Source organism: Rousettus aegyptiacus, unplaced genomic scaffold, assembly GCF_014176215.1.
Source record: "Rousettus aegyptiacus isolate mRouAeg1 unplaced genomic scaffold, mRouAeg1.p scaffold_m13_p_6, whole genome shotgun sequence".
In the NCBI taxonomy this organism is placed as follows: Eukaryota; Metazoa; Chordata; class Mammalia; order Chiroptera; family Pteropodidae; genus Rousettus; species Rousettus aegyptiacus.
The window spans coordinates 75951314-76060992 of record NW_023416309.1 but is presented as its reverse complement, the minus strand read 5'-3'; the positions used below and the strand labels follow the sequence as shown (position 1 = coordinate 76060992).

General features: G+C 35.7%; 1 protein-coding gene and 1 pseudogene across 1 annotated transcript; both read right to left on the bottom strand.

Moving 5' to 3' along the window:
- Positions 1-927: 927 nt before the first annotated feature.
- UBE2G1 (ubiquitin conjugating enzyme E2 G1) lies at positions 928-85675 on the bottom strand. Its single transcript, XM_016138806.2, has 6 exons — positions 85162-85675; positions 29649-29751; positions 20703-20800; positions 14678-14856; positions 10304-10426; positions 928-3942 (listed from the first exon to the last, which is right to left on the bottom strand). The coding sequence occupies exons 1-5, from the start codon at positions 85673-85675 to the stop codon at positions 10340-10342; spliced, it is 981 nt and encodes a 326-aa protein (XP_015994292.2). The 3' UTR covers positions 928-3942; positions 10304-10339.
- On the bottom strand, positions 74548-74666 carry LOC118604561 (annotated as a pseudogene).
- Positions 85676-109679: the final 24004 nt, after the last annotated feature.

Sequence of the window (109679 nt, the reverse complement as noted above, 5' to 3'; positions counted from 1 at the left end):
AAGCTTAGTACCTTGCACATGGTAGGCAGTCGAAAACCTCATTTGATTTGAAGCAACATGCAAATAAAAACTTTTTTTGCTATTTACCTTGAGTAGATTATGCATAAAACTTTGTTAAAGTTCAAGAACATCATCTACATCCTTCTATAATTTATTTCAAATATATTTATCAGAGAAATTAAACCCTGAAAATGACCCCCAATCTTCCAACTGTTCTCAAGGAAGATTTTTCTTCTTGTAACTCAGCGCTGATGAAGAGGTGCTCCATGTTCATTTGAGTTTTTAAGAGGAGGCCTTAATAGCCACTGGTAACTTGTATCAAGACAAAAGCTTCCAACACCTAACTCTGTATATCCATATGAACTATATGTAAGGATGCAGGAAAAGCTGGATATTGACATCCTGTTAAGAAAAAAAGGAAAAAAAGTAGTCACTCTTGCCTCTTTTGCCACTAACTTACTAAGTGATCCTGGGCGGCATTTGAGCTAATTTTGCCCATTTCTTTAGTGGATAAAGTGTTGACTGTGAAGACTGATTGGAAAGGCTGTGGTCTCTTTCAGGTTCACATTTGGTCAGTTCTTCTTTCACCTTTTAGCTGATCTTTATAGTAGAGCCAGTTCAGACCAAAGACAATCTCTAGTAATGTTCTAATGTTATGCTCATTTTATTTAGCTTCTAAATCAGCATCACAGAAAACTCTGATTAAAAAATGTGCTTGGTCTCATTCTGGAAATTTTAAGACCATTAATTATATCGGGTTGGAAGTCAAGTTAACTACCTACTTTCTGGTTCCTTCTTTAAATGAAATTTTTAAAATTCTTTATCAAGATTCTCCCGTGGACCCTTTGGTATCATGTGCTGTTTGTATAGGAAGAATCCCACAACTTGCTCTTGAGACCTGCATCCTAGAACCAAAATAGCTCATGATACAGCCTCTAAGTCATCATTTATTGATTTATAGAGCACCCATCACATGATAGAGGTGCTTTACAATACAGTAAACATCACAACAGAACTCACATAGTTAAATACAATCAACAAATTACAGAACTAAAAAAAAAAAAAAAACTGGAATGAAGCAACATTATGTCAAATTTCAAAGATGCTGAGAAGTGGCAGTACAAAAAAAAAAGGTAATTCCACCAACTGGAGACCAGATGGGCAAAGATACACAGGCATCACAACCCAAAATGGGCAGATTTGTAGAGGGTAAGTGAGCATATAAAATAAAATTTCACAACCGAGAATGAAGGCCATTAAAGATACGACACTCAAGTGATCACATAACTAATGAAATAACCTCACAATTACCTAATAATGACACGGAGACCAACCTCATATGGGCTTTTAAACTCACTAAAAGAGGCCAAAAGCCATTGAGATCATCCATCCCATGAGCACAGACTGAAATCTATAAGCCTTTACAAGAACTTGGAATAAATTTAGGAAGCAGCCAACAGTTCTATAATCCATAAAACTATGTAGATGTCGACAGTTGGCACAAAGTTAGGCAGAAAAATCCTTTTCCTAAAGCAGAGAGGACTTGCCTCACACTGATGGTGAGGCACTAGTGAGAAAAAAAGCCACCTGGATCAGTGTCACCCAAGTGTGGTTTTATAACAAATGTAGAGGCATTTAAATTCACAATGTCAGATGAACACTGGGAAAGGCACAGATGACAACTCTTGACAAAGTCAAAACATGTATTTGAGGCCAGTGTTTCCACATGTAGTACAGTCAGGGCACCAGGTGGAAAGGAGTGTGGAAAGAGGTGCATTCATTCCTGGCTCTCCCTTCTAATCCCCTAGATCTAGCCCTAAATGACACATGGTTATACCAAAGTAACTGCAATAAAGTGGCACTTACAGTTCGAGAATAGTTGTCCCTGAGTTACTAGGTCATTTGCTACTCCCTTAAGAGTCGAATTGCCAGGTTTTAACTCAACAGATTGCTAACAGAATTATAGCAATATAAGAGCAAAATTCAGACTCCATTTTGCCACAAGCAACCAGCATGTGAACAAGTTCTGATTTAAGAGTAAAGGGATTCATTCAAAGTCCCAGGTAGGTGTGTAGTACTGGCACTTTGGGGCAACATTTTTTACAGAGTCTTTTTTTAAAAAAATAAAGAGTCACAAAGTTCTTAAGAAAACTGGGCTACAATGAACAAAATCAATTTTCACATTCAGCCATTACACATTTATGGGTTTTTATAATGCTTCAGAGTGGAGAGCAGACTAGGATTTTTTAAAAAATCATTCTCTGTTGTGACTACATCCTCAACTATTTTACTTCTGCTTTAAAAAGGACATGCAAAATTCACAGAGGACTAGGTTACTTGCAGAAATCCTTTCACTCTTCTGCCAACACATTTCTCCAAACTCCAAAGAGCAGAGATGCACCAATTTTCACAATTAAACACCATGTCTCATCTGGTACTGTCTCAAGTTCTATCCCTTGTATATGCCAGTGACTACTTCCCAATCCCAACCTCACACCAAACAGGAATCTGGGCTTGTCTTTAACACTGTACATGCTCATTTTACCATTTCCTAAAGTTGTTTCAGAAAACTTATGAAATATACTTATGCTCAAACAATAAAAATAAGTGCACTATGTCAGTGACAGACTCTATGTTAAATAGCAAAGCATTTACACTTCTGAAATACTTTGAGATTTACATAAGAATCCAGATAGAGCCCAATACAGAGTGCCATGGCCATGTGATTTTCAAGTATTAGAAGTTTGTTTGCATAAGGAATCAACCTGAGATTTTTCTAAACTGCACTTCTCTGGCATTCAGTATTATTACCTTCATTCAATACAATAAAAGCCAACAACTTGACAATTATTGGAAAAAAATTGTATTTTGGAAGAACTCACTACATAAGGTGACAGAATTCCAAAATCAAATTACATGAAAATATACATCGCAATTTCTTTGTACAATAGGTGAGAAAAATCTGTAGTATAGAAGAATAGAGGCAAAGAAATATGAAGGGCTAAAGAGAAGGGTATGAGGGTAAACAGCATTTTTAATAGCAAACCCAGAAGTTAAGTAGAAAGCCTGTAGCTGTGCATGCTTTATTCATCTAACCTTAACATTAGGTAACCAGAGGGCAAAAATAAAACCAAATCAGAATTTTGTATACTTTGGGGTAAATTTCAGTAAGTTGAATTCAGAACCAACTCTTTCGTTTTCTGGGTAATGACAGTTCAAGAGCTCTCAACAGCCAAAAGTGTTATTGCTACATCCAAATCTAAGAGGGGTGCAACTAGAATACAAAAAGGACAAAGCACCTAGTGATGACCACTCCTCTGAAGTCATCATTAAAAATCAAGTAGTTGCTTATTAAGTATTTCAATATTTGAACTAAATGATTTGAAAACTTCCTGGCAGATAGAAGAGATAAATGCAAAGGGAAGTGTGTCAAAACAAAGAAGATACAAAAGTTTAGTAAGTGAAAAGAGTTTAATGAAGCCTCAATGGTTTAAAGGAAATTAAATGGAAACTTTTAATCCTAATTGCTTTTCATCTGACATGCCTTAAGGAGTCTTTTAAAACTGATAAGAAACAATGAAATGGGGGAAGAAAACCTGCTAAAATCTTTTAGAATTTACACGATTCTTATTCTACTACAAGAAAGCATTATTTGGTACAAGGTGTATTTGTGGATGTACATGAACAGTATATATATTATCCGGATCATGTTGTGCTATGTACAGGTCTTTACAATTCTTCCTGAAGGTTAAAACAGTTCATTAGGATTCAAAATGCGTAATCATCTGTAAGTTGGCACTTGTTAGGCTCTTGTCAGCATTGATACTGGCATGTTTTATTGCAGCCCAGTTCCAGCCAGTGTTTGCCAACTTGTTACAACAGAAGTCCAGCAATAGGTGGGAAGAGTGCAGGAAAAACAGTGCCAGTTTCTCAATTGGAGACCTACAACAAAACAAACAGCATTATATAATAACTTTATAAATTACAAAAGAATTGATTAGAAATTTTTATTCATATGGTATTTGTTTAAAACAAATTCTTAATTTCATTTTAAGCTCACATTTGTGCTGTCCAATATATGGCCATTTCATTTTAAATTTAAATAATAGTTAATAAAATTTTAAATTTAGTTCCTCAGACTAGCCACATCTCAAGTGCTCAATACAGTTAATGATCATCATACTGGACAATGCAGACTTAGAATATTTCCATCATTGTAGAAAGTTCTGTTGTGCAGCCTTAATTTAGCTTTTTCAATACTCCAAATGTCTTTCAACTTATATCTAGAGTCAAAAGTAGCAAAACTACTGAAAATCAAGTGATTTGGAAATCTACTAATACTTTGGGATATTCAGAGAAAAAAATTTAAGATTGCCACACTTCTCAACTTGCTAAATTTTATCTGACTCTCTATAAGTTCAGTCCAAACCCGTTTTCTCCATCAAGACTCCCAGAACAGACCCTCTACGTCAATTAGTCTTCTATTGTTTTATATCTGCTAGTCTCATGTCCTAAATTAGACTACAAGTCAATAATCACATCTAAATAAAAACAACTACCATATTACTGAGTGCTTACTATATGCCAAGCAGTGTACCAAGTGCTTTACAAATTTATCTCATGTAATGTTCATAATCACTATATGAAGTTTTGCAATTTTGCTCTATTTTACAGAGAAAAGTGAGACACAGGTCATACAATAAGTGACAAAGCTTCCTGCTGAAAAAGTTAGGAAAACACACAGTTCAATTAAAAAAAAAAAGTCTCATTAAATGATTGGACTTTTCAGAGCCTTTATTATATTAATCTATGCTTTCAATGTGTAGGGGCATAAGAGGAAGTGAGCAAGGAGAACACCTATTACTATCTCGAATCACAAGTCCCCAAAACTGAGAAAACTGTATTGTATGCCAAGCACAATGTTGTGCACAAAAAGCTCAAACAGAATTCTGCCTTGGAATTCAAGAGATATAATTTTAAACTCCTAACAAAAGAGTCAAATGAACTTAAACTTATGGCAAATATTTATCTCATACTAGACATGTTAAAAGTTCAGTGGGTCTTCCAAAGCCCCGAATAAATTTAGCAATCTTATAATCACCCAAGTTCAGCCACACCAAAGGTCTGTTGTGGGTAGAAAGCACGCTGTGGGCCTATTGTGGCTCTGCATGTGCCTATTTCCCCCAAGATAGCTCCTGAGTGGTTGAATTTACTACTAAATTTTTCTTCAAAGGGGTTGTACCAACCAATGTAAATGGTCCCTAGCAAAGCACTGAATGCACCACATATGAATATATCATCTTCACCAGAATCAGTTTCTACCATTTACACACAGGTACACAAATGTGTCCACAAATTTTATTAGACAATCTAGAGACATGTACTGAAACTCAAGAGACATCATTATGGCATGGGTACTGTAACTTTAGGTAATGTTACTTGAATGTTTTTCCAAAGACTACTGTATCACACTCAAATTAATCCCGGGCCAATTAATCTCTCAGGGCTCAAAGAGCTTGGGCACGGAGTAAACATTTCCCTGTGATATGAACAAAAAATTTTAGGGCCACAAAAGAATAATTTAAAAACTGTTTCTGTGTGAGATTTTTAAAGAAAAATACTCCAGAGGACTGGCTGATGAAAGTCATTAAATAACTAAAACCAGGCAATCCAGCCTCTTAATAGTGAGAACCCAGCTTTAAATAGCATTAACTTCCTTCAACGGGAATAGAAAAATCTATTTTCCCACCTTGGAATAAAATGTATTCGAAACAGAGAAAAGACCTCAGTATAGAAAAAACAAATTTGTTGTTCTTTTCTCTAGAAAGATAAATATGAAAATGAACTACCTGCGTAACACAATAAATGGCACTGACCTGAAACAATAATTTTTGTAACCAAATCCCATTTCTAACTTAAAATATATCCTCCTGTTTAAAATCACACTTTTTATATTAACTGAGATTATATCAATTGTATATCTTTACGAATAAAGTATTTAAATATTTAGATACTTAAAGTATTTATCTTTTTTTTTTTTTTTTTTTTTTTGCCTTAAACCTTCATTATACCCAACTTTAACTTACAAATCTGGAGATGATTCACCTCTAAAGAATTTAAGTGTATTGTTCTATTTATTTCTAGAACTAAAATCAAATAATTCATTTTGTATATGGCTACACAACTTAATACTTTTAAAAGACTTAAAAATACAAAGCAGACAAGTGTGCTGCCAAATAAAGACCACTTTTCAATGTTACAGACAATAAAGAATAATCTCAATTGTTCTTAAGTAAAGGCAGTCCATGAGTTAAACAGCTTATTATCAAGGAAATTTTCCCCATTACATTCACACAGATGCTTCCAAAAGTTCCATTTCATCCTACAACGCCACTGAGTATACTACTCAACAACTCTCCCATCACCAATTCACTGGCTTTTCCCCTGAAACTGAACTATATATACATCCTTTTTCTCATGTCATGGCATTAGTGACCATCCACACCCACTTTGTTTTTCAGGACTGTAATATCTCGCTCTCCTTGTTCACCTCTTTGTAGCCAACCAGCTCACATACTTTTGTCTCCCTTTCTTCCTTCTGCCTCCCTCATGTGAAAATTTGTGAAAGATGCTGTCCTTGGTCCTAATAAGCACTGCTCTCGACACCAAAAGAATCTGTCCTAAGCATTCAGTATTTAGTCATGTTCTGGTTCTACTCCCACTACAGATATTAACGTAATTTAACCTTACCCTTAAAACAAACAAACAAACAAACAAACAAAAAAATCTAGTCTAACCAGCTAGACAAACAGCTCTTTATTAGGCAGGATAACAGGATAATATATCTATGGTACTCTATATACTCTCTTCTTTCCCAAGAGAACAGTGCCTTTGCAAATGGCAGGCAATTAACAAATATTCATTAATAAGAATCAAAATGAGCTCAGGGTCACCTGTTCTTGGTGTTACCTTCATTTCGAAATATAAATCTTAATCCTTAAAAACATGCAACTGTTAAGTGGTTATTTCTGGGAGCAGAATTGGAGGGGGGGGGCTTAGTGGGAAAGTGATAACTTCTATATATGTTTCTATATACAAATTTTTGTAATGCCAGTTTTATTCCTGCAATTGAGGATGAGGAAGAGGAATTGAGGAAGGGCGGCAACAATAAAGAAATAGACAAAGAAGTAAAACTCTAAAAGCAGCAGTCAGATTTAGAAAAAGAAACCTAACTCCATGATATGAATAAGAGAAGATGTTTCTAGATGGGATGCTCAATAGTGTCAAATGCTACAGAGATTAAAAATCAAATTAAAATTAAGCCTTTGATGCAAACAGGTAGTCCCTAGTATCCTTATTAGTTTGTTTCTATCTTCCTGATAAGTCAACTTCGATCTTGATAAGTACACTTTAAAAGATAAGTAGCATTAGGAATACAGTCAATAGTATCATAATGGCTATATATAGTGCCAGGTGGGTACTAGGGTAATTGGAGGATCACTTCGCAAATTATATAAATGTTTAACAATTGTGCCGTACACCAGAAAGTAACATAAAATAAAATTTAAAAGTTTTTAAATTTTTTTAAAAATTTAAATTAAAAAAAAAATTTTTTTAATATAAACATTAACTCCCACTGGGCAAAGGAGATAATACATAATCTCTTACAAAATTTGTGACACTTCATTAGTATTTATTTAATTAATTTGCAATATACTATCAAGGTAAATGTAATAAAATTCCTGGTTCGTTAATTTATAAAGTACTGTGTTTATGAGGTAAAAATCACACATACACTTAGACTTCAATATTTGTTATTTTGTTCCTCTTCAATTACTTGCTGTCACCAAGCCCTTTTCTGACTGGAAAATAATGTAGGTAAAGAAACAAGGCCTGGCGAAGTCTGTTGTTCCTAAGATTACTGTCAAACTCATAAAAAACACCAATGCAATGAGCTGAGCTTTGTGAAGACTAACATGACAATTGTAAACAGAATAAATATCCAATATGAAGGACAGGCAGGCATGAAAAATCTTTCACAAACTAATGCAAAGTCTAATAACGAGAACTTAATCTATAATTGTAGAAAAGAGTCAAAAGAAGGGAAAAGAAATGGACCACTGACTAGATGTGAGGGAGGTATCAGATGTTAATGATAATGAAATAAGGATAGAATTATTAGCAAAAATAAACAAGATATAAAGAAGATGATGAAAATCAAGTAATTTGACAACTGCAAGGTTATTGTTATAATTGGTGGTAACAGAAAGAAGTAAGGTTACTTTCAGCATTTCAGGTTATCATAAGGAGATCTAAAAGATATGAATCTTTTCAGGAACTACAGTTATCAAACATGAAAAGAGAATCAGTGGTGCAGAGATCTTAGTCTTACTTTTGATTTGCATTTGATACATTTAATCATAACCAATAAAAATTAAGATAGTACAATACTGGTTCAAGGATAGACAGCCAACAAATGAAACATAGAAAGGTCATAAACAGATCAACACATAAAAGGAAATGTAATTTTATAATATAATAGACACTGTACATTAGCAGTGAAAGGATAGACTTGTCAATAAATGATGTAGTCAACAGCTGCACACTGGGAGTTAGGAAGGTAGAACTGAACTTCTAACTAACACCATAAACCAATCAATTTTAGTAGATTCAACACATATATTAAAGACAAAACTATAAAACTTTTAGAAGACATTTACAATAGTAGTGTTTTGATGGCAGGGAAGAAACTAAGACACAAAAAGCAAAATTCACAGAAGAAAGAACAAATAAATTCAACTCCATTGAAATTAAGATCCTGTTTATCCAAAGATACCATAAAGAACATGAACTGACAAAGATATAGATTGACTGCCTAATAGAAAAATAATCCAAACCAGGACAGGTATTTCACAGAGAAAACATCAATGGTCAAACACGTGAAACAATGTGCTAATTGTATTGGTAGTTAGTTAGGACGATACACATTAAGTCATGATGTATCATTTTACACCTTCTAAATTAAACATTTTGCATAAGTTTTATGAAATCAAATGTTGGGAGAAGATGTGGAACAAATGGAATTCTTATCCTTGCCAATAGTGTCAACGTTTTGGAAAACAATTTGGCACTGTCTAGTCAGAGAGCATATACCCTTAACTCAACAATTCCACCTCTAGGTATATACCCTAGAGAAACTCGTGTAGTACATGTGCAGCAAGAAACAAGAATAGCTACATTCTCTATAGTAGCAAAGACAAAACAAAAAACACAAGCAAAAAACCCCTACCCCAAATTGGAAAAAAACTTCAATGAGAATCAAGAAAGGTAATTTTATCTAAAGAAATAGTGAAATGCGTGAAATCTAACTACTATACATAACAGATCAATTTCAAGAATATAATGTTATATAATAAAAGGCACAAAAATACATAAATTTTAATTCCATATGTTTATAACTGAAAATCATGCAATACATTGTTATGAATACAAACAATAAAATTATGAAGAAAAACAATGGTAAAGAAAGAATTAGGAATGTGAGAAAAGGATGGAGTAGAGGAAGGGAATATTGGGGATGTAAAAGGTAAGAGCAAAGTTCTTTTTCTCAAAATAGGTAGCAAGCACAGGGTTGTACCATGTATTGTGATTCTTTAGATGCCACCTTTTAAAAATAGTTTTAAAAAATATATATTTAATGTTTTAAAAAGAAACCAAATAACTTAAACACAATTGGTCAATTCATCAATATTAGAAGGTGCCTTCTATGTTTGACTCATTGTTAGAATTAAGATAAACTTGTGGACAGACAGTATACAATACAAGGGAAATTTTGCTACTGGTCCTATCAGTAATGAACAAGGAGAGAAACTAAAACAAGAAAGGTACATGTCAACTGTTCTTGTCACTATCTTACAAAATATAATCTTTCTTTTTTAAAAAAAATTAGGAAACAAAATTTAAGTCATCCTTTACCATTCATAATACAGTATGAGAAGATAAAAGAAATTTAAGTGTTCTGCAGTCAAGATGGTAGCCCAAAGGGTAAAATGGAAGAAACTGCTGAAATAAGTATTTTATCGTTACAGTGAAAAGAAATACATGGCTACCATACTAACCAGTTTAACATAGAATATCTATGTGAAAAACAGCTGGGTCTACTAAAGGAAAAAGCAAGTTACTACCACAAAAAAATGAAGCCAATGAAACAAGAAATTCAAATACTTAAATCACACAATTTCTAAACATGTATATGACATTGCAAAATGGCAAAATAGTAGTATGATTTAAAAAATGAACTTACCCTGAAATAAGTGAAGTTACAGCTGTTGAACAAATGTCACTCAAAAGCAGTCTCTTGGCTTTTTCTTACACAGCGGGCAACTTTCCTTTTGAATTCTCCATTTCTGTCTTCCCTCCATTCTTTCTATATGTACAAAAGTAATACCATGTGATTTTATGCAAACTCCTCTTTATAATCTCAAATACTAATTTTAATTTTGAATGTAATGCTTTGGCAATATGTATATTTTTAAAATGTTAAAAGCTGTTAAAGTAGAAAAGTAGTCAAAAATACTTTTGCAAGGCATTCTGCTCAGATACAGAAATTCCCCATGCCAATTACCTCTTATAGGCAAAATTATCTTTAAAAAGAGAAAAGACCATAAAGAATGTTAACAATTTTGTATTGCACTGAAAAGAAAGAAACATCTTACATTTAAGATTCTCAGGCTATCTTAAGGATTACCTACTCTCCCTGTTGGATGCAACCAAAAAACAAAGCAGACATGAAAGTGCTTCTTATATAAAGTAAACAGGTGGAGTATATCCTATTGAGATGATATTGACCACTATTTCTAGTGTTGGGAGGTGGGGGTACAGTATCACTATTGTTGCCAGGCACATGAAAACAGCACATGCATAGTTCCACACGAGAACAGGGCTCATTTTACCTAGCATGTAAATGATAGTAGGAAAATTCACAAAATACTAAGCATTTTTTTTTTTAATTTTCATCCATTTACAGAAAGCACAAACTATAGAAATCTTCAATCCTTGCCCTTGCAGAGGAAGACATAAAAAAATATTTTGGTCTCAAACAAGGCAAGCACACCAGAAACCCAGTAATTACAATAAATTATGAGTTAAACTATAATACTGATATGTATGGATTTGGAGATGTATGTTGAAGTATTTATGAATAAAATGTTATAAAGTCTGTAATTACTTCATTATCATTTTTAAGTAAAAGGGGAAAAAAGGGTCATTCTAGGCAAAGGGGACAAGTCAATCTCAATTTTAAAAAACTACCTAAAGATACCACTTAGCAGAGAGGATTAAGACTGAGAGCAGGGAGATGAGATAGAAATCTATTACAAAAATGTAGGTAAGAAGTAAAAAGAATTCAAGTCAATGGCAGAGGGGTGGCAAAAAGTTTAGAGACTATATAATATGGCTGACATTCTCTGATGACTGAGACAAGATTGGGCAAAGATGACTTCTAAGTAAAGGATAGGTTGGTCAATGATTGTTCCAAAGTAGGAACTAGCTAACATAACCATTATTATTTGTTGAAACCACTATGTCACACACTTAGATGACCAGATAGAGTATGCTATCATCGGCCCCAAAATAAATAAATAAATAGGCCCCAAAATAAATAAACAAATATATATATATATATATATATATGAACCTATGACTTCAATAGGGCAAAAAGCACATATGTTTATTTCTTTGCTTTCCTGCGACCTTATGACAATGATCATATTGGAATTTTTTTAAGGTATAAATTCTCAACATCAAAGAAAATGCCAGGAAAGTCATCTTATAACAGTGGCAAAATTTTTTCAAGAAGACCAGAAGCAGATAGAAGAGTAATAAAACATGCACCAGAGAAGAAAGAGTAGCAGTCTAGAAAAGCCTCAATGGAAGCTGAACAAAGGAAAAAGAACCTATTGAACAGAACCCTAAAGAAGTTAAAAGTTTGCAAATGGCAAATCTGAGAAGAGTCAGAAAGAAGTGGGGCTGAAAATAAAGTAACAGAAAGTGCTTGTATAACTCAATAGTTAAGCATTTTCCTCCCACCTATATCTAAAATTCAAATACCTTCCTCTAATAATGAAGATATATAGATTTTATGAAGACTTCAAAGGAAGGCACACCAGAATATTAGAATTCGAGCTGCTAGTGTTAAGTATCAGTACTCAAAAGTAATTACTTTATTTTGGCATTTAAATGACACTCCTCTTCCTCCAACTCCTACCCCTTAATTCAGTATCTGGCTTGCTACTCACAAACTCAAGTGGAACAAATTCTGCCCATACATGCACATCCCCCTACAATCCCCCACAAGACTCCAATCTGCTTTCCTAGAGTTTCATTTACCATGGAGAGCTATGTATAATGCCTACAGAGTTTTCAAGTAGTCTTCAAAATACAAAAGAAAAACTGACCTCAAAGAAAAGAGACCTCAGAATTTAACTTTTGAAAATCTCTAATTAGAGCTCCCCAAAAATTAAAGAACTATTAAATTCATTAAACAGTGATGCAATTTCATGAAAAAGAAACTAACGGAGAAAAGACCAAGCTATTTAAAATACTGTCTTAATATCGGCACAATTTTAGATGAAAAATATACAACAAAAGTGATCAATATGGGCAATAGCTACGAGTTCCAAAAAGAAAAGAATATTAAATATGAAAAAATTCCTCAAGTAATTAAAAAGGAAAACATCCCAGAGCTCATAATCAAAATATACGTCTAAAGAGATGGAAAAATTTTTCAAGTTTACTTAACAATGTGAATTTTCAGAAGACCCAAAGTCCATAAAAGTACCTAAAGGAAACTAGGAAAAGGAAAGAGGAAGAGGAGGAGGAGAGAAAGGGAGGGACTACAAATGGAGAAGAATCAGCTTCGCATCAACTTTCTCATGAGCAAAGATAAATACTAAAAGATAAATTCTGTAGAAATTTTATTTTTCCTCCTAGAATTTTGTAAACAAAAAGTATAATGACAGGATTAAAATACTTTCAGACATGTAAGGACTTATTCGCACATATGCTTTATCAAACATTACTTTAGGATGAAGAAGAGCAAAAGAAAGAAGTCAGCTGAAAAAATAAGAAGACCCAGGAAACAGATGACTCAATCCAGAAGAGCAGGAAGGGAAGAAAGGAAAATTCAAGGAAAGCAGCCAAGCACCAGGCTGAATCAATCTCATTTGGTGCCAAAGTATGAAGGGATCTAGGAGAGATCTCCAAGAAAAACTGGGGTTTCCTGGAATAGGATATCACTGACTGAGAGGTTAGAAAAACAAGTAAACAAAAAAATATGCAAAAATACTACAAAAGGTATACAATGCAAGAGGAAAAGCAAATAATAAAGGTAAACAAAACTGTTCAAAAGAAAGCTATGGTTTAAATGAGACAACTGGATAAATCAGAAAAAGCAGTGGGTTTCAAGGAAAAAAATGGGAGAATTTTGCACAATTTGACAAGTCATGTTTACATAATTTCAACTTCTCATTAAGGCCTATTTCTACCCTTAAGAAAATGTTTAGCATCAAGAGAATGACTACTTTTTCAGCAGGTCCTGTTTAAGAATTCAACTGTTTTGAAGAGTTAATAATTCTTGCCTATTCATGCTGCCATGTATTTGCTCTTTATTTAAATCCTTTATGAAAATTAAAACACAGCTTGTCAGTTCTGATCTTATTTAAAAAAACGGATAGTTGAGGATGAATCAAATGAAACAGAAATTCTCCCTCCTCTTCTCCCTTACCACCTCTTTCTTACCACCTCTTTCATTGGTTGGACAGAAAACTGACTAAATAGAAAATTAGAATAGTTTTCTGTCAGTTTTTACTTCTGGTTTGAAAAGGGGTTATCTATCTATGCAGTGTTTTCTACATATAAGATCTCACCTAAGTTTTTATATAGGTTTGAAGTAACCAAAGAAAAAGGTGAATTTAAATCTCCTGGCTTTCATATACACTTAACAAAAAGTTTCAAGAACAAGAATTAAAACAAGTCTTAAAAGAAGACTAGAAAGTTGAAGAGCTAGGACTATTCTAAAGAAGAATAAAATGTGAATACAAAATAGGATGTGGGTTCCTAGATTCTGAATTTTTAAAAAAAAAGCAGCTGTAAAGAACAATCTTGGAGAAATTTGTGAGGATAGACTATATATGTATATTCAATAATAATATTGTATTAATGATAAACTGTACTATACTTATGTGGAAAGATATCCTTGCTCTTAGGAGATACATGCTGAAGTACTCAGTGTGAAGAGTTAGGATATCTGTTAATTATTCTTAAACAATTTATGAGGGAAAAAAATAATGTTGTAAAAATTCCACAATCTAGATGAAGGATACAGGAGTGTTTATTTAAAAAAATTTTTTGTAGATCTGAAAGTTTTAAAAATAAAACTTGAGAACAATAATATGGACTTTAATAGGGACTTGATATTAAATTTCCTTAGGTATGACAATAGTAATTATAGTTAAATAAGATGGTATCCTTTTCTTAAAAGATGCAGGTTCACGTATTTAGGGTTCGTGAAGCTTAGTTATGTCTATAACTACAGACAGATACACATACACACAAATATACATATAAATTCTAATTCTAATTAAAGGGGAGCAGATATATGTGCTTGTGACCACCTTACCGCAGCATCAACATTAGCAGGTGAGTCTCCATTAGGGTCTGCCAGCATAGAAATAACACTAATCATGATGGTTTCCACGGTGTGAATGGGGAGCCAGCGTTCCTCTGGTTTTTCATAACCATATTTATCTTCTCCAGGCTCATGAAGAATAGAAATGCATACATCACCATTTTTATCAACTGCAAAATTAGAGAATAAGAATCCTGTTTGAAATATTTAATAATTTGGTTATACATAAAATATCTATTAGAGATGTGGTCGTGATTCCCACAGTACAATGAGTGTGTGTGTGTGTGTGTGTGTGTGTGTGTGTGTGTGTGTGTGTAAAGTTAATTTCCCAAATGGAAGCTGTTAATTTAGGAAGACCAAGGATTTTACCAAATAGGTCATATCTGACAAACCCAATAAGAATGTAAGCCAGCTTTCTCATTTCTGCAAAACTTCAAGGTGCCTAGCATTTACATGTAGGTAATATAGCAGCTCCTCGAATAATGTCGCTTTCCTTCAACATCAATAAGATGCCATAGGAACATAACTCCTGTTTATATCAATTAGCCTATGGTAAAACTGGTTTTATTATACATCATTTCTCTTAAAACTTGAAGAACCTATTTATGATGTTAAGTGAGGACTTACTGTACCATATAATGAAATGGATAAATGGCAGCTACTGAATCTGTTTCTTCATTTGTAGAAAGTATATGGTCCAAATACCAGAAGTGAGTTTCTACATAATGATTTCTTAGCTTCCCCACCAACTTACTGATTTAAATGAGTAATAGTCAAAGGTCCAGAGGCCTTCCCAAGAAAAAAAACAAGTAACATCATAATGTACTTTTTAAATCACATAAAGGCAAAATTATATTTTTAGGGAAAGGAGTATACTCAAATTCACAAAAGGAGCATGTCATACTGCCAGTGAAAATTCATCAACATATAGTTTTCTACAAAACTATTTTAATTGATCAAACAAAAAGGTGAAGTCCTAATCCACTGACTCATGTACATCCCACAAATACTCCTTTCTCCACTGCAAAAGAAAGCATAATGTGGAAATGTTAGAAAAGACAGAAAAATATAAAAATTTTTCAGCCAGATCCCTAAATCCTATAAATAGCCAATGGTGATTTTTATATATATTTCATTCCCAACGTCCTACCTAAAGTCTAATAAATTTGTAAGAGGTATAATTTTAAAGCTTATTTTTCATCTCAAAACTTAAGCATTTCTCCTGTTATAAATTCTGGGTAACTAGAATCAAAGTTTATATGTATCATTTCTCTCTGGCAATTACTTCTTGAATGCATACTGGGTTGCCAGGTACCCATTGAGTGGGTACAGCAGTGAATGCAACAAAGCCCATGCCATCAATGTCTTGTATATGAGCTTTTCTATAATTGGGTCTGAGTCCTAACCTACCACTACCTCCTAGTTAAAACCTATTAACTAAATTGTAATAAGCAGATCAAGTGGCAAGAACCGTATTAACAAAATGTAATAGCACTATAAAATTCAACATAAAATGCTTACACAGTATTATTAAAATGCTTTCCTCACTTATTAATGAGAATTTTTTCCAAGTCAGTTTATTTGAAAATATGATAGCAAATGTTTGTAAAAAATTCTATCAGAAAAAAACAATTTAAGATCATTTCCCTTTTACAAATTATCATAATCTAGCATCTTCAAGTTTTTACCTTCTGTCATTTCATTTTAAACATACAATTTAATGTTTTAGAATGAGATGTTTTTAGACTTAATAACTATTAATAAATTACATCTTGAAAAGTACATTATCATTGGCAATATATGAGGTGACAGTTTCACTGACTCTTCACTCAAAATTAAAATTTTTCTTTATTGATAATTTTTATATTTCATAGGTAAAATCTAAATTAGCTTTTCTAAATGCTTTTGGGGGCGAAAATTTTCCACGTATAGAAACTATATAGTACTTTCTCTTTTGTGAAATGTCTGTTCTTATCCTTTACTCATTTATGTACTCAGTGTTCATTTTTTTCTTACCAAACTGCTTCTTAATTTCCCAAATTTCTGCCTACTACTTTTTCTTTTCATTTCATTTTCCCCATAATGTTCTTTATAGCTGGCCTTATCTGATACGAGATCCATTTAAGAATATCATATTGCCACATCTCTTTATACTCCTTTATTTAGTCTTTCAATATTTATAACTTTTGAAACTAGAAAATTCTTGTCCTGAATACTCAGCGAATACTTGATATTCACTACATTTTAAAAATCACTTGAAACTTTTCATTCCATTTAGTTTTAATTCATGTTGCTGTTTGGTGTGAAGAACATTTCTAAATCAATTTCCCCATGAATCTAACCAACAATCTAGGCATCAATTACTGAAAAGAAAACACATCTCGTCCTCCATCTTAAAACTAAACTACCTGAACCATGCACACCCTTCTAGCAAACTCCTTTCTCTTAAAGCTGCCCATCTAAAATTTTGAAAATTCAATTTACTCTCATCTTCTCTATTTAGTTACTACTTAGGTAGTCTCCCTCTCTTTTATCTTACTGGAAACTGGCTTCTGCACCCTATAAAGATGCTATAACTATTCTCACAAAAGTAATCTGGAGAATTTATTATCCTGAGTATGTTTATTTTTTATTTCTTAATTTTAAAAAAATTGTCCTGAGTACTTTTAAAGTCAACCCTTCTGGGCTAAGATAACTAATATGCTGAAGATACCGTCTTGGACACATTCCCTCCCTTACAGTTTCTTTTACCCAGTTCTTGAGTCACTAATTTTCCTTTTCCTTGGTCTGACTTTTGATGTTATCTTTATCTCCCTATTAATCTTTTTCCTGGATAAATTAACTTATCGTATCGCAATGTTATTCATCATCTTCCCCACTCCAGCTTTATTGAAATATAATTAGCATACAATATTATGTAAGTTAAAAGTGTACTACGTGATGATTTGCTATATATAACTGTCATCTTGATGCCAATAACTTCCAAGCCCCTAAAAGCTCACAGCTGAGCCTTGGGACTAATTTTAGCTAATTATCTAACTAGATATAGGAAGTGTATCTCAAAAAAAAAAACAAGTCCAAAATTGAATGCATCTATGCCACATTATCCTTTAGTAATTTTTTAACAGCTTTACTGAGAAGTAATTCACACATTTTAAGTGCACAATTTAATGGTTTCTAGTATGTTTACAGAGTTGTACAACCATCAAGATAATCAATTTTAGAAGAGATTCATCATCCCAGAAAGAAACCCTGTACCAATTAGCAATCACTCCCCATTTCTCCTCTATCTCTATAGATTTACCTATAGTGGACATTTCACATAAATCGTAACAAAGCAGTCTTTTATGACTAGATTAGTTCACTTAGCATAATATTTTGAAGGTTCATCAATCTTGTAGAATGTATCAGTACTTTATTCCATTATATGGATATTATATTTTGTTTTTCTGCTCAATTGATAAGACATTTGAGTTGTTTATACTTTTTGGCTATTATGACTAATGATGCTATGAATATTCATGTACAAATAGTTTGTACACATGTTTTCAAGTTTCTTGGTTATATATCTAGGAATGGAATTGCTGGGTTATAAGGTAACTCTGCTTAACCCTTTCAGGAACTTCCAGACTGTTTTCTGTTTTCTAAAGTGGCTGCAACATTTCACATTCTTGACAATAGTCAATGAAAGTTGTAATTTCTCTATGTTCTCACCAACACTTGTTCTTTTTGATTATAACTATCCTAGTGAGTATAAAGTGGTATCTCACTGTGGTTTTGATTCTACGATTATTTTTTAAGTGGCCCGTCGATTCTAAATTCTTTCCTTTTCATTACCACCCATATCCAGCAATCAACAAATGAGAATTAACCAAATTTCCCTTTCCACCACTACTCTTAGTTCATGTTTTCATTGTCTCTTAACAAAACCATTGATAAAATCCTCTATCTATCTCCTAGCTATTAGTCAGCGTTCCCTTTCCAAACATTCTTCCATGGGTGTGATCTTTCTAGAAGAAAATATAGTCAAAATGAACCAACTACATAACTTTAAAACTCATTAATTTAATAAGTCCCAACAGCCTAAAGAACAAAGTTTAAGCTAGGCATTTACATATTCAAAATTCTGTTCAAGAATCATATTCTCTAAGAATCAACCCTAACTTTCATCTTCTATGCTACTGAACACTTTTATAATTAACTACGTCACTGTCGTCTCTCGGTTTCACCAGTAAGTTTACATGTCTACCTTTGCCTTATATTGACCATAATATCCTTACAAAAAGAGATCCTAATTCATTAATTATCTTTGTATCTCTAGTGCCTAGCAGATACTCAAATTCTCGCTTTTCCCGTCATTCCTATTTCAAAATGACTCCCACTCCTTCCTAGTCTACCTCTTCTTGTACTTGCTATCATTGTCCCATCACCCATTCGGCTATCCTTTCTTCACAAAGTCCCTCTCTCACAAATCAAGTCTTAATTATTGCACTCTCTAATGCAATCTCTCTTATTGCCTACAATAGTTTCTTCGACCTTAAAAAAAGAAAAAAAAAAACCAACACTAATTTCATCAGTTGTCCTCTTGAACTACCTAGACTATTGCTATCCTTCCTCTTAATAGAAAAGAAGTGCCATGTATTTCATCTATATATGCTTTCACTTAATTCTCACATTAAAAGAAACTACGGCTCAAAGAGGCTTACACAGCTAATTCGTGGTGGAGCCAACAGTCAGAAGCTTTTTTACATCTTCTTTTGAAATAAGTACAAAGAAATTGCCTATTATACATCAAATAATTCAGGTGAAACAGGAGAAACTACCAAAAGCTTAGTAACAGATGAAAGAAATGTCAAGGCAACAAGAGGTGAATGTCATCAATTCATGCATCCATACATCATGGAGGACTATTGTTAATGCCTTCTCCCACAAATAAATTGTTAGACATATTTTTCTCCCTTCTTACTGGTACAAAAATAACTCTTTTGTGATCACTTCTATCTTAGATGCAATAAAATTTGGTTGTTTCCTTGGTTACAAATAGTTTTCCATTCGTCGGTTCTAGTCTCTCAAAAGACCCATTTGTTTTTTCAAGCCATTGGGTTCTAATACATACTCCTTATTCATGTAATAAAGCCTTAATTTATTAATTCACCCATTACTCTCACTGATTATTGCTTAAATTAACATATAAGAATTTCTTCTCCTCACAACCAAAAAAGTCTTGACCACAAGAGCAGAATGCAGATTAGTGTAATAGTCTAAAAAGGCAATTTTAATTACAAAATACTGATAGTCAAAACACTTAGTAAAGAAATCCCTGCAAGCTCTATCATATAAAACGAGGTCAAAAGTTCAGGAAGACTATATGTAATCATAGCTTATCTAGCCTAACCTTTGGCTCATAAAGTGGTTTAGAAATGGTAGCATATCTTTGGGTAAAAAAGTCAATGTCATCTTTTCATGCACAGCAGTATGGATGCTTTCCAAAGGTTAAAATATACACTATTTTATTTCATTTGAGTCTCACGGTTATCCTACAAGGTAGGTCATTCCTTTTTACAGCTAAGAATATAGATAAAAAGTAAGAGTTTCCCAGGGTCTAAGAGCTAAGAAAATATAAATAAAAAATCCAGGTTAAATTACCTCTATACACTTCATAATAGCCAATGAGTCATCTAATGCCCTAGAAATTATCTCCTCAATTATAAGTTTTATAAATGCTATTGTATCGCTCGCTAAATTTGTCTCTAGCTTGGTACATCATGAGTCTCAAAGGAGCTAAAAACTAATAAACAAACAAACAAACAAACAAATAAATAATTATTTTTTTCTGTGTGATCTGTTACTTCTTGTCTGAAGAATCTAATACAAGGCCATGTACGTAATTAACAGAATGCACTTAGATGAAAAATTTCAAAGCAATTTCGTTGAAAATACATCTTTTTTATTGACCTTGAAAACTTCAGTGACAGAACATATTTGTAAATGTAAAAATAAAACTAGATAAACTTACCATTTGGGTGCCAGATTTCTGTAATGAATTTCATTTTAGGAGGCCGGAGGGGATAATCTTTTGGAAAAGTGAGATGAGCCTTAAAAACACCACCTTCACTGGAAAAAAAACAAAAACAAGTTATTGCCTATTAAGTTCTTGCCTATAAGTAGACCATTATTAAACATAAAACAAGGATGCTAGTACTAACACTATAAATTAAGTAAATGAATAATCTGTATTTCAGGCAGACAATTTAATTACTGAAATACTTGGGTTTAATAAACTGTCATGCCTACTATCTTATTAAACTCTAAAAAGCTAGTAAAATGAAAGAAATAGCTTGACACAGACATCCAGATCAGATTATATACTTGCTGCACTACAAACATTTCTATCAGTTCCCGTTGCACTTAAAATTTACAAGGGTTAACACTGCCTATAGAGGTCAAGTTGCTGATTTCTTTATGTTGATCTTAAACTATCACTCTTCATTTTGTTCCAGCTAGTCTTCTTTCTGTTCTTCCAATACAAGTTCTTTTTTTTATCTTAGAGCTTATGTACATTTTGTTGTTCCCTGTCCGGAAACAAGTATTTATTCAGTCTTTATGTGTCAAGACACTAGGAGTGTAACAGTGAACAAAGTATTAACATCTCTCAAGGAGTTTATAGTCTAGTAACTTTCCGAAGCAGTGCTGTACAACAGAATTTTCTACACACTGGAGATGTTCTATATTCATGTCCAATATGGCAGTCACTAGCCACTTAAAATATGGCTAGTGCAACTGAGGAAATGAGTTTTTTAAAATAAATTTATTTATTGATATTAGTTTCAAGTATATAGTACACTGGTTAGACATTTAAATTGTTAATAAAACAATTCCCCCAATTGCTCCCTCCCTCCCCTGGCCTTCCACTTAGCCATCATATTAATGCTGACTGCATTTCCTATGCCGTGCTCCTCATCCGCGTGCCCAACTATCAACTACTGATTTGTATTTCTTTAATCCTTCACCCCATCCTCCCAGGACCCCAAACCCCTTCCCTTCTGTCACCAAATTGTCCACTATTTTTGTGAACCTGTTTTTGATTAGTTTGTTCTTAGATTCCGCATATAAATGAAATCGTATGGTATTTATCTTTCTCTGACTTAACTTATTTCACTCGGCATAATAACATCTAGATCCATCCATGTCATTGCAAAGGAAATAAATTTTAAATTTTACATGATTTTAATAGTCACATGTGGGTAGTGACTACTGTATTAGTGTAGCGCCAGAGCACTGCCATTTACTGAAGAGTGTTCTTGCAGAACTGTCAAAATAATACAGTGAGTTGCGTATGTTAACAACGAAAACCAGTGAGCTGAAGTCAGTCTTATGTGGCACAAGTGACTACATTCCTGTCTTATGTCCTTAGTACTAGTTGTTTCTTCTGTTTGAAATATCCTTCTCCCCTTCTCATTATTCAGAACTCAGCTTAAATGAAAAAAGTTTTACTTGACTATCCAATTTTAACAAGTCACTGTGTCCCTCTATCACACTGGCCTCTTTTCATTTCTTTATTCCAACAGCAATTCACATATCTGATTCTTTTATTGTTCAATGTACACACCATTAGAGCAGGATCATATGATTGTGTTTGTTTCAGATCAATCAGAGATGGAATTCTCAGCTCATTAAATAGTTTTCATTCACTGAACAAATATACATTGATTATCTGCTTGTGCAAGGCACTGTTCTATGTAAAAGGATACAACAGAGAATAAGACCAGAGCCCACCAGTTTCATGGCACTTACCATTCTAGTGGCAGAAGGAAATATCAGTAATAAGTAGTGGGATGGAATGAGCAATCTACTGTTAAATTAAAAAAAAAAATGAAGTATCCACTGAATAAGCCCATTTGTTTTAAAAGAAAAGAGGGGGTATATTTGTATACAAAAAGAAATGTCTGGAAACATGATACCAATATGTAACAATAGTTAGCTCTAGAGGAAAGGATTATGGGATCTTTTACTTTCTGCTTGTACATTTAACTATAGTATTGCTTGACTTTTCAACCACAAGCAAGTATTAATTTTTACCACCTTTTTCCGATCATAAAAGCAAGAGTGGGGGGAAGGGTTAAAAAAAGAGGGTCATTAATAGCAAATACTCCTGAACGCTTACAAAACACCACTGGACTCCAAATATAAAAAGTAGTCTTGATAATACAATTTTGGTAGGAACAATAGGAAAAAGACTGCAAAAAATTAAAGAAAGAATGAGGTAGTAAATTAGAAGCATAATGAACAGGGCAATTTGAGTTTAACAAGTAGATGGGAAGGTGCTGGCAGGAAGACTAGAGATATTAGAAAAAGAAAAACTGAGAAATTAGAAGGGCCTAACTAAGAAAAAGAAAGAACATCTTTTCCTTCTATACAGAAAGAAAAATAGATCGAATATAGTACAGCTATCCAGGGGCAGAAAGGAAAAATGACAAATTTTATGCTTGCCTTATTGGCTTTATCTTTCATAATTTATAAGATTATCTATTGAAGGGGAAAAAACACGAACATGAGGAAAATGAAGACTGGAATAGCTGTCAAGAGTGCATTACACCAATAAATAAGTCTATCTTCTCTGCCTATGTTACCCTAACTGTGTAAGTAGGTGCCAAAACTAGCCTTAAGACACATTGATTATAGAGACTAGTTTTTCGAACTGTGGCTGCAAAACTAGTTAAAAGTGAATCACTAACCAGTTTTCTTCTTAAACAAATAAAAATAGAACAGAAAACATAGGTGCTTATCACAAGTAGTTGTTTCAATTATATAATCTACATATATGTTTCTATTCACTAAGATGTATCTACCTAAGTATATACTGGGTCAGTATTTAAAGTATTTCTGATTATGGGCTGTATTAAAGGGAAGAAAATTGAAAGCCACAAATGCAGAAAACAGCCAACAATCAAAGTAAAAGAACATCACAACAGCTGTCATGAAGCCCATGCACTTTATTTCACTAGTGAAGTTATTCTTCCTTATTCAATTAGCTTTCCTAGGTCCCTGCATTTTGATTGATTAGATCCACTTAAACGCTTTACATTAGCTGATTGGAATCTTTATCATGAAAAATTACCTAGTCTCTTATTTTCAATCTTTAAAATGTCAAATTTAATTAACGGGATTATTCTAAAACACTTAAAGCACACAATTTTCACCGTCTCCAATTCCCTCACACATTCTGAACCAATCATGCTATTCCTTATCATTTTTCTCTAACAGGTAGACTCCTTAATATCTGTTTTACCTGTAGAATCCTACTTGCTTTTTTTTAAAAAAAAAAAAAAAGTCTTGTCCAACTTGCGGGTGCAAATTTCTAGTGAATACCTAAATTAGCAAAGAGGAACTAAAAAAACCCGCAGGGTTCAAAACATTGTTAGACTAAGCACTAACATGCTACATATTCACTGTTTTTCAAATATACAAAGATGCTACTGTGATGAGCAAAATGAAAGATTATTAAAAGCATCAATGAATTAAAAATCTTTTCTTCCATTATATATTCTCTTCATCACAGGTACTAATAATAGTACAATTATTAGCATGAGGTTAAAAAGGGGTAGGTGATCACAAGTTTCCCATTGAAACAGGTTGAGAAACCTAGACCTAGTTCAAGTTTCTTCCACAAGGTCTTCCTTACTGTTTTTGTATTAAATTTTAAAAATCTTACAAGGATCAGATCCTATCATTCTGTCATATTTACTTTATTTAAATGATATACTATACTCTGCTGAAATTTTGCTCGGCATTGTTTTTATGTATATTCCTGTTGATACCTGTTTCTTGTTCATTTATTTTACCTGACATATTCCATAATTTATTCATTACACTCTTAAGACATTCAATTGCTCCCCTCCTTTCTTTACTTTTACAAGCAATAAAACACTGAATATTCTGAACACTTCTTTGGCATAGGGTTTTTACCCTAGAAATGAAAATGCTAAGACAAAGTTTAAGTAATTGTTCAGTCACACGGCTAATAAAAGTAGAGTCAGGGAGCTACACAAGATAGTCCCTAAATCCCATGTTCTTAAGCACTAAATGATAAATGATATGGCACTGCCACTGATAAATCAATTTCTAAGCAGTATAGGCATGAGGTTCATTCCCTCCAAAATTTCATTACAGAATATATGGCTTGTGCCCCTATGTCTTAAACAGAACTATAAAAGAATTTTGTTATTTTAAAAGAATATTAATCAGAGAATTTGGTTAGTCATAACTCTTCATTTTCTATACCCACTCAAGATAAGGCAATACTACAAAATACATATAACCTAAGATTCTCCAAATTTTTTACACCATTGCCAGTGGTAAGAAACAAAACGAAGCACACTTCTTGAACAGACTAGCCATTAATGATGAAAGAAAAAGAGAATAAGAGGTAAAACAAGGTGTACATTCATCATTCACTAATCTCAATTTATAACCTTTATAATTACAGTAATAGCCAGGTCTAGACTCTCTTTAAAAACCTACTGCCACTCCTACCTAAAATTTTTATTACTGTGGATATAGGTGGCTTTCTCCATACTGCTTGATAATCAGTCTGAAAATAGCAAGTATATCATACCAGTTTCAGAATGTCTTTCATAAAAGTCTCAAGAATCTATTCTTAATAGCACTAGAAAAATTAATTAATGTACAGAGTAGTAATAAAAATTCAATATTGTATAAATATAATGGCTAAATTAATACTCATGGCAACTATCCGTCTCAAATAATGTTCGAATATACTAGTTACTGACTAGATTGTAAAGAGTGTGGACTGCGTTCTAGTGACTAAATGAAGGCTAATGATGCCACCATGAAATACCACACCAGCTTTCAAAGAATTTTAGTACAGTATCAATTCCATTATTATATAAATTATCTAATTATTAAGTGGTGAATTAATCACTTAAGTCTGGGTACCATCTGAGCCCACATTAACTTACTTGCAATCCTATATCCTCCTCCCCTATCATCAGCCTATGTTTCCCTTCCTAGACAGTTACTTATGTCCAAGGTTTATGTATTCACTTCCGACAGCACTCCTCACACTGGGAAATGACCTCTACCCTCTTCATTCTACTCAAGTTAACTATAAGAACACCAGTAATTTCCTACTGTTAAATTAACAAACACTATTAAATTCCTGATTTTCAATACTTGATTCTTAGTAGCATTTTAGAAAGCTTATTCTATAAAAACTTTCCTTCCCTTATATCTTCCTGGCGAATTTTCTCTGCCTTTTTCAGAGTCCTGCCCTCAGCACATCTGCTCTCTCCTCTATCCCCTAAAGCAAAGGTTGTTGATCTGCCTACTTCAAGCAGCCATGGGCAGCAGCCCCCAAATTCCCAGTGCATTTTTCATGCTACAGACAAAGACATTTTTAAAATAACATTGTTAAAAACATATTTTTTTTTTGTGGTAAAAGTAAAATACAAGTAAGCTGAGAGAAAATAAAATCTGTAATCCCAAAGTTATTATACTTATCAATTTAATGTACATTCTAAAATATTTATTTAACTGGCAACTCCTGATATCAAATTCCTCAATGGCCATGCTTTGTCCTTAGGACAAAAGATAAATTCAAACTGTTTGCCAGTGTTTATAAATTTCAACTAGGGGGTGGCTCCATAGTGTAGTGGTTAGCACATCTGCTTTACACAAAGGTCCTAGGTTCACGCCCCAGCTGGAACCAAGGACCATACTCCAGGTGCACCAAGTCCCGGGTGCATGCCTCTAACATGTAAGAGGACACGACCTGCCTTCAGAGATCCAGTTCTTAAGGGGAAATGGCAACATCCACAGGTCAGGGGTGGAAGAGAAGAAATGGGGGGGGGGGGGTTCAACTAGCCCTCAATTCTCTTTCCAACCTCATTTCTTGAAATTCTTTATACTCACTTTAATCTGTTGCCATGCCCTTGTTCCAGCCCTTATTTCCAGGCCCTATGTATACATAGTTCTCCCTATGAAATGCTTAATTCCTAGCTTTCCTCCACTTACTCCCATCACTCACTGCCTTTGTCAGAATATCAGTCTAGTTAATTCTAACCTTGCTGCTGACAGTCCAAAAAGCTCTTCCATCCCATAAAATTAATCAAAACCAAATGTGGCAATATCATTCATCTTGCCAGTTATTGGGTAAGGAATGAGCAAGTGACTCAATTCTGATAAATGAGACAGACAAGAGGCAGAGTCTGCTGGAGAGCTTCCAGAAAAAAAAGGTTTCCACATTGCATAAGAAATACATAAAATCCAAGAAGAAACTATCGTCTCTTATTTCTTTGGGTGATATTCTGAAATGCTCAAAACTGCTGTAACCATTTTGCTACCTGTGTTAATTATTCAAAGTATTCCAAGCCAATTAAAATCAAATTTCTGTTGCTTGTAGCCAAAAAGCCTACTAATACAGTTACTGACTCTTCAGCTCCCATTTTAGTCAGCTTTTCCTCTGGGAAAAATTCCTTGACACATTCAAAACCTGCCATGTTCCCAGTGAGTTCTCTCGATACCCCATGCCTATCTTCATCATGGTTATCATCAAAGTGTATAAATGACTATGCAATAATCTGTTTTCCCAAATAAAGTATAACCTTTTGGGAACAGTAATTATTAGCTAATTCAAGGTCATGTTCCCAGCATCTAGCATAAGAATGCTCAAAAAATATTTGAGAACTAAATGAATTAGTAGTATGAATGTCAATGTAACGCTTTACTTTTCAACCATTCTAAGAAAGATATTACCAAAAAGGGATAGCCTAAACTCAATAAATTTTAAACAATAAATCTTAAACCTCTTTTTTGAGGGCTTTAAAAACAATTTTATAACTTGTGGCATACAAATTTCAGAAAAGATCATTAATGCAAAGGTAATTGTATCTAGGTAATTTTGGATGACTATTAAAATGTCTTTCACTGCATTTAAGGCTTCATTACTCACAGGATGATCAAAGTACATGTGGCACTGAGATTAACTATAGCCCAGGAGCCGCCAGTGCTCTCATTAGGAAGGGACAATGTGGAAATGGCCATCAATTGTCTTGTCAGTAGGTCCATACTCCAGAGGAACTACCACAAACGCTTCTGCTATCCACATCTCAGATCAACAGCCAGTACTTTTAAAATGTATACTGAAGGCCAGAAATAGGTTTTTATTAGTAGACATAATGACCTATTAGTACAATGAATATTAAAAAGTGGTTCTCTTTGGTGAGCTGATATTACACAAAATATATATGGACCAGCTAATAATATTTGAGATATCTGCCACCACTACATGAAAAAAATGTTAAGAATTCTATGAGGTCCTTAGAGATGGAGGGCAAACCTGGATGCCTGACCAATCCTCTATACAGACATCAGTTCAGAAAAATTTCTCTCATCTCAAATCAATTGTAGGAGTAACAAAATTCTACCAGTGGATGTTAGACTGTTACCGTCTCTACCCTGGGTAAACCTTCACATGTGTTTTTATTGCAAAACCTAGAAAACCAGGTTTTATGTATGATTTTGTGTACAAAATTTGGAAAGAAATTAGCTTTGAAATATTGAGGCTGTGGGGGAATACATCTAGGATGGTTTTCAATGGCTACTGTTATCTACCAAACTAACACTGTGATTATTTTGAGTTTTTTAGTTTGCAGCAATTACTAATGCAAACATACCGCTGGAAATACATCAGCGAAAATTTTGATTGGCAATAGGTATGACAAAACATAAATCATTTTTTAGACTACAGAAAACCCCAAACAAAATCCACGATATTATCTCAACTCCGTATGTTATATACCAGTCTGCTCTGGTACAGAAGTAGCTCTGAGTTTTCTTTTCCATTACATATTTTATAGGATAAAAAGGAATTGTCATCTTAAAACACCTAAAATGAAACTACTTGACCATCACAAAAAAATGTATCCAAATTCTTGCCTGCTTAGTACCATCATCAAGGACCACACACACAGTTGAGTGAGGAAGTATAGTCCCCAGGAAACTCAGATCTAGGTCTGTCTCTGTTGTCCTTCAGTTATATGGCTTTGAGAAAGTCACTGAACTTTCTTCCAACACTTCAACTTCTACTAAAAGTATGGAACTTGTACTAGTCAGGTTACGAGGTAGCCATGAACCCTCTTATAGAAAAATATTAGTAAGATCAAGTTAGTCTACAAGCACTCGAAGCAAAAAATAAGACTGGTTTTAAATCTAGAAATGTATTACATAAAACAGTTAAGAAATTCCATCTCTCTTTTTCTGTTGTTCTTTGATACCACTACATTCTGTTGTCTGTCTTTATATCAATTAATAGTGATTAATTAAAAATGATTAACTGTAACAATCACTTTTATAAACTGGGAAAAGGTGACCATCAGTTCACTTTAGGGTGAGAAGACCTTAGTTCTAACCAGTATTCTGTGGGTATCTAATTTGAGAACCACTAAAATTGATGATCTTGAAAGTTCTTTCCAGACTGCTTAAAACACTGATATGTACATTATGGTCCTATATGAAATCTCTCAGGTGTAATATTATGCTTTAATTAAATTTATAAAGTATCTTTAAAACTATAATGTTCCCTTTGGAGCCAAAGCACAGTAAGCACAAGGGACAGGAAGAGGGAAGAAGCATTTCTATAAAGAATTTTCTTCTTCCCCTATCCTGCAAAAACTAATCTGATTTCTGGGATACAAATAAAACACATATATATAACTTCACCTTAAAGTTAACTTTTCTGTACTGAAACTATTATATATTTAAGAAAGCAACAGGTTTTAGACATTAGTTTCAACACAAAAACCTAGACATGATCACTCAATAAATACTAAACATAGCCACTTTATCTGCTCTTTAAAAAATAATTTCACTTGTTTGCCAAAAACAGTTTACATTTCAATTAATTAAAAGAGCTCCACTTTGATGTCAGTTCCACTGTACTTACTAAAGTGTATCTGGAGGACCAATAATAAGGACTTCCCATCGGTAGAGATCATTGTCATCTATTAAACCTGCCGAAAAGCCTTCCACTGGATTTTTGTTGAGTTCTGTGGAGAAAGGAAAATTTGATCAAAACTTTTAAGCACATAATTTTCATACAACAGATAAATTATAAAAGTTGAATATACATATTATAAATTCTAAGCTATTAAATGGATATACCTGGATCATTAACAAAATGCTACCTGATGACCAAAATATTTCCTACTCTGTAATACAAGGAAGCAGTAATAGGGAAAGTAAAGTACTTAGAAAATTAACTTCTACTGCCTTCTTACTTCTACCCTTGGTTTCCAGCTAGGTTCTTACCATTCTAGGTACCCTATAGTGCTGCACAGAGGTACAGTGGTATAGAGAGCTTATTAGAATGCAGATATCCAGGCCTATCTCCTAGAGAAGCTGCTTCAGAGGGAGATCAAACCAGTACCTCTCTGGTAATTCTTACACTGTGGTCTTAAGGATGCACTTTCAGAAACACCAACGGAGTGCCTAATACCTTTTCATTGGAATTTACTGAGCTTAACCAACCTTCATTTATACTAATAACATCTGTATATCTATTTGACAACTCCTCTGTAATCTTGGGGATACACATGTGTGACTCTCAGCACAGAGAGAGCAGAGAGGCTCTATGTATGTCCTGCCTGTATGTTGACCCCACTGCCAGCCATAGCTTCCAGCACACGAGAAGAGCTTAAGAATAATATGTGGAGCCTACAGTCATGAGATTTTCCCCTTTCAGATATAGTGCCCTGGCATAAATGGAGGCTGGGGACAAGAACAGAGGCAAAGGACTAGTGAGGTTAGGGGACATAGGCCAAGAGGGGAACCTTAGAAAAGCAGGTGAGAAGGAGTGCAAAGGCTAAACCGTTCCTAGAGGCAAAGGCTTAATAAAGGAATGACCTATTGATAGTGCGTATCATGCAAGGAATTTTTTTAACAGCTTTACTGAGGTATAACTGACATTCAGTGACCTCTACATATTTAAATTACATAATTTGATACATATTGATATATCTATACACCTGTGAAGCCATCACCATGATGATGATAGTATACAAATGTGTGTGTGTGTGTGTGTCTCACCAACAAGAAACTCAAACAGAAAGCACTGACTGGCTGAAGCTGGGAAGTGGAGAGAAAGCACACACAAGAGGAGAGCAGCTCAGAAAGACCTTGCCTTAACAGGGAGTCTTAACAGGTTTGTAATTCCCGTATAATTCCTGCCATTCTCTTCAGGGAGCTCAGTCTAATGATAAAAGTAAGTGTAACAATTCAAGTAAGTGCTATAAAAGACTGAACAAAGTGTGTTGTTAACTGAGAAGACATTAATTTTTTTTTTTTACAGAATAAGAGGTGGTATTATTTCAACTACGATTTAACACCCCAGAATGTCAGTAAAACAGAGAGCCAAAAGTGAAAATTTATTTATATTTAAACATGAATAGCTTCTTTTCTCAAAATTTGAGGCAAGATATTTTATAAGTCTAACATTTTTATCTAACAGGCAAAATAGACTTTTATAAATAGTTTTAAATCAGTTCTGTATTTCAAAAAACAAGAAATGCATTTTTACTTTTAAATAGCTATTCTTAGACATATATATATACACAAAAATACTGAAAATGTAAAGACATTAAAACAAGGATTGGATTTTAATCTTGTTATTTGATTATGCATGCAAATATTTACTCTGTGCTAACCACATTGCAGACATAGGGAAAAGAGCTCAAAGTCCCACTTTTACTGCCAATTGAAGGTAGGGTAGAGCACAGACAACTGCAAAATGGGCAGTTATTTTCTATATTGCATCTCATTTTCAATCTTTTTCTAGATAAACACTATTATATTGCTCAGACCATTTTCTCCAACACTATATACAACAGTCTTTTGAAAGATGCTATAATGAATCCAGAAATCACCTAGTTGTTGCACTGTCCATCAGAAGTCTAGTCACATTTTATAAATGTAGGTGGATAAACTCTGAAATTAGTATATATGGTCAAAATTATTCTTAAAAGTTTCCTTACTATTCCCATAAGGTATATCATTGATTCTCACTTTTCTAAGTTCTTAAAATATTTTGCACATTCTTTTCACGCTTTTCTTCTACAGGAGTGACTATGTCCACTGCTCGTTTCATGGAAGTAACACAAAAGGAATACTGAAGAAGGTCCAACACCTCACTTTTGTCATGGCTTTTGCCTTTAGCATGGTTCCTCAAAGGTCAAGAACCGTGGATATTTAACAGGTTTAATCTACCTGTAGTTTCAGATCGTTCCCATACCTTTATGAATGGTTCAAGATGCAGTTCGAGTACTATCTTCCTCCAGGAGGCCTTCCCTAAATAATTTACAAAATAATCTTCTTTTGACTTCCTGTTAATTATACTTTTGGTCTGCATTACATCACCTGGCACTTAACTGTAAGCTCCTGATTCCCACAGAAGTAAACAGACAATTACAATGTATAGTAAATGCTCCAACATTACTACAGGAACTTGGAGGGGGCACAAAATTATAATTATAAAAACACATAAATAGCTTCTAAAAAGAGATGAGACATCTGAAATAAGACAAAAGATTTGGGTGAGAAAGTACAAGGTTTAGAAAGAGGAGTATACACAAAAGCTTGAAATATGGAGATTAGCATATGGCTAGAACAAAGTGGGGGTACAGATGCAGTTCAAACTAGACAGAATGTCAGGAGCTGGAGAGCAAAGAGCCTTTGTAAGCCATGTAAGTTTTGACTTTATCCAGAGGGCTATGATAAGCCTCTGGGTTTGTGTTTTGTTTTAAAAACAATGAAGGAAACCTCATGAGATTTACATTTTCAAAAACCAGTATCTTGCAGTGTTTGAAAGATGACACAGAGTAAGACCATGGGTGATGATGATAAACTTGTACACAAATGCTTATATAGCACCATTACTCATAATAATCAAAATGCAGAAACAACCCAAATGTCCGTCAACAAATGAATGGATAAACAAATTATGGTATATACATGCAATAGAATATTTGGCCATAAAAAATGAATGAAATACTGATATACGCTACAACCTAAATGAACCTCAAAGACATCAGGCTAAATGAAAAAAACCAGACACAGAAGGTCTCATATTGTATGATTCCTTTGATATATCCATAAAAGGCAAATAAATCCAGAGACAGAAAGCAAAAGATACTGATGGATAGGGAGAAGGAGAAATGAGGTGTGATTACTTAATTGGTATGGGGGGGGGGCATTATGAAGTGATAAAGTTTGAAACTAAATAAAGATGGTAGTTGCACACTGTAAATATACTAAATACCACTTAACGATATACTTTAAAATGGCTAATTGTTATTTGAATTTCAATTTAATTTTTTTTTTAAATGACAAACCAGTTTCTGTACAGAGCAACTGGGTAGGAGTCTGTTCATTTTCTGAAATGGGAAATAAATGATAATGTGCTGATTTGAGATGTGAGAGGAAGAAATGATGACAGGTTTAAGTTTTAAATGCCTATGTGGTATATACTACCCTGAACAAGCTCAATCCCTTCTGATATCAGAAGCTAAGCAGGGTCAGGCCTGGTTAGTACTTGAATGGGAGACCACCTAGGAAGATCAGGTGCTGTAGGTGTAAAAATAAATAGATAGATAGATAGATAGATAGATAGATAGATAGATAGATAAGGAGTTGTAAACTTATACGGTCCTTGCAATCTGTGAGGTCAACCAAAGGTTGCTCTGCCTAAAAAAGTAATAAAATAAATAAAATAAAATAAAATAAAATAAAATAAAATAAAATAAAATAAAATAAAATAAAATAAAATAAAATAAAATAAAATAAAATCATGCTTTAAAAAGAAATCTGAGCTAACAATAAAGATTTGGATGTTATCGGAGCATACTGATAACTGAAGTCATAAGACTGACATCACCCAAGGATGACCATTAAGTGTAAACCACAGAGGATCTAACTGAATGAATTCTGGAAAATACCAATATTTGGGGAATAAAAAGAGGATACAAAAGCATCTAAGAAGGGTAAAACGAAGTAGAAAGAAAACAAGGAAAAAACTGTATCAAAGAAGCCAAAGGAGATGCATTTCAAGGAGAAAGTTGCCAACAATGATAAGTATACACTGCTCAGGAAAGAGGGGTCCAAATTCAGTCCACTGGGTTTGGTAAAAAGAAGGAGAAAGGCTGCCCTAAGCATAAGTAGTTTCAGTGTAATAGTAAGGCAGAGGGGTCCATGCCGTGCAGGTAACAATGAGCTGACAAAAAGAAAGTGAAGTAGAGAAATACAAGTAGAAACTTTTTCTACAAGTTTGTGGGTGGGAAAATGTAGGAGCCATAAGTAGATGAAATTCAATCAGGTTTTTTAATGGGAAAGACCAAAGAAAGATGTTTAAACATCCTATCTGCTTTTAAATGTTGATAGGAATACCATTACTACATTAAAACCCTATTGGATTACAGATATAAACAAATAATAAAACTTAACTGAAAGAAAATATAGAATTTTTAAAATATAATCTTGGCTAGAGGTGGCCCTCTTAAGCAGAACACAACACTCAAATCGGATTATACTACACAAAATATTTTCAATCCAGTATAACAGTTTAAGTATAAATGAGAGACTGGAGAAAACATCTGCAACATAGTAAGTAAAAATCTAATATCCTTAATATAGTAGAATCCCTGTAAATCAAAAGAAAGGGGAAACATAAAAGGGTATAAACACAATGGAGAGAAAATGAAATAGGTAACAAAAATCTAGCCTGCTTAAGGCAAATATTTAAACCAAGAAGTGCCCTGCTTGGGTTTCTACTGTTATTTCCTAAAATATTTCGGAGAACTTTTAAATGTGAGAAAGATGAAACAACATCTTTCCTGAATGTTACCTGAACACAATTACAGTTGGAAAGAACTAAATTTAGAGCTCTCTTTCCCACAAATCATAAATGCTAAAATGGTAAAATTCCAACGCAGGCAAAACTAATCAATTGTATTCGAAATCAGGTCAATAGTTATCTTTTTTTCTTCTGGAAGGGGCAATGAGAGTATTATCTGGGTGGAGACATGATAGGGGACTTCATGATAGGGTGCTAGTTAATGGCATGCTGTACATAATTTATGCACTTTATATGGGTATGTAATACTTCAATTTTTAAAACTCAGTAAATCATAGAGTGTCACATGATTGTTACATGAGTTATACATGCATGCTGTGAATCCAGAAATCAGAGTGGTCCTCAAACCATGAATAAAAAGGAGACCAAAGACAAGGAAATGTCCTTGAGAATAATGATCTGGATAGCTCTAAGTAATGCAAGATAATGGATGAGCAAACTTACTATGATTGAGTCATTATTCAAGAATACGACTAAAAGAGGAATAGGAAATCATTTGAAAAGTAAAAACCCTATAGTCTTAAACTTAAATTGGAAGAATCAGTATGAATTCATGAAACAACTTTAAAAATTCTGAGCTCTGTTCACTGAAAAAGCCTATAAAATTGACCAACCCTGAAGTTCCTAGAATATGGTCTCCGAATATGATTAACCCTTAAAGTGACAACAGCTCTTCAGAAAAATGGCCGATTCCAGGTCTGGGGCAGGAAATGTTTTAAGTTCATCTCATATATACCAGATAAAAAAGAAGCTATTAGAGAATATTATGGTCTTGTTAAAAGGACTCAGCCAACTTGAAAGGCCCCACTAGCCAATATGGAGACAATCTGAGAACCGGTAGTTAAACATATTTATATTTCAATCCATGAGTTTATATATAAGGAGTGATTAAAAAAACAAACTAATTGGTCACCATTAGGGGATCTAGCAAACTATTTCATTATTTTGAAAACATATTTAAAAAGTAAAAGCCAAATGTTATTCTTCCTTTTTTTATCAATTATCAATTAATCAAAGAGAAAGTATTAGTAACAAAAACTATCAAATGAGGTACCTCCCTATAAAAACAGTCCATTTAAAAAACAAAAAATATTTGCAACACTGACATATTGTCATCTTAATCTAGGCATTTAAAAAAGAAAGACAATCAGACATTATGTCTCCTGATAAACAATCACCACTTACATCTAGTTCAAGTCACTAGACATAATTACCAATTAACATAAAATACAGACAGAAAAATATGTTTAAGGACATCTCTAGAACACAATTAGCAAAATCTACACTGTGGGAAATTCTAAAGCGCAATGTCTGGAATCTTCAATAAATACACTGCAAGGAAAACAAAAGAAAAGACTAAATTCAAACTTTAAAAAAATTTATGATACGAGTGAAAATGTGAAGGCTGACTAAATATTAAGATATTAAACTTGTTAATTTTTTAAAGTGTGGTAACAGTAATGTGGTTTTTATCCCCATTTTAAGAGATATATAAATATTTAGAGATATTGAAATATTTACAAATAATGATAATGTTTGGGATATGCTTCAAAATACAGGATAGGGTAGAGATACATAAAACAAGATTGGCTGTGACCTAGTAACTACTGAGGTTAGATGGGTACATAGATACATTATACCAATCAGTCACTTTGGTATTATTATATATTTAAAATTTTCTTCGATAAAAGCTTTAAAAAAACAATGCTAAAAAGGCAATCTAATGTAGTCTAAAATAATGTTTTTATATAAATCGCATGAAAATAAACCTTCACTGAGCCTCAGCAAAAATACGGTCTCAGAATAACATTCAAAGACTGAAATACTGTCATTTTATACTTGAGCATTAAAAAAAAATAAGCTATTTTGGACAGAAAAAGTTGAAAATCACATGAAATCACTTACATATGAGATATAAACCTAAAAACAACAAATGAACAGGACGAACAGACTCATGGACATGGAGAATGGACCAGTAGTTACCAGAGAGAAGGGGGGAAGGGGAAGGTAGACGGGGGGGAAAAAAATTTAAATAATTTCTTCAATGAAAAAACCTCTCACACAAAACAGAAAATAAGCTATTTTAACTGTAAATATGCTTTACCAAGACCAATGGCTACGTTTAACAGCTACAAAGCCAAATACAAACTGATATTTATAGCCTAGCACTGATTTTCCTTTGTGTCTGGGTAGTTTTGTCTCCTGTTCCAGGGAATGTGCATTGCTGTCAAGTTTATTTATATAACACACAGCTGGCTGTAAGGTGCATTTCTGTAAAGTGACTATTTTTATACTGGCTTCATTTTGAACTTTTGAAATCACAGATAGAACCTTTTATCCAGGTACTATCTAATTACTCCTCCTAGGTATTGAGTTGGTTTGTCAAAATAATTTTGACCTTACTGTCGGAGAAATAAATTGCCATATTACTTTAAAACATATAAATCATTACGAACCTAGTCACAAAAATTAAACTGGGAAAACATTCTTTACCTGCAAGGTTCCATTAATTAATATTGAAAAAAGTCATGTATCAGCAAACAACTCAAAGATTTATTTATATTTCTTCTGTAGATGGTAAGATGAATCAATTTAATCATCTTTACATATTTCTAGTAAACTTTAATGCCAACTCTCTCACTAGCTCTATCATCTTAAACAAGTCTTTTTTTTTTTTTTTTTTTGAGTCTCATTTCCTCATCAATTAAGTATGGTAAAACCCATGGTTGTGTTTGGAAGATGGGTGAGAAATATTGTATATGTGAAAGTCTCCATCTTAGAGTACAATAAATGTTAATTGTCTATTTTCTTCCTTTAAAATTGGTCATTAGACTACAGGGTGTGAAAAGAAAGGAATAAAGTCAGTGTTCTTTAGAATCTCAAGAACAAGGCCATACCTTATCTATGTCTTTTGGGAAATACTACCCACCCCCAAACATCATACTCATTTTTTTCTAGTAGGAGCTGCTAAACAAGGACCCCAACCTCTGGGCCATAAGAATGAAGGAATGAATGAATACCTGACACAAACCAGGAGAATGAGATCTTCCGGAGGATTTTTCTTTTCAATTACAGTTGATATTCAATATTATTCTATATTAGTTTCAGGTGTACCACATAGTGGCTAGACATCTGTATAATTTATGTATTAATGCCCCCAAATAGTCTAGCACCAACCTGACACTACACAGTTATTACAATATATTGACAATACTCCTCTGCTGTACTTTATCACCTCCATGACTATTTCATACCAGAGGATTTTTCAAATTGGAATTAAAGAAGAAAAGAAGTCCCAATCCATGGGGAAGCTGTGTTTTAAAAGTCTGCCAGCTGCCAACAGCCATAGTTCAAATCTTGAGCTAGTATGTGACAATAAAGCCAAAATAGAGTTTAAAAAGCAAAAAGCAACAAGAAGATCTTAACACAGAATTCTAGTTTCTTATATCTGGTATCACTCTCTTGCTCCAACCCCTCCATTAATTTTGTTAAGAGTCAAACTTCCTTTTTTGTCTAAATTTATTCTAGTCCAAATCCTGTCACGACTGAGTACCCTTTTCTGCAAAGAGTCATATTTTTAAGCTTACGTTCCCACTCGATCTCTAGTCAATTTCCCCTCTAATACTTTTATGGCAGTGGTTCTCAACTTTCCTTTTACCTTCCACCATGTCACACAAGGGGATACAAGTGGTTCTCAGCAGAAATGGCAGTGTATGATCACCCCCATGGTGAGTGAATAAGGGAGTCCACCATCTGAGGGTGAGAATCATTAACTACTTTATTTCAATCTGATTTTAAGTATTGCTCAAATTAAGGTTTCTATATATAAATTTTCAAAAACCACTTTTTTATTTACTATCTAACAGGTATCTCCTCACCTACTTGTTTTTGCACAATTAAACTAGTTAAGTTACTCTAACTTCATATATCAACACGTGGAGTTTGTTTTCCTTTGTATTCACCTGCACCCATGGTTTCAGCATCTCAAAGTTAAGTTTACTTTTTATCTCCTTACCATCATCCCTTATCATTGATTTCATGAATAGGCCTCACAATGGAACTTCTTTTAGCATAATGAGGAGGTTCTTAAATCTCTAATCCAATTCATTTCAAGTTCACTTCAACCACCTAATAATACATACAGGAACCAGGAAGACTTCAGAAAATACCAAAATATAATCTCTCATTTTTAAATACCTGAAAGAGGATATCATAAAGCAACCAAGGCCTTAAAGGCAAGCTAGAAGAATTAGAAAAGAAATGAAAATAAAAAACAAAGATAAGAATTACTATTACATTAGAAATGAACAAACTTTTGGGGGGGAAAAAAACTAAAAACAAATCATGGTCATAACTGAGAAATCATACCTTAAGTGAAAACATAAAACAAGTATACAGTTGAACAGAGTAAAGATAACAAGATTTATATAAGTTCAATTGATACTGAAGAGATTAGAATATAAAAATGTCATAAATAAAATATATGAAACACTCTTATAAAATAAATAACTAAATATGCAGGTTAAAAACATACTCTACAACCCAGGAAAAAACTGGTATAGAATAAACAATACCAAAACATCTGTCAAAGAAGAGGCAATTAGCTTTAAAAATAAACAATATCATGTGCATCTAGGCAGAAAAAAAAAGCTAATCAAATATTAGTGGGTCATACCTATAATTGAGTTAACCTTAGATTACTCCACAGTACTCAATATAGCTAACAGTGAATGAATACTAAAGAATTCTGAGAAAAAGTGTGATACAGAGAAACCTAGAGATGTTGAAATATGATGGCAATAAGCATTTACAAGTATTATGAAGTTAAAGACTAAGTGGCACTTTTTGAAATAACTGCAGAGAAATAAATAAAAATAAAGAATTTTATAGTAGAAAAAATGAAAAGAAAAAACCAGTGTACTTACTAACTTATTTAATGCATAACTAAAACTAAAACAACCATGAATGGTTAAAAGCTTTTAAAAATATAAATCGAATAATGTAAAAATAGGATTACCAAAATATATATACATTACACATGTGTATATATACACACATATATAATTAGAAGAAAGGAGAAAAATGAAGGAATAAATGTATGTGTTTACTCCCTCATCCTGGTTATCAATACGTCAGTGGGTTCTGCTAGAAGAGACTCAAAACTATTTAGAGGTTTTTATAATTCTCTTCTCTCAACTTTAGCAATTAATTTTTTCTTGTAATAACAAACATCTATCTGCGGTTCAATCATGTTTTCAATAGTACCTGCGTTTTTTTTTGTCAAATGCAACAAGTTTAAAATTTATAAATGGCATACATATTATAACTCCATATTTCCTACATGCATATTTGTATTAAAAGTTATCTGGAATGATGTTCATCAAATGTAGAAGATGGTTATTACTAAGCTGATAGTTTCAGCTTTCTTTACTTTTTTTAATTATAAAAGTCATTTATTATAAAATAACAGGAAGATAAAACAATCAGTAACACTATCTCTTCATCCTTCAAAAATAACCATTAACACTTGGTTCCTCTGCCCACTTTTTTTCCAACTATAAATAATACTCCATAAAACATCCTTGTACTATCCTTGTGTATTTGTAAAAGTATACCTGGAATTTAAACTTCTGTAAGTCAAAGGAACATGCACATCATCCACAAAAAGTTTATTTCAATTTATATTCCCAGAAACGCTGTGGGTTTCTATTTCCCTACAGCATTGCTAACATTGGGTATTATTCCTTTACCCACTGACGATTTCTATTTCTTACAGAAATTAACCTATTTATATCTTTTGCCCATTTTTACATAAAGTGATTCAGCTTTTTCTTATCAATTTGGGTGAGCTCTTTAAGCACTGAGGCTCTTTATAATTGCCATTTTTGTTTTAAAATGTTCTTGATTTATCTTTTAAAATTTTCATTTTTCACTAAACAGACACTGAAGTAAAATAAAGAAAAAATAGTCTTCATGGTTCATGGCTTGTCACGCATAGAAAAGCCTCACTCCCTCAAGTCCAGATAAAAATTTTTTTGATTGCTTTCTATTAATAATCCTATCTTTCTTTTTATTTCAACTACTGGCCAACTGCTTGGCCATAGTCTGGTTCCTCATCTGTAAAACAAAGATAATTGTATACTTCATAAGTTCTGTGGGAGGAATACATTTATGCATGTGCAGTGGATGACCTAGTACCTGGCACATTTTATAATTTATGAAAATATAAAGATATAAATCTACCTCCTATCCACCTATCCCCACTATTAACAAGTTTTTCCAGGGTGTTCTATTAAATCCTCCTTTTCACCAAGATTTGAAAGTTAGGTATACCTTGGACTTGAAAGCAGGTCATCCACTTCTAAATTTGCTGCTTCTTTCTATTACAGCACTGAATCGTGGCTTTGATTTCAGATCTTCCTGTAGTAACATTTCTTTATTAATTGTTTAATTCACCCTAAAGTCAATGAAGAAACTAAAATAACCCACAGGCATAGAGCACCTCAAAAGAAAAAATCCCAAATAATTAAAAATTAAACTCCCTAAATTTCTCCAAATTTTCTACAATACTTGATTTTATAACTGGAAAAGCTTATTATAGGTAAAGAGAAAGAAGAATGCACTAATGTTCGATTCTTTTAAAAAATATTGTAAAACAAAGAATTGTGTGTGTGCACATGTTTTTAAAGTCTCTACTAGCTTTTCAAAGACTCTATGGCTATGATAAAGACTGTAGACAAATATTACACAATGCCCGAATAAAATATATGACAGACAGTCAAACCTGTAAACTATCTCCAACTGAGAGGAAGAGCAGATCTCTAAAGTAATACATGAAAAAACTGAATTTAACCCTAGAAAATAAAACAGGAAGAAGTGCTAAGGCTAGGGGTAGATAGCCACTGACCATTTAGATAGCAAGTAGTTCTTAAAGCAATCTTAAGAAGGAAGTGGATCCAAAATCAACAGAAAATATTTCCTTTACTAATTAGTGGTTTGGTTTAATTATATTCCATTTGCTTTGAAAAGATGAACAATTCACAAAGAAATTGGAGTAACATATACCATTAAATGAAGACTAGGATAACATTAATTAAACTATGTAATGTCCCCTTCCTATTGTTGTCTTCCTTACCTCCTCCCATTTCCTAGGTAAACTCTATAAACTCAAAGTTACAGAACTGTACAGGATTTAAGGCCAAATGCATCTGATATTTACAGCATCCAAACTGCAATCATTTATTTACTTAAGTCGGCAGCCAGTGATTACATTATAAAAATGTGAGGCACTGTCATGCAAAAGTAAAAATCTCTTGCTGTGTCTTTAACTGATTGATAAAATATTTTTAAAAATTTAAAAGCTGCATGCTAGTGTTATCAATCTAAATGACCAGCTTAGTCAATTTAGGTTTTAATTATTATTGAAAATCTTCCAAGTTAAGAAAGTCATATCCATCTTGTGCTTACAGGCACTCTAAGCAAAAAGTTCTTTCATAGTCTTCTTCATAAATGAAGAACAGGTAGGCAGATATTTTTTAAAGTGTTTATATAGATTCAAAATACATCTCAGAATTTAAAATATTTCATTATAAATACGCTAAATTTTAATTAGTAAATTCGCTATTTATAGTTGTTTTAAATTCACTATAGCTATAAATATCTTGTATTCTAATCTGGTAGGCAAAAATATAACTTACTGCTACTTTATTAGTGAGGTGAGCTTTATTTTATATGCTAGGTACAATAAACTAGCATATCTTCTTATCATTTACCTGTTTTTAAAGATTTAGCTTTTACTTAATTCATTTATTAAAATTATCAATTTTTAAATATTATAGTCAGCTATATATCTTAAGTGTTTCAAACTTTCAGTTGATTCTCTGAATTTTTAAAATAGATAATTGTTGGTAGAGTATTATTTAGTTGCTTTGTTTCTATTACCTATGTTTTACTTTTGCTTTGTTTTCCTGCATTGCCTAGAACATTACCAAAATACATGAACTACGGTAGTGATATATATCCTTTTATTATTCCTGAATTTTAAATATACATACAACTACTGTTGATTTTCAACAATTATTACTTGGACATTAAAACAGTTCCATTCTTTTCCTATGATTCTAAGTTCTTTGTTGTTACTGTTTAGTTTTTTAAAGGTCAAGCACAAATGGACGCTGGCCTTTTTCAAATGCCTTTTCAACATACATGTAATTATTGATCCACAACCACGGTACTAGTTCTTCTTTAATATATTAATATACAGTATCAGTAAGAATAGGAATCAGTATCTTAGCAATCCTAAAAAGAATCTGATTAGTTATTTACTATATTGCTGGTTTCAACTTGCTAAATTTTTACTAAGCATGTTGGCGTCCATACTGGGATTGGTCTAAAGTTTTCCTATGCTGTCAGACTTTGATGCCAGGGTTATAAGAGACTCAAAATGAAACAGAAGCTTTACAAGTTTTACGATAAAGTAATTAAAGTGAGCTAAGTACCAGAATAAACAGATCAATGGAACAAAAACAGACTTTGGGAATTTATAGAATTGTCTATTGAGGGAGAGGGGAATATGTCCAAAATTTATATTCGCATTATAAATTTATGCATAATATAAAATTTATCAAAATAATTGTTTTAATTTTTTTTATTCTTTGACTAAGCAAGACATGAAATTCAAAAGTCATAGAAGTCAGAGTGACAGTTTTATCTACAAAAATATATAACTACTTGAATAACAGGAAAAAATTACTAACATATGACCAAGTGTTAATCTATATTTAGTATATGGATTCATATAAGAAATACAGAAAAAGAATGCAAAAATAAAAATGAGTAATGTAAATATACAGTAGTCTCTCCCTTATCCACAGTTTTGCTTTCCATGGTGTCAGTTACCCATAGCCAATCGTGGTCTGAAAATATAAAGGGAAAATTCCAGAAATAAACAACTGATAAGTTTTGAATTACATTCCATTCTGAGTAGCATGATGAAATCTCACACCAATTTGTCCCTTTCGAGCCCAGGACACTAATCATCCCTTTGTCCAGCGTACCCATGCTGTATACGCTCCCCACCCATTAGTCACTTAGTAGCTGTCTTGGTTATCAGACTGACTGTCATAGTATCATAGTACTTGTATTTGAGTTACCTTTACTTTACTTAATAATGGCCCCAATGTACAAGAGTAGCTATGCTAGCCATTAGATATGCCAAAGAGAAGCCATAAAGTGCTTCCTTTAAATGAAAAGGTATGTATGTATTGGGGGAAAAAACATAGTATATATAGGGTCCAGTACTATCCTCAGTTTCAGGCATCCACTGAGGATCTTGGAACATATCCCCCTCCCACATATAAGAGAGGACTACTGTTAAGATGTTCTAATTTATGAATGCTTATTAAAATACAGTGTTTATTTCTGGTTCTTCCACTATTTCCTCTAAGTAGGCCCAATCCCTCTCTTCCATAGGGAGAAAAAAATAATCTAAACTGGCAGACCATGCCAGTTCCAAGCCAAGATTTCTTCCAGAGGAAAATAATGGGTATGATTATATGGAAATAGTAGTGATATATTGCTACTAATTCATTGTCTGGTATATCTCCCCATCATTCCTTAAACTCCTCCTCAAACTTTTCCCTAAGTTGATGCTAACAGGTTATGTTCCTCAAATTTTAATCACGATTTACTTTCTTTGTATATGTTTTTTTCATTAACAAAAGGAGAGAACCCTGTTGCCTGATCAGAAATGACATGTATGCAATATAACCTTCAATGAAAAGTATGTTATAATAATCTCCACATTAAGCAAAAAAAGCTTCTAAGAAGATGGGATAACCTTTGAAAATACAGGGGAGTCTATGTAGGAGGCCTAGAAAAGCACATACATACAAATAATATGAAAGTGATAAGGCTTATGAAGAGAACCAGAAGACAAGAGCTTGACTATGAATCAGTCACGCAGGTTCAGGACTTCTCATCTCTGGTCATTCCTTTCACTTACTTCCAGTCCATTCAATGTAAAGATCCATCAATTCATCTATCCCTGACATTTCTTTCTTCCCAAATGTCTCTAGTATCCATCGACTTTTAGCACTGCTATTATCATCATTAGTCTAGGTTTAATCTTACAATACGATAAAACTATCCCAACTTTTCACTCATACTGAAGGATGTCTTCTATATTTACTGTAAGACTGTTTCTGAGGATGTTATTTATTATATTCATGTAGTACCTTCTTTATGAGGAAAAACATTCAGGAGAAATGTTCTAATCTCAGTAATACTAAGGTTCTGCAGAGCATGTAGTTTTATTTTTATTTGTATCTTATTTATGTCATGAGTTGTGTAACTGATTAAATCTGCCTCTACACTTTGGTTAAAAGAAAGCTTAAGAGTCAGTTTGCACCAGCAGTAAGTATACAGAATTATTTGCTATATATCTTTATTATAATCTAATTCTAACAAACACTTTATATCCTTATTTTTCCTTTTGCTTACTTCAAATTGATTTGTTTTCATTTATTCATTTATTCAAAAACTTAAGCATGTGATAGACACTGAGGAATAGCAATGAACAAAACAGTCCTTGCTTTCTTTGCTCTTAAGACAAAAGTCTTAAGGATCTCTCATTCTAGTGGGGAAAGATACAAATATATGTCAAGTGGTGATACTTCTGTAAAGAAAAATAAAGCAAGATAAAAGTGGAGAAGATAGGGATATGGCATAAGGGTGGAAGGTGGGAGTTTACAAAACATTCAGATAGGAGTGCATGTAAATAAACATTTAAGTATTCCAAGAATCCCCATAAGCCACCACAAACCGCTTTTTGAAAAAGATAGTCCAACAACTCATCGAACCAAAAAAACTTAAACAACACTTCACCTCTTCATTTTCCCTACTCAAACACATTTCTGGATGACAGTGATGGTTGCACAACAATATGAATGTGCTTAATGCCCCTAAATCATAGACTTTAAAATAGTACATTTTATATTTTACCGCAATTAAAAAGAAAAAAGCCTTTCTGATCCTTTACTCTCTCAATGTACATAACCAAATTTATTAAGACAAACTTTCCCTCTAAAATCTAGCTCCATCTCTATTTCCCAGAATGACTGACACTCTGAACACAACCTGGGTTTATGAATTATACTTCTCCCTTCCCTTCAGACTTCTCTCCCTTAGGCTTTCGTGATTTTCTGCTTTCATTCCTAGTTTTCCCCTCCCTCGCTGAACACCATTTCTCAGTGTTTGAATGGCTCATTTTCCTCCATCTGCTCTCTCCAAACAATGCTTTCCAAGAATATCTTATCAGCTGCCCTTTTCCATTTGCTGAACAACCTTCTCTAGGTACTTGCACACACTAAAGACTTCAAATATTACCATCTATAAGAGATTACTTGCAAATTTACCTCTCATGAGCTTCGGAATCCATTTCCCAACAGTGGATGTCTTACCAAAACCCCTACCTAAACTCATCATCCCTCCCAACCTGTTCTTCCACTTTTATCTTAATTTATTTCCTTCGGTCACCCAATAGTGAAACCTGGCAATCATTACCTATTGTGTTCCCTCTTCCCCACTCCTTACATTTAACTGATGCCCCAATTTCCAGTGTCTTCCCTAACAATCTTACAAACTGCCACGAAATTAATCTTTCTTAGACATAATTTTGGTCATTAACAAAGTACTTATGGGCCTTCTATGATCTGACTTCAAAATAAACCTTTCCACCTCTACCTCTTACTATATATCCTCCTCACCCTTGAATATACACAGTTGTACTCATGCTGACAACCAATGGACTACTCTTACATCATATCCTGCCCCTTTCACTCATATCGAACCTCTATTCTTAACCAGTAATCACACTTCAACTAGCCCCTTATCTTCATTTGTTGAAAGCCTATCAAGGGCTGGTTCAAATTTCAGTGTTTCCTAAAAACCTTCCCAAATTAGGAATGTGAATTAACTTTCTCATCTGTGCTGTCTAGTACTTTACGTCACTGACTTTACCACATTCTGGCCATATAAATTAATTTATGTTCATCCTTACAACTCAACTATACAGTAAAATGTTCAATGGAGCCATTTCTTTGAGAGAGGGAGAGCCACAACATATAAACCATATACTTTTAAGTAAAAATCATGCTAAACACATATTTCATATAGCCATTTGTTGATTTATAGAATATTAAGTGCCTACCATTATAGTCTGCCAAAATGACACTTAAATCTAGTCAATTCGACTGGATGCACAATCACACGTGACTGGAATTATATAAAGAGTTTGGGGTTTGACAGTAGTGGTTAGAAACAACCAGACTGACTTACTCTGGCTTTCAAAATGGCTTCAACTCTTATTACATTATGATTCAGTTTTAAGAGGCAATACTTTCTAGCTACATTACTCTTAATCTCATTCACTCTTAATGTGGGCAAAATAGACTACAAATTTAGATTCTAACTGGTCTCTAGAACAAAGTGTTTTCAAACTTAAGCACTCAAGGTTCCCTATTCTACCTATACCACCAGGCTCAAGGAAATCATACTGTCCTATGTACCCAGGGTTCCAATCACCCCTAGAGAATAAACACATACCCAATATAATATTTCTTCCCAGTGCATCCTGAGTAATATGCTTATTTCAGCTAACAGAACCATTTGATTATCCATGCTCTCTAGTTCACTAGTTTTAAAACTTCACACAGCTATTTCTTCACCTTGGTAGTGATTACATCTTGCTTCAACAACTCTTTAAACTATTTTATACTGGCTGTATCACACACACACATACTATTCTGCATGTGTGAACAGAGCATAAACGTAAAAAAAAAACCACACACTGGAAAAAGACTGAAAAGTAATAAAAACATTTTTTAAAAGACCTTTAAACAAGTCAATCTTTTCTTCAAACATGCAAAAAGCCCACCCAAAGTGATCTACAGATTCCATAATATCCCTATCAAAATCTCAAAAATGTTTTTTTGCAGAAGTTGGAATATTCACATTTTCTGATCTCAAAACTTACTACAAGGCCATAATAAGCAAAATAGTACTGGTATAAAATAGTGCAGGTATAAAAACAAACATATAGACCAACGAGATAGAATAAAGCCCAGAAACAAACACTTGCATATATAGTCAAAAGATTTTCACCAACAGTGCCAAGACTATTCACTGGGAAAAGAACAGTCTTTTCAACAAATGGTGTTGAGAAAACTGGATATCCAACCACATGCAAAAAAACTGAAACTGGACTCCTGTGTTACACAATATGCAAATCAAAATGGGCCAAAGACTTACATTTAAGAGCTAAAACTATAAAATTCTTAGAAGAAAATAGGGAAAATCTTCAAACATTAGATTTGACAATGATTTCTTGGGTATGATACCAAAACAACATAAGACAAAATAGATAAATTAGACCATTAAAATTTAAAAGTTGTGCATCAAAACCAACCCACAGAATGGGAGAAATCTGCGAACCACCTGATATGGGATTAATACCCATGATATACATAACTCATACAACTTAAGGGAAAAATATCGTATTCAATGGGCGAAGGATTTGAACACACATTTTTCCAAGGAAAATATACAGATGGCTGACAAAAACACGAAAAGATGCTCAACATCACTATTCATTGGGGAAAGGTAAATCAAAACTAGGAGATACCATTTCACACACATCAGAATAACTATTACTTTTTTAACTAAAAATAAAACTAAGTAAATATTGACAAGAATGTACAGAAATTGGAGCCCTTGTGCATTTCTGGTGAGAATGCTAAATGGTGCAGTCACTACAAAAGACAACACAGCAGTTCCTCAAAAAATTTTAAAAATGAAATTACCACATGATCCAGCAATTCCACTTTTGTGTACACACCCAAGAAAATTAAAAGCAGGGATTCAAACAGATACTTGTACACTCATGTTTACAGCAGTATATACAAGAGCCAAACAATGGGGAAACAACCCAAGTGTTCAGGGACAGATAAATGGGTAAATAACCTACAGTATATACATACAATAGAATATTATTCAGCCTTTGAAAAGAAATCCTGATACATGCTACAATATGTGTGATCCTTGAAAACACTGTCATGAGTGAAACAAGACAGACACAAAAGAACAAATACTGCGTGATTCTTTTATGAGGTACCTAGAATCATCAAATTCATAGACAGCAGTAGAACAGCAGTTATTAACGGATGGGGGAAGAGGAAATAAGGAATAATTGTTTAATGGGTAGAGTTTCAGTTTGAGATAATGAAAAATTTCTAGAAATAGATGGTGATATACAAGCTGAATGTACTTAATGCCACTGAATTACACACTTAAAATGATTAAAATGGTCAATTTTACATTATGTGCTTTTATCACAACAAAGAAAGTCCAACATACAAATAAGTTATATGTGGGGCTCATTAAACGAAAGCCAAGCATCTTCCAACCTCCTTGTACAACAGCTCCTGAAGTGTAGATTGAGGGCATCATTGCTCTTAATCACTCTCAAACCCTTGATGTTGCCCACAGCCAAGGAAGGCACCATTAGTAACCAATCGTGGAACTCAGAATTTCACAATATAGTACTTAGCGGCCACTCCAGCCAAACAAACACATAAGGAGACACTTGCTATTCCTACCTTATTATAAGTAACTGTTGAAAACAAATCTGCCCTGCTTTGCCCTTCCTATGTGAATCACAGACTTCCTAGGTTTGAATGGGGTAGGAAATTCCACCAAGTTGCAAGCCATCATTTTACAGAATGAGAACTCGAGCCTTGCCTAGAAAAATAATGGCTAGTCTAGTTATCCCAGCTGAGATACTGAACATGAAGATAAGTTAGCCTTGATCTTAAAAAAAAAAAAAATTCTTTTCTATATATACTTTTTGCAAATTAAAGCAAATGCACAGCTACTATTTTATGCTCTTGAAAAGTGATATACCAAATTGTTTCTCAAAAGCATTTTAGTGCCTTATGCATACCAAAAGCTCTTCCTTGTACTGGGTGGTTTAATAGACATAATAAATGTCAAGTGAATTAACAAGAGATACAATAAAGCCTAAAATTTTTATCTTAATTCTCTGCCTTGCACCCTAACTACTCAAAACTGTCAAGAATTGATTTTCTAGAGAATTTTTAAAAATATATTGTTTTCACCTAGCAGAATCAAATATTTTTAGAAGTCCATGATAGTATTAAGGACACAATAAAAAAGTGGCACTTTAATACAATGATAGTGGAAATATAAATTGGCATAACCTTCCTAGAGGCAATTGGTGATGTTTATTAAGAACTTCAAAAAGGTACAAACTTAAGTACTGGAGATATGACGTATACAATATGATAACTGTAGAAAACACAGTGCTAGCTAACCAGTACACCTGAAAGCTGCTAAGAAACTCCTAAAAGTTCTTAGCACAAAAGTATTTTTCTTTTTTTTTTGTTTTTCCAGAAACTATATAAGATGATGGATATTAACTGATCTTATTGAGATAATCGTTTTGCAGTATATAGAAGTCGTCATTATGCTGTACACCTTAAACTTATATAGTACTATATATGTCAGTTATATACCAATAAAACTTAAGGAAAAAAACCTCGAAAAATGTTTATCTTCTTTAACTCAGCAATGACCACGCCTACATATTTAACCTAACAGACATAACCAAAGATTATGTGTAAATATATTTCATAAGAAAAATCCACAGAAGCATTAGCTATAATTTAAATAATTTATAATTATTTCTAATTCAAAAACAACCTAAGCCAAAATCTAGGGACTATTATGTGATACCAGCATATATGAGAAAGAATGCTATACATCTATTTTGAAAACTCTGAAACACAGTGTTTAATGACATGGAAAATATTTTGTCTTTAAAAGATAAAATACTGTAAAATATCTAACTCTTTAAAAAAAATACATTACAGATATTCATAAAAACAAAACAGACTCTGGCCTAGATCTCTAAACTATCTTCCAGTTCAAGATACCAGTAAGAATTCCAAAGAAAATTTAAAATAACTTTAAAATATTTTTAACTTTTAAAATATTTTTTTTCTAAAGACTAGGTGGATCGCTCACAGTTCTGAAATGAACAATAGATGGAAGAATGTGAACTGATTAGGAAGAGTGGAGGGAGCAGAAGAGCAGAATACTCACAGAGGGGGCTGCAGCGAAGGAGGAAGGCTAATCTTCTGGGCAGAACCCCAGAGAGGCGCCAGTTCAGTGACCGTCGTACGAGGAAGGTCAGTAGTGAGAAGTGGGACTGAAAACATCTGTCATAGCAAGAAGTCAACAGAGAATGTCTAAAGTTGATAAACCAAAAAATAAACACTAAAAGCATATTATTTAGAAACATGGAGGTAAGCCCCAGGAAATCTGAATAGGTTTTTTAAAAGTTGCCCCTGGGGTGTGGGGCTATTCACTACTAGGCCTTTTTGTATAACTGATATTCGATTACTTGATTTAAGCTAACTGTGTGTATTGACTTTCAATTTTTATGTCTTTTAATTTTATATCTTATTTTCCTTTAACACACAACACCCTATGTTTTACTTCCTTCGTACTTAGGCAGAGGCTGTTATCTCTTTTAGCAGTTTTTCAACTGTTGTTGTGTAATCAGGAAATGGATCTAGTGGAACATAAGCATTTCTTTTTTGTAATAAAAAAAATACATATATTGTTGGTGAAGTTTTCATTTCAGTTGTAAATGTTTATTCAAATGTGTGTACTGGGGAACTATGTGAAATATCCTTCTTACTGTGTCTATTCTCAACCCAGCAGCTAGAGTGATCTTGTAAAAATGTGAATTAGGATGTCACTGCTTCAATGTCTTTGAGTTCTCACTCAGTAATGGCTTATATGATGGCCCAAAAGTTAATCAGATTTAACCAGCATCTCTCTTCAACCTTCTGCTTGCTACCTCCTATACTTGGCTTCAGCTACCTGCTCTCCCTCATCTCCCTTCAACGTTCTAGTCTGTCCACACTTCAGGGCCTTCTTTGTGCTTGGTGAACCTCATACTCCCTATTTTATTCTCTTACTTTTTTATTACTCCTACACACTCCCTATTTTATTACCTGTTTTACTTCCTCCAGCATTCTACGACTTCCTATTTAGTTTATCCCCTCCATCCCCACTAGAATGCAAGCTCTAAAAGGTCATGGATTTTTGTTTGTTATTGACATAGCCCTAAGCACCTGTTAAAGTCCCTGGCACGCAAAAGGCCCTCAGTAAATATCTACTAAATTAATGGAACAATTTAAAAACATACATCATCTTAGGAAGATGGCACATTATTGGCAATCAGCACAACAGTTTAGAACCCTAAGAAATTCTGGTAATTTTAATTATAAAGATAAGCTATGAATTAGACTCTGGAGTAGTAAATTCAGGTTATTCACGACACTGAATATATTGCTGACATACTATGCCATACTAAATGTGGGAGTCTACTAAAATAATTAAAATTAAAATAACCTTTGTTAACATGAACAGTAACATACAGAACACTTGTGTCTCAGCCATCATTTAAATTAAACAAAGACATAAAAGAACCTATTCCCTAAACAGCTAAGATACTTTGAAGTGCAGAAGTCTTTTACTTTTTAAGTCGCGATGAGTCTCATTCTCAGTAACCACAATTTATACACATACATAAATCACTATTTCTTTCAAATATGAATGGCGATCAAGAGGGCGTTGATCACCTTTATTTCTACAGAATAAAACAGAGTAAATCGGCATTCAGGTAAAATTCACACAGGTCTTTTATCGTGGCATACATGGATGACAGAGCCTCTGTCAGTCATGATTTAAATGAATTTTATTCTAGTCTATCTTACATTTCATTGAATGAATAAAAAATCTTCAATAGATTTTCGATGATTAATAAGAATAAAGTCTTCTAATGCTTCTCTCTCACACACAAAGGCACACACAGCAAAAATAGATTCCTACTATGTACAAAGAAGATTATTCAACCATAAAAAGAAATGCATTTTACCCTGTAAATGAATAAAGGCTTTTCTATATTTTATGACATTAACAACAGCATGACTTGATAAAACAATTTTACTAATCACTTGTTTTGTGTTCTTGGAGAATAAATTTTGATATTAGCTGCTCTGCAACTGGTTTTCACCCATCTCAAAAATAATGTGGCTTTGCTTGTTTTTGCCACAAGAAGTAAAGTCTTTTTAGAAAGAGGGAAATAAACAAGTTGAAAGGACAGCTCACAAACATATATATCTTAAAACTGAATGAAGTACTGAAGCCACTGGCAAAATGAAACTACACTGTATAAAAAGTAGTAGACCTAATACTGATGAAAACAAATTTATGAAATGAAAGATAATCTTAAGAAAATTACATATAGCATAGCAGGAAAAAAAGGAAATCTTTAGAAAAACAAATAAAATGGAAGAAGGAAATGAAGATGAACAATCATAAAACTGATGTTCCTTGAGGAAAAATAAAAATGAAAGCATATTAAAAGATATATAAGAAAATATTCCTGAATCACATATTGATATGGCTTACCATGTAACAGAAAAATGTAATAGAGAATCATACCAAGACCAAGATATATCCTGATGAAGTTACTGAACTTCAAGCTAAAGAAAGAATTCTACCAATACCCAGGCAGAAGTAGGTCACCCAAAAAGTGAAAAAAAAAAAAAAAATGTCAGGCTTACCCCAGGTAACTCTAGATGCCAGAAGAAAATGGAATAATGTCTATATACTGTGTATTATGGGGAAGATAATGTAGCTAAAAATTCTATAGCCAGCCAAAATATCATTTCACTAGTGAAAGCCACCGACAGACATTTTTAAACGTACAAGAACCCTGAGATTAGAGTATTCAAACAATTACTCCTCAAATAGAAAAAACCTATTTGGTAAACATAACAGATTTAAATATTTTAAAGCTATATACAGCTTTATAACTATAGCCATAGAACTATAAAATACCATTATTTCATCTAACATACACTTTTTTCCATATTTAAGTATCAAAATCAGCATGCATATTGGTATGTTATAGTTTCTTTGGCAGCACTTAACCATATTACTGGTTGTCAAAATACTGAGGCATCTTACAATCAATGCTAACTCAGACATAATGAAATACAGTTCGTAACTTCCAAAATTAGAAAGAACAAATGAAGAAAATAAACCATGTAGTTTTAAATAAAAGAAAAGCAAGTGAAAAGACAGGTAATTAAAGAGTATTACAGAAGCAAAACCAAACATACGACATTAATGTAAATGATTAAAAGCATCTCAGACTGGGTCTAAAGAAACTAACCTTTATCCAACTACACGCAGTCTACCTGAGACAAACCTAAAACAAAGTCTTTGAGAGATTAAAAATGAAAGATTAGACGAAAATATGCCAGGCAAATATAAACACTTTTAAAACCAGTTGAATTCAAAGTAAAAGACACTAAAGGCGGCCGAAAAGAAAAAAAAAAGGGTGAAAAAGGTCACTTTATAATGATCAAGATTACAATCTATAAAGAAGATATAGTATTCATAAAACTATATACTCATAAAACCTCAAATATATATATATATATCTGGAGCCAAACCTTTAAAGAAATCTGGGCAGAAATAAAATAGAAGATAATCACCATTCCAGACCTGAAAGATCGAAGAGAGAAAATGACAAACTAGCTAAACATATGAAGGGATGAGATCAAATCCTTGATGAACAGTTATAAAAACTGGTCATCTATTTAATTCATAACACCTCAAAATTTAAGAAAGTGGAAACAGTAGAGACCACAATCTGACAATGAACCAATTAAACTAAGCTCCTCAGTGGAGGAGGCTTGACCATTTATGCTCTCTCTCTAAACTACATTCAAATATGGAAATCAAAATTACTACAGACTATCTACTAAATAATAATCATAAAAATTACCTATACAAAAGCCTTTAGTACACAAATAAAACTAAACTCAGAGGAAGATCTGCAGCCTAAATATTATCAATGAATCAAGAATTAAAACTAAATTTATTAAGCAGTCAATTCAAGGTCAGAAAAAAAACTTTTAGAAATCAGAATAAAGGAATTAAAGAAATTCCTATTTTAAAGCTACGATTAGATGTAATTAGAAACTGAAGCTAACAGAGTTAATTCTAAAACCTATGTGCTGCATTTTGCAGGGAAGGAATAAACACAAACATAAACCATTAGCCGAACTAAAAAAAAATACAATTACATAAAATAAAAGTAGGACTGAAAAAGAAGGAATAAGATTATGCAGAGGAAACCGTAGTAAGTATGGTTTCCAGTAAATTCTAAGCTACCAAATTTTTAAATGCAGATAAAAGGGGTAGTTTCCTAAAAAAAAATACAGATTGTCAAATGGAAACAAGTAGACTAAAAAAAAAACACCTCCAGACCCTCCAAAGAACTGAATAAGTTGTCAAAGAGTTATCTCCACAACAACTCCAAACAGCCTCAGGCATTTTCATAGTAAATTCAGAAAGTAATTAATTCATAGGTAATTTCAAAGGTATTCCTTTATTAAACTATATCCAGAAAAGAATTTCAAAGGTATTCCTTTATTAAACTATATCCAGAAAAGAAAGTTTCCTATATTTCATGAAGCCAATCATACACTGACAGCACAGAAAATAGTCTTGACAGAAGTTATAAATAATAATACCAAACACCATTATATTGTATTTACTACATTCCAGACACAGGTCCAGATAGGCAAGGTTCTAACAGCAACTCAGTTACTCTCAAAATAATCTGATGAGCTGGAAGGTCAAAATATTTAACAGCAGGTACAGAATAGTCACAAAGCTATCAGAAGAATGCCAAAGCTAAGCTAGGCTGGAGCACAGTCCTCAAGGCCCCCTTTTTGTGCTACATATCACCCCATTAGTGGCTAGATTACAAGGAGGAAGAGTCACAGCCAAGGAAAGGGCAAGTATTTTAACAACCTGTACATCACAACCCTAGTGCTAGTTTCTACTGACTGATTACCACTTATTGCAAATGAACTGACAACCACTTATTATCTCCACTTCACAGTTGAAGAAACAGACCCAGAGAAGTTAGATAACAGAGAATGGGGTTTGAATTCAACACAGTGAGGCTCTAGAGATTAGGCACTTAACCTCTATGCTATTATGACCTTTCTAAAATAAAATATTAGTGAATATAACCCAACAATAAATCTAAAAGATGTCACTCTTCTACAAATTCAAGAAAGGCTCAATCTTTTGAGCTAACTGATATTGCAGTTAAAGGGAAAAAGGCATTCATTTTTATCACTGAAAATTTTCGTAAAATGCTAAATACATTCCGGATATTAAAAGGAAAAAGAATTCCAATAAAATAAAGATGGACATAGTACAAATATTTTTAAGAAAGACACTCCAGATAATATACATTATGTTGTATATGTGTGTATTTATTAAAGATTTTATAAACACAAATAATATAATAAGCCAGTAAAGTGAAAACTAATATTCTCATTAAAGTCAGGTAACAAGACAAACAAGGATGCCTACCATGACGACTATTATGGAGGAAAGGAAATGAAGATGAACAATCATAAAACTGATGTTACTTGAGGAAAGAAAAAAATGAAAGCATGTAACGCTATTAATATTAAATAAATGACTAATAATAATAAATTATAAACTTTTAACACTTTTAGAACAACCAGGAAATGTACTCAGGTTAAAAAATATTTAAAGAAGCAATCTGAATATAATTGTTGTATAACAAGGAAAGCTAACAAAGCCAGATGAAAAACTAGAACTAAGCAGCCAATTCTAAAATCAAATGGCTTTCTTACGTGTAAATACTACTTAATCAAAAAATACAGTAGATGAAATTAAAACAAGCTATTCAAAAATAAAACACTGCTTTAAAAATTTACTTAAATCACACAAAAAGAAAAGGAGGAAAAATGACATAGTGATAGAGGCTCTGTTCATTCTTCTGGTGACCAAATCAAAGTTGTGACGGTAATAAGGCGCAGCAATAAGAAAAAACCGCCTGGGATCTAGATGATCAAGCCATACAACTAGGTAGAAGTCCAGGAAATCTTACCCTGCAATGGCAGAAGGTAGCAGGAGAGGCGAGGACATGGGGATGTCTGGTCTCCAACAGCTAAGTGAGATGGAGGCAGCGGCAGAAGCCTCTTAAAGGGGCCACATCCACCAGAGGATTTTTGCGGTGATGGACCTGCTCGCTCTGAACACCACACTGCTGATTCGGCTGCGCACAGGAAGGGGGCACCAAAGACTTATAGGGAGACATTGTCAAAGTGAGGGCCAAGGAGTGACTTGCTCTGTACAGAAGTGCAGGCAGTATCCATTGTTCCCCACTGAGCCCTCACCACTCACAGTGTGGGGACACGGTGATACCATAGCCATGACATCATCGAACATAACAGAGGTTGCTCCACCCAGAGGATTCCCTGAAACCCCATCTCCTCCAACTCACAGCACCACCCAAACCACACCCAGGTATATCTTCAGCGAATCAGGGTGCTTTGCTGAGCAGCGCCTACGTCCACACTGGAGGCAGATGGCCTCAGTTTCTGGTGTGGCCTTTTGAGGCAACCATAAGCACAGCATCTGTGGATTGCTAGCTGAATCTTAACAGGTGGTCCCGGAGGGGCAGAGGCTTGGGCTAAACTTGGCCTGTAGCTGAACCCTCCTCTCAGGAGTGTGCTACTGGACACCTACTTCACAAACCTACACTTTTAAGACTAGGAGACTTAGAAGCTTTGCTTCGTACATAGAAATAGACACGGAAATGCAGCCAAAATGGGAAGACAAAGAAGCAGAAGCCATGTGAAAAAACAGAACAGAGATCCAGATTTAATGGAGTCAAGTAATCTAACAGATGCAGAGTTCAAAACACTGGTTTTAAAGATGCTCAATGATCTTTTGGGAAGTGTAGATAAATTCAGTGAGAATTTTAACAAAGAGATAAAAAACATAAAAATAGAAATGAAAATTTTAAAAAGGGAACCAGTCTGAAATGAAGAACATATTATCTGAGATGAGAAGTATTTTAAATGGAACAAACAAAGGAATAAACAAAAGAATCAAATGCCCTATCTAGAGGACAGGAAAGCCAAGGACACACAGAGTGGCAAGAGATAAGATGCAAAGACTATAAAAATAACTTAAGGAGGATATGGGACACTATTAAGGCTCCAAATATCCATCTGATCAATGTTAACTGAATAAAATCAAGACGTTGAACAGCTATTTGAAGAAACAATAATGGAAAACTTCCCTAACCTGATGGAGGAAATGGACGTAAAACCCCAGCAAGCTTAGAAAATCTCAAAAATCAGGGATCCAAAGAGGCCCACACCAAGACACATCATAATTAAAATGCCAAAGGTTAAATACAAAGAAAGAATATAAAAGCAGCAAGAGAAAAACAAAGAATTACATTTAAGGGAAAACCCGTAAGATTGGCAGCTGATTTCTCAAAAGAAACTATGCAGGACAAAGAGGCTTGGAAGAAAATATTCGACAGGATGAAGACTCAGGATCTACAATCAAGAATTTATCCAGCAAAGCTATCCTTTAGAGTTCAAGAACAGATAAAGAGCTTCCCAGACAAAAATAAACTAAAGGAATTTATCACTACCAAGCGAGTATTACAGGAAATGTTGGAGGGGCTTCTTTAAGGAAAAAAACGTGTATCAAAAACAGGAATAAAGAATGGTAACAACTACATTCCTATCAATAAGTACCTTAAGTGGAAAAGAATTAAGTGCTCCAACCAAAAGAGTGGCTGAAAGGATAAGAAAACAAGACCCCTACATATGAAAAGGGGATGAAAAAAGATAATGCTCTGATGGACCTAAAAGGTCATACAGAGAAAGATACACACTATATGATTTCACTTATATGTGGAATCTAAGGAATAAAAAGAACTAATCAAAAAACAAACTCACAAATATAGTGGACAATTTGGTTTTGGATAGAGGGAGGGGGATTTGGGAGGCTGGGAGAATGGGTGAAGAGCTAAAGAAATACAAACTAATAGCTGATAGATGGTCATGGGGATGGGGAGCATGGTATAGGGAATGCAGTTAGCATTAATACGTTAGCTAGGTGGAGGGTCAGGGGAGGGAGGGAGCAATTGGGGGGACTGTTTTACGAACTATATAGATGTCTAAATTTTAAAAAATTAAATTTAATAAATGAGAAAAAATACAGAAAGAAAAATATCTTAAGCTTGATTAAAAAAAGAACATCTGTTGTACCATTTGAAATTTAAGTATTCAGGGACAAATTTTTCTAGCTGCTGAAAAATACATTCTAACTACTATTCTAACTACATCTTCAAATAATCCTATATTTTTGTTCAGTAAGGTTGAGAGTTGCAGTTTTTGTTTCAAGGAGTGATCCTATTAAAATAATAGTCAGATCACATCTTTCCTCTGCTGAAAACTGTCCCTGGTCCGCCACACCTCCCTAAGAGTGAGATCCCAAATCCTTATAATCACCCATAAGTCCCAGAAGGACCTGGCACCACCTCCCCCTATAACTAGTTGTTTAACTTCATCTCCTAGTTCTCTTCCCACTGCACACTTACTTTAAGCTTCTCACACTAATCAATAAGTCTAACATGCCATTAACATAAATTCCAGAAAGAGATAACAGAAGAGGGGATGAATACAAACACATACACACATACATACACATTATTTTCCCAGAACTGCAACACATACATTTATAATAGGGCATTCGAAATGCCTAAGACATTAATGGAAAGGCTCACACTAACGCACATCAAAATAATATTTCAGAACACCAAATCGCAAAAGCTTCCAGCTATAAAACAGTTGACTTTTTAAAAAAATCAAAATCTCAAAACTGGTAATTCGGACTTCCCAAGTGAGAAGGGAAAAAGGCAGCTGTTTGTTATAAGCCCTTTAGAACTGACTTTTTAAAAAATTTATTTGCTCATAATAAAATATGATGTATAAATGAAAAACTTTCTAAAATTACAGTAATTAACATAGTATAATCTGGCCAAGAATAGACTTGGAGATCTGGAGAACAGAAACAAATCAAACACACAGGGGAAATTCAGTATATAATGAATTTGACAGCATTTCAAACCGGGGCGGGGGATTGTCAAAAAAGGTGTGTTGGGATAACTAGTTCATTAGAGGAAATAAAGTCAATCTCTACCTAATTCATTACAACAAAAAATAGTCCAAGTGGATGAAAATTTTAAATGTAAAAAACAAAAACACTAAAAAGTACAGAAAGAAGATATGGAGAGTGGTGTGGGGACATTTTTAATCTTGGTTTAGAAAAAAGTCTTCAATCAGATACAAAACCTAGAAGCCACACATGAAAAGACTGGACCATGACAATAAAAAAACCTTTAAATTTCCGAAAGGTTAAAAAGGGGGGGGCGGGGGGGGAAGAGGAACCCAAAAACACACTGAAGGGAAAATATCTGCATGCAATGAGATTAAGTCCAACATCTGTACAAAGGAATAAATACAAATGTCCAATATATTCATGAATAACTAACCTATTTTTAAAATGCAAATCACATATCTTAAGACTTGAAATTGAATCTCAGTTTTAACCAGCAGAGATATAAGTCAATAAGCAGTAGACGGAAATGTCCATTGATACAATTTACAGAAGGCAATTTGGCAACATTAAACTTTATCGCCCTTTCTTTTAAATTCCAGTTTTAGGAACTTATTCTACAGAAAAACTGATATGACCGAGAAAATTAACACTTAATTTCTCCCAATTCACTATCACACTTTTAAAGTTTAAAATTTTTTCTAATTACTTACATTCACACATAGTATTAACAAATACTTTTACAATATTCAGCTCCTCTTAAAAGTATTTGCTCCTCTTTTACAGTTTTCTATGTCTTTTACTTTCTGGAAGATTTCTTTGCTTTTATCTTCTAAGAGCTCCATTCCTTTTTTATAGAATTCTGTTTACATTTTTCATCTTCATTATCATCTTAACTCTTTTTTACCATTTTTAAATGTTTTCGTCTCCCTGTCTGGGGTACAGTTCCTCCTCATTTTGTACCTCATTTCTTTCATGTAAGGAAGCTTTCTTTTCCTTATCTGATGAAACTTGAATTGTCCATATTTAAGAGTATAGGACTAAAAGGGGAACTAGAAACAGTATATGGGTAGGACTTGAGGACTAACAAGCTTCATTCACTGTAAAATGGTCTGGCTTGTGTTTGCATGAAAGACTAGCTCTGTGTAGTTGTAATCTGTGCTTCTATAAGTAAAGTCTAGCATCTTCAACATTTTTCAAAGTCATTTTCCCAATGGACTGCCCATGGCCTTGTCCATTGTTCTAATGGTCCTTGTGCTCATTTATTTTTAAGAAATTTTATTGAAAGAAAATTTGGCTTTGCCTCTTATTGCAGTTTCTAATAAAATTACTTTTAATTTTAAAAATAACAGCAAATTGTTCAGTTTTTACATGTGCTTACAGCTTTTTTCATTTCTATACTACTGTTGTTTAAGCACATCCTCTCTTTCATAATCAAAGAAAGTAATATTTTTATATGGTTGATTATTTTATCATAGCTTATTTTTGCTTTACTCTCTCATCCTTTTCCCTTTCCCACCCAACTCACCCACAAACTTCAAAAGAATTCATTAGGAGAAATAAAAGAGGAGAGAAAAACTGCTCTGAAATTTTTATTTGGATTTAATTTTAACTCCAACTATATATCGGGTACAGACATGATTTTTTCCCTAATAATATGTGCTGTTACCTGAAATAGCCTCATCAACATTTCTATCTTCCATTTTCAAGGGCCATCCCACAATGCTACTCCTTCCATGAAGCCTTTTTCACTGAAGGCAGTCTTCTTTTGAAAACCTATAGCATCATAATTTTCATCTTCGTTATGTTACTTCTTAGTTTGATATGCTTTTGTAGACCACAAGGTCCATGTCTAAACATTTATTTTATATCTCAAATATTGTTTTCAAATGTTGGACATTCAGTTATCAAGTGAGGGGTTCTAGAAAACACACTTTTATGAAAACAAGTTAGGTCCAAAGGTATAAAGTTATTTCAAACAGTAAATTTTAAATCCTTTTCAATTATCCTTTGATCCAAATCAACTCCTCTTTAACTTTCTGCTTTCTAGTTCCCAACTTTCCCAGATCATTAAAGTTCCCTAAAAGCTTGTCTTACCAAATCTATCTCCCTCAGTCTTATTATTTCTTACTCAACAACCCAGTCAGAACCTAGGATTCTTTGACTCTCCATCAAAGAAACCCAGTCTCTAACAGCACCTCTGGACTCTCTGAAAAGACTTCTCCAAACCTCCCATTTTCACCTTTCATCTCCTACATCATCCTAAAACAATGCTGATGTAATTAATAAGAGATTTTAAGTATTCTCCATCTCATTTTCAAAAGAATAAAGTGAAAACCAGTGAGAATTTGAGTAGATTTCTCAAGTTATCTCCAGGTTCCAACTCTACTGCTAATATTTCTATGTTAGCTGCCCGAGCTTTACACCTGGTCCCAAAACTGCGATTGTAATTTACATAAAGATACATATGGATTTCTCTACTTCTAATCAAAATATTAAAAAGTTGTATTTTCTATTAGATGATGTTACAATTTTGCTAAAGGGACTTGTACTCACATATTTAAGAAAACCGAACACCTCCAAAAACATAGCATGTAAAATTACAATGTTTCTGAATAGAACTGTAAAAAATCTTGTCTTTCCTGGATGTGCTTTATGTTGATATCCTATGTGAGTAGCACCTCTGGTGGCCAGCATCTTTGTGAAGAAATGATGGCATAACCAGAAATAATTATAGACTGATCATTTGACTCAAGTGAAAAGCCAATTACCTCCAGAGCATTACACAAGTGATTTAAGGATTTAAGGTCATGAAAATAACACTAACTTTATAAACAAATATTACAACCTTAACAATTTCATATACCAAATCGTTTACGGTTACCATCGCACAATGATAATAATAGTCAACAACTACTGATCACTATGTTCTATGTTCTATAATCAAGTATTAACCTATTTAATACAAAAATCCTATGAGTTAAGTATTAAAATTTTCCACTCTACATAAATCCATCCTCTCCCTGAATCTCTACCCATATACTTATTACTCCACCTTCTCTCCTGTTACTTTGGATGAACTGCTCCTGCTTCTAGCTAAGGCTTCCAAATTGGGCAGTAATTAGATCCCATCGCATTCCCCCCATTCAAAGACATCGCTCCAAAAATTCCTGCCCTCTCCTGTGTCATCAAGTCTCTCCTCTCTACTGAATTCAATCCCATCAACAAATTTCTCCAGCCTTCATAAAAACAAAAATGAGGCCCCATGCTCCCTCCAGTTACTGTCCCATTTCTCTACTCCTGTTTTACACCACAACATTTAAGAGTTGTATGCATTCCTTGTCTCCAATTCCTGTCTTCCCATTCTCTCAAGTTAATACTAACCTGGCTTTTGTCCCTACCAATGTACTGAAACTGTCCTTTTCAAAGTCACCATTCACCTCTAGTGGTCATTTACCAGTCCTTATCTTAACTGATCTCTTATTTGACAAAGCTGATTTCCCTTCCTCCTTGAAACTTTTACTTGGCTTACAGACGATATTCTGTTTTTCCACTTAACCTCCCTGACACTCCTACCCTCCTCCCACATACTCTCCCTGGTTTCTAGTACTTTTTTCTGACTTCTTTATGCTGGTGTGCCCCATGACTTAGTCCTGATTCTCTTCTCTTACTTATCCCATCCAGTCTCATGGTTTATATACAATCTGTAGTCTAACAATTTCCCAGTTTGTCTCTAAACCAAACCTCTTCACTGAATTCCAGATTATATGTAAGCTGCCTATATGACTTCTCTACGTCCGTGTCTAATAAGCAATTCAAAATTAGTATATTCAAAACTGAGCCCCTGGTAATTCCTCCACCTTATCCTGCAGTCTTTTCTATCTCAATTAATGCCAACTCCATCCTTTCAGTTAGTTGCTCAGACCAAAAACCCTGAAGGCATCCTAAATGCATTCTCTCACATATACACCACTACCCAAAAAATTTGGTCCATCGGAAAATCCTGAAAACACTATTCAGAAAATATAACCAAGAATTTGACCATTTATCATCTCCACTGCCACCATCCTCATCCAGGCCAATATCATATCTCATCTGACTTACTGCTAAAGTCTTATAGGACTGGTTATAGCCAATCTTGTTTATTTCTGCCCTGTCTCCCTGTAGTTTATGTATTTTCAGCATTGTAAGCCAAAAGCAATCCTATTAAAATGTAAATCATAGCACCCGACTCCTGTGCTGAAAAATTTCTAATGCCTTGTCTCACTCATAGAGAGGCCAAAGTCCTTACCTACAAGGACCGCACTCATCCACCAACCCCCAACCTTGCTGTTTCACTGGAGAATCAAGCCCCTTCTCCCACTTCAGAGCCTTTGTACTTGTTACTCCCTCTGCCTGGAAAACGTTTCCCCTAGACATCAATGCTCCACCCCCAACTTTTCGTTTCCTTTCCCCACTTTATTTTCTCTCCAGGGCACTTATCACCATCTAACAACACATTTTAAACTTCATTATCTAGTTTATTATCTGTCTTCCTACACTAAAAATAAACTCTGTGCCAGCAAGATTTTCATGTTCTGTTCTTTAAAGTGTCTAAGCACTACTATGGCTAGAAAGTAGGCACTCAAATATTTGTTAAGGCTATAAAATTAAACTTGATGTGCCAGCACTTTAAGTTGAAAGTGCTATGTTAACATCATTTTTATGTGATCCTATCACTTAAAACCTATAAAACTTTAAAACAAGGCCAAGCCCTTTTTTCCTATATAAGAGGGTGAGACATTTCACTATATTCTTCTTTAAACTTTTCTTTTTTCAGAAAGGGAAAAAATACTACAGGTAAATTTCTCTTCAGTTACAACAGATATAAACTCAGGAGACTAAAGCTCTGCGGATGTCTCTGGAAAAAAAAAAAATAGCAATGACTATTAGCCAAAAGAAAAAATTGAAGCAAACAAATACATTGGTACTCTAGCAGGTTTCTAAAACAACACTAAATCCTTCATTTACTGAAGACAAAGCCAATGGTATCCTCAATTACAAAGCAAATTAATATAAGAAATAAATAGTAAAACAAGAATGTTTTCAATAAAGAGTATAGTTATCGCTACTGACACTGAGAATGCAACATAACAGTTTATACTTCAAAGAATCTATAATCGAGAAGCCCGATGAATAATATGAAAAATGGTTCTGGTTCTCAATAAAACTTGCCCTAGTACTGAAGGAAATGTCAAATTAAAAGAAATAGGTCTCAGAAGTTATTTTAATCCTATTTTAAAAAAAAAAATCTTTAGCCCAAACACAAGGCACATGAATAAACTAGGAAGCTGACAAAATAAACTCTAATAACTACAGAGAATCATAAATATCTCCAAATATAAAATTTTTTCAAATCTTGTTATCTTAAAAATTAAGGCAAAATGTTCATTTTTAACTCTATGCTATATATCCATGTTTAAGTCAATATTCATGGTTTTCCTTAAATTTCCAGATAAATTTATAGTTCTGCGATGTTTATATCATGTTTTATATTGTAGCTTTCAGTACATCCTGGTAAAATGTGTATCATTACACAAGCATGAACTGATGGCAAATTAGAGTAATCCTACATTTGGAAAAATAAGGCATGAATTTAAGATTCACAGATAATTCAAATTATAAACACCATCACCAAAAAGTTCTACTGGTCTTAAACAGCTGGAGAAAAAATTTAACAATTGAGAAAACTCATTTACCTCACACATGAAGATTGAATTTTATGCAATTCAGATAAGGCCAAAGCATAAATCTATATGACCATTTTAAAAACTTACCAAATTTTCAGCAGAAAAGTAGAAGAGTAAAATGATCTACTATGTACCCATCATCCAGGTTTAGTTATCCACATGGCCCATCTTATTCATCATATCCCCACCCATTCTCCCACAACCTGAATTTTAAATTAAATTCCAGTTGTCATACTTTTATTCACCATTATTTTAGTATAAGTTCTAAAATATAACCACCTTATCACATGCTAAGAAAAATTATAATTTGTTAGTATCAGTTATCCAGTGCTCAATTTTTCCTTTTTGTTCTGTAAGTCCATTTTTACAACTAGTTGGTTAGAATCAAAATCCATCCAGAGAAGATTCTCACACTGTATTCAGTTAATATGTCTCTTTTAATTTACAGGTTTCCTAAGCTTTTTCTTGTCACTTGTTGAAGAAACTAAGACATCCTACGGAATTTCCTTCTAGATTTCACTGATTGTATCCTTCCATGGTGTCTTTGAATATGTTCTTCTGAACTGTGTATTTGCTATAAATGGGTAGTCTAGAAGTTTGATCAGATTCAGATTTAAATTTTTTTGCAAGAAAATTTCACAGGTGGTGCACAGCATCACATCAAGAGGCACACCTCTGGTTTCTCCCTCTTTTTATGATCTGCGAGTTCAGGTGCTGTCAGTCTTTCACTTATTAGCTTTAGGTGTTTTCAATAATCATTGGTTACCTTGACCTACTTCATTACAGGTTGCAAAATGGTGATATTCTATTACTTCATTTCTTATCTGAAGTACTATAATAAAGAAACGCTTCTCTTTATCAACTATTTGATCATCCAGGAAAGTCTTGAGATGAATGCTTGATTCTTTCCCCTTGCCTTCAAAATAAGCTGGTTCCCACAGCATCTTCCAAAGGTGACCATTAAGATGTTTTGTTGTTTTGCTGCTGCTGTTGTTTAATATTATGAAGTAAAAATTTTTAACATAGCTGATATGTTTTCATCCATAATTATTACTCTTTTTATCCAATTAAACAGTCTCAGTGAGCAATTTGTCAAGTGGGAAACCTACCCAGTGATCTTTGATAGCTTTCTTGCTTTCTGGTATGACAAGAAGTTCTGAACATTCCCAGTCCCAGATGAACTAGCCATTTCTCCATGAAGCTTTGGTTCCTTTTAGTAGGAAAAAGTAATATATATTATACCCTGTGGCCCATTCTCCTGAAATCTCCTATCTATCCCTTCTCTCCTAATTATTCCAGTATCAATATAAAGTATACCCAACTATCTATCCAACTAACAAAGTTCTGTATGGCTACCTGTCCAAGTCTAGTAAGTCTACCATGCCACAGATGGGGCTGAGTGGGGGGAATGGGAGTGAAGAGCAGCCAGAATTCAGAGGAAAAATGCCATAATCTAAAAAAAAAAAAAAAAAATCTTAGGGAAAAGAAAGGACTGCGCATACTAATTTCAAAGAACAAACTATGAAAATAACGAAAAAACAGAATTTAAAGAGTAAAAGTGATGAGAGATAAGGTGTGGGAAAATACTGAATAAGTATTTTGCCTGCTTTTAGAAATTTCCTACAATTTAAAATTCAAACAAGTTTTGCTTTATTACATTCACTATGTGCCCAAGAGATAAAGATTAAAGTTCAACTTCAAAACATAATTATCTGAAAATTTTGAGTCCACTTTGCAAAATAAATTCATCATAATGACTGTCTCATATGATGTCATATCAGGCCAGAGACCCAGAAAGAACAAGAATGATAGCACCAGATGGGCAATCAGAAACACAAGCCCCAACCTCATAACAAACAACATAATGTTCATTACTTTTGAGAGAAAAAAGTGTCCTTAGGTTTTCTCTGCACTGTTTAGCAAAGGGAATCTTCTAACAATCAATCCTTTCAACACAAGCCCCGAAGCAGATTCTAAGGCCTTGACAAATATGTTGCTCAATTTGAATTTTAAACAGTATCGTTTCATTTTCATTTTACAATTAAAACACAGACAGAAACTGATTTTCAAGGCATACTTTTAATACAACAGGCCTGGCTTATTTCCAACGATTTGTAAATATTCCATATATATTACTTTTATTGATTCCCTGAAAGAGTTAAAAAATTAAACATAGAAAATAAAGCTTCAACAATACAAAAAAAAATTACTTCTAGTAAGTACTTACCAGGCATAAAGCCAGCCATTGAATTTATTGTTGAATTAGTTTTAGTCATAGTACCAAGAGACATTTGGCACAGTACTGCTTTTACCTGAAAAAAAGTTCACTCAATAAACGTTTACCAACTTACTAAGACTTGTTTACTCTTCTAATAGTCCCCTTTTCGCAATTCTCATCTTACAGGAGAACATCTCTTGTTGATCTTCAGAGCATGAAATCAGAGACAGCTTTGGTATGAGGATCCACAAGTAAAAATAGAACAAATTCCAGAGACTCAAATTGAGAAGGGGGAGGAAGAACACAGCAAGCTATATTTAAGAAAACAACCTATGGTTCTATTCGAAACCATAAAATAAACATTTCCCATAATTTGGATACAAAGGGTTAAATAATTCAAGACTGAACTTTCCAAACTAGTTTTACATCAGGATTACTAATAGGATATTAACATCTGCTATTGGCATTTCAACAATATAGTATTCAAAACCGCTATACAACTTCCAACTTATTCTCTTTGTAAAAATGACTACCCTTAAAATACAAAAATATCATTTACTGCCACTAATGTGAAGATGAATTTTAATTCTCATCTTAGATATAATTTCTACCTACTGAAAGAAGGTCTTACATGTATAGAACATTTTTATACTAATTCAATGGACATTAAATATTAATACTAGTCAACAATAGCATGAAAAATGTATCTAGATCTAAATTGGAATAATCTTAAATATATCGATTAGATAGCCAATAAACTCCAATAGTTTTATGGTCCTTCAAAGTACTCAAGATACTACAGTTTCATCTATATAACTTATACTTTCAAGAGGAGTTAAGGAGGAACAAAGAAAAGGAATACAGATACTTAAGGAAAAGGTATTAATGAAGAAGCAGATACAATTGTAGAAATTCAAGAATAAAACGCTTACTTAGTTCTAATATAATCTGCCATCTATTCCCATTCTAACATCCTTTACAGAAATTTAAATTTAGCAGCTACTTGAACAACGTCGTCTACTTGACATATATTTACTTGAGTGCCTACTCTATGTCAAGCAAGTACTGTTGTCAAATATTTCTTGTTTTCCCTCCTTGTAGGCACATGAGTAAGACTATTTCTCGACCCTCCTGTGTTCGGGAAGCATCTTGTGACCAGATTTATCCAATGACTTATAAGAAGTAGTTCCTCCATTCAGTTCTAGCCAAAGCATTTAACTGTTGGTTAAACAGAGCCTCCAAAAAGAGTCTCTCTGGCAAAGTCTGAGACAGTGGCTGCACAATTAGTGCGTAACCTTAATGAGCAGAGACCACTGTCACCCTGAGCCAATGAGAAACAAACCTGTGCGTTTTAAGCCCCTGAGATTTTAGGGTTTGTGTGTTTTGTTAACCACAGCATAACCTAGTCTATTATGACTAACACAAAAGGCGATCAACTTAGGTCTTTATCTCACAAGCTACCGATTGCTAAGCTAGGTCTACCTGACTTCATGTTGGCAAAGTTTTTTTTTAAGGCCAATACTATCATCTAAATTATTTTAGTTAATTTTCTCAATTATGAAAAACTTTCTAAATCCAGATTTTATGAACTAACCTAAATAGTTACTCAATTCATATGATTCCTACAAACACTGTACACACTAATGTCTTCATCCAAGTGATTATTTTTTCGGAATTGAATCAATCAAGTTCAGGAACCCCAATGCCAACCAGCAGAATGTCAATCCTAGTTAACATGAGCCAGACAGCACTACTGTTGTAATTGTTCAACTATACTAGTATCCAGTCCACCACATGGCTACCATGTACCAAATCTGTCAGATGTCTTAATATAATCACTACAAAGGATTACACATGTCTGAGGGAATGGGGATTAAGAAACAGGGTATGAAAAATAGACTGACCAGTTAATATCAGACAAAAGGGCAAGGGCAAATACATACATAAAAATCATAGCCAAGAACAAAATGATAAATGCCTTGAGGATAAAGAAAATATTGAGCAGAAAGGATAAAAGTTCACTAAAAATATGTCAGGCCCTACACATTCTCAGTGCCAACAACCCCAAACAACTATTTTGCAAGGGATAAAATGTCAGAGATTTCTAAGGAACAAAAACTTTTGAACCAGTCCTTTACCTTAAAGAATTAGTTTATTTTACTAAACAGAGGTGGGGAAAAGGAATGTTCCTAAATAAAAAGCATGTGTTATATAGAGAAACAGGAGAGAAAAATTTTTTCCAAAGAGGAAATTTCTAAACATAGAGGGTTTAGTTTATTTTTTTTTTTAGTTTGTTTAAAAATATCCTATCTTGCCCTCAAATATAAAGTGCTTTAGAGATACATAAAACATAAAGTAATATAAATTAGAAATAGATGAGAATAAGAGAAATAAGGTACATTAAATGGAATCAGCACACAGATAATATAAAAAAGGATTAAAAATGCCTATAAGAGTCCTCAACATTTACAAGGTTACCAGCCTAGAATTTCAGCTCTAATGCTTAACATTTTGATGACTACCTAAGTTCAATGTATTCAAGATTTCTAACAGCTAATATGAAAAAAGAAATATGATCGGATAGTTAACCAACTAAATGCCACTAAATTTGAAAAGATTATTTTTCCAATTAGAATTAGCACTGCTAACAAGAATGAATTTACTCCTGAAGGTCCTTTTAAAAAGGACGCTGTAATGTAACATCTTCACAACACCCAAAATGAATTTCACAGGGCTGCTGCTGATAGCTTACCTCCACGGATAGAGACAGCAATATCACCTAAAGCACAAGTCAGTAAAGAAATCTCTATGTAGGGTATGTGTGCAGCACTCTATAGTCTAAAGTGGCATTTCAGGGTGTCCAAGACAATGACAATTTGTTGCAGGTCAAGGGGAGTAAAGGAGATCAGCAGGCAGGTGGTTTCAAAACCCTATGAGAATCTAAATGAAAGGACAGATCTTCCCTCCCGCCTCCATAAATGTGTGGACAATTTTGAGTACAACTTCAAGAGATTTTAGACAAAAATATCCAACCAAGAACCCCTTGAAGAAAGAACTGGCTATAGAGCCTTCAGTAAATCCTCAAAAAAGACTTTAATTTTGGCAGAACTGAATATAGTAGCAGCAAATCTCAGACCACATTCCCTGGCCAACTACCTATAGTGCAGTCACATATAGTCTGTGGCCAACTGAGAGTAAACCTAAAGTAGAGCAGACATCCTCTTGAGAGCCCTAATGAGGTCTTATGACTAAAAAGACTCCCAATGGATACATAAAATGGCTTAATACTCTTCAATGACTGATGCCATCACTACCCCCAACAACCCTGGGCCTATTCTAGTTTCCCCCATGTCCTGGCCTTTTCCAACATCCGGCTAGTTCCTATTAATTATCCTTTAATCTTAGCATAGACATCACTTCCTCTGTGATGCTTTCCCCAACTCCGCCTACTATATCATCCTCATATTTTAAGGTAATTACAAATCTGACTATCTTCCCCCTGCTAAATGTACTTTCTGTAAGGATCAATTTCTTTAGTGTCTCCCGAACCCAATAGTATTTACTTATTTTTTATGGTGACATTGTTTCAGGCATATATTTATTTACAATGTGTGTTCACCTCCCATAGTTAGATTTCTTTCTGTCATCACATATTTGACTCCATTTACCCCCATCTACCTCCACCCTCTCCCCCCTGTACCCTGTACCCTCTGGTAACCACTAGTCTGCTTGTTTGTCCTGTTCATCTGTTGCTTTTAGGTTTATATCCCACATATAAGTGATATCATGTGATTTTCAACTTTTTCTGTCTGACTTATTTCGCTTAGCACGATTCTCTCGAAGTCCATCCATGTTGTCGCAAATGACAGTATTTCATCTCTTCTTATGGCTGAGTAATATTCCATTGTATATATGTACCACAGCTTCTTTAGCCAATTATCTACCATAGGACACTTTGGTTGCTTCCATGTCCTGGCCACTGTGCATAACGATGCTATGAACATCGGTGTGTAAATATCTTTTCAGATATGAGTTTTCAAGTCTTTGGGTAGTGGGATTGCTGGATCATATATGGTAGATCAATTCTTAGTTTTCTGAGGAACCTCCATACCGCTTTCCATAGTGGCTATACCAATTTGCAATCCCGCCAGCAGTGTATGAGGGTTCCTATTTCTCCACATCCTCTCCAACATTTGTTATTACTTGTCCTGTTGATTATAGCCATTCTAACAGGTGCGAGATGGTATCTCATTGTGGTTTTGATTTGCATTTCCCTAATAGCTAGGGATGTTAAGCACCTGTCTGTGTATCTCCAAGGGTTCATATGGGTAAATGGATGTTTACTTAAGTTCAGGGCAGAAAACAGAAAATATATCAGGTGTTTTAACAAGAAATTTAATGAGGAATTATGTGCTTATAAAATTACTGAAAGGGCTAAAAGAATGATTTAGAGAAAAAAACCTCCAGTGTGACAACTGGAGAAATATAGAACTGACCCACCAACAGCCCTTAAGCTAAGAGTTCAAGAACAGAATATAGTAACTGTGATCCAGATTCAGAAAGATGAATCAAGAAATCACTACACAAATCCAATGCAATGTTGTACTGCATACCATATCCAGTGTAATAAGAAAAATAAAAGGCGGTAAAGAATTAAAATTGTGATTACTTGCAGACCATAATTAGAAAATCCTAAGAAAAATATTTTTAAAAACTGGTAACTCAATTTAGCAACGCTAAAAGACTATTTGAAAATAAAATTTTAAATAATTTACAACAGTATTTTTTTAAAAACATGAAATACTTATGTATAACAGTTAGCAGAGCAGGTACAAGATCTATACATGGCAAGCTGCAATATATGCTAAAATTTTTTAAAAACTAAATAAATTGAGATATAACATGTTCATGGAAAGACTCAATATTGTTAAAATGTCTATTCTCTTCAAGTTAATCTATATATTCACTGTAATTCGACTCAAAATCTCAACAGACTTTTTTGTAGAAATTGTCAAACTAACTTGAAAAGACTTCAAAAAGTCAAAACATTTTTTTTTTAAAAGAAAAACAGACTGAGAAGATTTATACTACATGATTTCAAGACTTACTATACAGCAATAGACAAGAAACTGTGATATTGGTATAAGGATTTACATACAGATCAATGTAGCAGAATACAGTCACCAAAGACACCTATACAATAGGTTGGTCAACAGACTTAACAAAATTTCCAAGGTGATTCAACAGGAAAAGGATAGTTTTAAACAAATGATGCTGTAACAACAGATATACTATGCTAAACACTGTTCAACCTTAAAAACGTTATGCTAAGTGAAAGAAGCCATGCACAAAAAGAACACATATTATCTATTTATATGAAATACCCATAAAAGGTAAGATCATAGGAAAAGAAAGTAGAATAGAAGCTGCCTGGGTATGGGGCTGAGAAAGGAGAGTGACTGCATAAAGTTTCTTTCTGTGATGGAAATCTTCCAAAATTACATTGTACTGATGGTGGTACAACTCTAAATGTACTTACTAAAATGTACTAAGCTATACACAAAATGAGTGGATTTTATGGTATTCAAATTAAACTTTAATAAATCTGTTATTAAAAAGACTTCTATGAGAGGAAAAAAGGATACTAAATTCTTGAAAATTAGAAATACAACTGCCAAAATGAAAAATGGCCAATCTAAATAACAAAACAGGCATGGCCGAAGACCAAGTCACTAATAAAGAAAAAATAAAATGGAAGAAATCTTTGAAGAGGCAAAGAAATGAGATCAAAGAGTTCTAACACTTGAGTAGTAAAAGTTCCAAAGATAATGCAGAGGAATGTAGGGGATGACAAAAAAGAGGGAAATTTCTGAGCTAAAAATGGCCTAAGCCTTCAGCCTAAAAGAACCCACTGCAAGTCTACTTTCCAGACTCCAAAACACTTAATTAAAAAAGTTACACTTAAGAGACACATATGGGTAAAAATTTATAACTCCAAGTATACAGAAAATTCTTTAAAACTTCAAAAAAGTATCTACACAGAAACAAAAATTAGACTGACTTGAGTCATTCTTTATTACTGTCCACACATTAAGGAATTTTGGACATTATAGACAATGGAACAATGACACCGAAGTTACAAAGGAAAATATTTTCAACCCATAATTCAATTCCCAGAAAACCAAACCATCGAATCTGAGGACAAAATAGGCATTTTTCAATATGCGAAGACTCAAAATTTACTACCCACACACTCTTTATAAAAATTAAGAAATATTATAAGAGGACGACGACATGGGGTAGGAGAAAAATGGTACCGAGTATGAGCCAGAAGAACTAAGTGAAGGTAGAAGGAAGAGTTTAATATTTAATCATTCTCCTTCAACAGGCAAAGTTTCAATGAGAATCCAGCTTCTCTTTAGGTCCAAAATCACTATTTGATATTATAATGAGTATATTTACATAATCCTATAAATACTGTTTTCTGTTTTTCCTTTTTTGAGAGTAGACAAAAATAAGACTTATTTCAGCTATAAAAGAGAAGATAAATATAAAACCTGACAACATAAAAATAACAAAATTTGTAGAAAGGGGGAAATCATTAAAGGGTAAGTGAGCAAATTACCTTTCATAGCAGAGACTCCTATAAAAGGCTGAGAAATCGTTTTATTAAGAGAAATAAAGACAACCATTTTAAAAAGTTACATATATAACAAAAATGAGGAAAGAGTAGTGTTATTACATTAAATTCATCTTTTTTTTTTTTTTTTTAAGCGAGGCAACCCTTGGTTGATCTCAGATTGCAAGGGTCTTGTCAGCTTACAGTCCCTTATTTTTTTAATTTTTTTATTTTGTACGCCTACAGCACCTGGTCTTCCTAGGTGGTCTCCCATCCAAGTACTAACCAGGCCTGACCCTGCTTAGCTTCCGAGATCAGATGGGATCAGCCTTGTCCAGGGTGGCATGGGAGTAGACTATATTCTTTATCTTTTATAGTGAGAAGTAAATTCATAAATAGGAGGTATATAAGGTACAGTGAAAATCATAAGCAGGAACTATACATTACCTTCTAGAGAATGGAAAAGAAGGCTTACTTTTTATATTCTCTTCAGCAGAACTTATTGGGTTTTTTTCCATGAATATGCAATATTTTTATAATTTAAAAAATTTTTAATAAAGTGAATTTTGTTTTAGCCATACAATGGAATACTGTGTGTATGTGGAGGGGGGAGTGCAAAGATATATCCTGTAGTCATCAGAAAATAAGGAAGCATTCAAAAACTAAAAGGATGAGTGCATGTCAACGAGACACAGAAGCCAACCTGAAAGAACTCTCAATGACCAAAGCTGAAACAATTTAGGAACGCAATAAATATATGGTTAATTTAATGTCAACTTGGCTAGGCCACAGTACCCAGATATTTGGTCAAACATTATTCCAGGTGTTTCTGTGAAGGTGTTTTTCAAATGAGATTACTATTTAAATCAGTAGACTCTTGAGTACAGATTATCTTTTATTAATGTTGGTGGACATCATCCAATAAGTTTAGCGCCTTAATTTAAAAAAAAAAAAAAAAAAAAGACTGACCTCCCCTAAAGAGGTATTTCTGCCAGCTGACTATCTTCCCAGTTGAACTGCAACATCAGCTCTTCCCTTGGTGTGTCCAGGCTGCCCTGCATATTTTGGACTTGCCAGTCCAAATCAATGTAACTGACATATATATGTATCTCCACCCACCCTGCAGGTTTAACCCAAAGTATAAAATAAAATATACAAGTCCATACTGAAGAGGATTGAATTAACAAATATGGGAGAAGTGACAAATGTTCCTTACAGAATTCCAAATAATATAAGCAGATATTCTCCCCTCCCGGAGGTAGGACCTAATCCCTCCTTCCCACATGAATGTCAGATGGTCTTAGTAAAAGGGAAAAATAGAAACTTTACAGTGGAAAAACCTGACCAACATTGTCTTAACCAAGTGATCAAGGTTCATTTCACCAGTGTCGTCCTGAGGATATCATATACATTTCCACGTCTGTAGTATTTTTTCTGAAAACCCATAAACACTCTAGTCATAAGGAAAACATTAGCCATCCCAATGAGAGGAACACTCTACAAAATAACTGACCAGTATTCCTAAAAACTATGAAAGACATGAAAAATAAGGAAACTCACAAAACAGAGGAGACTAGAAGACATGACAACTAAAATGCCATATAGTATCCGTGTACTGGAGCAGAAAAATGAACATCACGTAAAACTCTGGAAATCTTAATAAAGTATAGATTTTAGTTAATAATAATGTATCAATACTGGTTCATTATTGTGATAAATGTACCATGCTGATCTGTTAAAAGGAAAAACTGGATGTGGGGTATAAGGAATTCTGTACTTATCTTTATAATTTTTCTGTAAATTTTAAACTGTTCTAAAATTTAACATTTATTTATATATTTTTTAAAGCCTATCACAGTGATATTGCTTCCCCAACAGGCATACCATATGCCTTAGACCCTGAAGAGGGTAGAAGGAAGCAGCACAGTACCTTCACCAGTGCCACTGCTGCACCTGCAAGAGTGAAATATAAACCAAACTGGATTATGACAGTTTTGTTCTGTTTCCACCAGGCAAATGCTAAGAGTAGAAGCTGCAGCAAAGGTATAATCCTAAGGGAGAAATGTAAAAACAACCAAAAAGCCACTGAAAAAAATAATAGTATTTCCCCCAGGGAACTACCATATCAAAAACGTTCACAGCGGTTTGAAATAAGAAGTTAGCTCAGCTAAAGTCCTAGACTTCTAATGGTGACAACACAAACCATCCTGTGCACTGCTACATTTAAAAATATATATATATATTTAAGATAAATATTATCATCTACTTACATAGAGTAAAAGAGTATTAAGGAAGGTCTCAGAGTAACACCCCTCTCTACATAAGTCATGAAATACAGATATTTTAGTTTTAGAATCCTATAGCACAGAGGATGTGAGGCCATGAACAACAGTAGTTCGTTCCCCTTCCAAAAGTCACAAAGTTCTCTGAGTTTAACAGTGTACTACTGTATTAAAAGCAGGAGTCTTGGTAAAAAAAAAAAGAAAGAAAGAAAGAAAGAGAGAGAGAGAGAGAGAGAGAGAGAGAGAGAGAAAGAAAGAAAGAAAGAAAGAAAGAAAGAAAGAAAGAAAGAAAGAAAGAAAGAAAGAAAGAAAGAAAGAAAGAAAGAAAGAAAGAAAGAAAGAAAGAAAAGGTGACCTGAGTTTGAAATATATCTCTGCCATTTACTTGCTAAATAAATTTTAAGAAATAACCTGATCTTGATCTAGTGTTTGGTTGCTTAGAGAATCAAGTGTGGGAACTTTAATGAACTCAAATTCAGAAAAATCACTTTATGATTTCCACTAAAATCTTTACCACTGCCACCCTGAACAAGCCTGATCCCATCTGATCTCAGAAGCTAAGTCGGGTCAGGCCTCGTTAGTGTACTTGGATGGGAGACCACCTAGGAAGACCAGATGCTGTAGGCGCACAAAATAAAAAATTTAAAAAAATAAGAGATTGTAAACTTGACAAGGCCCTTGCAATCTGTGAGATCAACCAAGGGTTGCCTTGCCTAAATAATAATAATAATAATAATAATAATTAACAAATAATAAAATAAATCTTTAACACTAAAAGTTCTTCCTTTCAGAATTTCTGCTTACTAAAAAAGGCAAAATGCAATAAAAAGAAAAATAATCAAATATTATTTATGGTTGCAAAGGGACAGCTGATGTCATAGCACATGTACGTTTTTATTTTTTCCAAATCTATAAAAAAAAAGTTCATTTGTAATTAGAAAAATTATTTTGAAACATACATTTGCCATTTTCCTCTAGAATATCTTGACTTGGGTTACCTGACATTTACTTTAAATACATGTAACTCATCCTCAAAATAAGAAAATCAAAATAACTTATGACCCTACAGACACCCTAAGACCCAAACAAGAAAGGGATTATTGGATCAAAGCATTTTTATATTTTCTATGTAGACCTAATTTAAATAGTTAAAGGACAGGCTTAGAGATTAATGAAACCTAGTTGTCTTAGTTCTGCTACTGTGAATAAGCCAAACTCAGTTTCCTCTTCTGGAAAATGTGGTCAGCCACCCAGAAAGGAAGCCTCAGGTAGCTGAGGTAGAGAACCAAAGATAAACTTTGAAGACATGGCGGGGCGGGGCGGGGTGGGGAACAGACATGTAAAAAGGGCTACAACATCTATACTACTGCGGTAAGGTAGCTATATGCTAATTATCCACCAATATTTGTTTATAAAAGTCTACCTTCCCCACTAGGAGGAGAAACCAGGGATTGTATCACGAATTTTTGTATCCCTAGGGCCTGGCATATAGAAAGAATTTAATGTTTACTGAATGCAAGTATTCTAATTGTTTTACTTTCTACCTCAGAAGAATTAGTTCATATGTGCTTAAGTCCTTAGGGAAAAAAATCTAGTATGTTAGTTCTAATCCATTCAGTAAATATTGTTTGCCTGCTGTGTTTCAGTCACCCTTTTAGGAACCTGTGATGTGTAAGTTAATAAGCAAAAACAAAAATCTCTGTCCTCATGGAGAGAATGTCATCTAAATGTCATATTCTACCCTAGCCAAAGCAGTGCTACTCAAAGTGTGGTCCATGAACTGGTACCAATCCACCAAATTGTTATTGCTCCATGATACAGCAAGCTAGAGTTAAGCATGTAGAAACTCATACAGCAATTTGACAGTCATTTTAAATGATGAACCTAATATTATGAAGTATGGACCCAAATTTATTTTTATTTTTCTAATAATTCATTTTTATTGTTTCTCAAAGTATCATTACAGGATGAACTAGAAATTTTTTAAAAACTGGTCTTTCACCACAGATAACTTGAGAAGCAATGGTCAAACAGTCTGATAATATCACTAGCCCCTCCTCAAACAGAATTCTATAATTCAACATTTTAAGGTCTTCCACAAATACCAATCTTTCTAAACATTGTTTTCCCACTAGTTCAGTTTCTCATATACTCTAACGACACTGAATTGCCTTCAGCACAAGCCTTCTAACTTGCTTGTTCTTTTCACTCGGCCTTACTTTCCTACTTCTATATGATCAAATTTTACATATCCTTTTAAAGTCAAGCACAAATGCCACCAATTCCTCAAAATCTTCCATGAACCAGACTGGTAGAAACAAGCTTTCCCTGACTTTCTCTAATACTTTCATGCAACCCTTATGGAATTTTCTGCAAACTACAAACTCCTGGAATATAAGAACAATAACTTGTTCATTTGGCATCCTTATAGCACACAAAATGGGCATCAAATTTGCTGAATGAATGATGAAAGACAGCATTACATACGCATCAATGAGCTTCACTCAAGAGATCAGAAATCTCTCTGAAATTATATCCAGAATTGTGTGTGTGCACTTTTCTCAGGAGAAAGTCTAACTCTTGACTAGATTCCCTAAGGAGTCTAGGAACCACCAAAATGTTTTAAGATAAATAAAAACACTGATAAAGGGTTCAGGTTTCATTAGCAGACAGACCTATTTCTGACAACCAGCTCCAACAGGGTAATCTTGGGGAAATTACCAGATATACTATAAACCTCAATGTCCTTATCTCAAAAAGGTGTTAATATTTACATCAAAGATTTGATGTGAGAACTGAGTATGATCACGTATGGAAAGTCCTAGGATCATGAAGAGTGACAGATTTTGAAGTGACTCAATGATTTGTTTCCTTTCTGCCTTCCTCCCTCTTTTTAATAAGTTTATATATCCATATAGTGAGCATGCATAGGTTCTTTATAAATTTTTTTTTTTGAAAATTACAAATCCCTTGAAAGTCGTGTTCATATGGAAATCTTCAACAGTGTTGTTTCTCAAAAACACCTTGTTTTAAATCTGTCAACTTTAGATCTGTCATGCTAATTCTAATTACTGTTTTTCCCTGCACTGAAAAATGCAAACTTTTCTTAGAGTATATACCCTAATACTCTTAAGAGAAATGACACCTTGATTTGGCTATATCTTAAGTTGAACTGAGCCTATTAAAACAAAAGAATGCTTAGTATTTTATTTGCTTGAAGCAAGAGCACATCCACACTATAGTTTACAACAAATTAGTGTACCCACCTCAAAACAAAACAAAACAAAAAACTTGCAGTTAAGTACCCAAGATCAAATAACCCAAGGATTGAAACTCATCTTAATAATGCAAACACTCTTCACCTGAGAAAACGTCACAAGCAACAATAATATAGTGGTAATGAATTTTCAGTTTCCATACTAGATATCACTTGATTAATAATCAAGGCTTCTAATTTTACAATTATATGGAGACTCTCATCAAATATCTGTATTAACTTATATAAACTATACGCTATAACTATCAACTTTGGTACTTTATAGGAAATACAGTAGACTACAGTAATATCTATAAAATATATAGTTTACCTCAATATTTTAATACAGTTTACAGTATTTTAGAAAATGAGATCATCCATTTAAAAGACTAATGTAGAAAACATGTTTCATTCTGAAGTAGTTTCTAAAAAAATTAAACCACTATCATAAAATTCCATCGAAAATATTCATTAACAAAAATTATAACAAAAAATCATCTATTCCCTAACGTTAAAAAAATTTATTCACTAAAAAAATTAAGAATTTTCCAGCTTTATTGAGATATAACTGATGTATAACATGTACATTTAAGGTGTACAACAATTTGATATATGCATATATTGCAAAATAAGACTACTTTAGATTCTGTAATGTATCAGATGCATAATTCCTTGATGCTCCCTCCACTATAGAGATTGTATATCACCCCACACTCCTCCCTCAACCACAATGTTTTATTTATGCTTTTTTTCTGACAGCGCATTCAGTGTAATATGTAACAGCCTACAATCTTTCTAAAATAGTGCAGTAATTTCTGGATATAAAAATTCCCAAACTCTGTTAAACAATTAGTAGTCTGATGGAATGTAATTTACTTTTATTTATAATTTTCTTCCATTTCTAAATATGTGGGTTAACAACTGTTAATGTTAAGAATATTAATATTTAGCTCATCATCCAGAATCTTCTACCACTAGGTTGTCCCTGTCAATAATCAATTATGTCCCTGCCAATAATCAATTATGTCCCTGTCAATAATCAATTACTCTATTCCTGCTTAAGATGGTTAATGAAACTGTGTGTCAAAATGTTAATATATTCTAGAAAGAGCAATAAGAAATATTAAATTTTTCTACCTACTCTTCTTAAAGGTTTTTCTTCTGAAACACAGCACATCACAAACACTAGCAACTGGGCTACCTGCTGGTGGTGCTCCAGGGGGAAAAGAGCTTAAGGCACCTATTGCAGTGTAGCTCAGAACAACTGCTTCACAGCTACCTAAAGATCTGCTGTAAAAACTAGGTTTGCTGGGCCCTATCAAGAAAGGTAGACTAGACGGCAGAGGCCAGGAATCTGTACCTTTAACAAACTCCCAAGTGATTTTACAGCACATCATGTCTGAGATACATACATAACTCATCACAACACCCTACTTATACGGGTAGCCAAGGAGACAAAGATTTGGAAATTTTCCAGATTACTTTAAAATCCATAATCAAAAGTTCTACAGTAAAAAAAGTTCAATTATTTCATTGTGATTATATAAAAAGATTCTTCTTCCTGGTTCTGGAATGACAGGTGCCTATGAGAAGGTACCTATCATTACTGAAAAATTATGTTATCAATGTTAACCTCAAGTGATATGTAAAAAAATTTCCCTTTATGCCATATAACTGACGTCATATATAAAATTTTATTCCGGTTAGAGTAGGGAATAAGTCCAATCAGTTCTAATTTTTTTTATCAGAGTTAACAGCCAAACAGCAAAAAACTTAGCACTACCTTCTTCTAATAACATTAAATTCAATGACACTTTCCTTGATTCTGCAGAATGATGATCTTAAATTGACAATGGCTAAAATATCTTTTTATGATTATCTTAAGAATATAACTTAGATTTTAATATGTATTGTTTAGTACAATAACTTTTATTAAGATGAGAATGCTTTCCTAGTCAGTTTGGTAGTGACTGGATAAATTAACTTTGAATATTTAAATTTACAAAATGCTATTTTATGGTTTCGTTAATTACTGCTCCCTAGGAAGTAATATAGCCAATTAAAAACAAAGTCTCTCATATAAGGAGGTCCAGAATGTGAATCTAGCAGCACCACTACCTACCTTCGTGACCTTGGGCATGTTACTTATCTTCTCTAAGCCTCTATTCTTTATTGGGAAGATTAATATACGTGAAGCAATCAACACAGTACCTGGTACCTGTTAGACCTCAATAAACGTTAGTTCATGTAACATATTTACGAAAATCTCTCTGAAAAAACACACAAAAAATTAACTATGATGGTTGCTTCCAAGAAAAAAACTTTGGGTCAGGGTAAAAGACCATACCTTCTTGTAGTCTTTGTATTTTTATCCAGTGCTTATAATAACTTTTCGAAAAATAAAAATGTTTAACATTACTCCTTGTGCTGTGGGATTTTTTAGTGTTTAGCAATAATGCACTGCAAAAGCTGAATTGTCACTGCTGAATTCGCAAAGGAATAAGTCATAGTCTAATAATATCCATAATGATATATACAACTTATCTGATTTCATGAATCTGTTAAGTGTTCTTACTTGCTTCACAATAGCCATAACTGTCTTAACGAAAACACCTTAAACCAGTGATTTTTCAGCCTGGGATAATTTTGTCCCTCATGGGACCTTCGGCAACCAAGACATTTTTGGCTGTCACAACTAAAGGGGTGTACTACTGGCATCTGGTGGGCAGAGGCCAAGAATGCTGTTAAACATTCTATAATGCACAGTATAGGCCCACACAAAAATAATCCACCCAAAATGTCAGTAGTGGTGAGGTGAGATACTGCAACCCAAGAATCCATTCTGTTCAACTCTGAAATTAACTAGGTTCTTCATTACAGTTACCAACAAAACAAAACACACACACACACACACACACACAATAAATTGTCCCTTCAGGTAATGAAGTAAAATCCTTAAGGACTAGCAGATCAAGGGCTCAGTAAATGTAACCATTATTGGCCTCTGCTGTTGTAAATTTCTGAAATTCTAGCAACTAGAATGGCTTACAGGTTTGTGTGTCTACTAAGTTCAATACATCTTAAGATTTTTAAAGCATTTTTTATAAACCCTTCCGAATGTTCACTCTAAATGATTTCAAGAGATTACAGATTACCATTCTTTCCTCTTTTCAAATGATATTTGAAGAATAAAGCTCAAACGATGTACTTATCAAGTCCTTGATGTAGTTATCAAGTCTTTCCAATAAACTTGATATTTTTACATTTCACTTAATCCACTGCCTTGGCCTACTATTCTGTACATTTTGAGCATGTTAATTAAAATCCCTCAAAAATTTAAGAAAATATTAAGAAGAGTCTGTTCTTGATCAAGAAAGCAAGAAGAGCAGCTAAATCACTTTATGTGGCTTGAAAAATTACAAACAAAATCTTCCTCCTCTCCGACCTTAAAGCATATTTTATTTAATGTACCTTATCAAAAAGTCAACCATTAAGAGCTTTGGGAAATGTTTTATCAATATTTGGGATTAATAATGTCAAAAAGAATGCAGAATTGTACCAAGTGGCTATAAAATCTATTGCTGGTTCTCAAACGAGTAAGAAATATACTTGAAATATTGCTACTGCTAACATGGTTATTAGCCATACTTTACTTTCTTAGTAACTGCGGAACTTTAACATCTTTTAAAATGTGTATTGTTCTCATTACGTAAGAGTTGAGTACTGTTTTAATACTAATTTAGTATTTTAATATTAAAATATAGTAATAGTTCACCACATGAAAACATTGATTACAAAATTCTTAGGGAGACAAAAGAACATCTTAATTCCTCCAAAACAAAACAAACCAAAAAATTATACAGACATGTAAGATGTGTTTGCAAATATAAGATGCAACAAGGTTATTATATTTTCATTGCTTTTCCAATACATTTTTGGTAAACATAGGTATCACTAGAACTCCATTCACTTCAAGTCGTTCCCCCTGAGCATCCAGAACTTTTAATACGTGTCCAAACCTGCTTGCTCATGGTCTAATAATAAACCTAATTATACAATCTGTAGCAGCCCCTGACAACCTTTTCCTTAAAAAACCATAAAGGCGATTTAACTAACACTTCAAACTATCAGTAAATCTAAATCAAAAACAGATTTCTTCATTCCAGCCTTTGGCTTCTGCCGAGGGCTAAGCGATACTGGCTGTAGAGGAGAGGTGAAAATCTGCCCGAACTAAGAACATACACTGAGCGCTGGACATCAGGCGTAACTGCTGGTTCATTTCTCTTTAAATCTGGCAGCACGTGGGGCGGCATTGTGAAGCCACCAACCCGCCTCCCCCCTTACACTCTGCACACGTAGGACTCCAGCGCGCATGCTCCGCTCACACGGTCCTAGCAGAGTAGGAGCCAACCCCCTAAAAAGTCAACCTGGAAGCCGCAAACGGCCGGAGGCCGGGACAATGGGGGAGGGGGAACGTAGGCACCTCTCGGGAGGCAGACCCGGCCGCCGCCCCAAGCCATAGGCCGCGGGCCGCAGCCTGGGCTTTCTGCAGGCCTGCGCAAGAGCCGGAATTGCTCCGAGCACAAAGCCCGAAGCCGGCCAGCGAGCGGTTCTCCCCTCTGCCCGCTCCTACCCTCCCCCAGCCGGGAGGCGCAGCCGGAGACCGTGCCAGGCAGAGGCAGGCGAGGCGGTGTCCCGCACCCCGCCAGGTTCTCAGACCCCCGCGCGCCAGCGACGAGGCCACGGAGGCAGGGGCTTTGTTGTCCGCCACAACTCCGCGGACCCGGAGCTACCCAGGCAGAAGTTTTGCGCGCCTCACCTATCCCGCTAAGGGCCAGTTTCTACGCCTACTCTCACCCCCCGCTACCCACCCGAGTCGAGGACTTGCAGCTGGTCAGGCCCAGGCGCTCCTTTCTGCCCCCGAGGGTCCAGTGGCCTCCGCCGCACCTGAGCCCGGGACCCGCCCCTCCGGGGAGGGTCGGTCCGGGCTAGGGACCACAGCCCCTCCCCCGCAACGTCCCACCCAGCAGTGGGGGAGGGGACAGCCTCCCCTCCTTTCCACAGGGCGCCAGGCCCAGTCCCAGCGTTGAGGCTGGGGCGCGTCCCCCGCCCCCAATACCCTCCGAAGGCTGGGGAAGTGCTGGGCCCGGCCAGGACCGGCGCCTCGGGCTCCCCACCCTCCCAGGCCCGCACCGAGCTCGCCGTCGGCTGCCGCTCCCCCTCGGCAGTACGGCCGCTGGCCCGGGAGGAAGGAGGAGGTAAGCCGCGGTGGCTCGCCGCGATCACGGCCCGGCCGGCCACCGTCTCGCTCACCTGCCAGCTGTCTTCGCAGTAGCAGTGCCGACTGCAGCTCCGTCATCCTCCCCGCCAAGGGCCCGGGCAGGCGCCGGGGCTTTCGAAGGGTCGAGGACAGGCTCTGGGGGCTGCTGGAGCTGGGTGTGCTGAGGAACCCGGGCCCCCACGACGGGAGCGCCGAAGCCGAAGGAGGCCGGACTGAGGCGGCGGTAGCGGCGCCTCGCTGCCGGTGCGAGTCCGCTCGGTTCAGCTCTCTTCGCAGCGCCTCACATCCGGAAGGGGAGGGTACCCGGGCCGCCGCGGCGCGCACTGGGACTTCGCTCGGCCGCTTCCCTCCTTCAACCCGCCCGTCCGCCCCACCGGTGCCTTCCCCCGCCACAGCCTCACAGCGCGCAAGGCCGCTTCGCGCAGGCGCGCTGTGGCTGCCTACTAAGGGATCAACCCGCCCGCCAGCCCTACCCCTCTGCCTCCCTGCCCCGCCTCCGGCGACGGAATCCCGCCCCCTACGCGCAGTTGCCCTGATCGCCGCCATCTTGGGAAGGTCGACGCCCCGCAGACTGCTAGGGCCTCAGGCGGTAGACGCCCCGCAGACGCCATAACAAAGAGGTCGCGGAGGGTCAAGACATCGCCTCCGCGACGAAGCAAGTGGCTCAAAAGCTAAGGGGCCGAAAGAAGTGGTAGATGCCTAGCTGTTGGCGAGCACCCAACAGCCATCTAACGCACTACACATGGTGTGCGAATTAGTCATTGTTAAAGCCGAATTTAGTACTGGTGTGCCCCATTTTAAGCAAGCACCAAAAATAGACTCAACATATGCTGATAATTCACTTTACAGAAAGAATACACAAAAAGATTCTTGAAATAACCAAAATGTTCTGCATCTCATAGTACTAAATGTTTAAACATCGTTAATAATAATCTCTGAGTAAGGGGAGTTGAGATTAGCAAAATCTGATAAACGCAATTCAAAATGTCATTCAGAAAGGCATCTAATATGTAAAATCAAAGTGTGGGATCTAGAGCTTGGAAAAAGTAACCTTACTCAACTCTACCTCCTCTGTTCCTCATTCCTACAGCCTTCTGTTTTGCATAAAACAATCTCAATAAAGAGATGGAGCAGAAAGAAGAGGAATACCTCATAGCACTCAAATTTACCTATTCTGTCAACAAATATTTATAAAACCTGTATTAACTTGCGTCTGAACTATAGAAACAGAAATACAGCTCTGTTCCTACCGTCAAAGGGCTTAAAGTCTCTGACTTCCAATAGAGGAGAGTTTCCATTACAATTTTTTTATTATAAAAATTACTGAGAAAACTGCTCTTACTCTCTCCCTAGAACAAGAATTAAAAGAAACAAATAAACATTATGAGTGAATCCAAACTCTTTGGGGGACAAAATCCCCAGGGGCTAACCCAGGTTATGTGAGGCCTAAAGTTTACAGAATTTGAAAGACTTTTTAAGGAAAAGAATTTTAAAAATAAGGTTTGAAAATGAAATGACTGTTTATTTGAATGAGAAAATAAATCTTAAATAACTGTAGGCTTGGGGAATCTGTCCCTTTCTCTTTAGGTGGTGTATCCGAACTGCTGCTTATTGCAACATGGCTTACTCTCTGCCTTAGAACAAATTCCAGCCTTCACAAGAGCTCTGAAGTTTCCTTAGCTTTACCATAAAATAAATAAATAAATAAATAAATAAATAAATAAATAAATAAATAAATAAATAAATAAATCATGTCCAACAACACCCCTCCTTTCTGGACCGAAAATCTTTTTTTAAAAATAACTTTTAATTTTATCAAAATAGCGAATACATACTTCATAATCAGTATATTAAGACTCATAGCCAAATCCTGCTTGCCAGAGTCAATCACTTTCAGCAGTTTCTTCTGGTAATTACTTTCATTTATTCTAAATGATAAATTGTTTTCTTGATTTATCTATTTTAGACTTTATGTATTTATTCTTGCTGTAATTGATAAGAATTTAACTGTCTTATGCTGCCTCTCATTCTTTATTCTCCTAGTGTAATTAAATCATATTTAGTTTTATCAATAAGTAGTTTTTACACTATTAACACTATTGTGAATTTATAAATGTTAAATAGGAGAGCCAAATATTATAATGGGTTATAATTATATTTATTCCTTACACAGATTGGGGAAGGGGAGCTAGGGTTTGTAATTATAGTTTTTTTCTTACAGTATTTTGATTATAATCAAGATCCTTCTTTTCCCTATCCCACCTGATTGCTATTGTAGTCTATCAAGTTCTTTTTCTTAGAAGTTTCACTCCTGGAAGCCTCTATATTATGTCTCTAATCTGGGCTGGTTGTTTTGGGCCATGCCTTCTACATAAAAGTCCTCTTAGAATTTCCCCTGGCCTTTCTCCTCGCTTGAGTCTACTGTACCCTGGATCTCAAGTGTAATTCATTTTTGTTTACTCCCTTCTTTTGCTGGAGCATATTACCAGATAACTCTGATGAGACTATATGAGACAAATTTTCTAAGTTTTTATATGTCAAAAAAAACACAAAATTTTAAAGATCTATAATTTAATGTCAGTTTAGCTGGGTATAGAATTTTATGTTTAAAATCAAATAATTCTTTAAAAATATGAAACCATTGGTCCATTGGCTTCTGGCATCCAGCGTTGCTGTTGATCGTTCTGTTGTAGGTGACCTGTTTTATTATTTTTTCTTCTTGGATAGTCTTAGAATTTTCTTGTTATGTCTGGTATTTCAAAGAATCATAACAACATGCCTTTGTAGGTCTATAGGATGTTTTCTATTTTTAATTAGCTGTGCTTACAGCGAGTTTTCTGGTGATACAACAATTGTCTTCATTTACATATAGATAAGCTTAGAATAATGAGAGAGTCTATTTTCCTGGCATATAAAAAATATTTTTAAAACAGTTTCTTTTTGTGTGTTAATCCAACAACCTCACTAAACTCTAATCATTTTTCTATAGATTATTTTGATTTTCTACATAAATATATATGTCCAAATTTCTATTCTTTCTATTTTTTTTTTTTTGTAAACATTGTTTATCTTTTTTACCATGCTATGCTAGCTAGAATCTCCAGCAGAGTTTCATAGTAGATGTGGTAGTGGGCAGCCTTGTCTTGTTCTTTCTTAAAGGGACTGTTTTAATGTTTCACTATTAAGTCTCATACTATAGATTTTTTTCTGTCTATCCTTTTAATGAGTTAGGGAAATTCCCTTCTATCCCTTGTTTATTAAAATTTATTTTTTATAATAATTCCCAAATCTTTATCTCGAGCCCATATTTTTCACCTGAGGTTAATATCTGAATACCCAACTGTCTAACTCTGTATTAATTTATTTAACAAATGTTTATCAAGCACCCACTGTGGACTAGAGGCAACTCTAAGACCTAGGGTCTGGGACTAAACTAGGCAGACCAAGTCCCTGTCCTCATGTCACTGGTATCCAGTGGGAAAGGACAGTGAGTAAAAAAGTAAACATAATAAACAAGTCAGCATTGGATTAGGATAAGTAAATAACTACAGGAAAAGGTCTATTGTAGATAAAGATAGTCAGGGAAGGCCTCTCTCAAGAGATCATATTTGGGATAAAATCTGAATTATAAACAGGAGATGCCATTTGAGGATTATGGGTAGAGCATTCCAGGCAAAGGAAATGGCTACCACTAAGACGCTGAGGTAAGAAAAAGCTTGGCTTGTCCAAAAACTAGAAAGGAGGTCAGCATGGTGGGGTGGCTCCACTGGAGCCTAATTAAGAGGGGCCTGAGAGGAAGTTAGGCAGTCTCCTGCAAGGAATTTTAATTTTAGTTTAGCTACAATTTAAGCCTTGAGAGGAGTATGATCTGATTTCTGCTGTTTAAAACTCTCTTTAGTGCTTATAGAAAAGAGAAGAATTCGCTGGAAGCCCAGTCAGAAGGCTGTTGCAGAAGATGAATCAAAAGATGGTGGTGGCTTAAACCAGGATGGGGGCAAGGATGATAAAGCAGGTGTGGGGATGAAGATGGATTTGAGAACATTTTAAAAGTAAAATAGAAAGGGCTTGCTGACAGATTGAATGTAGGTGAAAAGGAAAGATGACTCCTAGGTTAATGACTCCTGAAATAATTGGCTTAATCTCAAAAAGGGGGAAGGAACCAACAGGTTTGGGGGAAGGGCAGTATAAGAGATCAGTTTTGTCTGAGTCCTATCTTAGCTGTTTATTAGACATCCAAACGGAGATGTCAAATTAGCATATGCATACATAAGACTGGAGCTCGGAGAAGAGGCCAAAGCTATAGATACAAATTTGGAGAGATCGGCATTAGGTTACCTAGGGAGAAAATGTAATGAGCTTTTTTTAAAACCTAAAAATGAGCCCAGAAGCACCCAGCCATTTGCAGGTCAGGTAAAGGAGGAAGAGCCGGCAATGAAGGCTGCAAAAAAATGGACAAAAAGGAAAAAAACCAGTGTGTGGTGTTACAAAAGCAAAGACAGGAGACAATTTTCCCAACAGAAAGGAATCATCAACTGCCACATGCTGCTGAGAAGTAGAAAAAGATGAGGGCTGAGAAGTGTGCACTGAATTGTAAAACTGGGAGGTGGTTGTTGACCTTGGCAGAAAGATTTTAATGGAACAGTGCTGACAGCAGGCAGAGCAGAGTGGGCTCAATATAAGGTTAGGAAATAGAGATTTCTGTGTTTAGCACTTACATGAGATTTGAGATCATGAACTGAAAGTGGAACCAGTAGGTCTAGTTCAGTAAATTTTTTCTTCTGTTAATGTTCAGCTGCTCAGGTGCCGGCATAGAGAAGGCTGGTAGTGGGTACATTTAGAGTTGGGAGTTAGCCAGTCAAGAAAATGGAGAGAGAGAGATGGAGACACACAGGCAAGTTTGTTGAAAGTATATGAAGAGAGTAACTGTAGTAATAGACTCTTCTCTAAGCTGAGTAGAGAAGGAAGAGAAAAAAGGAGGGAGCTGATGAATAGTGAAAAGTGATAGAAATAATGGAGTCTTGAGATTGCAGTACTGCGTGCTATGGTTACTAAAGCAAATGAGCTAGAAGGATAGGAAATGGTGGTTAGGGTGAGGAGCTTGAAATCTAGAATTCGGTTATGATATGGTCATGGGTGGTGATGTGGTCTCATGTGAACATGAGAGAGTCTGGCTCGTGTGGAGAGGAAACAATCAAGGAGGTGACAGGCAGGAGTACTAGACAGGTCATCCACATGAGCGTTAAGTCCCCAAGGACAAGCACTCAGGTAGGATGAAGAAACACCAAGTAGGATGAAGTGAACCAAGAGTCAAAGGTCCACAGATAATAGCAGTAAAGGGAATAATGGTACAGCTAAATGGCTTTAACCTCAAAAGAGCTAGGGTTAGGGGAAGAAAGAGGAGGAGAAAAGGTTGAAAAGCAGCAATGGGAAACAAGGAGAAGATGCTAAGCCTATCAGCCCTGAGATCCATGAGGTGGGAGAGAAGACAGCATTCCCTGGACTGAGGAAACTGATTCCTTAGAAGACAACCAGGTTCAGATAAAACCAGGAAGTGGAGAATGGTCCCATGAGCACCTCAAATTATCATTATTGGAACCCACCATCTTATCCCCAGACCTGCTATGTCACAAACAATGGTACCCTGTCACTTGAGTTAGGAATGGGAGAGTCAGCCTTGGTGTTCCCCCTTTCTCAATCCGACCTCTGATTGATCACCAAGGCCTAAATGTTTTCTCCTTTCCATTCCCACAGACATTTTTAAATTGAAGCCTAGATGACTGCGACAACTCCAGAAAGGTCTCCTGGCCACTGGTCTTAACTCTCCCTCCCTCATCTCTTTTCTGCAGCCACAGCAAAACTTTCCAAATGAAAATCTGGTATTGCCCCTCTCCTACTTAAAACTCTTCATTTGCCTCCAAACTGTTTTTGGATGAAGTCCAAGCTCCCCAATATGGTTTAATTGCCCTTCACAGTTTAGCCTCCAGGAACTCTCCAGCTTCTCTCATCCTATGCCTTTTCCTGACACTTCTTGCTCTTGACACACTTCTTTTCCTTCTTCCAAAAGGAAAGGTTTTTCGTCTGTTTGTTTGTTTGTTTTTTACACCTCTGGATCTTTCCGTTTACCATTCCAATGGCCCAGAACACTTGTCTGCTATGAACTTGGCAAAATCCCACTAATTTACATTTCAGGTCCTTGAAGGAAGCAATTTTCTCCAGAAAACCTTTCTCAATCTCAAAATTAAAAAATCTTACTTCTCTGTTTCCTGTTTCCAGCATGTATTACATCTCTTATTCTAACATCATACAATATTGTACTTTATTTCTTTTCAATTATTGTTAAACCTTGTGATGGTATGACTCTATTTTACTTCTTTCTTCTCAGAACTTAATATTATGATGCTATGATTTAGGCACTCAGCAAATATCTTTTGAATGAATGAGTCAATCCTATTTAATAATAGGATAATATTTCAAGATTAATCTAGGCCTATGCTTATTAAATTTGAGTTTGTGTACCTGGCAGAGGGTGCTACAGAGTGGTGTGCCAAGGTATTCTTAAATCCTCAGAATAAGCTTCTCTTGGATTGTTAATTTTACTAATTTTTTTGAGATTAAAAAGTAAAAAACTACATAAAGGAAAGTGTAAACTTTAAGTGCTTGTATTATGCAGGAAGAAAGACTGAAAACATAAACGAATTAAAAACTTATTATAAAAATTGTTGGGGAGGATCTAGGGAAATTGGAGCCTTCTTACATGATTAATAGAAGTGTAAAATTGTACAACCACTGTGGAAAACAGTCTGGCAGTTTCTCAAAAAGTTAAACATATAATAACCATATTATTTGGCAATTTTACTCCTAAGTATATATCCAATAGAACTTAAAATATGTATTCATACTAAAACTTATAACCAGTGTTCGTTCATAGCATCACTTTCATGATAGCAAAAAAGTGGAAACAACTCAAATGTCCGTTAACTAATGAAAGGATAAATAAATGTGGCATATCCGTACAATAGAATATTATTCATCCATAAATGGGGATGAAATACTGTTACATGCTACAATTTAGGTGAACCTTGAAAACAATATTCAAACTGAAAGAAGTCAGACACAAAAGGCCACATAGTATATGATTCCATTTATATGAAATACCCAGAATAGGCAAATCTGTAGAGACAGAAAGTAAATTAGTTGCTACCTAGGAATGTGGTTGGAGAAAGGGGAGTAGAGAGGAACTGCTAATGGGTACGGAATTCTTTTTGGAATAATGAAAATGTTCTGAAGTTAATTGTGATGATGGTTGTACAATTCTGTGAATATACTAACAACCACTGAATTGTGTACACTTTACATGGGTGAATTACTCAGCTATAAGAAGAGATGAAACACTTTATATGGGTGAAAGCTGCATGGTATGTAAATTATATCTTAGTAAACCTGTGATAAAAAATAAATATACCTAAAGAAATAAGAAAATAATAAAAACAAGAGCACAAAACAGAATATAAACAATAGGAAGGAAAACCAGTAAAGAGGAATAACAGAGGTGAAAAACAGTACTTCGAAAAGTCTAATAAAGTTGACAAACCTCTAGCAAACTTGTCCAAGAAAAGAGAAATCACAAATAAAATTAAGGATGAAAAGAAACAAGATCACATGGATTAAAAAGAGTATAAGAGAATTATGAACAACTCTGTGCCAAAAGTTTGAAAACATAGATGAAATGGATAACTTCTTCGAAAAATATAGTTTAAAGGAGTCTCTCCACTTTCAAGAAGTTTGACTATGAAAGAGGAAAAAAAAAAAAAAACAGCATAGCTCAAGGGAGGGATATATATGTATAGAGACTTGGTCCTAAGTTTTATCAATGTTCTCACCTTGCACTGTACCCTCCCAGATGCTTTCACAGGTTTGAGGAGCAAATCTCTTCTTTTCTGGATTATGATGGAGTAGTAACAATGTATGCATATATGCCTGCATTTCCTCCTAACTGATAATTAGCTTCTTTGTGCCTTGATGCCTTAGTTCTGCCATCCGTAAAACGGAATGGGATCTGTGTGCTTTCAGAAAGTGCTGAATACAAGGCCTTTGGGTCCCTCAAAGGATATGTTTGCCAGGACTCCAAGCTTCCTTTAAGCTCCAGAGCAGCCCACTCACCCTCAGTACTTACTAGGCTCCTCACAGTAACCCTGATGATCCTATAAGAGAGACTGAGGCCCAGAGAAGGGAAGGGGCCTGCACAGGTTCCCAAGTAGACAGAGATAAATCCAAAACCCAGATATCAGCTCTCATTTCCTGCTGTTCTCACAAAGCACACTGTGGCAAGAAATGGTGAACTTGAGACTCAGAGCCTGCTAAGATCTAGTTCTCTGAAAACTTGAACTCTCCTCACCTGTCCTGGGTATTTAGGACTCCAGGAGTCCTCATCTGTCACAGGTGCTACCCATCTCTAAGCCTTGCTCCCCTCACCTGCCAGCCTTAGCAACAAGGAAGTTGTTGTTGACCTTCGCAAGCACACGGATAATGGAAGTGCAGGAGTAGAGTGTGAAATGACTGACCACAGGTAACTTTTTCAAGAAATAAGACTATCAAGGAGTTGAAAGATAGAAGACAGTGGCTAGAAAGTGGGGTCAAAGGAGAAATTTTTGTTGTTGGGTTTTGGTTGTATTTCTGTTTTAAGATGAAGGAGTTGAAAACAAGCTGGAACGCTGACAGTAAGGAGTGAGTTGAAAGAAAATTGATAAAAATTCAGGAGAATAGAGGGTGATGAATTGACAAGGTTGCTGAGAATGGAAAGAGCACAGGTGAAGAAATAGGCTTTAAACAGCAAGTCCCCTTCCTTTGTAACCAGAGGGAAGGTGGAAGGAACTAATATGGATGCAGGTGAGTTTGCAGGTGTGGGGGCAGGAAGCTGGGAGAGTTCTGTGTGCTGGGTAAAATGAGAAGCAAGGCCATTTGCTCAGCATGAGGATAAGGTAGCAGGGATGGTTAAGAAGTGGTCATTGTGGAGAACAGTGGAGAGCGTTGACTAGAGAAAGAAGGAAGAAAGGCCAGACGATCTTAGAGCCCAGTTGACGTTAAAGCAAGTGATACCAATCTGCCCAGAGATGTGGTTTTATTTTCAGCAGTGTTCTCTTGGTAGGATATAGGCGGAGAAGATGGGGAATTGGAATGATTCAGGAATGGTATGACAGAGAGTCAGCTGCGAAGAGAGTTGAGAATATTGGTGAAAGAGTTAAAGTGATGACCAGAGACTCCTGTTAATGAAAAAATAGCTACACTCTAACTCAGAAAAAATAGCTACACTCTAATCTGTTTTGTCAGCGCCATTTCTTCCAGGTTGATGGGAAAGCTCAGACAAGCTTCTTTATTTTTTACTTTTATTTTTTTTAATTAAGTTTATTGGGGATAACATTGATTAATACAATTATATTATTTTCAGGTATACATTATCATTTGACATCTGTATATTCTATTGTGTGTTTACCACCCAAAGTCCAATTTCCTTCAGCTACCATATATTTGATCCCCTTTACCCACTTCACCCTCCCCTTAAACCCTATGTTTGACCCTCTCTACCCCATTTACCTCCCCTCTCCTCCCCCACCCCACTAGTAACCACTAGCCTATAGTTCATGTCCATAAGTCTCTGTCTGTTTGTACTGTTCATCTGTTGCTTTTAGGTTTATATCCCACATATAAGTGATATCATGTGATTTTCAACTTTTTCTGTCTTGCTTATTTCGCTTAGCATGATTATCTCGAGGTCCATCCATGTTGTCACAAATGGCAGTATTTCATCTCTTCTTATGGCTGAGTAATATTCCATTGTATATATGTACCACAGCTTCTTTAGCCAATCATCTATCGTAGGACTCTTTGGTTGCTTACATGTCCTGGCCACTGTGAATAACACTACTATGAACATCGGTATGCAAATATCTTTTTGGATATGGGTTTTCAAGTTTTTGGGGTAAATACCCAGTAGAGGGATTGCTGGATCACATGGTAGATCAATTCTTAGTTTTTCGAGGAATCTCCATACTGTTTTCCATAGTGGCTATACCAATTTGCAGTCCCACCAGTACTGTATGAGGGCTCCTTTTTCTCTGCATCCTCCCCAGCATTTGTTATTGTTTGTCCTGTTGATTATAGCCATTCTAACAGGTGTGAGATGGTATCTCATTGTGGTTTTGATTTGCATTTGCCTAATAGCTAATGATGTTGAGCATCTTTTCATATATTTGTTGGCCATTTGTATGTCCTCTAGGGAGAAGTGTCTGTTCAGGTCCTCTGCCCATTTTTTGATTGGATCATTTATTTTTTTGTTATTGAGTTGTATGAATTCTCTGTATATTTTGGATATTAGGTCCTTATCGGAGGTGTTGCTTGCAAATATATTTTCCCATTCAGACGACTGTCTCTTTACCTTGTTAACGATTTCTTTTGCTGAGCAGAAACTTTTTAGTTTGGTGTAGTCTCATTCATTTATTTTAGTTTTACTTCCCTTGCTTTTGAGGTCAAATTTATAAAATCCTCTTTAAGTCCAAAGTCCTTCAGTTTAGTTCCTATGTTTTCTTCTATGCGTTTTATTGTTTCAGGTCTTATATTTAGGTCCTTAATTCATTTTGTGTTAATTTTGGTGTGTGATGATAGACAACAGTCTAGTTTCATTCTTTTGTAGCTGGCTTTCCAGTTTTTCCAGCACCATTTATTGAAGAGGCTTTCCTTTCTCCACTGTATGTGTTTGGCTTCTTTGTCGAAAATTATTTGCCCATATAAATATGAGTTTACTTCTGGACTCTCGATTCTGTTCCACTGGTCTGTGTGTCAGACAAGCTTCTTTAAATGTGTGTTTATACCCCATACTTAGGAATTTAATGACCTGATGATCCACATGCTGCAAAAACAAAAACAAAAAAACAAACAAAACAAAACAAAATGTCCGAACAGTGTTTGGTGCATGTAATGGAATTTGTTATATACGTAGCCACCCAGTATCTTTTGATCTCATTTCTTATATTTTGGTAATTTCCCACCTACCAAAAGTAGATACCAGGACTTGCCTGCCCAACTTTCTTTGCAGCCAGGGCCCAAAACTATGACCTGGCCACCAATCAGATACAACCCAACCAGACTTGAGTTCAAGATACAGTGCCAATGAAAAAGATAGCATTAGCTTTGCAAAATACCTTTTGATGGCAAGAATGGCAAGGCTCTCAGAGGCAGTAGGGGCAGAGGTCCCAGCAATAGTGATAATGTTCAGGAACTGCTAAGTGAGCTACTGTGTGGGTGTCCAGTGGTGGTGGGGTCCTGTCTCCTGCCTGTTAATAGCCTAGCTGTGTAATTGGCATATTATTCCTAATCCTAGAGCATTGCTGTCCTATAGAAATCTAGAATGAGCCACATAAGTAATTTTAAATTGTTTGATAGCCACATTTTTTTAAAATTAAAAAGATAAGATCATTTTAGTAATATATTTTATTTAACTCAATATATCCGAAATATTCTTTCAATACGTAATTAATATAAAAAGGCATTCATGAGATAATTTATATTATTTTTGGATACTAAGCCTCTGAAAATCAGCGTGTATTTAACACTTAAAGTACATCTCAATTCAGACCAGCCACATTTCAGGTGCTCATGTGGCTGGGGCTTTTGTATCGGACCATTGATCTAGTGCAGATCTAGAGCTTCTCGGCCTATCTGGCTATTTTTTTTAAGCTACCAGATAACCTACAATAAAATCCTCTTCTGCTTAAATACATTAGAAGAAGTGCTGTTTCTTGTAACTAAAGATCATTTTGGGAAGTTAACCACAATCAAGAATGAAAGCTCCATGAGCACAGGGACATCATCTTTCTTATTTACCGCATATCCAAGGCCTGGAGGAATGCCTGGTTCTCATTGTTTAACTACTGGCAACATGAACAAGTGAAAGAATGAAATGAATGAATGAGTGAATGAGAAAATATTCTTCCCTTGGTAAATCTCCCAACATGAATTCTTGATGAAGGCTTTGTTTGACCAATTGCCTGGTAGTTGCTATAGCTCTCTATGGCTTTTTCATGATCAGAACCCACTCTGGACAGCACATGTGGTTTATTAAGTGTGATCTTGGTGACAACAGTTCCTGGTATGCTGTGGGTGATAAGGGCAGGAAAATGTGACTTCTCCATAAAAGACAGCCTCTGTGAGCAGAGAACTGAGCCAGTGGCTCATATGAGGCTTAGGTTCTGGTCCTGAAGGGGGCGAAGATGACTACAGTGCTCATACTGCAGAAGTGGCACATGCCAGCCTGGAACTTTCCAGGGTCCATAGCTCTGGACACTAGCTTTTGATGCCATTTCTCCAGGTCCATAGATGTACTGTAGACACTGAACAGTCCACAGCGTTTAAACTAAGAAAATCACCCAAGCTCTTGGAGTCTGCACAGACTGCAGAAGCCCAAGAAGCAGTGGTGCTCTCTTCCTCGCTGCTATGATTGACAACCAAAGCCTCCCATCCTCCCAGCAGAAGACCACTCTAGGGCTACCAGGTTTCTGGATTTTTAGTGACTGCCAAGAACGGGCTGGTGAGAAGCGGTGATTATGCTGAAACCACCTATTTAATTGTCTCCCTTGCCCAAATGGCAGTGCTGAGACCAAAGGCTGACTCTGAATATTGACACTCTTACTCCCTTCCTTTCTCATGTAATAAAAGAGGAATACAACCTTATAGGATTACTGTGAAGATTAAATGAGAAAACAGAGGTAAAGGCTCAGCACAGTGCTTGGCATGCCATAAAAGCTGTGAAATTCCCTTCTTGCTTTGTCCTTTAAGGGCTAACACAAGTGTTATTTTCTGCATTGATTTTCTTTAATACCTCATCCCCAACTGGACACAAAATCAACCCTTTCCTGGAATGCCAAGGGCCTTTGCCCATTTTATACAGTGTTATGTGTACATGTACAGGCACACACACATAAAGGAAACACAGTTTGATGACTAGGAAGAGCCTGTGGGTTGATTTGTTAATAGTTCAAATCCTGAGGGCTGTGGCTGCTGAACTTAACATTTCTAAACAACAGGGACTTTTCCTTAAAAATTGTTTACTTCAAAGGGATCAAAGGAGGCAGATATATAATGACCTTGTTATATTCCTGAAACAGTTAAAAATTCACTTATTCACTTTTTTAGACAATCATTGTTTATTCATTCACTTATTTTTCGCACATTCAATCAGCAGGTGTGTGCAAATGAGAAAAGGCTGGAGGTGAAAGGCAATCTTGCGGCATTCAGAATCTAATTCCTACTTTACCTACAGACATGAATCTTGCACTGAAGAGGTTACCATTCCTAAAGAAAATCAAAGGAATTTAACCCAACGCCTTTAAGATTCTGACGGAGATGAAATTTGTACTTCAATTCTTCAGCAAGACTAAAGAACTGAATGGTGGTGTCCCTAGCACAGTGCTTTACTCTGGACAGGACAGTGCATGTTGAATTGCACAAGAGCGAGTTCACATCCATTTATCGTTGGCAAAGTCCCATAAACACTCTATGTACTAAAACACCACCACCCCAAAGAAAAAAGCATAATTGCACCTGGTTACCTTGTTAGCTATACTTCTACAATGTGTATGTTGATACAATGATATGATCAAAATACAACTAATTCTCCCAAAGGAACCACTGGGCTTACCAAGGTAGGGCACTGCCAATACCACTCTCTAGATCTCTCTATAGGGGGAGTTTTCTCTGGCTGGAGGCAATTCTGCTGGATTTGTAGGCCAAAAATGCAGGAGAAATAAATATCCTTCAAACCCCTAGCAGTTCTCAATTGGTGACTGATGGGAGTTAGTATTTACCCCACCTCATCACCCCTCAGATGGGAAAATGTTCTACGCTGTTTCCCAGAGGTCCCCGAGGAATTGAGCCTTGCTGCCCACAGAAGTGACCTGCCCGAAAATGCTTTTGATTGACTTTCTTTGCTTCCTTGCATCACGGCCCCTCTTCTCTACATGTGTTCCTGGGATCACCTGCCAAAGAGACCTCTTGCATTCAAATTCCTGTCTCAGGGTCTGTTTCTAGGAGAGTTCAAACTAAGACAGGGGCACACTTCCAACTATTAACAACTATTAACTATTAATGAGCATCCAACTGATACTCATTAGCAGAAGCAGTCTCTCTCTTTCCCCATTAAATAATTCAGCCTTGCAGTAAACTCAGAAGAGTTTTTACTCACTCATTATGTACCTCGTGAGAGAAAGGAGGACTGTAGGGCAAACTTAGTACACTATTACTTCTTTCACTTAGTTTTGACTTTTAGGCAAAGAGTATAATATCTAAATTTGGGGGTGAGGATTGGGTACAACTGGGCATGGTCATGGTGCCATTCTCTGCATCGCGAAGTTCATTATTGGTTTATAGCTTCTTACTACAGAAAACCTAAACATGTACAGAAGTAGAGAGACTACAATACTGAACCCCTATGTACCCATCACCAGGTTTGATAATTATCAACTCACAGCAAGTATCATTTCATCTATACTCCCAGGACCTCTCCTCATTCCACCCCAAATTATTTTAAAGCAAAGCCCAGAGATATTGTTTCACCTGTAATACTCAATATCTCTAAAATGTAAGGAATCTTTTTTATAACCCTAGCCTGATATAATTATCACACTACGAAAACGCACAATTGTTTAATATAACCAAGTATTCAGTCAATATTAAAATATCCTCAACCATCTCATCATCATCATTATTACTCTTTACAGTTTATTATTACCATTCGAAACTGTAAACTATCTATTAATTTATAGTTGGTTTGACTTCTGATAAAAATAAGGTCAATTCCTTTGGTTATATGTCTCAAGTCTTTTTTTAATCAATAGGTTCCCATCCATTTCTTTTTTTTTTTTTTTTTTTTTTTTTTTTTTTTTTTTTTGTCTTTTCTTGCTACTTATTTGTTGGAGAAACCTAGTCATTATTCTTAGTTTCCTGAGATCTGGATTTTACTGATTACGTCATAGTATAATTTAACATGTTCTCCTATCCCCTCTATTTTCTGTAAAGTGGCAGTCAGATTTTGAGATTTGATCAGATTTGCGTTCGATTTTGTTTCCAGACTCCTTCAATGTGCTCTTGGGGACTTCCATCAAACGGAACAGCACTCTGGTTTTTGTTTTCCAGTTTCTACCTTGATGAAAAAGCTGTGATGTTTATCAGAGGACAAACTATTGTGATTTACCTTTTGTAATTTGTATGGCTGACTTCCCAGTCTCTTCTGGAGTGTGGACTAGCCTCTCACTGACAGTGAGAGTGCTTTCCTTCTAGAATGCTAGGACATGGCTTGGGTCAAAGGGAGAGAAATGTCTTCATGCGAGAGGAGCCAGTGAGGGTGGGCATAAGCTTTCTCCATTCTTGTTACCCACCTACTCTGGCTCAAGCTGTGTGTACAAGATCTTGTTTGCATCCTAGGGCAAGGCTCAGCTGGGTAATCATGGGTAAGTAGCTTAACTTCTCTGAGTCTTGGTTATGGTCACCCAGCATCTTTTGGAAACCCATTCTATATATGGCAAAAGAATTTCCTGTTATGATTTGCCTCCTCAAGGTAGAAGACAGATTCTTTTTACCTAGACTTCTGGGTGGGTAGGCCACAGGTATGTACTCCAGGCTCATCCAATTGGATGCAACTGACTTTGATTCAGAAGGGAGCTATATAAGGAAGAGGATACTGCACAGAATGGCAGAGACATAGGTTTTGGGGGGCCATGGGAATGGAGGTTCTTAGAGTAGAAATCTTTTCTCCCTATGTGAGCTGCAGTGCCTAGTGGTGGTGCAAAGCAGGTGCTCTGTTGGTAACAGTCCTGGAGTAAAACTGAAATATTGTTCCTGGCTATATAGCCTCCAAGCCCAATTCCCCATCCCTCTCAGAGACTATGTGAGCTATTTATGTCTTTAAATACATTCCTTTGCTGCTTAAAACAGTGTAGATTCTTGCGGCTAAGTTCTCTGACAATTATGGGGATTCTATGATTAATTAAATATGATGTCTTGTACTAGAAGGGGATCATACTATATCTGTAGGTTTTGATAGATGACATATGCATTTTAAAAACTGTTTATGTCATTTCAAGTCGGGTTTTCTATTTGTGCTTAAAAGCACCCACGTTGATTTCTGTGTGCACCTTCAGTGCCCGGTTGCACCTATATGTTATCAACATGTATTCATAATCATCTTTTTAAAAGTACAGTATAATTGACATGCAATAAACTGTGCATACTTAAAGTATGTAATTTTATGTTTTTGACATATGTAAACACCAAGAAACCATCACCTCTATTAAGATAATGAACCTACCCATCACACCTAAAAGTTTTTTTGAGCCCGTTTGCAATCTCTCCCTCTTTCCTTCCACTCTGGCCTCAAATAACCACTGATTCCCTTTCTGTCACTTTCTAGAATTTTACATAAGTGAAATCAAAGTGTGCTCTTTTTGGTCTTCTTCTAATTACCAGAATTATTTTGAGATTCATCCATGTTGTACAAATCAATAGTTTGTTCCTTTTAATTGCTAAGTAGCATTCACTGTGTGGACATACCACAATTCGTTTATCAGTTGGTGGATATTTGGGTTATTACCATGTTAGGGTTATTACCAGTAAGGCTCTTATGAACATTTGTGTAAAGTCTTTGTGCAAATACTTATTTTCATATTTCTAAGGAGAGAATGGCTGGGTTGTGTGGTAGGCATTTAACCTTTAAAGAAATTGCCACACTGCTTTCCAAAGTGTTTTCCATTTTACATTTTCACTAGTGGTGTATGAAAGTTCCAGTTGCTCCACATCCTTGTCAACACTTGGTATGGTTAGTTTTTAAAGTTTTTAGCCATTCTCTTAGTATATCGTTGTGATTTTATTTTGCATTTTCTTAATGACTAGTGATACTGAATATCTTTTCAAAGGTTATTTGCCCATTTAAAAAATTTATGTTGTTTGTCTTATTGAGTTGTAAAAATTATATGTTCTGGTTATGAGTCCTTTGTTACACATGTTTTGCAAATACTTTCTCACTTTTTTATTTTTGTAACAGTCTTTTGAAGAGCAAGTTTTTACTTTAATGAAGCTCAGTATATCTATTTTTTGTTTTATAGTATTTTTATAGTTTGTATTTTCGTGTCATAGTTAAGAATTTTTTGTCAAACTCAAGGTCATTAATATTGTTCCATTAAGTCTTATTTCATAAGTTTTGTAGTCTTAGCTCTTACAATTTTTTAACCCTATGATTTTGAGTTAATTTTGGTATATCGTATGAGATAAAGGTCAAGGTTCATTTCTCACAGCAAATATTTCCTGCATACTATTTATCTTTATCTGATTTAGTCCTGACAACATTTCTTTGCAGTATGTATTATATCATGTCAATTTTATGGATGAAGAAACAGAGGCTCAGAAAGGGTAAGTACTTTGTTGAAGGCCTCTTCCTCAAGTTGCTCTGATAGATATTCGCATGCAATTATCCCTATTGTACAGATCTCCATCTTCTTCCTATGATTAAAATACGAATAAAATTGAGTATCCATTAGGGTTCTTTGATTGCAAACAACTAGAGTTATCCAACATTTAACCCTACTGCCTAAGGATGCATTGGGTCCTCTGACTGGAGAGTTGAGCTGGCTTCCCTAAATAAATCAGGGCTCAAGTGATGTGCCCAGGCCTCGGCAGGTCTCCATCTCTCTCTTCTTGGTTCTATTCTCCTTCTTCTACTGGCTTCCTTTTCAGGCTTCAGGTAGAGGCTAAATGATGGGAACCACTTTCAGAGTCAAGGCCCATCAAGAGGATTATCTATCTGCCTTGTTCCCAGAAGCTCTAGACTCCTGGTTGCCTGGTTCAGACCCCTGGTTTCTGGCGAAACAGTCCTTCTGGTCAAAAACCTAGAAAGGAAAGGAGAGAGAATGAGGGGCAGGAAACGTGTCCAGCTTTGACTCCTCTGATTTCCATGTATTTTCCCTTTAGCTTCCATCATAAGAGAAAAGCATAGTATTGACCCCAGCAAGAAGCTATGGAAGCTTCCCTTGAGTATGCTCTGAGGGCTCAGATTGCTGCTTCTTACCTCCTGGGGTGAACATCTCAGGTCTCTTAGCCTCTCCACACAGACATCCTCTGTTGAAGGTGGAGCTCTGGCTGAAGGCAGGAGCTAGATGGGTTGAGCTGTAGCATGGTATGAGAGATGCTTCCTTTGAATGGGCACAGAGAGTTGGGGAGGGTAGTCCAGGAAGAGAGGTAAGCTAGATCCAGTAGCGAGGGAACTAGAGGAAGGCCAGAACTTTAGTCAAAGAGGAGAGATGCACCTTTTCTCTCTACCCTACAGAACCTGTTCTGCTGCTATCTTTAGCTCCTCCCCTGGGCCAGCCAAGAACCTCTGTAGGCAGAAACAGGTAGGCAGACAGGTGTTGGAGGAGAGGCAGACAGGTAATGGGAGGGGAAAAGCTACTAAGCCCTGGGGAATTGACAACTGCAAGAGCTAACAGGGGCCTGGCAGGCTCTTCCAGTTCAGGCAGATGCAGCTTAGCCCTGGTCACCTGCTCATGAGCCAGAGGAGTGAGACCCTGTCCATCAGGGGTTGAGTACTGCCTCCTGGTTTCACCAATGCCATTTTATATTGCCCCTTTTTCCCAGGCAATTAAGTGCCACCTTATTGCCACGAAGTCCACCAGTACTTATTTGGTTGGTTATCTGTAAAATTTAGGAATAGTGCAAGAAAGGTTTTCTGGTCCCAAACTCCCACTGTGTAAATGGAAAATTGAAGTCTGGGGAGGGGAAGGGCGTGGCTTAGGGCCCTGTGGCTTTATAATGTGCTCATTACCTTTTCTTATGGAATACTGTGGTAGAAAAATTACCTACTTCAAAAATGGTTATGAGTCCTTTGTTACACATATTTTATACACACTTATATTTTATATATATAATATATAATATGTGTTTCTTAATATTTTGGTTAATTTGTTAATATTTTGCAAAATTCAAAAGGCACAGAAAAATTAAGTTTCCTTCCCACTGCTATCTTTGGTTCTCCCAGCACCCCACCATGGGACACTGTTGTTGACTGTTTCTTATTTATCCTTCCAGAGATGTTCTATATATACCAAACATTTACATTTTTTTTAAATCACAAGTTTTATATGCTGTAGTCACTGTTTTGCACTTTGCTTTTGCACCTAATAAATCTTAGTTAAGATCACTTAATTTTAGTACCTTAGCTGCCTCATTCTTTCTACATTATATTTAATTATATGGCTGGACCATAATTTATTTACTAGCCTCCTCTTCAGGTTTCAAAGTTTAGCTATGAAAACAATGGTTTGGTGACTATTTTGGTATGTCTTTGGGCGCCCATATACTTGTAGTTAAATTTCTGAAATTGAAATTGCTGGGACAAAGAGTTTGTATATTTAGGTTTTTGATAGATATTACCAATACGCCTTCCAAAGAAGTTGTAGCAAGTAACTTTCCAACCAACAATGTGTGCTGGTAGCTGTTATTGGACACCTTTAGCAGCTTAAGTTTGCTTTTGCTGAGTTTTCGTTTTGCCAATCTGATAGGTGAAAAATGGTATCTCGCAGTTTTAATTTACATTTCTTATATTATAAATGAGGCTGAGCATCTAAGCTAGAAACCCAGAAGACAGTTTGTAACTGGAATGGGGTCTGGCTTCTACCCCAACTCCCTATCCCAGTAGATAAGAGGTGCCTGGGCAGCTGGGGCTCTCAGCCCTCCCAAGAGCTGCCTCCCTGCCCTCTCACCTGGGATGAGTAACAATTTCTCCTAGGTGACTGGAAGAGGCATGTTTTATTCAGGCACCCTGGTTTGTCCTGCTTTTCTGTCCCCAGGGCTGGGACTTGGCCTCTGATGCAAAACAGAGGGATGTGCAGCAGGGGAATGGCAAGATGAGACCTGCTTTAATTGGAAATAGAGCTGGGCTAGATGGGGAGTGGGGAGGAAGCTGCATCAATTCAGGTGGACGCTGAGGAGCCTGAGCCAAACAGTGGGGCCTGGTGATATGGCTCCTGAGATATATCAGAGGTGGCCATGTCTGGGTGAGGTGGAGGAGGGAGAGAGGCAGACAGGTGACAGAGCTATTAGGGTAGAAGATGAGTGAGTTGGAGGTTACCTGTGGGATAGACAAAGGAGGAAATGTTTGTTGGATGAATGTCCTGCCAGTGGCCATAGGAATGGAGTGGTTATGTGTGCAACTGAGAGATGGTACATTCGACCAGTCTGGCCACAGTAGGTTAAACCACCCCTGGGGTGTGCCCTGCTCCTGGCCTTCTGCAATGACACAATATGATTCTCTGGAAGGTAATTAACACACAGGCTAGCTTTGCTCCTGATTTACTACCTTGCTCTAGCTCCTTTGGTGAAGCCTCCTGTCCCTCTGGCTCAGGAAAAGGTGAGTTGGGAGAGGACGCTTGGCCTAGTGGCCAGACCAGCTGGAGCTGGAGGAGGAGCAGGTAAATAGGAGGAGTGGGGGGCAGGGGACACTGAAGTCCACCGAGCCCAGCCCCCATCCAGGCTTCTAGAGTGTTTTCTGCTGGCGTGAGAGCAGGTGGTGGTCAAACAGGCCTGCAAGCCAGTGCCTTTTTCAGGTCTCTGTGTTCAAGATCCTTTCCCTGCTTTGGCCCTGTGCTCCCATCCTGTCTCTCCGAGTTCCCAGTCTCAAATGAAGATCTCTCGGGTAGCAAGAGAACCCCTTCTAAATGTCTTAGTCTCTCTGTTGAGTAGCCAGATATATTTCAATTTCAGATAATGAATAATTTTTCAGTATATCTCAATATATATATAGTTGTGTATCTGAAATTCAGATTTTACTGAATAGCCTTATTTTTAATTTGCTAAATCTGGCTACCCTGCCAGTCCCCCCACAGCCTGTGGAGACAGCTACTGCTGCGGACCACTCACAGGCTCTGGTCCTTTAGAGCTCAGGCACGATTGCCACCATTAAAGGAGCAGCGCCTTTATCTCCATTTTCTGGGCACATAGACAAATGACAACATTCTGGGGAGGGCCTTCACTCCCCTTTCACTGGCGAGGAGACTGAGGCTCAGATTTGCGAAGTGACTTATTCAAGGTCAAACCCTGGGGCAGAGGAAGAACCCCAATCATTGCTTGTTGGATTCGAAAGTTCAAGTTCTTTGCACGCCCCCACACAGATGGCAAATCACCCACTCTCAAGGGGAAAGCCTCAGTGTGGGGTTTCCAACCGGCAGTTCACACAGGAGGAAATAGTCAAACGCGACACCGGGGGAGCCCCCAGCGCTGAACAGACCGGAGTTGGTGCTGGAATACTCAGTGATTTTGAAACTAAGCTCCTGTTAGTAATAACAATACCAACTCCGGTCATTTGCATAGCTCTGTACAGTTGACAAAGGGTGTCCCCAGTAGCAATTAGAATAACAAAGAAAGCAGATGAGAGAGACTGCCTGCAGGACCCCTCGGCAGTCCCTGGGGCATTTCCTGTGCTTTCCGGTGGTCTAGTGGAGGGTGGGGGAGGGAGAGATGGAGGACCCTCTGGGACGACTTCCAGGAGCTTCCAGGTTAGAGATCTGGACCCTGAACCTCCAGGCTGGGAACGCGGACCTGGGCGCCGGGCCCAGAGCTCAGGTCCTGGTTTGCGGTACCATCCCCGCCTGTAATACCCCAGTGGGCATGGTCACGTGAGCGGTGTACTTCCTTCAGGGTCACATTCCAGACGACGGTGACCCATCTGTGCCCTCAACGAGTGTCTGAAAGGTGGACGAGTGTCTGAAAGGTGGACGGTTGGATTTAAATGGGAGGGTACTGGGAGCCCGACCCAAAGGTGGGAGCTGGGGTATCGGTGGTGGGGAGAAGTCTGGGGAAAATGTGGTCAAAACGAGACATGTAAATCAAACCTTATTTCCCTCTTGACTCACAGGATCCTTTCACATTCTTTACCTCAAGTTCTCACCTGCAGTTGTCAGAAGCTGTTAAATGATTGAGTTTTTCTTCTTTTTACGTGCCCTGTGAGGATGGGGATAGGGTGGTAATGAGGATGCACTTTAGGCCACCAAGAGTTTAAGGAGGGCCGGGAGGCTGTTAAAGGAACCTTAGAGAATCTTTATAAAAGTTAAAAACAAAGTGACCACCGTGGATGTAGCTAATCTCCCCACACAATTTCTGTTTTGATAACTAGTGTTTTTTCTTAGTTTCTCTGTGTAAAAGTTTAGAGGTGTTAAAGCTGATGGAAAAAGAGGCCATGAGAAGATATGCTGATGTGACCACAAATTAAACTTTTATTTTAAATCTGTTGCGAAGGGAGATATTTTGGAAAAATCCAATGGAAAGATCCCCTCTGGGTAGAAACATTTAATATGAAAAAAAAATATATTAGCTAATCATTGGCAAACTGGATTTTAAAAATCTGGGTAAGCATCATTATCTTGCTTGCCAGATGGAGGACTGTGTGCACAGATCTAACTTCCAGAGAAGGTCTTCGTCTCAGTAAAATCTACTTAAAACTACTCCCGTATTTTTTTTTAACTAGAAATGCTAATTACTAAAGGGCAGGAAATTATATCAGGCAAAAAAAATTCTGCCTGCGGAGTGGGGCGGGGTGGGGGCTGGGGGACGACTGGCACAGCGAGGTCCCAATTTCGGCAGGTCCCAGCCCTCTGGGTCTCATCTATAAAAGGCTCCTGAAGGATGTGCAGTGATTGGACCACAGGTGCAGTGCAGTGAGGAATGGACTTTGGGACAGCCATGCTGGGAAGCATTAATACAGTTTCTGCAAAGCTACACATAGCCCATTCTGTAACCTGATAACTGTCCTCAGCACATATCCAAGGGAATAGAGGGCACAGGTCCATCGAAAGATGTGGGCAGCACACAACACCAAACCTCTTGGGCACCCCCACCCACTCACGCCCTTGTCACCTCAGACTATACAGCACACCAGCCAATTTGCCTGAGTGGGGAACAGTTTTCCTTTAGTTTCAGTTCCCAGTGACCCCTCCTCCCACCCACCTACCCTCCTAACCACCCACACTCGCCCTCCTGGAGCAGCAGCAGACAGATGGGCAAAAGAGGAGACAGCTCTTTCAGTACCTGTGGACAGCTTATGTTTCCAGAAACCTCAGATCTGAGAGCTGTCACCTAGCTGAGCTCGGTACTCTACTTTGTTTCTGCAGCTTTTTTGCTGTCAGAAGGGCTTCTTCTCTTCTGGGCTGAGCCCCTCAAGCCTTTAGGAACTCCACCAGCCCACCAGACACACCACACAGGCTTGGTTGGTGAGGTCCACCCAAAGCAGTTGCTGCCTCCCGGACAGGCCTCCCAGGAGCATTGTGAGGCTCAGGGAGCTGGATCAACACTTGTGGAGCTTTTTCTCAGATAGTGCTGTCTGTGGATGGGTAAGTGGCTGCTGGAGGTGGTCAGCTAACAGAACAGGGGCCTAACTATTTCCAGAGATTCAGCCACTGACAAAGCCTACAGTATCTATAGCTGGAACTCTACTGTCCTACCTCCATGAGAAGTTTGAAACTTGTGAGGGCATTTCTGGTTGTTGTGATGACACCCAGTGCTACTAATGTTTTGTGCCTACTAGAATTTTGGGACCAGGCATACTAACCTCATGTAGTGGGTTGTGAGTTGGCCGCATCAAGGAAGAATTATCCCTTCCCAAATACCAATAGTGACCTGCTGAGAAGCACTGGTGGAATTGAATTGGATGACTTCCAAGGGACTTTTCAGTTATAAGTCACTATTGTGGCATAGACAGACACACACAGGGTTGTGCATGAAACACAGATGTACATGAATACCCAGGTACATATATGTACCTAGCTGCAAACAATCCTCTGGGAGAACTTTGCCCAGCCCAGTGATAGATGTAGTGAGCTGAGCAGGGAGATGGGGGTAAGAGAGGAGAAGAGAAGGGAGGAGAGGGCAGGTAGGTGGAGAGTTTGGGTTGCATTTGGGGACTCTAGAAGGCACGGTGGCCCCAGTTCCTTTTCTGGGAACCCAGTCTTCCTAGCCAGCTAGAATCAAGCCTTTCTCTGGGACTCTGTCCACCAGCAAAGGTATTTGGAGCCAAGAAGATGCCATTTGTTTTGAATGATGGAGTCAGCTGGTAGCTTGTGGGCACTGGTTCCTGGGTTGATTTAGAAACGTCTCCATTTGCTGCCTTCCACAAGCCTCTGTTCAATGTGGCCAAGGGCACATGCAGGCAGAGGGGTGAAGGGCCCTTCCATTGGTCTTGAGTATCCCCTTCCTGAAATACTTGTGCTCTGCTCCCACCTCGTGCTCTGTTCCTACTTCCCCTGCCTCCTACTGACTGGCCTGCCCCCAGCCCCCTGGCTTCCTCCCATTTTCTGTCCTCCTTGACCATGATTCCCAATCACCTAAGGATTCAGCTGTATCCCATGAACCTTTACCTGCCCCCCCCCCCCCCGCCGCCCTCTCCTCCCAGGAGCTGGTTTCTAGGTTTGTCTTGGGCCACATGTGGGACCCAGGCTGGATGAAATGGGGACAGAGGCAGCAAACG

Excerpts from the sequence above, each read along its gene's own strand:
- UBE2G1 (XM_016138806.2), bottom strand. The coding sequence starts at position 85,675 with ATGGCGGCGATCAGGGCAACTGCGCGTAGGGGGCGGGATTCCGTCGCC. Across the intron at positions 20,801-29,648 it reads GGTCCTCCAGATACACTTTA|TGAAGGTGGTGTTTTTAAGG; the intron begins GTAAGTACAGTG and ends TTTTTTTTCCAG. Across the intron at positions 14,857-20,702 it reads AGAAATCTGGCACCCAAATG|TTGATAAAAATGGTGATGTA; the intron begins GTAAGTTTATCT and ends CTAATTTTGCAG.